Below are 121,896 nucleotides of genomic sequence, written 5' to 3'. Positions count from 1 at the left end.
GTACTGCTATCCTTCTGTGCTGCTGCTGGCAGGGCCCTATCTTCAGAGCTGGGCCCCCGGACAACAGCCACCGCTCTCCAGCCACCCAGCTCTGAAGGCAGTGCAGAAGTAAGGGTGGCAATACTGTGACCCTCCCCCGCAAAATAACCTTGCAACCCTCCCCCCTCCACTGCAACTTCCTTTTGGGTCAGGACCCCCAATTTGAGAAACACTAGTTTCCCCCGTGAAATCTGTATAGTACAGTAACTCCTTGCTTAACGTTGTAGTTATGTTCCTGAAAAATGCGACTTTAAGCGAAACGATGTTAAGCAAATCCGATTTCCCCATAAGAATTGCTTGCTGCTAAATGATGAACTAGCAATTGGCTGAGCCCTCAAGGGTTAAAACATCGTTGTTAATGTAGCCTCACACTCTACAATGCAGCACGAATGGAGGGAGGGGAGACAGCATGGCAGACACACACACCCTGTATGTGAGAGAGAGAGAGAGAGAGAGAGATGCGCATTGCTCCTTTAAGTATGCTGACCCCACTCTTAAGTACATTGCCCTTTTAAGTAGATCAGCGATCTCCCTCTGTCCTGAGCCCTGTCCTGTGTCCCCCCCCCCCCCCCACCCCGCTCTATGGAGATGGGGTAAGCAGAGTGCAGGAGTAGTGGGGAGGGAGACACCCTGACATTAGGCCCTCCCCCTCCCTCCTCCCCCAACCCCCACACACCCACACCCACATGCAGCAAGCAGGAGGCTTCCGGGAGCAGCTCCAAGGCAGAGGGCAGGAGCAGCACATGGCAGCGTGGGGAGGGACAGCTGAACTGCCAGCAATTGATAGCCTGCTGGGCAGCTGCTGCACAGGGAACTTAGGGGGGCTGCCGGTCCACCCTGGTTCCAAGCCCCACCAGCTAGCTCCACCGGGCCGCTCTTTTTGCAAGCAGTGGACAAAGCAGGTGGCTGACAAATGTTATAAGGGAGCACTGCGCAACTTTAAACGAGCATGTTCCCTAATTGATCAGCAACATAACAAAACAACGTTAACCGGGACAACTTGAAGTGAGGAGTTACTGTGTAGGGTTAAAGCAGACAAAAGACCAGATTTTATGGGTGGAGACCAGATTTCACCATCCGTGACGTGTTTTTCATGGCCGTGAATTTGGTAGGGCCCTAATAACTGACCGCAGCCTCTGTTCCAAACCACTCTGCCTCACTTTTACTAGCACTGGAGAAGAGAAAGGGGTCTAATTCAGGAGACAAGTAAAAGAATAATAAATTGAGTGCAGGCTGAAGGGACCTGGGCTGCTGCTGCTAAGTCAAATTAAATCTTCCTTGAATATCATCTGTTTTCTTAGTAGTAATAATTAATAGCAAGTTCTTAGTGCCTTTTATATATCAGTGGATCTCAAAATGCTTTACAAAGGTCAGTATTTTACAGATGAGGAAACTGAGGTACAGGGAGGTGAAAGATTTGCTCAGGCCGGGACAGAGCCCGGAATATAAACCAGGTTTCCTGAATCCTAATCCAGTATTTTAGCAAGTAGGCAAACCTGCCTCCAATTTAACTGGGTATGGCTAGCTTGCTACAAAACCATAAAACACAAAGTGGAATTTTTCCCCCCAGGTGTAGAAATATTTTATTGTTTAATGGGAAATGTTGCTTGGAAATTGTTAGCATTTGTTGAGTGGCGTGTATTTTATGAAAGAATTTGAACCTATGGTTTTGACAAATTGTTGAGCTAGATTATTTCTTGACACCACTCCTCTGCCAGTGGGGGGGGAAAGGGACTAAATTTCAGTTGAAATGCAATGCCAGTAACTATGCGCTGTATCAGTCTTACAAATAAAAAGTTTGACAAAGCCACCAAAATTAATTTCCTTAGTCTTGTAACAAAAAGTATAATCCTATCTTCTTACTAGAATCTACATATTCATGAATATATTCCCTGAATTTCCTGTTTCAATATATTCCTTGTTGCTGTATTTTTGATTGAAGAGACTATACCTATTTCATTCTTGCTAGAAGTGAGAATAATATATCATCTTAATTTCTTCACTGGGATTAAAGAAAATGACCCTGAAAAGCTACTTTGTAATCAGAGGAAATGTAACAATTCAGCCGTATCTCCAGAGCAATAAATATTCAGTACAATAGTTCAAGCTGAAATGGTAAATTGAGGTGGTGCTCACAAAATATAGTGATAGTAACACTGCAAGGATCTGAAAGAGTTTTATTAACTTGTAAGGAAGATAATTAGTCTAAAATGTCATTGTTTGTTAAATGTTAAGCAAAAATAAGCAATGCATGGAATCCAGATTTGTGTGCTCCTGTTAATTAGGCTGTTCTGGGGTTCAGCACAGGAATACACTTTACTTAACCTTTTTATTTCTTTTAAATAAACATTCCATTTGGTAATTCCTGCGTCACTGAAGCTGTTCTAGTTAGTGCACAGCACAGAAATCTGTTCTGAAGCTGGAAAACAAAACTGAAAAAAGAATAACTCAATCTCTAGGTCTCTCTCCAGTATTTGCCCGAGACCTCTTTCTTCGGAAAAGGACATGAACATCACCCGACAACCCTGTCCTCTTAAACTTTCCTTTCTGCTTTTTCACCCAACCTTCAAGCCATAATCAAATTTCAGTAGTACATAAACTGCTTTATACACTTGGTTTAACTTTTGTATGCAATAGATTTAAGTTCCTTATTTATGCCTAGGTAGTGGTGGGGGAGGGAGGGGTTGTTCACATTATCAGTAGGGTCATAAAATCAGGCACTTGTATTTATTTTAAAAATGGTGTTTCATCACCATGATCAACCCCTTCTCCAAAGTCCCTTCTTTTTCTTTCTTTTTCCTAGACTCTTGAGACCTAGTAGTATTTGGTCCTGCTGCATTGGCCAAACCAGTTAGAATATCTGTTCTGCTTTCAAAAGCCTGGTCGCCTCTGTGAGTCACTGGGCTACAAACCTGCACAGATTAAAAAATTACACAGTTGTGAAAGATTCGTTTTTATTTCATATGGGAGAGTGTTAGGTGAGCAGCTTACGGACATTTTTAAAATGACTAACATTCATTAAAATCTGCATGGGATTGAAAACATTTGTCGTCATTTGTTACCAATAAAAATGCTATTCATTCTCCAGTAGAACATTACCTGTCTAGTATGATTTCTTTGGCATTCCTAGAAATATCCACAGCACTCCCATAAATGTTGCAATGTGTATTTTACCATTATTTATATTCTAAACAGAGCCGATTGGAAAGCTCAGTTATTTTGCCATAAATGCATAAGATGTGAGTCCATATTTTTTATGCCTACTCTAGAATTCTAATGGGCTCATCTGATTGATTGGACATAACTGAGTTTTTGGTATTTCATTTTGAAAACTAAGCCAATTAATTTGGAGCTGCATAAAACATTATACAGTGTTCATCGCTCCCTCGAGAGAGTGATGACAAACTTGGTAACTAACATTCAGTTGCAACCATAATTTAATACGCTCCAATGACTGAACGTGAAAACAGGACTCTTTCTCCATAGCCACCATCTCAGCTATAGCCTGTGATATACACAGGCATAGATGTATTATTTTCCAAATACACCAAGGCAGTTTCCCTTCACATATCCAGTGTAGTTTGGGGCTCAGTTTCAAATAAGATTCGGTTACGGATCAGGCATTTTCTAGCCAAACCGATGTAGTTGAATTAAGAACAGATCTGTTCTCTCAGATGATGCTGGTAGTATGGTGTCTTCCTTGGGTGACAATCAGACAAGGCCTGATTCTTCAACCAGTCTGTAGAACAGTCCCTTCTGAGCTATTAATTTCTCTGGAGAATCAAATTCAGCAACCTGACCGTTTTCCAAGACACAAATCCTGTGAATATTAAAAAAGCAATGTAAGCACTAGGATACACAACAGTCACACTGAACTCAAACAATATCTAAGCTACCATTATTCGAGCATGCCTCAGTTCCACCTCTATACCCCCCAGGGTTGTTTCTTGGAACCATTTGCAGGATAGTGGACTTCTGAAGAGAGCTACTGCTGATGGGATACTCCCTTGGAGAGACTAGGAATGGAGTAAATCTGGACTTTAATTCTTTGGTTTAAGTCCAAACCACCGAGTTGTAACCGAGCAGGGGAGAGGAGCTCCAGTGAGGAGACATTCAGCAGTTATGATTTATCTGTGAGTGGGCAAAAAAGGGCTATGTACAGCATGAAATGGACACGGATCTCACTTTCCCTCTGATTAACCCATGGTTAATGGCAAGAAGGCCCATCCTAAACAGAGCCTTGAATGAGGTAAACAAAAAATAGACAGAAATGAGACCTAAGTGGCTCCAAGGATATGTCACTCTCTAAAATTCTATGGGGTCTGTCCAGTTTATAAAGCCTGCCTCTGTCTTTCTCTAGCCTTGTGAAAATGAATGTGAACAACTATGCCAGTGAAAGGTTACCTGTCGTAATCTAGGATGGTGTTTATACGGTGAGCTATTGTTAACACAGTCCACTCTTTGAACTGAGTCCTTATGGTCGATTGAATCTGAAGATCAGTTTCCAGATCCACCGCTGCAGTGGCCTCATCTAGCACCAGGATTTGGGCTTTCCGCAGGAGTGCCCTGGCCAGACAAACGAGCTGCTTCTGACCAACGCTGAAAGCAAGAAGGGCAGGTGGTGAACTAACAGGCTGTTGCTTTTCCTCGGGTTTAATCATAGAAGATTAGGGTTGGAAGAGACTTCAGGAGGTCACCTAGTGCAACCCCCTGTGCAAAGCAATGATGAGTCTGAAAACAGCATAGCAGCTGATGGCTGCCTTTCTCCAGTCAGGCAGGCGCTGGGAATGTTCGGAGTGCACCTGGTCTGGTTCTGGGGCGAAGACCGAGGGGCCACCTGTGCAACACTTGGTGCTGGTAGCGCTGCAGATAGCAGCATGAAGCGAGCCAAAGAAATGAGGGGATTATTTGTATTGCAGTAGCATCCAGGAGCCCCCGTCCTGGGCCAGGAGCCCACGGTGCTAGGTGTTGTACAAACACGGAACAGACTGCTCCCCACCCCCAAGAGAGTTTACAATCTAAGCACTTCCACAGTGCTAAGGATTATACTGCTACAGCAAGTTTGCTCTGTGCTGACTATTGCTTTGTTTTACTAAATTAGATTTTTCTGTTTACATTTATTAACTTAATTTAGGAACTTTTACTAATTGTGCACCTTCCGACCCTCAGACACAATGTGCACTGCCTTTCTCTTTCTGCATTTATGGTACCTCAGGTTTTCCCCTCGCTCAGAGCACTCATGGTTCAATTGATCAGGCAGATCCAAGACGAAGTTCTTGAGCTGAATCAGTTCCAAAACTGTCCAAATGGCTTCATCCGAGTGCTGGTTAAAAGGATCGAGGTTCATTCGTAGAGAACCAGCAAACAAAACTGGATCCTGAGTATAGAGACAGCATAAAAGATTCCTGAAATGATTGTTACAAAACAACATAGCTCCTTAACTTCCTTCCACTGCAGGAATCCCAGGGCAAAATGCTACAGCCAGTGTTATGTGGAAGATCTCAGTGTGGTTACAGTGGTTACTTTTACCTTTTAAAAGCAATGAATTTACCTCTCTGTGACCTGTTTAAGCCTTCCTGCGTGTCATGGACATAAATGGAAATACCCTACAGAATTGATAAATGCCTTTAGAAATTAATTTCATACCTGGGGGATAATAGTTATTTTGGCTCTAAGATCCTGGAGGCCTATTTGGGCAATATTCACTCCATCAATTAAGATCTTGCCTTCTGCAGCTTCCATTAATCTCAAAAGACCCATGGCAAGAGTTGATTTCCCAGCTCCTGTTCTTCCAGCTATGCCAATCTAAAAAAATAAAATGAAGGTTAGAATCAGAGAATATCAGGGTTAGAAGGGACCTCAGGAGGTCATCTAATCCAACCCCCTGCTCAAAGCAGGACCAATCCCCAACTAAATCATCCCAGCCAGGCTTTGTCAAGCCTGACCTTAAAAACTTCTAAGGAAGGAGATTCCACCACATCCCTAGGTAACGCATTCCAGTGTTTCACCACCCTCCTAGTGAAAAAGTTTTTCCTAATATCCAACCTAAACCTCCCCCACTGCAACTTGAGACCATTACTCCTTGCTCTGTCATCTGCTACCACTGAGAACAGTCTAGATCCATCCTCTTTGGAACCCCCTTCAGGTAGTTGAAAGCAGCTATCAAATCCCCCCTCATTCTTCTCTTCCGCAGACTAAACAATCCCAGTTCCCTCAGCCTCTCCTGATAAATCGTGTGTTCCAGTCCCCTAATCATTTTCGTTGCCCTCTGCTGGACTCTTTCCAATTTTTTCCACATCCTTCTTGTAGTGTGGAGCCCAAAACTGGACACAGTACTCCCAGATGAGGCCTCACCAATGTCGAATAGAGGGGAACCATCACGTCCCTCGATCTGCTGGCAATGCCCCTACTTATACATCCCAAAATGCCATTGGCCTTCTTGGCAACAACAGCACACTGTTGACTCTCATCCAGCTTCTCGTCCACTGTAACGCCTAGGTCCTTTTCTGCAGAACTGCTGCCGAGCCATTCGGTCCCTAGTCTATAGCAGTGCATTGGATTCTTCCGTCCTAAGTGCAGGACTCTGCACTTGTCCTTGTTGAACCTCATCAGATTTCTTTTGGCCCAATCCTCTAATTTGTCTAATTTGTCCCTCTGTATCCTATCCCTACCCTCCAGCATAACTACCTCTCCTCCCAGTTTAGTGTCATCTGCAAACTTGCTGAGGGTGTAATCCACATCATCCTCTAGATCATTAATGAAGATATTGAACAAAACCGGTCCAAGGACCGACCCTTGGGGCACTCCATTTGATACTGGCTGCCAACTCGACATGGAGCCATTGATCACTACCCATTGAGCCCGACAATCTAGCCAGCTTTCTATCCACCTTATAGTCCATTCATCCAGCACATACTTCTTTAACTTGCTGGCAAGAATACTGTGGGAGAAAGCTTTGCTAAAGTCAAGGAACAACACGTCCACTGCTTTCCCCTCATCCACAGAGCCAGTTATCTCATCATAGAAGGCAATTAGATTAGTCAGGCATGACTTGCCCTTGGTGAATCCATGCTGACTGTTCCTGATCACTTTCCTCTCCAAGTGCTTCAGAATTGATTGCTTGAGGACCTGCTCCATGATTTTTCCAGGGACTGAGGTGAGGCTGACTGGCCTGCAGTTCCCAGGATCCTCCTCCTTCCCTTTTTTTAAAGATGGGCACTACATTAGCCTTTTTCCAGTCATCTGGGACCTCCTCTGATCGCCATGAGTTTTCAAAGATAATGGCCAAGGTTTAGGATGTGTGTTTTACACCATTTGGCTCATAGCCATAGATAAATTTTAGGAATTGCCAGGTAACAAACTACTGGTTAAATTTGTCCAGCCTTTGACCATATCAGTCAGAGAAAAACACCTCATTAAGCACTTATTCCTTCAGTTCCATGCCCTGGATACAGTCGTGGTGCTGACACATGGACTTACAACTTTTCTTTGCATTTTTCAACTACAAGCTATTCTCCCTTCATCTGCTGCTCTCCTTGGGCCTCTTTGAAAGCCATCCAATATCTTTCATCAGATTACAAAGTAAAGGCACTATTCCTTTGCTTAATGGTGGAGAAGACAAGTGGATCTGTGTCTAACAGCCTATCCTATGTAGATCCTGGGTGCAATATCTGCCAGTCTTTCCTGTTCCAGGCCAGGGATTTAATTCCTTTTCAATGCAGCCTCATGGAATAGCTGTTGAGGACTGGCATGAATTGGCATCACTTTTGGTTACAGTTCGGGGGTACACATGATCAGCCATGTGGATTCCAGCATAAATTCAACACATAGTCATTAGGACCAGGACACGTGACTTGAAGGGATCTGACCGTTTCTCCAAGAACCTTTGGCGTCACATTGTCAAAATATTCACCTAACATTCTTACAGTTGGGTAACAACCCATAGGGAACTTTCCAATTGTTTTTTATTGGAGAGGGAAATCATTAAAAGCCTTAGATGGAGAGAAAACCGAATAGCTGCCAAATATAAAGGAGCTTTGATGTTATACTAGATTAAAATAAACATCAAATTCCTTTAGAGCTGCTCTGCCAACTTCGTATAAAATAACAGGATCTGACTCACCAGAATTCCTAACACACAACATCAAAACTGAAAACTAAGCCATATATTAAGAAGGGGTTCCTCAGTGCGCTAGGAGACTATGAAGGCCAAACGTCCTGTGTGTTCAAGCCTTAAACTCTTTGACACGGGTTGTTTTCAGTTTTGTAGCAGCTGCCTATTGTAAAGCACTGTTCACACTTGCAGCTCCAAAGAAATAAATGGCCTTGCTTACCTTCTCTTGCCCATTTATTTTTATATTGATGTTTTTCAGTGCGAACTCTAAATTTGGCCTGTACTGCACACCATAGTTTCTAAATTCAATTGCTGCTTCAGTTGGCCAAGCCTGACTTGCAGAATTACTGCCCAGAGTCCAGGGAGCCTGTGTAAAAGAGAAACAAAGCTGTTTTAAGACTTCACGTAATATGAAGCTATAGCTTCGTAAGCTGTTTTAAGACTTCACGTAATATGGCTATAATCAAAATGGAAAACTTCTCAAAGCATGCGTGTAAACATTCTTTCTGGATCTCTCTTTACGAGCTTCTTTAGAGGCAGCATTTATTCTTCATAAAGGAATTGTTGAAGTTAAAATTAGTTTCTTTATGCAAAAATCCAGATTACTTTATTAACTGAAGTTTGGGTATCAGCATTTGTATGCACATCAGATTAATTACATGATCAGGAAACCCTACTGACCGTTCTAACTATACTCGGATTAATAGATCCTCACAAATGTCCCTTTGTGAGAGTCTGCTCTGACACACTCAGTTCAATCTGTGGTGATATGATAAACGTGAAGAGATAGTACCTGTTCATTTTTAATGATTGTTGAGATTCTCAGTCATTAAAAGGCCAGCAACTGTCAACACTTATAACATCAGATCTGAGATGCCACAATTAGCCCCTATTCTAAGCATGGAGAAAACCTTACAGTGTGTTCCATGGATGTGATAACTGTTAACAAATTATACTTTTTTTAAAATGCCAACTACAGCTTCACTGGTTTAAGGAAATAAATTAAGCAGAGGTTATAAAGAACACCTAGTTATTTTAAAGTAACCTAACCGGGTCTCTGGGAATTAAAATGGGGAGGTGTTGATCCTTCAAATAGAAAAATTGCTGATCTGGTTTGTGACAAATTCCACTGCAAAGGGTGAGAACAATGGTTGGTTAGTTACCTCTTTTGGAGTTTTTGAATACTCTCTCACTCTCTCCACGGAAACAATGTTGTTTTCTATTTCTGTCCAGGAGCGCACCATCCAGTTCAAAATGCCCGTTATCTACAAAAGGAAAGAGGACTGGCTAGAAATGAAATACAGACTTTGACCCTGTTCTTACAAAGTACTTGGCACTTTGTAGGATCAGGCCCAGTGTTTGCACAGGGGACCTCCCTGGATAAGCTATTAAGAGAGTGTCTACAAATTTGTTTTGCAAGACAAAATAAAATAAAATAAATCTTGATGACACCAGGCCTTTCTGGAAAAGGGAACATGAAATTTTGCCAGGCCACGTTGGAGGAGCTTTGTCAGCTCGCCCTGAGGCTACCTCAGTGCCAATTTACCAAGAATTAGATGTTACTGCCTGTCTGTCTTCCAGCTCTTAAAAATAAGATGAAAACAGTTCAAGATAATCTGCAACTAGTCACATGAACATGGAAAACAGACACTGAAGAAAACCATTTGGCTGTTAAACTGCAGTGACCATTTAAGCTTAAATTCAAATGAACAAGATGGATGTTGCATGTATTTGAGACTCGTTCTCTGTAAGGTCCTATAGTCTATAAATAATAGTGACAGGGTTACTGAGACTAAAAAAATAAGGGAGTCTATAAAAACTAGCTTAATGTCTGGAAAGGAATAGGAATATTTCCAAGCTTTTTTTCAAAAGTCAATGGAAGCATCTTGTTTAAAATAATAAAAAATTCCCTTCCCGTATTTGCAACTCAAATGTTGCACAATTGTGCTGGTACTTGAGAGTTTGCTATTGCCTAGGAAATCTTAAGACTTAGGAGGCTGGTTAATCTATTCTCATTGTCCAAGCTGAGAAATGTCCAACATAAACGGCACAACTAGTGGAAAGGAAATTAGGGTCTTTAAAATTCTTCCAGTTTTAATTCTCTAGAGCCTGATGCTACCAATCTATGTGCTAATCAAATGACTGAGGGCTGCAGGATTGGATCCTTACAGAGTTATTTGTGATAGAGGAAAGGATTTTAAAAAATGATTTGTAACCTGGCTCCCTTCTGATGAGAGAGCAAAATCATGCACTGCTGCTTTGCATTACCTGAAGAGCACCCGAAATGGAAAAGCCAACAATCCCTGGACTAAGATGTGTTTTGCTAATCACAGCAAACAGGGCTGCAAACAACACGATACCATTACCTAGAAACTCTAGGTTTGTAGCAAGCCACCTGCAAGCAAAGAGGAGAGGATTTAGCCCACCTCCATTCTCTTTACGTTCTCGTTTCCTCTCAATTTCATATATCATCTGCAACTATTTTTGTAAAATGGTTTTGGAGCCTTCTCCGGAAAGGGTGTTAAATAAGGTCATTATGATCATGGGGTTGGCTTTTTCCCATAACCACTAGCAAGCCTCTGGAGTTGACAGCCGTGCTGGTCTGCAAATGGCCCATGCTCTGTGCCACAGCTTTTCCACTGGAGCCTGCGTCTATCCTTTCCACCAGCTGAGCAGCTTTGGTTCAGAGCCTGAAATTGTTGCTCTGAGCCTGGCACCAGCCACGAATGGCTCATCCCTTGGTGGTGGTTCTGATGTAAGCTGGGTCTGAAGGAGTTCCCCCCGACATCTAGTGATGCACTAGGAGTGGGGGGGGGGGAGACTTCAAGATCAGAGCCTGTTTGCATAGACATGCCTGCTCTGCCTCAGTGCCCAGCATGATGGAGCTGCTTGGCCAAAGTGATCAATTTTGGCTGGTTTGGGTTACAGATCACTCTAGTATTCAAATGCAGGGATAATGAAATGTTATCCGTATTGCATGAGTAAAGGGCAGCAGAACTGTGCTTAGCATGCCCTGATTGAGGGGATCACCCTTAGCGAACCTCTCTTGCTAAGCAGGGGGTAGGATGCCAAATTCCAGTGATGAGTGGATGAGGACAAGTGTTCCTAACTGGTAGCGTGGACGCTGCCTAAAGAGTCCTAGACGCTTTTTGACCTTCCCCGCTCCAGCGTTTAATGACAGAGCTGCTTAGACTCAATTAAGAGGCCTTGTTTCCAGGTGGTGATTCCTAAAGCTTGTCCTCACTGCTGAGCAAGTGTAAGGCTAAGCCCTGGATCTTGTGTGGGAACAGGTAAAGGCAGCACAGAAACTGCCCTGGCAGTGAGGTTCCCTGCTACCTGCTGAAATCACTGAGAGCTGGGTGAAGTGGTGGAACCTCAGAATGTGACATTGCAGAAGCTCAGCAGCACCGAGATGGCGGACAGTGGGAGTGGCGGCAGAGAGACAGAGGTAGCAGTGGGAGGCGACTAGCAGCAGCAAAGAGTGGTGAACCCGACCCCCTCATGAATGCACCTCTGAACTCTGGGTCTTTGCTAACCAAGGACCATCAACTGTGAGTGGGGTGCCAGGGAGGGAAAGGGGAGTGGTGTGTTAAGGGACATTTGTTCACTGGACTTTGTGACGTTTTCTGATTAAAATATGACCATGCAAAATCACGGTTGCTACCACTGTTATATAATTGCATAGAATCTTATACCAAGTATGACACGTGGCCAGATAGGGTTAAGCAGCTTGCAGGATAAATGGCCCAAAGTCAACCATTAGAGACGTGTTAAAGTATGTGAAAGGTAAATAGGGCCACTCCATACTAGATAAGCTAGAACTTTGAAATGCAAACCTGTATTGTTAGAGAATTGGAGGTGATACTAAATGTATGTGTGTACTTGTCTTGTAGCACGTTAGCCATGTAAACAGACAGTTCCTGTCTGTCACTATAGCTATTGATTCAGAGATCAAAAGACATTTAAATGAACTGTAAACATAGTAACATCACTGTATTCATCTCTCTTTGAAATGTATATCAAATCATCTGTTAATCTGTGTAGCTAATTACCGGCAATGTTTAAGAAACAGGTCTACTTCAAAATCCCCAGATTGCCTATTGTTCGCTGAAGGACTCTGACCTGTCAAAGAAGGCCTGAAATGGTATAAAGATGCCTTGGATCCCAATCCTTTGGATCTCAATCTGCTTGATGTTTCATGCAGGGGAAGTTTAAGCCCAAAATTGAGATCTCCAGTCCTAATCTGGAATCACCCTGAATATGAACATTGGACTATAACCTATGGAATATTTCTGAAAGAACTCTTTAACTACAAAGCTCACCATCTCTGCTATGAATTTGATCAAGAACGGTACTCATGTTTGTATGTATACTGATCTTTTAACCATACTCTTTTCTTTTCTTAATAAATTTTAGTTTAGTTAATAAGAATTGGCTGTAAGCGTGTATTTGGGTAAGACCTGAAATATTCATTAACCTGGGAGGTAATGTGTCCGATCATTTGGGATTGGTAGAACCTTTTTATATGATTTAAGATTTTCAGTAATCCAAATCAAACGTGATGTGGTATCTGGATGGAGGCCTAAGGCTGTGGTGTTGGCTTCTGGGTAACCAACGAGGTATCATAGAAGATGTTTTGTGCTGGGTTGGTGAATCTAAGCATTGGAAATCCACCAGCTTTGGGGATTGTCTGCCCCATTCTTTGTCGTTCATCCTAATTGAGTGACCTCAGTTGGCTCCCCTGGGACTCCGGTCACAGATTTTCACACCACAAGGGGAGAAACTGAGGCAAAGGATGCTGCCCAACACACTGTGGGGGGAGTGTTTGCATGTGGTCACATGCTTTTGTATTGAGGTTGTGGTGTTTTCCCAAATTTAAGGTTGGACCCTCTTTTCCCTTTTAATCAAAGTTGTATTTTGTTGTACACAGACTCAGTGCTGGTGTGACAGGGTGACAACTCACGGCTGTGGCACCTCCTGCTGGTTGTCCCGGGAATTAGCTCTTTTCAGCCAGGAGTGCCCTCTGCTGGTCGGTGTCTCACCTGCTGCTGGCCCTGTGCCCCTCCCGGACCCCGGTGCCCTTCTAGATTAGGGTTCTACCCCCTAGCAGTACCCCCTCAGTCTGGGTATCCCCTCCCTGAGAACACCTCCCCCCCCAACCCCCTATCCCTCCCTTGTCTCAGTGGCTACTGTAAGTCATCATCTAGCCCCCGCTCCCTGGTACAGACTGCAGTCAGTAACACTCATCATCGGCAAGGGGGGTCGAACCAGCTGCCCCTGTCTAGGTCTGGGCTGCTCCTCTGCAGCCTTAGTACCCTTTCGTGGGCCTTTCCTTTGGCCTGCAGCCTGGGACTCTGCTAGGCTGGAGCTCCCCAGCTCCTTCTGTCCTTCCCCAGCACTAGGTACCCCCCCTTAGCTTCCCAGGCAGCCAGGTCCTCCTCTCTCCATGTAGCTAGAGAGAGTCTCCCTCAGCTCCTGGCTAATAGCCTTCTCATAGGGCCAGCTGTGGCCTGACTGGGGCATGGCCCCACCTGTGGCTACTTCCCCCAATCTGCTTAGCTTTCCTCCAGCTACAGCCCTCTCTTACGGCTGTTTTAAGCCCTTCGAAGCATGGTGGGGTGATCACCCTGCCACAGCTGGCGAGAGGGGAAGTACTGCCACTTAGAGGCACCAAGGGGGAGTGGTGTTTAGCTTTCCCAGATTACTGAGTGGGGACTCAAGCCAGTTCTATTGTCTTTTGTTAAGAGAAACCCTGTGATACTGAACCCAGCCCTTGTTGCTGTCGACTCCACCTGGCAGAAGGGTTGCATTAATCTCTAGCTTCATGAGAATAACATGATTGTGTTCCCTACATTTGCAGCTCCATACCTGTCAGCGACGACCCCAGGGAAGCATGTTCTCTGGTTCTCATCCACTCTGGAATCATTCTGTAAAATAAACCTCGGTTGCTCCTTGTAAGCACGAATCACGCTGCTCCCTTGGAATGTCTCTGAAATGTGGGAATAGATGGGCGAGCGACTCGCAGCTTCCAGGCGTCTCAGCTGGCAGGAGGTGGCAACGTAGAAGTTCTGAGACAGAGGGAAATGGAAAGGATATGTGATTACCAGTATGTTTCCCCCACTAGGCTAATTCATCAGGCGAACTGATCATGTTCAGAAAATTAGAAATGATGCAAAAATACAGCAGTGCACATTAACCTGATGTTATAAAACCTAATGTGCGGGCAGCATGTGTTTATTGGGTGCGATAACGTGCCTTTAAGAGGCACGGCGTAGAACCTGTAGCCTGGGAGACTGGGGTATAAGGAGGCCTTTGTGTCCTTGGGGGCACTGTCTAAGTTCTGGCAGCCTCTCCAGGTTGCCCTATGGGTTGCACCATTACCTGGAATCTCTACAGTGCTGCATGCTGCAATCCCATCCCCCTAGCATGCCCCCATGCCAGGATTTGTGAAAGAGTCCTCGGAGAGCAGCTGTAGGGCTGTGCTCCACGTACCTGCATTGGGGGAATCTCTGGGTCCTAAAAGCCTTGGTTCTGGCTGTTTTAAGCGGGAACAGGGGGTCAGGATCTCACGCATCATTTCTATACTTCCTCCATTTTAAAATCTCTCCTGATCTCTTAAACTTTGCCTCTAGTTCAAGACTGTAGATTGGTTCTCCTAAGCTGTAGGTTGCTATTCACCCAGTGCAATAGGCTATGCCTGAGAGCAGGGTGTCTTGCTGCAAACTGAGTGTACCAGGTCAAGCAGAGCTCTCCAGAAAGAATAGTCTGTTGAAGTGCTGCATGGCGCTGTGAGGGGCCAGATTATTTCCTGCCCCATTTCATTATGTCCTGTGTAACTGGTACACCGATAGCAGAATTCCATGGTGTGAATGGAACTGCAGAGTGGTACTGACTGCTTCAATCCCATCCTTCCCTGCTCAGGTGGGATTTCATGATGAATCCCTTGTTGTTTACCTGCTTTAGTCATTAAAGTAGCAAAGCAGACTGATCTTAATTTTCTGTAACAAGTAAAAGTACTCAAGATTTTTGATATTCCCCCGATGAATCCCCTCCTCTGCCCCCAGTCCTCCCTGTCAAAGTTATGACATTTCAGAGAACCAGACTGGGAGAATAAATGGGTGCATTGAAAAGCAGCTGCCTCTCTGGCACACCTTTTATGTTAAAGGTGGCACAGGAAGACTGAAGAAGAGGAAAAACACTTTGGGCCTTAGTCTGATCTCCTTTACACTGATGTCAATCAGGAATCTCCACAGATGTTCCACCTAAAACCATCATGATATCTCAGGCCTTCTAGTAAGGCTTTGGAGACAGATACTGAGAGCCTGGATTCTGTGGGAAGACTCTCTTCCTAAAATTAGTCACTGGTGATTTTGGTTCTGGCATGAAATCAGAGGTGAAAAAACAGACTGAAAATTTCAGCCCCTCAGAACAGTCTTGGTCTGGTTCAGGTTAGTCTAAACAATGGGAGCAGGTTCCTGTAGGAAAAGGTGTAGGTGGCTTAGATCAGCCATGTATCTCAAAATCCTACCTGGAACACGGCATACAGCACTGTCAGTGGCATTATTGCCACCACCGCTATTGGCGTGGCCACTATAACAACTATGTAGATCTCCAGTAAACTGAACAAGAATCCCAGCAGGGACTTCAGTTTATCGGGGATAATGGAATCAATGGCATCGGTTTCCTTGGAGAATCGGTTCAGCAAGTTTCCGATGGGCGTCTGCTCAAAGAACATCATCGGGGATCTGGCAACGTTCTCCAGTAACTGCTGAAAGAGCTTGTGTGATGCTATCACTCCTCCTAGCAGGATGGCTGCAGTTGATCCGAATTTGCCAATGGCTGCAATGCAAGGGAAGGGAAGTCACGCAACCTGGACTCTGATTTCTCAGCTGAAAGCACGTTAAGGGGAGTTTTTTCTTGAATGTGACTTTGGTGCTGGTGAAAGGTGCTGGTCTATTATTATTGCTATTTTTTTATTTATATTGAGTTGGTGTCTCAGAGCCCCAGTCATGAACCAGGAGCTCATTGTGATTGGCAGTGTGCAAACACAGAACAAACGGACAATCCCTGCACCAAGGGGTTTACAGTCTAACAGTCACTCCAGAGCCCAAGGGCTTGTATCTGCGGAATAGCCATAGAATGGGCATCAGCACGTGTAAATTTGATTGAACAGTTAGTTCTGTCTCCTACCAAACAGCCCTGAAGATAGAAGCCCTATGTTCTCCAGTGAATGGTGCACATAACTGGGATTATGCTGAATTAAATTAACTCTTGAGTTGGGTAGACTCCCATGTATCCAGTTACAGATTCACTATTACAGCAGGAACAGTGCTATAGTTAAGGTTGCCTAACAGCTTCTATTCTAATCCCCTGTTTTAACTAGTTCAAAACTTTCATCACTTGGGCTTACATTTTTCAGATTTTGTTTCTGCCCTAAACTGATTTTTTGTTGTTGAAAGTTTCAGCAAAACATTTTAGCTATTTTTGATTAGGAGAAGAATTAAACAATGTACACATTTCAAATAATACAAATTTTTGCAGCCTTTTTCTAACAGCTTTTTAGATCCAAAAGGCCTAGGGCTGTAAAAAGATTAAATCTGGCCCTCATTGAGAAATGAGATTTTAATTTGGCTAAGTTATGATTTGAGTGAAGAGAGGATGGGAAGGGGGTAAGAGGAGGGGAGGGGAGGGGAGGGGAGATAAAGGGGGAGTAGTTAATGAAATTGGGAGAGATGGAAAAGTGAAACTGACATCATAGTCTCCCCCAACATGTGAATTTTTCATGGGTACCAGATCATACAGTTCTGACAAAGAGGGGCAGGCTGGCTAAAGATGGGGGAACCACCCATCATGCTCAGTTGCAATGCACACTAGAGAGAAGAACTCAGTGCACACACAAGCAAGCCAGAGTTTTATGCAGTGACGCTGGGAATATTGTTCAGATGCCGTAACCAAAAAAAAACCCACCAAAAAAATCAGCTCACATTGTGCAAATGTGTGTCAGAACCTGTTTTTTTAGGTTCTGTGCCAAGCCTTTTCATTTGTTGCCAAAAGCCCAGCAGACTAGCACCTCTAGGACATGCCAAAGTTTGTATGATGGGAAAATTTCCTGGGAATGGGAAAGAGGGAGGCAAATGATATGCAGAAGAATTAGGTGACCGGGTCAAGCAAACCTTGAAGGACTCCAAGAACACCGAAGACTCCAACTCGCAGCTCTGTGTGCTGCTGCGTTCTGTTATGAACAGGGTCATCTGCCCACATGCTGAGCCAGTAACCACGACAAAATGAGGCAGCTTGCTGGCACATGAACAAGAGCACAATGTACAAACAGATCAGAGGCCCTGTGGTCCTCAGGTAGTCCAGATAAACGGAAATATTGACCTGGAGTGAAGCAATCAAAAAGGAGGAGGGAAGGAAGAGTCAGGCTTATTAAGTGGTCTGTTCCTAAGCGAAGGAATGCTGTATGGTGTATGTTCTGTTACGCATCGCATACCATGACAGCCTCATTAATCTTTGTCCTATCAATGCAGGATGAATAATTTGAAGCCATGTTGACCAAGCTCAAGGCTTTAACCAAGGTATGCAAACAATGTACAAATGCTTATTGGGTTGAAAGTATCATTATTTGCAGTAACGAATGCTACTATCTCTTTGAGCCATATTATGATCCACTTTATTCCCATTGGTGAGTGATTACTTGACAAGACCCATTAACTACTCATGTGAGTAACTGATCACCAGCAGGAGTGTAAGGATTGCCATCTGACCCTTAAGGTGAAAGCAACATCTTTTGAATGTGCTTCCCTCGGACACGACTCTCCTTAAACACAACTCCATCCCCCTTTGGTACTTAGACCTCCCATTTGCCTCTGTTCTCTGTAACTGGGTTTAAACCTTTGACTCTGACTATTCTTTCCCCTCCCACATCTCCTAAGTCTCCTCCTCATCACCCCCCCATGGCCCACGTATACCGTGCTCTGGACTCCATTTCTGCTGAAATATTCATCCATGCCTGCATCCTCTCACCTGGGTTTTGACCTCTACAAGCCCCATCTCTACCTTCACCCACAGCCATGGAAGAGCAACATCATCACTTCTAACCATACATTTCAGGACATGGTTCAGCTGCCCTCCATGAACCTTATCCGACCTTATGAGTCTCCTGTCACTTGCCTCACCACTTCCCCCCGGTTGACTCAAAAGACTTTCCCTCTGCAGCACAAGCCACTTGAAACAGCCTTGTATCTCTCCACCCATCATAACGGAAAGACTTTCCTTCTCATCTCTACAATTTTCTCTCCCTCTCTTGCTGTTTTATTCTAATTTTCTAGATACATTTTAGCTCTGTAAAGCATTTTTGGGGATACGGTTTGTATGAAAGATGCTACACAAAATAGAATTGAATAGGACCAGACCTTCAACTGGTGCAAATTGGTGTCACTCTGACTTGCATGGTGTTATGCTGATTTACACCAGATAAGGATCTTAAGATAAGTTCCTGTTGCAGTGACAGGTTTATTGTACATTTCATTACTCTAACAAGGAATTGCTGTAGTTACCCTGCTGGTTTGAACTTTCTCCCCTTCTGTTAATCTTCCTGTATCTTTTGGGGCTGCAGCAGCTGTGCAGTCTTGATTTATGGCTTTGGCTCCATCTCTCATAATAGAAGATCTGTCAATTTATAAAAGCAAAACAAAACACCATTATTTTTTATCCCAGACCATGAAGTTTTTAAGCCTTACTTAGAGGGCTGTGGTTTCTGTGGTTCACGGAATTACTCAGAGCATTCCTTGCATTCAGGGCACACCTTCAGCAGTATCAATCTGTTCCGGATTCGTGATGAACAAAACTTCTTAGCATCCAACTGTGGATTGGATTAAATGTTTGGTCTCGGTCCGTTTCCCAGTGGACAGATGTTCACATTCCCCAAACTCGCAGCTATTGTGGAGTCTCAGCAGAGAGGCCAAGGATTAAATGGGTACAGAGACTGAAATACTCTCTCACACAGGGAGGTGGCACATTGCATACAGAGAAGATTGCAGTGCTGCTGCCAGTGCTTTTACTGTTCTGAGGATAATCCACAAGACTTCAGCCTTTAATGCTGTCAATCCAGCACCATCCAAAAGCAATGAAGATTTAGTTAACTATGTGATGCACCACATAAGTGAGGGCTAATGACCTTGACGAATCAAATATTTCAGCAAACTTTACTAATAACAAGTATCGGGGGTAGCCGTGTTAGTCTGTAAGTCTATCTTCAACTTATCCTAGAAAATGATCCCTCACTCTATCTTTACTAATAACAGTTCACTTGTTAATGGGGTCTGAACCTGCCTCCTATGGGAGCTGTCTGTCAGTTACTGTGATTGACAACCCACTATGGCTTCAGTCAAAAATGTGTACTCCTTGTTTACCTTGCCATCTCTTACCTCCCTTTAACAGCTGCTAGTTGATCTGTGGTTTTAATACTAGAGGAGTGACTCTATCAACCTCATGGTATGGAAGTGCCCATCATCTGAACTCTGGGGAGGAAACTTACAGCTCCCCTTGGGAAGTATAGAGAAAATATTATTAAAAGTGCTCAGGTGGTGGTGCCTGTTCACAGCCATGCATTCCATCCATGTGCACATCCTATTCATTTACAGCCTGGTCCAAACTCCACTGAACTCAGAAGGAATCTTTCCATTGACTTGAAGGGGCTTTGGAGCAGGCGCTTGCTTTGGTGTCTGAGGCACGTCTACACTCACCTGCAGAGTTTTCCTGGGGACACAGCATTTCTGGCAGCGATGATGTCCTTGGTGCTTCCTGCGGCTGTGGAATAAATATTCTTGTAATACCTTACATCCTCCTTTGTTCTGTTTAGCCTCTGAACGAACGAGGGGGTCATTGGAAAGGAACTCCCGATAAACCTAAGTGCAAAGCTGCAGTGATGGCGCAGGCATTGAATAAGTGTGTGTTAATAGCATTATCCTGGCCTAATAAGATGGTAGCATTCATGCATTGTGCATAATTAGCCCCATTTAGTGGGATGCATCGCAGTATGGGATCTCATAGGAAAATGCCAGAGATTTCATGAATAGGAAAAAGCTAATGTTTATTGATTGGCTCTTCCTGATCTGCTCTTTCATTTGCTCTTCCCCTGTGTGAACAGTAGTGGATCCCCACTGAGACAACTTTCATTAATCAGAAAACACGGGTCATGAAACTGAAAAGAGAGTTATTCAGTTGGTGTACCTTGTAAATCACAGCCCTCTTTCTCTTCTGCATTGTTATATGAATGGAGAAAGTCTGCAAAAGCCCCGTTTCTCTGTAAAAGTTCTTGGTAGGAGCCAGTTTCGGAAATCTCTCCATCCACCATCAGAACAATATTGTCCACTTGGGGCAAAATGTTGATTGCATGAGTCACCAGAACACGAGTCTACTTTAAATAAATAAATATCAGTTATAATTGCTCCAGCCTTCTGTTGCCCTGCACAGCCTCTCTTGTCTACTGAAGGGACTGCACAGGTGAGCGCCTCTGGCAGTGTGATTGATCTAGTCAGTTTCACCATTGATGTTACCACCAAGGCTGAACCTCTCAACATGGATGACATTCCTCGGATTCTGTGTCAGATTTATTATCACTGACTTGAATGTCTTAAAGCCAAATTCATCCCTTCTGCAACTCCATTAACTTCAGTGAAGTTACACCTGGTATGAAGTTTCCCTTTGATTTGAAATTCCATGGATATTTCCACACAACTGTATGTGGGAAGAAAGTCAGTAAAGATTTTTTTCAAAATAAGACTTGAACATGTCTCTGTTTCTAATATATAATCAAACTCTTTGCGAGTGCTGACTAAGTATAAAGTCAGTTCTATGTGTGTCTTTCTGAATTTCAATCTCATAATTACAGTGACAGGCTGATAGATCTAATTGTGAATACAAATTTGACATTTGTAAGCACTGATTGCTTGTTTTAATATAGCTTTTTACTGAACTCTTACACTAACTGGACTAATAATCAGCACTTCCAGAATCCATTCTACTTACACATTAATGTTGGACTTTACTCTTGGTTTTGTCAGAATGCTCTTCTCCATATTTGTCCAATTAAAAAAGAGTGCCAACCAACAAAGCGCAGGCACTTAGAACTTGCATACTAATGAAAGGTTTCAGAGTCGCAGCCGTGTTAGTCTGTATTCGCAAAAAGAAAAGGAGTACTTGGGGCACCTTAGAGACTAACGAATTTATTTGAGCGTAAGCATCCGATGAAGTGAGCTGTAGCTCACGAAAGCTTATGCTCAAATAAATTGGTTAGTCTCTAAGGTGCCCCAAGTCCTCCTTTTCTTTATACTAATGAAACAAAGTCCCTGCCACAGCATAGATTGCAAAACTACCATACAACCGACCAGTCCTCCACTCTACTGCACTGAGAGGTGATATTCAGATTGTTTCTAACAAGAATAAGGACTGCAAAGAGCATCCTTCAGAAAGCAGAAAGAGAAGAGAAACACTTAGAATAGATATTAGGACAAAGTCTTTAACGCACAAGCAATCGGGCTGTGGGAGTGGTCAAGGTGCCATTGCTGTAGATATTCAACAAGGGCATAGAGCAGACAGATATGATCTAGTGATTATTCCTACCAAATGCAGGCATTGAAAGAGGCTGGATGACAAAACCATTTTTTTTCATTTATTATTGATGGTGGGGGATATTAATTTGTTTACATACCCTGTCCTTCAGTAAGCCATTGGGTCCAATGACGTGTTCAAAAATATGCTGTCCAACCTGGGCATCCACGGCTGAAAGGGGGTCATCCAGCAGGTAAACTGCTGCCTTCTTGTACACCGCCCGAGCTAGGCTCACTCTTTGTTTCTGCCCTCCAGATATGTTTATCCCCTGTTGAAATATAATGATGTATTTCATATGCTCCGGTATGTGTTTTGACCCTTTTCACTATCTTACACTGAGACTTAACGAGTTTAATGGCACTTTCTACATTTCCTGTATGAAGTGCTGTCATTACTAAAGGCAGAATCAGTCAGCCCTGTGTGATCAATAACTGCAGCCATGCGGGAGGGGACCCTATAACAGCTTGGAGTTATTGATTTTGGCCTACGTTTTCAACCATTTCTCCAAGTTTGGGGTGCCTCAATTTTCAGGTGGCCAGTCTGACACCTTTAAATTAGTTTTTCAGCAAGTGCTGAGCACCTGCCCTCTTCCTCAAGCTGGGCACCCACAGTCACTAGGCACGCATGGAAAGCTTGGCGGGAGATAGTAACTGGTCAAATACCTTCTCTCCTATTTCACTTTTACTTCCTGCAGGGAAGCTCTCCAGGTCTGGCTGCAGTGCACAAGCATCAATCACGCTGTTATACCAGCTTTCGTGCATCTCTTCTCCAAAAATGATATTCTCTTCCACGGAAGCATTTTGTATCCAATCTTGCTGGGGGACATAAGCTACTGTGCCCTATAAAATGGAAATGGGTGAAATCACTAATGCATTTCTCTCTTTCATAAGCAAAAAAAATATATATGTGCGATAGAGCAGAAATACGGTGTTTTACGATCACCTCCCTAGATTTACCTTATTGCCATTGTGTAATGTAAAAATATGAGAGCCCAGGGACTAACAATAAGTGGCTCTTACAGCGTGCTATTTCCCCATAGATCTCAAAGCACTTTGCAAAGTAAGGGACGTGTCATTAGCCCCATTTTACAGATGGGAAAACTGAGACACAGAAAGGTGAAATGACTCACCCAAGCCGTCACAGAAGGTCAGTGCCAGAGCAGAGAATAGAACCCAGCCCCCCTAGTCCCAGGTCATTGACTAAGTCACTGGAGGAAATTGGGAGGCAAACTTGCAGCCAGCCCAGGGCTCCTTGCTCAGCTGCCCCTCCTCCCTCAAAGTTTGGCAGAAGATGGATTTTCACCAAATATCTGTGACTCCATGTGCAACCTTGTCAGCATGGTAACTGCTCATATGTGCTAACTAGAAGCAAACACTCAGGGAGAGCTTTACCTTAATAGCCACGTAGCCATCCAACTTCTGCAGCTCACCAAGTAACGCGTACAGCAGGGAAGACTTTCCAGCTCCCACCTGGCCAACCACAGCAAGTAGGCAGCCTTGGGGAATGGTTAGATTTATCCTGCAAAGAGACCGCCCCGCATGTCCCCAGGTTAGTACCTTTTCAGATGCAGAGTGTGCAAGGGAAACTAGCCACATTTTTGCTATTGTCTCTTAAAGAGAGAAGAAAAAATTTGCTTCCCTTTCATTCTGTCAGTTGTCAGGCCCCTGTTATACAGGACAATCAAACTACCTCCTTCTTCCACACTAACTTTCCATCCCTTTCTACTGACAGCTCAAAACTCACCCTGTCAAAGCTGTCTCTGGCCAGGACGCCACTGTCCCATTCTGCTCACTGCTGCTTTTTATCATCTAGAGATGGGCTCTTCTAAACAAAACCTCAGATCTAACCCCTGTCTGAGGCTATTTGAGATCTAGATCTTAATGTTAAAACAGGCCCACCTATTTGTGATTGGCCTAAGCCAATGTTGTCGTCGTCATGTTCCCATTATGCCTCTGGTGTTTAGGGCAGTGAGGCAGCTCCTCCACTCCTGTCTGTCTCTGGCAAGTCTTTCAATGGTTCACCGGCTGTGCCCCAGGTTTTTCAGCTCAGCCAAAGTACTGGATCTTAATATCCTTGCACTTTGGCATGCTCAAAATCAGGATTCAGATCCAAATTTGTGACTTGAGCCCATCTCCGCTATCATCAGCTTCTTACATCCCCCTCTTCCACTGCATACGCTTAACACTTTGTTATTACATTTTATAATATTATCCATTTCTGGAACTGCTGGGCAGTGTGAGGTCAGTGTAAGCTGATATGGAATGGCATAAAATGGATTTCACTGTAAAGGAAAGACACATTTCTGTTCCAGTTTTCAAAGGAAGCTGTCTTATTAAAGAGACAAGGTGGGTGAGGAAATATTTTATTGGACCAACTTCTGTTGGTGAGAGAGAGAAACTTCTGAGCCCCACAAAGTTCTTCGTTGGGTCTGGAAAAGGTACTCAGAGTGTCGCAGCTAAATGCCAGGTGGAACAGATTGTTTAGCATGCTGTCTTAAGACACCTGAAGCTCATCTTTGGACAAGTGGGTGTTTGGACAGATAATTGCCAGTCTGACGCACCCATGTGCCTAGTTGAGAATCTAGCTATAGAGCTGGGACATCCTACTAGTGTGTCCACATTTGGACTGGACACAGGTATAATAAATGTCCTGCACGACTTGATTTTGCAATTTAATCTGAACTATGTTTAGAAAAACAAAATGTAGGAAATTTAGATCAGAAATCCCTCTAACTATCCTGTACTGGCCTTGCTGGATTCACTCTGCAGGGCTGTTGATCAGCATGGATGATGATCACTGCATCGCTGGAAATATTTATTTGAAATAAAAGCCTGTACCTTTTAATGCAAGGAGAGCTTCCTCTGCACCAACTGAATGTTCCATTCCTTACAGTGATACCATCCTGTACTAACAGATAAAGAGACATGAAAGGCATATATGCGTATTTAGAGATGGGTACATAAATGTACCTGTTTCTATTTGCAGATGAAAAAAATCAATATTCTCAACAGCTTAAAAAGATAAATGCAGTTCCATTATCACCAAACTGAGTGCACACAGTAGACTGCATATACACTAGCAACTAGAGTGGGATCACCAAACCAACAGATAAAGTGCATATCAGCCAGTGGCTAGATTTGTCCTAGTGACTTAAAGACGAGATTCTGTTGGTCTGGTCCTCAGCTGGCTAACTATCCTGATTCACACTAGCCAAGGATGTGGCATGCAGGCCCCTCACCAATTCCTTGAGTTATTCAGTGACCCTTAAGGGCTGCATTCTACGAAGTTAATTATTATAATTAAGACTATTTTAATGTTAACGCTATCAAATCTTCTCTTGAGAAATACACATGGAGGATAAAAATTGTCTGTCAAATGATCAATACACAGGAGATAGAACCGAATGAAACTAGTGGCTCTAATGGCAATGCAGCCACATTTTACACGGCGCACACTCCCTGTGCTGTGTGTAATTAATGCTAGTGGAAGCTGGGTGCTATGCGTGCCTCACGGAGGGCAATCACCCTAGGTCAATGCTTACAGTGGTCCGAGGTAACTGTGCTCATGTTGTTTGGATTCAGCTCTTCAAGACTAAGAAAGGCAGCTAAACGGCTTAAGGAAACCTTGGCCTGAAATTAAAAACACACAAATCAGCCAATGGATGTAAAATAGTAAATGGTCATGGAGTGGCGTGGCCACCCACTACTGCCATGAAGGGCTTGAAATCAGCTCTGGGAGAGGGCTGAGGCTGCAAGAGGGCTGCTGCTAGGAAAAGCAACAAGCCTTGGCTGATTGGGGAACCAACCGCAGATGCAGCCACACCCCAATCAGGGTCCAGCTGGCCCTTATAAGAGGGCAGTGGGCCAGGAGCAAACAGAGTCTTTCTCTCGATGTGGAGAGGGATGGGCCTGGCTGCTAGGAGCTAAACCGAGACTGGAGCAGGGCTGGGGGAAGGCCAGAGGAGCTGGGGAGCTTCAGCCTGGAAACCCCCCAGGCTGCAGGCCTTGTTAAAGGCCAAAGAAAGGTACTGCAGTTGCAGAGGGCAGCCCAAGGGTAGGGAGAGGCAGCAGGTCCAAACCCCCTTGCCGGTGAGGAGTGGCATTTACACTGCCGTCTGGCCCAGGGAACGGGGGCTAGTTGATGACTAGCAGTGGCCAGAGACTGAGGTGAGGTGGGGATAGAGGGTGGGGGTTCCCCTGGGAGGGGAGACCCAGATCTGTGGGGGTACTGCCAGGGGCAGCACCCCAGCCTGAAAGGGGCACCGGGGTCCAGGAGGGACTCGGGCCCCGCGGCAAGCGGAACACCGGCCTGCAGAGGGCGCTCTGGAGGCTGGAAACGCTAATTCCCTGGACAACCAGCAGGAGCCGCTGCAGGGGTGAGGCGCCGCCCTGCTACAGGTTACAATTCAAGTGAATGCCCAGCTCAGGTCATTTCCATGGCAACAGTATTGTCTGGGTGATTGCAGTTTATTTGTGGAAAATTAAATTGACAGATGAGCGTTCTTGGTGCTTTAGGCAGCAATGGGCGTTGGTGCTCTTCCCCCATACCAATTGCCTTTGTTCCCATCCAGCTCCGCAATACTCTGTCCTTCCATGTCCTTTCTTCTTCTGGAAGGGAGCCCCTCCTTCTGTTTGGAGGTCTGCATTTGGCCATTGTTTCCCAAATATGCCCCAGAATCCTTTTTCACTGGCTCTAATGCTCTTTCAATGAGGTGCAATGACAGTCTTCTTGGGGGGCAGGAGGGAGGCCCAGCTTCCCCACTTCTGCTAGAAGCAGCAGATGTTCCCCCTCATCTCCCTGGCTTGGTTGAGCAGTGCTCGCTCACAACTTCCCCTCTTCTCATGGGCTAGTGTTGAGAACTCTCCCCCATCTATCTGTCTGCTTTAATCACCCACTCAGGATAATGGAGCCTGGGGCACACCCGAGATCTAGTGGTGCCTTCTGCGTAGGAATGAGCAGAAATAAGAAAACATTTCTGGAGCAGGAGTTTGGAGCCCACCCTCTTCCCCGCTGGAGAAGAGTGGATTGGAATCGGCCCATTGCTGAGTCTGGCCATCACAATGCTATTTTGTCAGACACTTAAATGTGGCATCCTGGGAGATATGGTCCCGTCTTGCTATATGGGATAGGTGGCAGCCTACTTAACCTCTCCCTAAGACTGCCCCTGATCTTAATACATCCTTGTTGTTCCATGTGAATGAATATAAATCCAAATCAGTTACATTACATTATGACAGCCCAAACACCATGAAAAAACTGTTCTTGCTAACCCCCTCAATACACTATGAAACATTGACTGCACAGCACTACCCAGAAGGCTCCATGCATTTGGATGGCTGCATGCCCTCATGCTCCACTCCCCAATTCCCATGCCCTTCCCCACATGACCTAAGGTAGGAGTGTGCAGCTCCTTAAGAAATCCCCACCTCGGAACAGTGATGTGCAAAAGAAAGTAACAACCAAGCAAATGAGAACGTAGCCTGCAACTAACCTGTATAGCAGCATTTATGGAATACGGCAGGAAAGAGTGAGCAGTGTTGAGAATGTTGATCAGCGTCAAAGAAACAAAGGCTTTCTGAGCATCTAGGACGTGCTGCTCGTCCACCAGGGTGTAGACCGCAAACATGACAAATGCAATCTGCAAGGGAGCAAAGGGAAAGCAAACTAGTATTCACAGACAGGCAAAGCAGTGCTCAGATGGTGCATCGTTCTCCCAGGACTCATTTTTGTAAAACCCCAGTGGCATCAGCCACACCCATTTACGTTGTTCTGTGAGTTCTAGAAGCAAAGTTTTTATAATCTGGTGACAGTGAAGGCAACCTGATTATGTGCCATTTATTGTGCTTTTGAGATTGTTGCAGCACTGCAAATACAGTGAAATAGTGACTTGAACATTCCCCTCCAGAGAGAAGGCTATCACAGATAGTGTATGTTGCTGGGCTGGGACAGCATATGCAACAGTGCATTATAAAAAAATACTGAGGCCCTGATCCTGCAGTGAGCTCCATGTGGGTGGACCCCTGGACTTTCACATAGCCCCAGGGCCTCGTGGGCCCTGTATGGGTGTAGGGATCTGCCTGCAGGGAACCCATTGCAGAATCAGGCGAATAGACTATACATTTCTCTGGACAGGCATCTGTCTATTGGATTTGTCTATCAAGCGCCATGCACAGCTATGGTGCTGAGGGAATAACAGGCTGTGTGCTGTGAAGGAGAGTGAACTGCTCACCAGGAATGTAGATGAGTGGAAGGAAGACAGAGACAGCGAGAAGAGGATCTGAGAACTTTTTAAAGCTTGAAGCTCTTGCTTTCGGATACAGAGTACTTTCTCCATAAAGGCTTTCTCCCAGCCATAGAGTTTGATGATCTTAATGTCACTGAGGATGGCATTGGTGAGTCTCGCTCGGTTATCTTTATGGTTCATCTGGTCTTCCTAAAATAAAGGCCCATTGAGGCTGTCATTAAGAATGCTGAAAATGTCTCTGTTCCATCTTTGTGAACACCACTTTGAACCTGGCTGTAAATTCGGAATGGATCTCTGGGCAATTAAGTAACATGTGGGCCCTTTGCTTGTAGTTGGATATTTACTTTTGGAGCTTCAGGCAAGTTAATTGTTTAGTAGTAGCAGAAAAACATTAAAATTTTGGTCTATGAACCTGCAAAATACAATCCTATTAGAGAGCTCTATAAAGCAATCTTCAGAGGCTTTGAATGTCGGGGATCCTTTCAAACAGGAACGATCAGCATGGATAACAAACACTGAGCGATCACTTAGTCACATCTCAGAGCAATGCATTCTGTTACAGTATACCTACATGTAATCACCTCTGTTTTGTTCCTTATCCTTGGGCTCCATGGGGCCCTGACTTGGGTGAGAATGATGGGATTTAATCTGTGATGCTAGACCTTGAATCCCAGAAATTCACATGCCAACAACATTTTGCATTTTTAGGAGGTAAAAAAGTACCTGAAAGTGACTTCTCTTCTTGGTGATCACAAAATTCAGAGGCAAAAGAATTAAAAATACAGCAATTGCAGTCAAGGCAGATGGTCCCAGGAGCTGCCAGGAGAAAAGAGGTGAGATTGCCGTAGAAACTCAAGAAACACTGGTGAAATATTTGTAGAGATGCTAGTTTTCCTGGTCACCTTGTTCTTTGCCTGTTTTCCCACTTGAGGCTTGTGTCTAACACCCCTTTGGGTAATCCTAGAACTTTCCTCCTCCTCTGCCTTCAGGAGTATTTTGATTAAGACACTGTGACCAATTCATCCTTCTGCCGCCTCCACCTTCCAGGAGAATTCTGGAGTGATCATGGTCCTTACTCAACTGTTCTGACACAAAACACCTGAGTACTGAATTCACAGAGGCAAATCCTCCTCTCACATACCCCGCGGTAAACCCATTGAAGCCAATGATATGGGTGGAGATTTGGCCCAGTGATTTTATTTTCATAGACTGTCTCATAGGTGGTAATGTTTTTTATTTTGCTGAATTATATTTATTTCCCTGAAGGAACAAAGTCATGTCTGTGAGAGATCCAGGAACATGCTTGAGAACAACACTTCATTGCTAATTCCTCTAGCACAGGGGTGGGCAAACTCTGGCCTACGGGCCGGATCCAGCCCGCATGCCTTTTTAAGCTGGCCCCTGAGCCATACCAAGTGGTTGCAGCCCCGCTCTGACCGGTGCTGGGTCAGGGGCCGAGCCCACAACACGCGGCTCGGCCCTACTTCATGGGGCACTGGGTCGGGAGCCACACCCCTGAGCCTCTCCCCACGCCCCAACCCCCTGCCCCAGCCCTGATCCCCCTCCCGCTCTTTAAACCCCTCGATCCCAGCCCAGAGCACTCTCCTGCACCCCAAACCTCTCATCCCCAGCCCCACCCCAGAGCCCACACCCCCAGCCAGAACCTGAACCTCTTCCCACACCCCTGCCCCAGCCCTGATCCCCCTCCTGCCCTCTGAACCCCTCGGTCCCAGAACAGTATCACAATGATCTCTCTCATCAAATTGCCTCACTGTCTCACTGACTTCATGAGAATCAGCCTTTAAGATAAAGTGTAGAAAAGTTCACATTGCAGGTCATACTCGTTGCTATGTTTTAAGGCTGTGCCAGATAACTGAACACCAGAACGCTGAAAGTCAGAGAGCTGAAAACAGTTATAGTAGTTGTGACGGTGCTCCCCATAAGGCTTTATGGAAATATGCTTATGAATATATATGACATAACTGGAATATGTTCTATGCTACATATGCCATGTAACATATCTATGTAAAGGTTATGATCTACTGAATCTATTAATTCTATTTGTATGCATGTATTATTTTTGTATTCAAAGTTATGAATATTGGCCGTGTACTGGCTTGATTTCCTAATAACCTTAGTAGAGCATTTGGTCAGGTCCTGGAGAAAGGAATTCGCAAAGTTAAGTGCCCGATCAAGAAGCACTTAAGGAACAATGCATCTTGGAATGTTCCAATCCACATAAGTCTTCCTGGAGACATTCAAGATACTATGTGGCTTCTGCCTGTAAAAACGGTGAGTCATGCATGGACATGTGACTTGCCCAGGTGACTCCAGAACTCCATCTTGGAGCTGGACTTTGCATAGGAGAGAGGAGGGGGTTTCCACCCACAAGAGAAGGTCTATTTAAGCTCATGGGAGACCCCTCCATTTGGTCTTCAGCTAGCTAAAGAAAGAGCCTCTTCACCCCCAAGAAAGAAACTGGAACAAAGGACAATAACTACAGGGGGTGTGAGTGATTGCTGGACCCGGACTAGAAGGAGATCAGTCTGTAAAAGGAAGCTTACTGGAACTGGTGAGGTTTTGTCTGTATTCAATTTTATTAGACATAGACTTGCGGGTTTTAGTTTATTTTGCTTGTTTGTTTGCTTTGTTCTGTCTGTTACTACTTGGAACCACTTAAATCCTACTTTCTGTATTTAATAAAATTACTTTTTACTTTATTAATTAACCCAGAGTATGTATTAATACTTGAGGGGGGGAGGAGGGAACAACAGCTGTGCATATCTCTCTATCAGTGTTATAGAGGGAGAACAATTTGAGTTTTCCCTGTATAAGCTTTATACAGGGTAAAGTGGATTTATTCAGGGTTTGGGCCCCATTGGGAGTTGGGCATCTGAGTGTCAAGGACAGGAACACTTCTGTAAGCTGCTTTCAGTTAAGCCTACAGCTGTTAGGGGACATGGTTCAGACCTGGGTCTGGGTTTGCAGCAGGCTAGTGGGTCTGGCTCAAACCAGGCAGGGCACTGAAGTCCTAAGCTGACAGGGCAGGAAAGCAGGAGCAGAATTAGTCTTGGCACATCAGGTGGCAGCTCCCAGGGGGTTTCTGTGATCCAACTCGTCACAGTATTGATTGTGAAAGGACAACATATTTTTCTTCTAAATGGCTCCACCAGAAGGAGAGCCGATGCTAAAAGACCCCCTTTTTCCATGAGCTGGTTGTAAGAACAGTCACACTCACTGTCTTTATCTAGGAGATCAGACTGAACACTGGAATCACAAAAATTAAGCCAGGAACTGTGTGTTGTGTGGGTGGAAGGATGAATAAAAGCAAGGCATCTAGTGAAGAATAACAAACAACAATGAAAAGACACATTTAAATGTGTGGGGAAACTCATTTATCCTTCTAATGAGTGTGTGTGTGTGTGTGTGTGTGTGTGTGCGTGCGCGCTTTATACCACAGAGCTCAAAGATGGATGGGAAAGGAGACAGATGGAAATTTCACATTGTTCTGGGCAGCAAACTTCACACCTGACTCTTGACAACTTCTCTTTGCCCTTGATCTCATGAACTGGAATGGATAGATGTGACCATCTCTTACCTGCCACAGGAAGACAAAGCAGATGATGATCCGAATGGGAGCAAGCCAGGTCCCATTAAAATATATAATGAGATCCATTAACCTTTGCACGTCGACACATACCAGATTGACAATTTCTCCTACAGTTGCTGCTCTCCTTGCTGCATTTGACATGACCAAGACCTGTGGGTGGGATGGGGTGGGGGTGGGAGAAGCAAGAGCCCAAACAGTCAAAATCAGCTTCTGTTCAGAAAATAAATAACCAACATTCATGCTGAGGTCAAAGGGAAGAAGGATCAGCCTCATAAAGAGGCCAAGTCCTAGTCACCGTAATATCAAGAACGAAAACATCATTCAGGGTCATGTGACTTCACCCTGCAGATGAGCCTATTCACTGCCCAACAAGAAATGAAATGTCTAGCTTGCTTGGTAAAGCACAGCTTTCACCTCCTGCTCTTCAGTCCATTTTTTAGATGCAAGAGCTACTCCATGAACCTCACAACAGCAAACAGGACAATGCTTTCCCCAGATCTCATGGAGATTTATGCAGCTGCCCTTCACGTGCAGTGTAACCAAGGAATTATTTGCTAAAAATAGCTCTTAACTATTATTCATATTTGGGGTAGCAGTTATTAAATACCATCTGTTATAAAACATTAGTGGTTGATAAGAAAATCAACTCCCAAAGGGAAGAGCTGGCTTACCTTCCTATACACTAGGCCTGTGACTGCAGTCTTCAGCCTCATTCCCAATACAAGACACATGTACATGTAACGTTGTTCAAACAGAGTCTGGAGGCAAGCTAATAGGAACAGTAACGTTGCATAGAAATAACCTTTCCAGTCTGGGGCTTCTCGGTCTGTGATGAACTCCAGGAAAAGGCTGCAAGAGAACTTTGAGCAGGTGGATGCAAACTGAGATGACAAAATACATGGCCCTTATAGCAGGCAGTATTTTTAGAAAGGCCTAAACAGTGGGGATATTTTGTCTTGTCTTTAGCAAGGCTACAGGCTTTGTAATTCTCACTGGCTGATATTTGTCAGTAAGTCAATTGAAGGCTGCACAAACAGCTCAGCATCCTAAGTATGTACAATGGCAGCACGCAACCTAATTTTTGTTTTATTTTACTGCAGCTCAGAACATTCAACTGCTCCTTCTCATGCTGAGCAGAGATGTCCTAGCTTAACACTTTCCCAGTACAGTGTAAAACAATCTCCTACATTTAGGGCTGTTGATTAATCACAGTAAACTCACACTATTAACTCAAAAAAAGTAATTGCAATTAAAAAAATTAATTGCAATTAATCACAGTTTTAATCACACTGTTAAACAATAGAATCCCAGTTGAAATGTGTAAAATATTTTGGATGTTCTTCTACATTTTCAAATATATTTACTTCAATTACAACACAGAATACAAGTGTACAGTGCTCACTTTATATTATTTTTTATTACAAATATTTGTACTGTAAAAATGATAAACAAAAGAAACCGTATTTTTAATTCCCCTTATACAAGTACTGGAGTGCAATCTCTTTATCATGAAAGTGCAACTTACAAATGTAGATTTTTTTTTTTACATAACTGCACTCAAAAACAAAACAGTGTAAAACTTTAGCGCCTACAAGTCCACCCAGTCCTACTTCTTGTTCAGTCAACCACTAAAACAAACAAGTTTGTTTACATTTATGGGAGATACTGCTGCCTGCTTCTTATTTACAATGTCACCTGAAAGTGAGAACAGGTGTTCGCATGGCACTTTTATAGCCAGCATTGCAAGGTATTTACGTGCTAGGTATGCTGAACATTCATATGTCCCTTCATGCTTCGGCCACCATTCTAGAGGACATGCTCCCATGCTGATGACGCTTGTTTTAAAAAAAAAAAAAAAAAAAAAAAAAAAAAAGCGTTAATTAAATTTGTGACTGAACTCCTTGGGGGAGAATTGTATGTCCTCTGCTCAGTTTTACTCACGTTCTACCATATATTTCATGTTATAGCAGTCTCGGATGATGACCCAGCACATGTTGCTCATTTTAAGAACACTTTCACTGCAGATTTGACAAAATACAAAGAAGGTATCAATGTGAGATTTCTAAAGATAGCTACAGCACTCGACCCAAGGTTTAAGAATCTGAAGTGCCTTCCAAATTCTGAGTGGGACGAGATGTGAAGCATGCTTTCAGAAGCCTTAAAAGAACAACACTCCGATGCGGAAACTACAGAACCTGAACCGCAAAAAAAGAAAATCAACCTTCTGCTGGCGGCATCTGACTCCAATGATGAAAATGAACGTGTCGGCCTGCTTTGACTCGTATCGAGCAGAACCTGTCATCAGCATGGACGCAAGTGCTCTGGAATGGTGGTTGAAGCATGAAGGGACATATGAATCTTTAGCGCATCTGGCACGTAAATATCTTGCGATGCTGGCTACAATAGTGCCATGCGAACGCCTCTTCTCGCTTTCAGGTGGCATTGTAAACAAGAAGCAGACAGCATTATCTCCGGCAAATGTAAACGAACTTGTTTGTCTGAGTGATTGACTGAACAAGAAGTAGGACTGAGTGGACTTGTAGGCTCTAAAGTTTTACATTGTTTTATTTTTGAATGCAGGTTTTTTTGTACATAATTCTACATTTGTAAGTTCAACTTTCATGATAGAGATTGCACCACAGTACTTGTAATGGAAGAATTGAAAAATACAATTTCTTTTGTTTTTTACAAAGCAAATGTTCGTAGTAAGAAATACACATAAAGTGAGCACTGTACATTTTGTATTGTAATTGAAATCAATATATTTGAAAATGTAGAAAACATCCAAAATATTTAAATAAATGATGTTCTATTATTGTTTGACAGCGCAATTAATCACGCGATTAATCGCACGTTTAATCACGATAAATTTTTTTTAATAGCTTGACAGCCCTAACTGCATTTCTTTTTTTGGTGCATGAGTTGATTGGAAATATCAGAGAAATCAGTGGGCAAATTCATTGCTGGTATATATAAAAGTAGTATAAATGCCACTCTACTGCAGTCAATGGTGTTTCAAGCTCTTATTCCACCTGTGAATTGGGTTTGACTCATCTGAAGTGATACTATAAATGCATTTTGGTGCTGAACCAATACTGTTCATACAGCAGAAAAATACTTACCCGAAGAAGGTTTTTGGTTTTTTTTAAACAACTGTAGCGGGGCATTATTTTATTATTTATAATTTATCATCGGATACAGAGCACAGAGTCATTCAGTTCTACAGTTACAAGTGTGTTGTCTGCTCTCACAGTTTCATATAGAGTCTCATGATATCCGATGTGTTCCTTAAAGCCCCAGCTCCTGGAGTCATACAATTAAGAGCCTCAGCTTTCATTTTAAAAACAAGGAGTAAGTTTCTAGTCCTCTGGTCACAGAGGGAAGCTTGAAAACATGACCTGAGTGCACTGCACCCTAAAAGCTCAAATCCCACAAGCCAAGTAAAAAGAAACCCGAAGATATTAGACATGATTTTTACGACAATTTCCTTAAATTTAGGAGCCTGACTCATGATTTTTAAAGACTTGGATTTGGCAATGCTGCAACAGTTTGAATCTTGTTCCTATCAGTGTTGACTAAAAGTCACGGCCATCTGATGGCTGTTTGGCAGCCTGTTTGAAATGACTTTTGTGATGTGCATGTACTATACTAAGACCATTATACTGGCTCTAACTGCCACCTTAACAAAGAGGCCAACCATTTTCAGGACTTAGAGGTTTAAGTCTCTCTCTATGTGACAGAGATTGGAGTACCCTGGCAGAAAAGTGCAAGGAATCTTGTGTTATGTGGCCAGTACCACATTTGCTTAGCAAATAAACAGAGGATTTAACGATCCAAGGATGCCAAATCTGACCCCTTTCATCAGCACAAAAAATTAACGTAAGGAAAAAATAGCCAATCTATGGATATGAACATTTGGGGGCGGGGGAAGGATAGCTCAGTGGTTTGAGCATTGGCCTGCTAAACCCAGGGTTGTGAGTTCAATCCTTGAGGGGGCCATTTAGGGATCTGGGGCAAAAATTGGGGATTGGTCCTGCTTTGAGCAGGGGGTTGGACTAGATTATAGAATATCAGGGTTGGAAGGGACCTCGGGATGACCTCCTGAGGTCCCTTCCAACCTTGATATTCTATGATCTAATGTACAGCATTTCCTTCTAGACAGTCATTCCTGAATGTGCATGTACCTCAGTATCTTTGGGACAGAAAACAGGAAGACGTCACAGATGACTAAGCTGAGGGTACCAAGAAGGAAATAGGTTCCAAACATGTTCCAAAATGCTTTCAACAGTGGCTCACTCTGACTCTGTTCTGGCTGCAGTAGAACCTGGATCTCTTCTGTCTCGACCAAACCAGCTCCACTTTGTTGATCCTTCTTGTATTTGATGGGTTCTGTGTTTCTAAAGAAACAAACACAAAGAAAATTGGCTGCAATCCAGAGAAGGCCTGAAGTGTTTGACTTGGGCTGTCAACAGCACTTTAAATACCCCACACTTGGAATCAGGGCTTCCCAAGTGGCCTGAATAGTGAATTACTTATTGAGATTGTGGCAGCACTTAACAGCTCCAGTCATGGAACAGGACTCCTTTAAAAATTCAGAACAAAAAGACAGTCCCTGCCCCAAAGCAGTTCTCGTCTGGATATTTGGACATTAAAGGATGTCCCCCAATAGATTTCAACATAGTTAAGGTCAGATTTAAGATCTAAATGATAAACGGCCAAAAGATCACCGGGCAGCGGAAAGAGCCCAAGGGAAGGGAAACTCCACAGAGTTCTCCTTGCTGAGTGTTCCATCCACAGGGGCTGCCTTCCCCCTTCCACTAGTTGAATGAGTTGAGGATTCAATGGCAGTGACTCCATTGGCCATTCTCTTGTGCAAATAGGGAGCACAATGGCCCTGGGGCTTCTTCATCTCTGAAGCTATAGAAACAGCAGCAGTGCAGCTTCCTTGGCACCCTACTGCACTCAGTCCCCCCCTCCCGGTGATCTCCAGCACACAATCCTTCACATGGGCTGATTCCTGACATCCAGGATTTGGCCCTATCCACATAAACCCCATGATCTAGTCTTTAATGAGAACAAGATGGTGTCAAATGGGGCTCTGATGTGGTGTGTTAGGACCTGGGATGCTGAACATGCTAGCTCTGGACTAGCTAGAGGAGAAGCTCCCACCCTCTAGAACAGGTACTTACTGCTTGGCTCTGTTACAGTACTTTTTCCATTCTCTTTCAAGCTGGGAAACAATTTCCTCAGAGGAGTTTTCTTTCATCAGTGACCATAAGTCGTCTGCTTGTAATGGCTGCTGATAGCCTTTCCAGACTAACCTGTAAAATAAACGGTTAACACACAAGCACAGAGGGATGTGTGTCCAAGAAAAATGTTCAGTTGATTGGCCTTAAATTAGTCCTACATATTGAGCCTAATTCTCAGTTACTCCGTTCTTGACCTTGGGGCAGGGACAGAAAGGTGGGGACAAAGGTGGCTTTAAGCCCACTGTGCAACCTCCATATTCTTGGGGCCATTCAGGGGCCTTGCCTCCCCTCCAGTATAAATTAGATCAGCCCTGAGGTTGTTCAAACTTGCATTCTGCTTCCCATGACTCCTGTGAAACAGAGACAGGGCCTTGGCATAACTGAGAGTGGGCCCATTGTATGTGTGTACCTGGCAGTGTCCTTCCATTCTGCATGGTTGCTGGCTGCCTCACCCCCTAAACAGGCCAAGTGTTAACATACAAGAATATCTGAAGTATTCTCAAAAATTTCAGGAACCACTCTGCTCATGAAAACTAAGCAGCAGGATGGTGCAACTTCATGATCTCTAGCCACTCTGGTGCCCCGTAGAGATTGGAAGAGGCTCTCCTGGCAGAAAGCTGGGATGTTAGCAGGGTTGCAGTGATCATTTTGAAGAATGGCTGGATTTTAACAAGTCACAAAGGACATTTAAAAAAAAAAAACAGTTACCTGGGGAAATTCTACACTCAAGTCCCCTTCAAATCCAGGTGTGAAACAGGCTTCTACTGTGTTAGCGTAACTCAGAGCACAGTTTGAGCCACGGGGAGTAGAATATAGGTGTCTGAGGAAAGAATTAGACTTGTTGCAAGGAGCTTTGAGCTTGTCAGCTTTGCCACTATCCCTTACACTTCAGCCCAGATCCTAAAAAGTATAGAGGTGACTATTTCCCATTTAATCGAAAAGGAGCTAGGTGCCTAAATACCAGCAAAGATCTGGACCCTTCTGCCTTAGGCTGATGGAGCTTATCTGATAGTTTCGAGTAAACATCGCTTGCTTCTTGTTTTCTTACCCAGAGAACCACCAGAAAGTGATTTTGGAAACAAAAGAGGCACCAAGTTCTGGACATGGATTCTGTGAGAGGAAAAACAGACAAGTTTCAAATGTAGAAATAGCCATGTACTGCATAAACACAATACAGTACCCTGCTTTTGCCCCACCAAGAAATGATGTGCAACTTGCTTGTGTTAAGGTACTAAGACCACGACTGCTGTAAGCAGCAGATCTTTACTAATGCAAATCTGAATAAGGCCTGAGCTGGTAGCAACCAGTACTCTTTTCTTCATACTATGACCCACAATCACTAATTTCATGCATGAGTTGGGCTCTGACTTGTTTACAAAAGATCAAGTATAACTGCCATGATTGTAGTGAAGGGAGATGTAATGCTGGCTGCACTGGGAAGGCCTGTAGCAAATGTCAGCACGGTATGGTAACAGCACTGAAAATGGAGGTGTGTGAATAGGGGTAGGTCACTAGTTTTTCAGAAGGTACATATGAAGCATCAGTATGCCAGGTTCAGCCCAGGCAGAGACATGGTCCTGTGGCACTGGTTTTATATTCTGTCTGGTCATTTGCACTGTAAACCCTTTTCCCCAATTTGTCCTGTGCAGGGCAAAGTGGAAGCATGTTAAAAAAAAAAAATACACTTGATTCTCAAAAAGAAAAGGAGTACTTGTGGCACCTTAGAGACTAACAAATTTATTTGAGCATAAGCTTTTGTGAGCAGCTCACGAAAGCTTATGCTCAAATAAATTTGTTAGTCTCTAAGGTGCCACAAGTACTCCTTTTCTTCTCGCCGATACAGACTAAGACGGCTGCTACTCTGAAACTTGATTCTCAGGATCAATTATTTCAGGGAGTGACTTTCCATACTCTCCCTTTGGAGAGATCCACTTACATCTCTCCCTGTCATCTCAGATCTTCCTGAGCAAGGCAGTGAAAATAACTTGGAATGCGCCTCAATTTGCCATCAAGATCTAATTTTGCACTTTTAGTGAGAGCTGTTGTTTCTAGATAATTGCCTCTATTCCGCTACATTAATCTCATATGTGGGACTATATATAGAATTGTTTAAAGCCGCTTTGTTTTGGCTGTCAGACACAAAATGGAATCCTTCATCATTCTCTGTGTACAGTACAGAACATATGATGCAAGAAGGAATAACACTTGAGGTCCATTTCTACTAATGCAGGCTGACATGCAACCTTCTTATATCAGATAATTTGTTCTAAATTGCCTCACTGGCAGTTCTGTTGTTTGTAATATTTTATTACAGAACTACTGAGGAATTTCATGCAAGTATCAGGGCCCAGATACAGGGAAGAAGTATAAAACCACAATCCTCACCCCAATGAGTTCACAATGTGAAAGCAATAGGGTGGGAAAAACAGACAAAAGAAGGGTTGATGAATCAATAAGAGCGTTTAGCAAAAATTTTAGATGTATGTTTTCAACCATGTCACCTGCCTTAGACTGCCTCTGTTTTTCGGTACCAAACTGAGATAGCTCGGGACTGCATCTCAGAGCTGCAGAGCACCTGCAATTCCAGTTGAAGTCAATGGGAACTAGAGGTGCTCAATAAGCTCCAAGGGCTGCAAGTTCAAGCTGGACAAATTTATACTAGATATAAGGCGCAATTTTGTAACGGATAGGTTAATTAAACAGTGGGACAAATTACCAAGGGTGGTGGTGGATGCTCCATCACTGGAAATTTTAAAATGAAGGTCGGATGTTTTTCTAAAAGACATCATTCTTGTTCAAACAGGCATTAATTCAGGGAGGTCCTATGCTCAGTGCAATACAGGAGGGTAGACTAGATGATCATAGGTCCCTTCTGGCCTTCTAATCTATGAAACCTCTGAAAATCAAGCTGGGGATCCAGAAACCCTGGCATGCCAAATTACTAGTTAAAAACTAGTCTGTATGTAAGCTGCCACATTTTCATCTCAGACATTCATCTGAACTGCCCATTTCCAGTGGGTTTTAGACAAGGGACTGATGAGCTTTTAAGAAGTCAAATATACTTACAGAGTCATTGACAGCTTTTGAAAAGAAGGGAGGCCAATCAGTAAAGAAGAACAGTATGACCTCTACTAGCAGCAGGATAAAATAAATGTAAGAGGTGACATGACGGAAGGGGTCCTCTGGGAAGCCCTACAAAAAAGAGAATTGCTGAGGTGGAGGTAAAATACTTCATGTGAAATCACTAAAGAAAGGTGGATTCACACACTGTATAAGCCGTAACCTTTGAGTGTTGCTGTGGATGTGTGCCATGTGTATTTCTTGCACCAGTTTCTTAGTGTGCTATATTAGAGTTAAATTACTGCTATTGATACAGAAAACTCATGCAATTGGAAAATCACAACACATGTACTAACAAACCACTGAGGGGAACTGGAGTGTAACTATAGTTTAGACTAAAGATTTCAGCTTGGGGTTTTCCAAGGAGCCTAAAAGAGCTAGATGCTGGAATCCCATTGTAATTCAGGGGGATTTGGGTGCTGAACTCCCTTAGCCCGCTTTGAAAATGGCAGTGTCAGGCTTTGACCTGGCAGATTCCAGTAAATGTTTATGGCTGCTTAATTAAACTAAGGCAAGGGGTTGAGTCCTGTGAGGATATAAATTCCCCATTCACCTAAAGCTTTGGGTAGACTTCAAAATGGAAAAAGGCTATTTCCTAGTTTTATTCTAAATAGTGTGTTCTGGAGCTGGTTGGGGAACCTCCCCTTGGGCCTCATAATCAGTTCAGTGTGGAAGAATGACATGAGTGGGAAATTATATCATGGCAATAAAAAGAAGATGGGAGGTCAAATGCCTAGAGTGTGGGACTAATTAACATGAATTAATTCAATACAATAATGATACACTCCCACCATCCTTGTCTTGTGGGAGTGTATCATTCTTCTCTCTGTCAATGAAATATAGGGGCTGATTTGAACCTCTGATCATTCCCTGTTGTTACAGAAAGATTCACCTGCTGGGTTTATCACGTAGGAGAATGACCAGTACTGATAAGTATCAGATCCATAAATCTACCCCAGTGAATTTTAACATATAAATGCTCATCCTAATGAAACCGAAACAGCTGGTATAAAAGATCTACAGCAGAAGTGGCTCTCTGAGATCAAGTTGATCTGCCTTGTCTACACACACACGTTATACCTCTTTATTGATAGCAGTATAGTTAATACAAAAAGAAAAGGAGTACTTGTGGCACCTTAGAGACTAACCAATTTATTTGAGCATAAGCTTTCGTGAGCTACAGCTCACTTCATCAGATTGCATCACTGTAGCTCACCAAAGCTTATGCTCAAATAAATTGGTTAGTCTCTAAGGTGCCACAAGTACTCCTTTTCTTTTTGCAAATACAGACTAACACGGCTGTTACTCTGAAACCTACAGTTAATACAGTCTCTCTAGTATGAACACAGTCATACTGGTATAAATGTGTTTATACAGGTATAGCTATTCCCAGATGGGAAAGGGAATAAGCTTTAACAGTATAAGGCGCTGTGGGGCCTGGAGATTAATGTGCTTTTTTCACCCATAGAACAGATGCAGCCTGGGTAGTGGCAGTGCTTGTTTCTTTCAAATTGCCTGGCCAATGCTTCTGAACCCTAATTCAGTGTGGCTACTTGGAGAGAGCAATTCAGTCTACTGCCCTCTTTCATTCTTGGCCTTATGGCCAAGACTGCAAACAAGAGGGCCAAATAGAGCCATGCTGTTGTTAAGGCTATGGCTACACTGCGTTTTTGTTGGTAAATCTTTTGTCGGTCAGGGGTGTTAAAAAAACACACACCCTGACCAACAAAAGTTTTACCAATGAAAAGCGCAGGTGTGGACGGTGCTTTGTCGATGGGAGATGTTCTCCTGCCCACAAAGTTACCGCTTCTCACTGGGGATGGTTTTATTTTGCTGGCAGGAGACCTCTCTTCTGCTGGCAAAGAGTGGCGACACGGGAGACCTTACCAGAGGCACATGCTAAAACTAGAAAGTTCTGCTTACCCCTTCCAGGACCTGTTGAATTTTAGAACTAACAGTCACAGTAGCAGCCAGGAATGACAGCAGCCAAAAAATCAACAAGATGCCTGAAGACTGAACACCTTTCAGCCTCTCTAACTGTGTGAGAAACACTGCAGGGATCTGGGAAGAAGAGCGAAACAATGAACAGTTTCAAGTTAATGGTCAATGGAGTTTATTGTCCGCTGGTGTCAGATCAGTTTAATGTTAATGGGCTGAACTACTGTTCCTATAATGGTGACATTTAATTCTACCACATGTAGGCTGTGGGAAATGGAATCCTCTCTCCTGTTTGCATGGGGCCACTCTGCAGTCACTACCGCAACCTCAGGGATGCCGTAGCCTCTGCTGCATCAGCTCCCACGTGGTGTTTTGGGTCAGTGGAGCCATACAGGTGCAGACTAAGTGACCACACCACCATGCCAACCCGGGCCTGCCACCACTTCATGCAGCACCACAGGGGAAGCCTCATAGAGCAGAACTCCACAGCCCACAGGGTTCTGCAGACAACGCCAGCTCACCTATAGAACCCCATCAGTCCTGCTGTCTATTGGGTCTTCTGCACCCACCGATGGTGAGAGGGAAGAGAGCCAGGACCAACTTTGCCCCATAATAGTTAAATTGAAACTTGTGTTTAATAAAAAAAAAAAAAGGAATTACCATTGTAATCCCCAGAACTGCTGGGCTAATGAAGAACACTGGAGCTCGCAGCGTTCCTTGATTTGTTTCCCAGAGGGTGTAGAATAGGTTCGAAAAACACAGTAACATCAATATGAATCCAAGTACCTGGGACAAGGGAACAAACATGTCGGAATGGACTGTAAAGGGACAAGTATGATAACAGTAGTCTGTGTACTGTAAGGTATCTGAGTGATTAAAGGGGCGTTTGGGACACACTGTGATTGGAAGCAGTTTGGGAAGTAGGGGCAGGCTAAGATGAAGAGTGCTACAAGGATTGTTATTCCATTTTAGGCCAGATCCTGAAATCCTTACTCACTCACTCCTTGGCTCAGTGATCTTACCTGATTAAGGAGAGAGTAAAAACTAGGTAAGGCTCTCCGGTTCTGGCACTTATATGGGAGAACCACAATCCGACAAAAGCAATGTAACCTACGCAGTCATATTAGCCACCAAGCAGGAGAAGGACTGGGGGTTTCAAAGGATATTATCAAGACAGTTTTAATCATTTAGAAAAATAAAATTCTTCATACCAGTCACAGTAAACTTAGCATCAAAAACTCAGCCTCTAATACTAGACAGTGTGACCCTAGTGGAACAAGCACCAGACTGGGGCTCAGGAGATCTAACTCTGCACTGGTCTACTTAGTGACCTGGGTCAAATCCCTTTACCTCTCTGTGCTTCAGTTTCTCCATCTGTAAAATGGGAATAATGATATTGACCTCCTTTGCAAAGTGTTTTGAGATCTACAGATGAAAAGTTCTATATTGCATAGCTAGGTATTATTTTTATGATCATTACCATTTTAGTTTTGAAGAGGTGCGACATTCTGATATATCCTCTGCTGTGGTGCTCAAGAAACAGGTAATAGAATGGAAAGCAGATCCAAAGATAGGCACAGGGAATCCAAGCAATGACTGTATTCTGAAAGCACTGGGTAAAGCTTGGGTTACCTGTATACCACGTCTGATTCCAGTCCTGCAACAACACACACACAGAAATGGTTTAGCACAGCCATAGCCTGCTATCGACCGTACCCCTATCTTGGACTGTAAGGAAAGACAGAGAGAAGGGAGCAGATCCTCAGCTGGAGTAAATCACTGTAGCTTGGTTGAGGACTACACTGATTTACACCAGCTGAGGAGCTGTTTTTAAACATTTACAATTTAAAAGGAGTTTGAACAACAGAGATTCAAGGGGCTGGGGGAATGACATGGTTAAAGAGATGGGAGAGAGAGGTGGATTTAGCATTAGCATTTTAGATAAACTGGAGGTGGGAGAGGAGGGAAGGCTAGAAAGGAGAGATTGGTAAAACTGGGACTTTTCAGCTTGGAAAAGAGACCACTAAGGGGGGAGATGATAGAGGTCTATAAAATCATGACTGGTGTGGAGAAAGTAAAGAAGGAAGTGCTATTTACTTCTTCTCATAACATGAGAACTAGGGGTCACCAAAAGAAATAAATAGGCAGCAGGTTTAAAACAAATAAAAGGAAGTATTTTCTTCACACAACGCACAGTTAACCTGTGGAACTATTTGCCAGGGAATGTTGTGAAGGCCAAAACTATAATAGAGTTCAAAAAAGAACTAGATAAGTTCATGGAGCCATTAGCCAGGATGGACAGGGATGGTGTCCTTAGCCTCTATTTGCCAGAAGCTGGGAATGGATGATGGGATGGACCACTTGATGATTACCTGTTCTGTTCATTCCGTCTGGGGCACCTGGCATTGGCCACTGTCGGAAGACAGGATACTGGGCTAGATGGACCTTTGCTCTGACCCAGTATGGCCGTTCTTATGTTTTTGAGAAAGCTCCATAAAGCAGAGTAAGAAATAAGCAGGGAATGGCCAGGGATTTTAGCAGTTGAGATAATAAAGAAAGGACAGACTGTGGCAAAACTAGAGAGGATTAAGGACAAATCTGGATGTGGAGGAGAAAGAGAGTCAGAGTCAAAGATTACTCCAAGGTTGTGAACCAGGGAGACAGGAAGGTCTAGTGGAAAGTTGTCAGTTAAGGAGAGGGATTAAGAGGAGAGATAAAGTCTGTTAAATTCAGTCTATAAACTGCATTCTGTTACTTCCTTTCCCCCCACCCCCTGAAATCTTTAATGTATAATCTCATGGAATGTATTTTTAAAATGCCATGATCAGATAGTTAGATGTAGCGTAATGAAATTGACAGAACAATGATTTTTTTTATATTTGAAAAATTTTAAGTAAGTATGTGGATTACAAAAATTACACAATAACAGCAAAGGTTCCTTCCCACAGGTATCTGAAATAAATGAGAAATAACTACCAGGCACACTGGGGACAAGTCTGAGCATGTGGTATCTGAAAGGGGTATTCAGCAGGTAACTGCTATGCTAGTCAGATGCTTACACTGGATAATGCATTGCTTTCATGGGCCCTGGTGTTTGTACAGAAATTGGGCCTGAAGGTGGGAGGAAGACTTTACACAGAGAAATAAAACCAAAACTTTTAAATCTCAGTGGCTGAACGGAGGCTCCCAAATCTGTATTTAGGCACCTGAATAAAAGTGGCCTGATTTTCAAAGTGCTGAACATCTACAGTTTAGGGTTGCCAATTTTGGCTGGATATAGATTCATAGATACTAAGGTCAGAAGGGACCATTATGATCATCTAGTCTGACCTCCTGCACAATGCAGGCCACAGAATCTCACCCACCCACTCCTGAAAAAAACCTCTCACCTATGTCTGAGCTATTGAAGTCCTCAAATCATGGTTTAAAGACTTCAAGGAGCAGAGAATCCTCCAGTAAGTGTCCTGTGCCCCATGCTACAGAGGAAGGCGAAAAACCTCCAGGGCCTTTTCCAATCTGCCCTGGAGGAAAATTCCTTCCCGACCCCAAATATGGTGATCAGCTAAACCCTGAGCATATGGGCAAGATTCACCATCCAGATACCCAGGAAATAATTTTCTGTAGTAACTCAGATCCCACCCCATCTAACATCCCATCACAGGCCACTGGGCCTATTTACCATGAATATTTAAAGATCAATTAATTGCCAAAATCATGTTATCCCATCATACCATCTCCTCCATAAACTTATCGAGTCTAATCTTAAAGCCAGATAGATCTTTTGCACCCACTGCTTCCCTTGGAACGCTGTTCCAAAACTTCACTCCTCTGATGGTTAGAAACCTTCGTCTAATTTCAAGTCTAAACTTCCCAATGACCAGTTTATATCCATTTGTTCTTGTGTCCACATTGGTTCTGAGCTTAAATAATTCCTCTCCGGTATTTATCCCTCTGATAAAGAGAGCAATCATATCTCCCCTCAACCTTCTTTTAGTTAGGCTAAACAAGCCAAGCTCCTGGAGTCTCCAGCACCTCTGAGAATTGGGCCCCTTTTATTAAGATATCTAAAAATGCATTTAGAAGCCTAATTTTAGGCAGCCATGTTTGAAAATCTTGGCCTACACTGCTTGAAGCCTTCCTTGTGGTTACCACCAGGGTAGAACAGATAGGATTGGGTGGATATTTTTGGTTCTCCTGGAGCTTTTAGGGGGTAATGAATAGGAGGAGAGAGAGTTATGGCAGATTCCAGGCTCAAGTGACTGAAGGATTTAATGTTGAAGCTTTTGCTGCCAGATATGTCTCTGGGATTGACAATCCAGCAGTCGCCTGCATTGCTCATATTCAGTGGATTGGTTTCAGATTGCTGCGTCTATGATTCCCTAAGCCCCTGAATGGTCTTGGGTCTTGATCCTGCGTTGTGATGTGCCCAGCTGGATGGCCATGCCTGTGCAGAGCCCCACTGACTTGACTGGGATTCCATGTGAACCCATCAATTTGTTCGTGTAGGCCACACTACAGTGCACAATTGGGGCATTGGCTATTAAGAACAGCCACCTGCACTGGTTGGACCTGTGCTTGGGTTGATTTCAAAAGACCTGTGCTAGGATCATTTTCACAGGATTAGAGAGACAGGTGTGGATATAGATGGGAAATCACATAAATTTGTTTTAGCTCCATGCAAGTGAAGTCTGTTATCTTTCCTTTAGCAGCTTGTTAGGGTGGTATCAGCGCTTTCATCAGTTAGGGGGCTACTGACACCTGATGTGGACCTTCCTATTCAGTATGCTGATAGAAGGCAAGGCTGAGAAGAAAGCAATCACTTGATGAGGAGAGAAAGTGGATGATGGTTTGCTAATTACTATGAGGCTTTATTAGTTTTGAGCAAGGAGACTGTAAAGTGTGTCCCTTTAGGTTTCTATTCCCCATAGCCCTTTTAAAAGTATTTCTCTTATGAATACATAACATTACAGGTATATACTGAAGTAAAGTTAATATAAGGAAGGCTAAAGACATTTTAATATCCTTCTGTCATAAATATAAAGGGAAGGGTAAACACCTTTAAATCCCTCCTGGCCAGAGGAAAAACCTTTCACCTGTAAAGGGTTAAGAAGCTAAGATAACCTTGCTGGCACCTGACCAAAATGACCAATGAGGAGACAAGATACTTTCAAAGCTCGGGGGGAACAAAGGGTTCTCTCTCTGTGTGTGATGCTTTTGCCGGGACTAGAGCAGGAATGCAGGTCAGAACTCCTGTAAAGAGTTAGTAAGCAATCTAGTTAGGTTTCAGAGTAACAGCCGTGTTAGTCTGTATTCGCAAAAAGAAAAAAGAAAAGGAGTACTTGTGGCACCTTAGAGACTAACCAGTTTATTTGAGCATGAGCTTTCGTGAGCTACAGCTCACTTCATCGGATGCATAGCATATCGTGGAAACTGCAGAAGACATTATATACACACAGAGACCATGAAACAAAACTTCCTCCCACCCCACTGTCCTGCTGCTAACAGCTTATCTAAAGTGATCATCAAGTGATCATCAAGGAAGGCCATTTCCAGCACAAATCAATGTTTTCTCACTCTTCCCCCCCCCCCCACACACACACACAGACACACATACAAACTCACTCTCCTGCTGGTAATAGCCCATCCCTCTTTGAAACCTCTCTTTATAATGCGCATGATAATCAAGGTGGGTCATTCATTCGCTTAATGAATACTCACCAACAACCACATACCACACAACAGAACCACTAACCCAGGAACCTATCCTTGCAACAAAGCCCGTTGCCAACTGTGCCCACATATCTATTCAGGGAACACCATCACAGGGCCTAACAACATCAGCCACACTATCAGAGGCTCGTTCACCTGCACATCCACCAATGTGATATATGCCATCATGTGCCAGCAATGCCCCTCTGCCATGTACATTGGTCAAACTGGACAGTCTCTACGTAAAAGAATAAATGGACACAAATCAGATGTTAAGAATTATAACATTCATAAACCAGTCGGAGAACACTTCAATCTCTCTGGTCACGCAATCACAGACATGAGGATCGCTATCTTAAAGCAAAAAAACTTCAAATCCAGACTCTAGTGAGAAACTGCTGAATTGGAATTCATTTGCAAATTGGATACTATTAATTTGGGCTTGAATAGAGACTGGGAGTGGCTAAGTCATTATGCAAGGTAGCCTATCTCCCCTTGTTTTTTTCCTACAAACCCCCCCCCCCCCAAGACATTCTGGTTAAACTTGGATTATTGCTGTGCACATTGTAAGATGAGCTATTGCCAGCAGGAGAGTGAGTTTGTGTGTGTGGTTTTTGGAGGGGGGGTATGTGTGGGGGGGGTGGTGGTGGTGAGAAAACCTGGATTAGTGCTGGAAATGACCCACCTTGATTATCATGCGCATTATAAAGAGAGGTTTCAAAGAGGGATGGGCTATTACCAGCAGGAGAGTGAGTTTGTATGTGTGTCGGGGGGGGGGGGGGGGGGGGGAGAGTGAGAAAACATTGATTTGTGCTGGAAATGGCCTTCCTTGATGATCACTTGATGATCACTTTAGATAAGCTGTTAGCAGCAGGACAGTGGGGTGGGAGGAAGTTTTGTTTCATGGTCTCTGTGTGTATATAATGTCTTCTGCAGTTTCCACGATATGCTATGCATCCGATGAAGTGAGCTGTAGCTCACGAAAGCTCATGCTCAAATAAACTGGTTAGTCTCTAAGGTGCCACAAGTACTCCTTTTCTTTTTTCTTTTTGCAATCTAGTTAGATATGCGTTAGATTCTCTTTTGTTTAAATAGCTGATAAAATAAGTTGTGCTGAAGGGAATGTATATTCCTCTTTTTGTAACTTAAGGTTTTGTCTAGAGAGATTCTCTGTGTTTTGAATCTGATTACCCTGTAAGGTATTCACCATCCTGATTTTACAGAGGTGATTCTTTTACTTTTTCTTTAATTAAAATTCTCTTTTCAGAACCTGATTGCTTTTTCATTGTTCTTAAGATTCAAGGGTTGGGGTTTGTGTTCACCAATGCAAATTGGTGAGGATTTTTATTAAGCCTTCCCCAGGAAAGGGGGTGAAATGCTTGGGGGTGGGGGGATATTTTGGTGGGGAGAGATTTCCAAGTGGGCACTTCCCCTGTTCTTTGTGTAACACTTTGGTGGTGGCAGCGTTTAATCTAAGTTGGTAAGAATAAGCTTAGGGGGTCTTTCATGCAGCTCCCCACATCTGTACCCTAGAGTTTAGAGTGGGGAAGGAACTTTGACACCTTCCATCATGGACTCCTTGCACCTTAACTCTAGTTAAGCCCCACTGAAAATAATTTGGCCCATTATATATTGAGGGTGAAATTCTCCCCCATTGAAGTCAACTTCAAACTCCCATTGAAGTCAATGGGAAAGGGTTTCATCCTTAATATTTTGATACTGTTTTTTGTAATATTGTGTTTATTTCCAACCACCATTATATAAAAATTATTGTGGTACTTGTGGCTCTAGTTAACAGTAATTTTAGTGTCTTGGGCCGCTACACAGTTAGTTTGATGTAAATTGCCTTGCATTGACTTAGCTGTGGAAGTGTCTTCACTTACATTTGGCTCCCACCCATGCAAGTGCCTCTCTACACCAACTTAATAACATCACCTCCCTGAGTGGTACAGAGTCATGGTCCATGTAATTAGGTCAACGAAGTGTCAGTGTTGACATTGTATTAGTTACATTGGTTGTTACTGGCTTTCAGGAGCCGTCTCATAATGCCCAAGGCTGACGCTACAAACAGGGGTACTGGAACAATTGTTTTAGTGGGGGTGCTGAGAGTCATTGAACCAACCTGTAAGCCTGTTATATAATAGAAATCAATTCAAGCCCATGACAGCAGCCCCAGCACCCCTAGTTCCAGCACCTATGAATATAAATGATCCTGGTGTCAGCTTACTGCTGACCTAAGAAGCCAAGTGTGTGCACACTCAAGCGATTTAATAATTGCAGTGGCTATATGCCGACGTAAATTAAGTCGACAATTTTGTGGAGTAGACATGGCCTTATACGTTAGAAGGGTTGCAAATATTTGTCTCTACCTATTACAGGTGGCAAAATGTATGATGCAATCAGCATAACACTTTATTAAAGATTTTGACTGCATTCCATCTATTGTTCTTGTAGCTTATATTTTCAAATATTAAAGTCCAGAATGGTGTATTAGCTTTGGACTGTGCCCAAAGCTAAGGGTTTCAGCTTCCACGAGTCCAAAGTTTCTTGAAGCAAGGAAGGTCAATGAAGCAGACAGGTGCTATCTATGAATGGGGGGAGCTCTATAACACTGCTGGGCAGGTGTGGGCTTTTTTTTCCACTCTGGGCTCTAGCTCTCTTTGTTGGATCTCTCCTACATACTCCAGCAGTTGGTCTCCCCCACTCAGGTAACTGTACTTTGCTTTCCTCCCACCCCCTGCAGCAAGGGGTAATGAACCATTTGTCTACAATGACTGAGAGGAGAAATGGCTGGAGAGTGGGCAAAGGTCTGGACTCTGCAGCTGGCGATAAACAGTGCCCTGTCATATAACACTGCAAACGGGGAAACCCGAGAGCGAGAGAGAAAAGCCAGCGGGCTTTGAGTAGCTGGGAAGTTGCTGCACTTCTTGCATGGCTAGGAAGAGGGAATGGGTCCCCTTCTCCAGGCACGAGGCAGGATAAGTGCCCCACCCCCACCGCACAGACCCCAGTGACGGGCTATGCACAAGCACTGCAACCGGGGTACTAGACGTAGCTGCTGCTGCCACCTGTGGAGCCTGCTCTCAGATCCGAATCGTGCCCAGCGGCAGCAACAGCTGCAAGATCCGAATCGTGCCCAGCGGCGGCGGGGAGCGGCGGGTGCGATGCCCCGCTGCACAGCGAGCAGCTGCCGCCCGGGGTCCGCCTGGGGGCGGGGGGATTTGGGGAAAATGTCTCCGCAGCGGGGAGCTCACTCACCCAGAGGCCCGCGAAGCCCTCTCGGGAGCCGCACAGCCAGCCGCCCCCGGCCATGGTGCGTGCCCCGGAGCGCGGCGGGGGCTGCGGCCGGCCTGGGCCCTCCTGCGCTGGCTCCGGCCGCCCGCGTGGCTTGCTGGCCAGGGTGGTTAATGTGTGACGAGAGCCCGGGCCTGTTTGCCGAGCAAATGGCCTTCGGGGTTGGGCCTGGACGGACCGGCCCCGAACCCGGGGAGAGTTTGGAGTGGAGGCCGCGTCCCGCTGGGAACGTCCCCCAGAGACTATAAAGGCCTCGGTCCCAAAGGGCAGATACAAGCCCGCCCAGCTCCAGATTAGCAGGTTTGGGGGTCAGACTCCACTCCCTGCTCCATTATATCCACCTACCTATCTCCCTGACTGCTGGGGAGCGACAGACCCCAAAACTGCCTAGGATTGGCCCCCAGGGTCAGATTTCCAAGGCTAACCTCACAGCCCAGAGCAAGCTGTATCAATTTCACTAAATAACACTAATGACCCCTTTTAGGTCTGTGTACACTGGAAAGCTATAGCAGCATAGGAACGTGGGTCAGGGCCCAGGGTGTGGAAAAACCACACCTCTGAATGACTTTGCTGTGCTACATTAACCCCTGTGTAGATACAACTATGTCAATGGAAGGGGGCATCTAGCAACTAGTTAACTTCATTCAGCGACCTGGTGTTTCTACACCAAAACCCCCTTCTGTTGGTGTTGGCTCTGTCTATGATACAAGGCTCTGCAGGTATAATCTCTGCAGTGTAGACATACCCTTAATTAACTCAGGAAGGAATCAAACTAAATTGCTATAAAGCACTGTTAATCTGAAATCCATGGAGATTGTGCTGATTAAACTAAATCAGTTTCTAAGGGATTGTCTACTAGACTTAATATGCTACAGCTGTGCACTGTAGCACTTCAGTGTAGACATTGTTATGCTGATGGGTTTTGAATGTTATAATTCTTGACATCTGATTTGTGTCCATTTATTCTTTTACGTAGAGACTATCTGGTCTGGCCAAATCAGATGTCAAGAATTATAACATTCAAAAACCAGTCGGAGAACACTTCAATCTCTGTGGTCACTCGATTACAGACCTAAAAGTGGCAATTCTTCAACAAAAAAACTTCAGAACCAAACTCCAACGAGAGACTGCTGAATTGGAATTAATTTGCAAACTGGATACAATTAACTTAGGCTTGAACAAAGACTGGGAGTGGATGGGTCCTTACACAAAGTAAAACTATTTCCCCATGTTTATTCCCCCCCCCACTTCTTGTCAACTGCTAGAAATGGCCCACATTGATTATCACTACAAATTTTTTTTCCCCACCTCTCCTGCTGGTAATAGCTCACCTTACCTGATCACTCTCCTTACAGTGTGTAGGGTAACACCCATTGTTTCATGTTCTCTGTGTATATAAAATCTCCCCACTGTATTTTCCACTGCATGCATCCGATGAAGTGAGCTGTAGCTCAGGAAAGCTTATGCTCAAATAAATTTGTTAGTCTCTCAGTTGCCACTCGTCCTCCTTTTCTTTTTGGGGATATACTAGGATCCTGGGGTGGAAGGGGATGGGGCCGATTATGGGATGGGGCCGAGTCCGGGATCTCAGGCGTGGGAGTCCTCCAGGCCAGCAGATGGCAGCAGGCTGCGGTTTCAGCTCCTACTCCGCGGCCCTTCGGGCCCTCTCCGCGAGCCGCCTGTCGCGGGGCCGGCAGAGCCCGGCTGCGGAGCGTGTGTCAGCGCCGCTCTGGTCCCGGCCCACGTGGGCCGCCGGCAGGGGGGCGGGATGCGGCGGGGCTGGGCGGCCGCGCTCTGCTGGGCCCTGTGGTGGGCCCTGGCGCGGGGCTCCGAGGACATCGTGGTGGGGTGCGGGGGCTTCGTCAAGTCCGACGTGGAGATCAGCTACTCCCTGATCGAGGTGAGCCGCCCGGGTCCCCGCAGAGACCCCGCCTCCGGGGCGCCCTCTGGGGCCTTCCCTGCCTGAGCCGCCCCCCCCAAGGGAGCCTTCCCCCCAGGGATCCTCCTCGCCCCCCAGCCGGGACCCCTCCCATAGGGGACCCCCCCCGCAGCCGGCCTCATTCCTCCCGGCTGTGTGGTTCCCCCAGGGACCCCTGAGGCGCCCCCATGCCCAGCCGTGTGCCCCGTGCTTCCCTAGCGGGAATCCTCCCCCACGTCCCTGGTTCTCCTCAATCGCGGGGTCCCTCTCCTCGGTGCCCGGCTCGGAGAGCAACTGGCACATGCCTTCCCCTTTGCCCCACTCTCCGGGCAGCCAGGCCTGCGCGGGAGGCAGCAGGGTCCGCCCGTTGCCTGGGGTTGTGTGTGTCACGCTGGAGAGCCTGTATCTGAACTCGCCCAGAGCTGGAGGGCAGCTGGTTCAGGCCTGTTTGTGGTTCGAATGGTGGATTTCATCTGCCCATCGAGGTTTTTCCAAGGTCACCCAGCGCCCCTGTGTGTCAGCGCCTTCCGTGGAAAATGGTCCCAAAGTTGTTCCTCTCCCGAGTTAGCGTTAGGGTGTTTTGGGAAGTTGGAGGATGCTGGTGCGTTTGGAAGGATTGTTACGATTCTTTTTTAAATGGGCTTTGTTGTCTTTAAATCCCATGTGTTTCTGCTGTCTTTAAGGTCCATCTTATGTTGCGGAGAATTGTGGGGGTTTTAAATCGCCGTTTAAAGGGAGGCTGTCAACTTAAAAATCAAACTTTGCCTGAATGTTTTTGCCCACCATAGTTAGTAAGACCTAACCTTGTTTGAACTGACAGACTACAGAGAATTTTTTCCCCATTTTGTGCATTTGACAGCTTTTTGTGTTTAGCAGGGTTTGTTGTTTTTCCCTGAATAGTCAGTTAATTAATTTCCATTTTGTTTTTCAGTTTTGTATCACAGTGGGGGGGGGGAGAGAGAGAGAGAGAACAATTAAAAAAAACAAACAAAACCCTAGGAAAATGTGATTGTAAAATCACAAAAGAGATTGCGTAGGAATTTGTGGATTTGTGTGAAACTACTTTAACTATTTTTTTATGTTGACTGGATTTCAAGTTGACAGTATTCCTTTAATGTATTTTCCTTCTAAGCTGGGTTCTTTTAAAAACATTCATCCACTTTTTCCCAAGTCTGAGATTCACCTTTTTGTGTGATTTTTATTTTTTTTTCCCCCCTGAAAATTTTCCCTCTCTTATCCCCAGGGAACTGTGCAATGGTTTTGTGGTGCAAAATCCACTGGGAATTCCTCTTTCAGATTTCACTTACATGTGAATTTTTCAGAGACAACTTTTCATCTTTTTCTGTTTCTTGTAGATTAAATTATATACAAAGCATGGGACTCTGAAATACCAAACAGATTGTGCCCCAAATAATGGCTACTTCATGATTCCCTTGTACGATAAGGTAAGAAGCCAGAGCTGTTGTGCTCTCTCTGCCATGCAGTAACATAACGGGCTAATTTAACATTCAGTCCTGTTTGCAGAATGAAATGTCTTTTTAGAGTTTGATGCAAAGTTACACTGGGAAAGCTGATGCTTACATTCGAAAAAGAAAATGGAAATCAGCTTCAAATGTTCTAATAATAGCTTAATGTTTTTTAAAAAATTTAAATTAAATTATCTGAATTAACAAAAAATACCCCCCTTCTCCTCATAACTTGAAGGCTTTCAGATTTCCAGTGTTTAGGCCCTAATCCTACAATGAGCACTGCACAGGTAGACCCCTGAGTGCCTGTCATACCCTGTTGACTTCAGTGGGGTTCTACATGGATATATGGGTCTATCTGCATGGAGCTCATGGCAGGACTGTGGTCTTAGTATCTTCCATAGGCCTCCTGGGGGTACTGTCACTGAAAGGGAAGTCCCTGTTGAGAGAGGCCCCTGACCTATTTCCTGAATGGTGATACTCAAGCAGTCACTGCGATTTTGAAAATAATGCTTTGGATTTTTTAATGTGTTCTTAAATACTCTCTGCAACATTGAAACTGTGCACTGAATGTTTTTCTTTAAGCTAGCTGATTCCATTTAAATCAACAGATCCTCGTTATGCTCTTTTTCTAGGGGGATTTTGTTCTTAAGATTGAGCCACCTCTTGGCTGGAGTTTTGGTGAGTACTTGGTCTGCTGTAGAAATGGTGCAATTGCACATGCAGCTGTTCCACTGCCTCCTTTAGACTGGCTCTGATTTGTAGGCTGGAAAAAGCAATTGTTTCAAATGAGCTAAGCTCTACTTAGGTATGGCCTAGTTATGGTTTAAATGTCTAAAATGTACCTTTCTTTGAAAATTAGTTTGGTTTCATCCCAATCCTTATTGTTCACATAACAAAAACTACCAACTGGACATTCTGGTCACCTGTATAGGCTAAGCCTAGTACTGCTTTAGGAGGGTGGGGTTTTGGATGGAAATTAGAATGGTCAGGGGAATAGGGTATTTTTATTTTTGGGTGGTTTGCCTTGGCTAAGGATTAGGCTGCTGGATTTGTTATATTTTGCATTGGTTGAAATGCGTGGTCTGTATAGGCCTGACTTTCAGAAATGCTGAGTGCCCATCAATTAACTGAGGTCAATAGGAGCTGTGGATGCTCTGTACTTTTGAAAATCAGACCATGTCTTTTTTTAAAGATGTCAGAAATGTCTAGAGGTTGGGATAGCAGCTTCTTATTTATATAAAAATAAATGATAATAGGGCAGTTTTGAGTGTATTGGCAGAAATAGTGACCATTTTAGAGTGTTTGTGGCATCTTGAATGTGTTCAGTGTGTCCTGAAACTCTTTTAAAGCTTAACTGTAGAAAGAGGGGACTACAGAACAGCAACACATAACGTGTTTTTTAGTTCTAGTTTATAAAGATGTTATTCTTCCTGCTTCCGGGAAGAAAAATTTCCCAGAAGACACTGAGATCTTTCATTTTATAGAATTAAGGTGCATGGAGTTTTGGAGCTTGTAATAGAAGTTTGAATGAGCTGTGGGTGAGGGAAAGGGTTCATGAGGCTCTTACTATGGGCCTTGCTTTGGGGTGGTTACTGCTATGGACTCCTTCAAATGTTGAAAATGGCTGCTGCAATATTGGCAATCCAGTGAAACACTGAATTGTAGGTTGAAGAATGAACATAGAAACTAGCATTAAGGATTTTCAGTAAACAAAATAAGTTTGGTTTTCTTAATTAAATATCTTGCTATCTAAAATGAACTCCCAGACTGGAGCTTCAGCCACAAGACTTTTCCCTTTTACCACATTATAGGAAAACATGCACATTGACTTTAACTGTATTCCATTGAAGAAACGTAAGTTGCTAGATGGGGGAGGGAAGAAGACCTACTAGCTTGATTCTAATGTGTCTGTGAGGTGGATATTTTCAAGGCAACTTCAAGTGGTTGACAGTGGCGGGTCTTTATATTCTAGCACCTCTCTAGTTAGAACGTTTTATGACTTCATTATTCAGTCTCTTGTTTCTGGGAAGCCAACCCTTTAAATGATTTGCTTTTTAAAGAAGCGTACAACATTTCAGTAAATACAATCAAACAGTAAAATTACTGTACGAAATAATGAAGCTATTCACTCATTTGCCCGGGGAAAGTAACTTTTTGATTGGTGAGTCAAACATCAGTAGTTTCTTCACATGGTAAGGGTTGGCAAGCTGATATTGGGCTTGGGCTAGTAAATTTCCATTATGATTCTGCAAAGCTGCAGTAAAATAGACCCACAATTCCCATGTCACTAATGTAGTTTGCGATTTCATTTTTTTTTTTTTCCAGAGCCAACTAGTGTGGACATCCACGTGGATGGTGTTAATGACATTTGCACAAAAGGAGGAGATATTAACTTTGTGTTTACAGGGTTTTCTGTGACTGGAAAGGTTAGACTCCTTTTATGTTCTTTTGCCACATCAGTTTAACAATGCATGTCTATTTCACAGGAGCAGTACACTGCTGCTTGGCAAGTTACTGTTTGTGCCTCTTGACAGGTTCTCAGCAAGGGTCAAACATTAGGTCCTGCAGGAGTCCAGGTTGTACTGAGAAATCCTGGTACTGAAGTAAATATACAAGCTACTGTGACCCAAGCTGGAGGAAAGTGAGTTTTGTGTGTGCACGCGATTGATTAAGTTTATACTGCATTAGTAGATTTGGGAAGAAAATATTTTAAATTATTTGGGATTCTTGCTAATGATTGCTAATGGTTTTTTGCTTAAATATTTTTTCTAATGTGTGCCAATATCTATTTGTTCTGTGAATGTGCTGGAAATGCTGAGAAAAAATAACACATTTCATGTTGCACAGGTTTGCTTTTTTCAAAGTGCTTCCTGGAGAATATGAAATCTTTGCATCTCATCCTACCTGGACCTTGAAAGAGGTTAGTGCCCAGAAAGCATTGGTAAAAGAGAGGTGACTTTGGGCTTATTGCTGGCGTATATCGATTAGTGCACCACTCTGTTTTAAGTAATTAGGAATGAACATGAGAGAAGATCTGAATCAGTGAAACAAGTTTAGATCAATGTTTTTTGTAAATTTCACTTAGAGGTTGGTGGGAAACTGCCTTGTCAGGCTGGGCTTGAAAGGTACAGGGCTAGCAGGCTGAATGACTATGCATAATCAAAAATGCATGTGCAGAGCCTGCACCTTCCTACTTGTATTTGTAAACAGAAAGTTTGCAGTCCAGTCTGATGTTGAGATCGCCAGTGGTGACCAGGCCTTTGTAGTAGTGACACTTACTTCCCATGGACGTCTGTCCATCCCAATCTCCCGTTAAAGCAACTTAATGGTGGTTTTTCAGCGGGGTTCTTTGTCTGACCCATTGCTTGTTGCTGTGTTGTCACCTTCACCCTGAATAACGATGCTGTGGATTAGAAATCCTTTCTGAATATTATGTATGTAATTGCATCATTGTTTAGCTGTCTTGCTTTTGTTTGACGTTGTTGTGTCTTAGTGGTAGTTATAAAAGGCATCCTATTATTATTATTATTTGATTGCAATGTATCAGCTTCTACATTTCAGGCAAACACAGTGGTGAGAGTGACCAATTCCAATGCCAACACTGCTGGCCCTCTAGTCGTTGCTGGCTACAATGTTTCAGGCTCTGTGCGGAGTGATGGGGAACCCATGAAAGGGGTCATGTTTCTTCTTTTCTCCTCCTCAGTCACCAAAGAGGTAGTGTAAGATCAGACACATTGTATTCGTAATAAGGATGTAAATGGAGAACATTTGTAGTCTGATAATGAATAATGCTCCTTTAATTATTCTTTTGCAAAAAGGCCCTGATTTTATGCACACGTCTGCATGTGCTTATCTTTACTCACATGAGCTCAGTGAGACTGAGCATGTGCGTGAGCTCTAAGGTTGCAGTACATACAAAACTAAGTGTTCGTGTTTATGTCAGAGTCATAAGATTTTTGTTGGGACGGCAGGGAGGGGGATTTAACCCCCTACATTTTTCTCAAGTCATATTTGTCCAGTTATCTGTCTCTGCATGCTAAGCTCTGGGTGACCAATCTTGGGTTTCTCCAACAATGCAAAAGCTCCACAGGGGTCAGGAAAGAACTTCTGGCACAGCATTGTGCAGTGCTAGGGTTTTTCATCTTTCTGTGAAACATCAGATCCTAGCCTCAGTTGGAGGCAGGATACCACACTTGATGGACCTTGATCTCATCTGGTATGGCAACTCCAACACCACCCTCTTCCCTCCCCCGGTAGCATAGGACTAGGAAAACTTATGTTCTGGTTCAGAAAGCATTTGTTCTTAAGTGTTTATTTTCAAGTGCTTATCAGTCTTCGGGGAGAAAAAAACCAAAACGCACCTCTAGCCTAAAATATTAATCCTGTCTACAGTATTACAGATAGTACTGTACAGACATGCAGTGCAGCCGTTAGATATTGAATTTCTTGATTCTTTTGTCTTTAAACTTGCTATCATATCATTTCATTTATGTAGTTTTCTCTGGTGTGTACACACTTTCAAACTCTGCCCCTAAAGCCACAGACAATTCTCCTGCCACATCTAAACATTTCCCTCCCTCCCCCCCCCCCCAAAAAAAGTGTGCACAAGAACTTGGGGTGCAAATTTGCAGATTTAATTTTAGAGGCTGCTTTTTGAAAATCTATCCCTTTGTATGAAGTATAACTGTTTTTCTCCACTCAGGAGGATACAGAATGTATGGGAGAAAGAAATAATATTGCTTTTTATTTGCACAGGATATTATGGGCTGCAACATTTCTCCAGTTGATGGGTTCCAAGCAAGAGACAAGTCTCTTTACTATCTGTGCAATGTTATATCAAAAGAGGACGGATCTTTCACCTTCCTGTCTTTACCAAGTGGGGAATACACTGTGGTAGGTAACTAGAAAGTTCATCGCTTTTTTGTACACTAGATTGCTGTTGGGTTTCTTATTTTTTCTAAACCAGAATTCATAATTTTATAGCTGCCAAAACAGCGCTAATGGAAGCTTTCTGAATTGGATGAAATAGCTGGAAACGAGCTGTGCAGTGTAAAAAGTTGGGCGCTGAAATAAGTTGGGGTGGAAGAGCTATGTGGTGGTGTTTCTGAGGCAGTGCTGATGAAGCAAATCAAGTTCTCATCTGGATAGCTCAGCCGGTCACAGACCACCCCTGAAGCTTGGACTGGACTGGAAAGCTGCAGATAGCCGCTGCTGGATTGCATCCCTAAAGTTCTCTTCTTTAGTTCACTCACAACTCCTAATAAACATATTCACTCTCAGCCAGGGAGGAAAAGTCCTTGTAACTCTTCTAATTAGGTCTCATGCTAGGCCTGGTATAGAGCATTTTGGCATTGCAATCTGTAGAGTGCTTGGACTGCACCATGCATCCATTCCCTTACCTTTTTCTCATGGTGTAGAGGCACCTGCAGTTGTGATTGCACTAACACTGTACTTTCTTGTCAGCACATATAAGTGAGGCAGCTGCATCAGTGCATTTGATCCTCCCATTGTAATCCCAAAGCATCCCTGCCCCACTGACCAGCGATTGTTCTGACAAGCATCTGTCACCTGCCAAGCCTCCCCCCCCCCGGGCACAGGCGGGTGAACTAAGCCATGAGCAGTCACGTGACTTGGGCGAGGTATCCAGGGAGTCAGTGATAGAGTTGAAAAATAGGATGCAGAAGTCCTGGCTGGTTTCCTCCTCTCACCACTAGAAAGTGCGGAAATCCATTCTTTGTCTAAACCCTGGGAAATCTTCAGTGCCTCTCTGATTTTTGTCCACCCAAATAACTTCTTGAAAAGCTGTTGGACTGATGACTAGAGCAAGATCCATCCTAACCTGAGGGCAAACAGTGAGGAAACGACCCCCTTCTGTATTTCCTCTTTACAATGGCTGCTTGCTTTGTAGCTGGGTGTGTTAGCAGGAAACTGCAAGCAGTTGCAATGAGGCAATCTTCTCAGTGTGTGCTGTAAATCGTCCTCTGCACAAGACGTCAGGACTACCAGTGAAAATATTTTGGCTTGAATGCCAGCTTTTAAATACCTAAGAACAGAGTATAACATTTATATAACCATTTATATTTGCTGTTCTTGACTGTGTGGACAACGCTTACCGATTCCCTGCCATGTGTGATTGCGTGTGAGTCTTACGATGGAGCTTGGGTTGCCTGATTTAATTTCTCCTCTATTATGCTTAAATATAAGTCTGGCACACCAAAAAAATTCTGAAAGGTTAACTCATTCCATGCCACCATCCCTCTGAATTATTTCTCCAGCAAATTTTCAACTCCATTGCAGAAAGGCAACAAGGGGTGCCAGCTTTGTGCAGCATAACTTTGTCTAATGTGCCACATAAGACACAATGCCTTGATTATACCACAGCTGCTTAGGACTCAAAGAAATGCATCTTCTTCCAGATACCATTTTACAGAGGAGAGAGAATTACCTTTGATGTTGCTCCATCTAGACTGGACTTCTTGGTAGAACATGACAGTCTGAAAATTGAGGTAAGGGGTTAATTTCAGATATTTACAGAGAAAAACTTCCCTGTAGAGTTATACCTATAACAACTGAATTTGTTTTAGTAGAAAGCAGATTTGTTCCACCAGAGTTTTCTTCCTAATGATCAGTGTTAAGCAAATTCCTAATGCATGTTTGGGTAGGTAGCAAACTGTAGAGCATGTAATCTGATAATGGGGGAGGATCAGGCACATTTCGTGTCCCAACGCTCTGACATGGCGCTTTGACACTTGAGGCTGGTTTTAAAGAAAAAAGCAAAATTGGGAAAATAATCCTACAGATCAGTGAACTTGTTCTCTCCCTTTTGCAACTGCACAGTAACCATTTAAATTGGTTATGTGAGCTCCTTAGATGGTAAACTCTTTGGGCAGGGACTGTCATTTTGTTCGGTGTTTGTACAGAGCCTAGCGTAGTGAGTCCTGCTCCATGACTTAGAGGCACTACACTAGTAAAAGAATGAACTGAAAACCATCCTGCTCCTGCAGCTGTTGATATAAGTTGCTTTGATTTTGATCTGAATTTAGGTAGCAAACACATCAGAGAGATTTAGTTCTAAAAGTGAAAATACGTTTTTCTTTCTAAATTTCCTGTGTTAAAAACAATCTGTTCTGTATGTCCTAACTACAAATGTACAGCCAAATACTGTTATATGGTGGATACAAATGTTAAACTATTTTTTTTTTTCCTCCCCAACAGCCTGTTTTCCATGTAATGGGCTTCTCGGTCACAGGCAGAGTATTGAATGGCCCTGAAGGAGAAGGTGTTGCTGATGCTGTTGTGACACTGAATGACCAAATTAAAGGTGCACAGTGATCTTGACCTGTGGTGCTATGGGGAAGTCTAAGCTATGGGAATAGGGCCTGAGATTGAACTAAAGACTAGAGGGCAATAACATACTTTCATTGTGGTTTATTTGGCAAGTTAAAGGGATTTTCAGTCGCTGGATTAATTTTCCATTTGCGGTCTGTTGTTATCGTATTGTTTTGCTTTTTTAAAGCTTTGTCACAGTTTCTCTTGTGACACTTGCCAAATCAAGGACAGAGCTGTAAGACATAGAAACAAAAGCTGTGTTAGTAAGAAACCCTTTAACTATTTCTTGCCACACAATGCTCGTTAAAAGTAACCTGGAGCTTTGAAGGCCATTTCAGAATTTTTTATTAATGCGGACAAGAAAATACACTTTACACACCTTTTCCTCACTGTCTTGTCTTTTTGTTACAGTAAAAACAAAAGCTGATGGCTCTTTCCGCTTCGAAAACATAACAACAGGCACATACACCATTCATGCACAGAAAGAGCACCTCTTCTTTGATACCATTATAGTGAAAATTGCACCGAACACACCACAGCTGGCTGACATCATAGCAACAGGGTGAGTACGATGTTAAGGGTAGAAATGTGAATCGATTAAAAAAAAAAAAAAAAACCAAAAACAACCCAAACCTTTAATAGACAGGTTTAGATTTTCAAAGTTTTGAGTGCATGATCTGTAGTACCAGAGGCATAGATACTGCTTAGCATTGTGCGAACAATGAGCTGTTGTAACCAAAGAGAAATGTGTTCAGTGTTTAGTTTTGGGAAATGCTTATCTTATTATGGGATGGTGCAGTTCAATTTAAAACATACATGTTAGGCAGTAACTGCATGGTGACTCCATTAAGAATAAAGTTGATTATACAGTAACTTGCATTAATGCTACTGGATTCTCTTGTGGTAACTAAGAGGAGTGCACTGCACTGAACATCTGTCTCTCCAACTTAGTGATATTTCTTTTTTAATGGGGTTTGAATGCACATGTTTTACATGGGATCTGTGTGTTCAGGCTAATGGATGGCAATCTCATTTGTAGATTCAGTGTGTGTGGTCAGATCTCGGTAACTCGCTTCCCTGACACAATCAAACAGTTCAATAAATACAAGATAATCATGATGCCACAAGACAAGGACAAAGCATCTTTGGTTACAACAGAGACTGACCCTCATGGAGCGTTTTGTTTTAAGGCAAAATCGGGTACATACAGCATCCAGGTGAGAGCAAGCTTCAGTTTCTCCTTTTCCAGTGAAAAGCCGGGTTATTTTCTAGACACTAAAATATTGATTTTTTTGGGATGTTTTACTTTGTGTTTAAGAAGCTGAAAAGGTGTCTTCTCCAGTCCTTTTATCCCCTTTACACTGGGCAAAACAATGTTTGCTGTATTCTAATGGAGTTGAAGTTCCTGTGCTCCTTTTTGCTTACAGCTGGTAAAAGTAGGAGACCAGACTACACAGGATGCATGTTGTTTTTTATCTGTCTTTGGTTTGAAATCCTGTCTGCCACTCCTTCTTGTCCTATTATATTGCCGTGTGAGTGAGACTTGTCAGACAGCTTGTTGCGTCTGCCTCTTCCTGCTCTCTATGGCCTTCTCTATGCTGGTGATGGTGTGTAGGGTATGTGTAGCTACGTGCAGCAGCGAAAGGCTCTGGCAGCAGGGAAGCAGTGGGGAAAGGCTCCAGCAGCTCCCTGATTTCACTTTGACAGGGAAAGGCTTCAGCAGCAGGACACAACACTGCTAAATATAGTGGTTTAGCTGTGAGAGGCACTGCTTGGGTGTGCAGAGAGCTGTGTAGGGTACATATCCTAAGGTTTTGGTACGGCTTTACTTGCCGAAGCAGTACCTCACTGTCTACACTGCTATTTATACCTGTACTGGGGGAGAGCAGTGTATGTACTCTACACACCAGCATAAGTGTAGACATAGCCTAAGCATCTGCTTGCAACTAAGGCGCAACTAAGGCTGACACACACGGTGATTCCCTTCCAGCTGAGAGCTCGGGAACTTGCAGCTGTTTCCCACTGGAAAAGGATTAGGAAACATGCTATAAGGAGATGGTTGGAGACTCATAGATACAGGCTGCCGTGGTCCTCACAGAGTTGACACTTACCAAAGTGGTGGTTCCTGTCAGTTGCCACTTGTGGGATTGGCAGGTCATCAGGACTGAACTGTTGGGAGGGTTCCTGGCGCACAGGTATTCCAGACGCTTTTAGGAGGCAGCTAGACTGGATAGTGTAAGAAAGAGGAAGCTTTCTTCCATGCGTTTTCCCCAGGATATGACCTCCCTTTCTCTTATCTGTGTCTCTGTGGAGCTGTATATTTGTCGTAGTGACCAGATAATCCTGAAAAGCAAATGTACCGAAGGGCAAGTTCTGTTTTCTCTGAGATGTACGGTACATTTCCAGTCACTAACCCCTGAAAAATGAATTGTGTGCATTACAATTACTGTAGCATTTAAATAAAAGCCTCTGGTGCTGTGATGTACCCTACAGGTAATCGTTCCGGAGGCTGAAAGCAGAGCAGGACTTGCTTTGAAACCCAAAATGTTCCCTGTGACTGTTGCAGACAGGCCAGTGATGGATGTGACCTTTTCTCAATTTCTAGCATCAGTTTCGGGGAAAATCTCCTGTTTGGGTAAGACCTGCCTTGAAAGTAAAAGCATGGGTGGTGACTTTTTAGCAGCATGCATGGTCAGTGTGATATCCCTGCACCTGAGCAGAACATGAGCATTGTTGTAATCAGTACTAGTTACCAATCTGCAGGCAGGGCTAACCCAGGTAAATGCTGACTTCTTACTGTTTGGCGCCAGGGGGTGCTTCGTGTTGTGCAAAACACTGATGGAGATGATCTCTGCTCTGAAGACCTTACAGTCCAATAAGACTCCTCTTTGATGGGCCATTGGGGTGTCTTGCATTAGTAAAGTTTCGTATGTACTTAAGTGTGTGCAGGATCAGGGGCTCTTTGTCTGTGTCCTGTACTGCACCAAACACACTGCCAGCACTAATTAGTTTATCTTTTACCTTCTGTAGCCCCACCAGTTGATAGATGATAATAAGTCTTGATTGCAGGTGCGTATCTTTCCGGTGCAGGGATAGTGTATTGAATGTAAATGCTGCCACAAGAACAAACTTCACAAATAGTTACTTGTGCACATGAGTGTTTGTAGGCCTAAGCCACCGACAAGCGTACTTACAGAGTACACTTATTAGACTATGTCCCTGTTCCTCCCAGCGAGGTCCCTCAAGCTGCACATGGTGTCCTGAGGTTCCCCTTAAATCCCCCTCTCCTCCCCTCTTCCCCTCCATCCCCCCAACTTCAGCAACTTCATCAGAAAGGACTGGGGTCAGAACTCTGTGGAATTGGTCATAGTTGCACCTAAATTGTTCCCCGTGGGCCTTCCCCAGGGACTGAGCATTCTGTCTTGGCAGTGTTTCTAGGCCCTGCAACTTGTGTATAGAGGCTGAACCCAGGAGTCTAATCTGGGCCTCTGCTTGTCAGCTCCCAGTAGATCAAAAGCTGGTCCCCAAGAATATATTGTGGTTTAATGAACTAAAACTCTCTCAAAAATACAGCAAAGATCTGGTAAATGAGTGCCCAAGAAATAATCCCCTTAAAAGATTAATTTCCTGAAGTTATAGTGCTCAGGAAGTGAAAAACGGGTTTGGTTTGCAAACTAGAAGTCATTATAATTCCTTTGTCTGTCTTGCTTGTTTTCACAGACTCCTGTGGTGATCTGATGGTGGCTCTGCAGTCTGTGAGCCGCCAGGGAGAAAAGCGCAACCTCCAGCTCTCTGCAAAGATGGACTCTGTGGCTTTCACATTTGAGAATGTGCTACCTGGCAAATACAAAAGTAGGGATTAGAGAGAATTTCTCAATACGCTAGTTCAGTAACTAAATTTGTAACTGTAATCTGCTTCCTTTCCTTAAACTGGCTCTAGTCCTTAAACTGGCTGTACTACAGTATTTGCCTCACAAGTCAGATATACGATGTTTGAGAGCACAAATATTACAAATAAATATCCTCAACTTTTCTTGCCGTTTTTATCCAACCCTGAAATCAATCTACAATCAAAGACCCATGGGCTCTGGGAATTATACATGCAGGTCTGGATCTTTAGCTGGTGTAAATCAAAGGGCCATTGACTTAAATGTAGCTATGCCAAAACTGATAGCATTGATCAGGCCCTAATTCTTCCACCTGTCACTCTCCCAGCTCCTGTAGTGATTGAGTGACTATCATTAACAGTGTTTTAGAAACCCTTACCAGGCCACCGTAAAATGTTTGCTCTCTGATATTTCCCTCTTAAACCGGGCACTGAAACGTAGTCTTATAAGGAGAGATTTTCAAAGGATCGCAGCTCCTCTAGGCACCTTTCACAGTATCACACCCACAATGAGATCAGGACATTGGAACAGCTTGGAGGTTTTGCTGTTCTGTTTTTCAGCTGCAAAATGTGCTTGGATTAGCAGTGATGCTGCATGGCTATGTGCTGCTGGTTAGGTTGCCCCAAACCTATTGTCACATCTCTGGGCAAGTTTTTGTTGGGGAGCAGAGTCATATGAGACATCCATGCAACAAGGACAACCTTTGTTCCCACCATTATAAATCACAAAGAGTTTCTCTGTCGTGCATGTTTTCTAGTAAGCATTGTACATGAAGACTGGTGCTGGAAGAATAAATCTTTGGAGTTGGAAGTTCTGGAGGAAGATGTGTCTGGAATAGAATTCAGGCAGACTGGGTATATGCTGAGGTGTTCTCTTTCCCATGCAATTACACTGGTATGTACGTGACACATTCTCTTACGTTTTCTTACAAACACAGTTTAACACAGTCTGACGTGTATGCAGTTTGGAATCTCTGCAGTTATTCTCCTGTTTGAAAGCTCTGTCCAACACATTTCACAGGTGTTAGAGTATTAGGTAGACTTGTGTGAGGGTCACTGTGGAAAGTGGAAGCCCTCTGCCCTTTGCAAATAGCAGCAGCTGAGGTCTGCGTTAACCCATTCTCTTTTGATCACCGATCTGCAAGCACACTATCAGAGAGCTTGGGTTTCAGTGGGGAGCGAACCGATCAAGGCTTTTGCAAAGTGGGTGGTAAAGTTTTCCCAAAAAGTACACCATGGTCCTATGGCTAGAGCGGCCACATTTCGGAGGTTCTAGGGACTCTAGCATATGGTTACTTTGACTTGGGTCTGTGCACTTCAGTGTGGATGCCAGATCCCTAGGTTTGAGCATGAGTTAGAAAAGGCTTAATGTAGGGTTAAAATACAATGTAGATGATGCTCAAGTCCAGGGTTCCCTAACCATGGGTCCACTGACTTGAGTCCCACTAACCCTGGGTTTACATTGTAGTGTAGACATACCCATAGTTGCAGCGCAGGAATGGGAGTCAGGAGATCTGAGTTCTGTTCCCAGCTATGCTACTGACTTCATATGTGACAATGGCAAATGATCTCTCTTCCTGTCACTGCCCCTCTCCCCGGGATTGTAAAGTAAGGACGATATTTAATTCACAAGAGTATTTAGGTTTAGAGCTCTTTGAGATTTGCCTCACAGCATTTGTAAAGGGCTTAGAGATCTTTGGTTGGAAACTGTTGTAAAAGTGCTATAATTAGTATTTGCCATGTAAATACTGTTGTGTTGGTACCTGCTGATAATCTTTTGTACTGGGGTCCCTCATTCAGGAATTTTACCAGGATGGAAATGGACCAGAGAATGTTGGTGTTTATAACCTGTCCAAAGGAGTTAACCGATTCTGTCTTTCAAAGCCAGGTAGCTTCTTAATAATGTTGATTTTAAAACATTGCTGGAAGTTTAACTTTTTTTTAAGGTAACTAATCTTCTGGGGTCTCTCAAATCTCTGAGGGGTGTTTGCTGTAGTCCTGTTCATATAGAAATACATTGTAAGGCTGATGAAGTCTCTCATACTATTTAGTTCTTCAGTTAGGGGTAGTGTATTCTTCACAAACAAATTGAGGTCAGAAACTTTCATTGAATTGGATCAGAAGCACTGATCTTTGACCATTTACATTTAGCAGGCTAAAGGTTCATATATTTTGTTCATAACTGGGCTTTCCCTTACTAGAATGTGACATCACAAATCCCATAGGTCTCATCGCAATCCAGGGTTCCTTCTGGGATAGGTTTGAAATAGAAGATACCAAAGATTTTTCAAAGCAGAAAAAGGAACTTCAGAAAGTTTGATTTAAAGCTTTTTTGTGCTGAATGCCCTGATAGCCTGATTAGTAGGGACATCAACACACAGCTCTGGGTTTAACTCCTTGTTGGGCCTTCAGTTATCTTATTGATACTGCAGTGGTCAGTAACCAGTTGGAGACTGGTCACCTTAATGGGTTACAAGTAACCCTGTTCAGTTTGTGTCCACACAAGTATCACAACAGAATGTGCATGTCCCCACCTGCCATGCTGCCTAATTTTGTTTGTATCAGTGTAGTCTGGGAAAATCTGGGAACTAGCCCATAGTGCCTCTCTAGTGACTGATATTCAAGTGAGATAAAACAATTTGTTAGTGCCCACAGAAGAGGTTGCACTGATTTAACTAACTGCTTCAAATGGTGCAATTTTGGCTATAAGCTGTCCTTAGAATTCTGCTGAATATTAACATAAAAAACTTCAGTCTTTTCAGTGCTTCTGTCTTTGACTCTTCAGGTGTGTATGAAGTGACCCCACGTTCCTGTCACCGGTTTGAGCACGAGTACTACACTTATGACACGTAAGAACAAATGTTACCCAATGTATTTGACATGTATCTTCCATAATACGCTTTCAAGATGCTTTCCTCACCAGGGACTTTCATCAAATCAAGCTTAAAATGTTGACAGAGAGTCATTTTAACCAGTAGAGGGAGTCCTTATCACAACAATGTTAGAAAGAGGCGAGAGACATTCATGTTCATTAGATATGGCCAAAAACTTGCCTCATCCATATTTTAAAACTAGTAAGCTTTCAAAATGTTTTTGTCATTTTAAACTGATATTTTTTACAGCTTTGTTTCTCTGAATAATGATTTTTTTTTCTTTGTAACAAACATCAAAATGGCTTTTTACATAGAACATTGATCACTTGTCAGGATTGGCATGCAAAAGATTTGTAACAAAGTGCATGAGAAGATGAATTGCACTCTGTGTAACTACCCATAGTGTTGTGACTAAATTCCAGCCGTGGTAGTTACATTCTACCTCCATTGCTTTTGCCTGCTGTCTTTATTGAATAAAGTATTCACCTTAAACTGCTGTTGTGTAGTGGTGAGCTACCTGAGCTGATTGTGCCTGGCTGGTGGGTGGAGTAGTTTTACTGTTGTATTCCACCTCGCATCCAGAGATACTAACCAAGAGCGGGACTCCATTGTGCGAACGCATAGCGGGAGACCTTGGTCCCAAGAGCATACAGTTGACATAGACGAGACAGACAAAGATTGGAAGGAGGAGCAGAGGCCCAAAGTGAGGCAGTGACTTGCCCAAGGTTATAGAACAGATCAGTGACAGCACTGTGAATAGACTTCCAGACTAGTGTCCTATTAGCTAGATCACACTGCCTTTCCTATATTAACTTGTATTTCTAAGTTTGTAAAGTGCATGGGACTTTTGGGGGAAAATTCAGCTAAATGAGATGCTTTTGTTTCAGTTTTTTAAAAGGGGGAGATACTTAGTTCACCTCTTTGCTGCTTTGATTTTCAGGTCTTCTCCCACTATTCTGACACTCACTGCAGTTCGACACCATGTCCTGGGAACAATAACAACAGATAAACTGATGGAGGTGACTGTTACGATTAAGTAAGAACAAAGAAATCTTGGGGTAAAAAAAGGACATCTATTGCATAAAGTTTTATTCAGCTTTTTAATACTGTATTCTCTAGCACAGCAGTGTGACTGACTGCTTCTTGAGTGATCCCACTTTTAGCCACAGAATTCTTGAGTGGCAGGTCGTGCTGTGTGCTTGGGATTCTCTATGGATGTATAAGTGTTTCTTGATGATTGTTTTGAACGTTATCTCCTTTTAGCCCCATTTATACTTATTTGTACCAGGGTTAAAAAAAACCTGGATTATGTTTTTCCAAGAATTCATATTTTTAGTGACTTGCCCCTTAGCTGGAATCTAAAGGGGAATTGACATATTAGCCTGTTCTGAACTCTCTAATCCTGGGATCTGTTTTTCTCTTTTAATACTTCAAAGAGAGAGTCTTCTGTTTTAGAGGCCTGTTACTGATGTAAAGAGGGCTATAAAAAGAGAACCATGCAGAGTGATTACACACTAATGTGCCCATTTATGTTCAGCTAAACACACAGCGCACAAGGGAGCACTGATTTGTGAACACTGGTAATTGTTTGAGGTGCCAGATCTGGCTGGATGAGGCTGCTAATGATCAGAGCTTTACTAGAGCTTTGCTGATATTCACATGTTCTAGATTGGGGTTCTTAGGCTTTCTTATAGTATCTTAACAGAGAGTGCTTTTCCCTGCAGGGCCCCACCTCTCTGGTGTATAACAAGGCTGTGGCAGCTATAGCAACTACTAACATGGAAAAGTAACAGCAAAGAATTGTTAGCTTTTAAAATACAGTTCTTAGCAGCCACAAACAAGGAGATACAATACCATGCAACCAGCCAGCTTGTCACAGACCACCAGCAAGTGCTCTGCAGACTGCTGCTGGTCCACAGAACACGTCTGCTCTAGTCTGTTCCAAGCTTTCTGGCGAAAGTGCCTTTTATGAAATGAAGGAAAACATGTTCCAGATCTTAAAAGGACAGTTCTTATGTTAAAAACCATCTCTTTGTTTTAACAATTCCTACTTCCTGGGATCTGAAGCATGAGCAAGACTACTATAATGGAACTAAATGTAAAAGAAGGAATTGACTTTTCACAGTTATGGTTCGCTTTTTCCTATGTACATTTTCTTCAGCTTGGAAAATAAAAGTAGACTAGCCAGCTCAGCTTTCAGGTTCGAGCTCATTTTCCCCGAGGGAATGATCATATAGTGCTGTGTCTAGTTTTAAAGCACCACCATATGCACCCAGAATGCTGTACAAATGTTAATGCTACAGTGTTTGGGATTCAGATGCTGCAGGGGATTGTATTGTTTAAATATATAGTGCACGCATATATTGTCTGAATAGAAACGTTTCTATTGATCGTAATTTCTGCCAAGTTTGTTTTCACAACTTGAACTAGGGGCCAAACCTGACTTGAAACGTTGTTTATGAAGACTAGTTACTTGAAGTTATTGGAGCATAACGACGAAGTGGGTATTCACCCACGAAAGCTTATACTCCAATACGTCTGTTAGTCTATAAAGTGCCACAGGACTCTTTGCTGCTTTTATAGATCCAGACTAACATGGCTACCCCTCTGATACTGGAAGTTACTGTCCTTCAGCATCAGCATTTGGTCCCCTTGATTTTAGTTTTGTAGCTATTTTGCCCATGCACGCTTTGTACCTCTAAGCAGGGCTCTCACTAAGGTTTTTAAAGTTTCAGAGCACTGGCAAATGAAATATGAGCTCTCACAGGCTTGCATTTATTCTGTGTAACTGAGCTGCTATGGTCAAGTAGCTTCAAAATGTGAAGCCTCAATCTTTCCCCATTCTAGAGTAAACCAGGCAATTTTTCTCTAGGCCAAGTTGGTGGTAGGCTTTCTGTGTCTTCTGTGAACATGCATGTCTAGGACTAGCTGGCTGGTATGCGGGAGGGAAGTTGGTTCTGCTTTTGAAGTTGCTTTAGTTTTGCTTGCACTTGGAATAGGTAGGAGCATCAAAAAAGGATGGATAAAGAAAATGAGGGAACTGGAGAGATTTGAGCAATATGGAACAAGGAGAGAGGCGTTTGTCATTGCAGACGTAACAAGCACGTGGCCTCAATTCCAAAGAGACTGTTTCGTTTTTCTATTTCCACTTTCAGGTCTTCAATTGACAGTGAACCTGACTTAGTTCTAGGACCCCTCAAGTCACTGCAAGAGTTGCGTAGAGAGCAACAGCTGGCAGAAATTGAGGCTCGCAGACAGGAGAGAGAAAAGAAGGGTCTGGAAGAGGAAGGAACAAAGCCACCAGTACAAGAAATGGTGGAGGAACTTCAAGGGCCATTCTCATATGAATTTTCATATTGGGCAAGGTACTATGGCGCACAGATGAGCAGCACCATTTTCTTGGTACTATTGTCTAATGTTATCCAACTTGCATCCTCCCACACTGTGTATGCACCACTGTCATCTGGGTGGAACGTGTCCAAGCTACTTAAGTGCCTGTGGTAATGTTCTGTGGCTGCAGCCTAAAGAGGAATTTGTACGACAGTGTCGGAGTTTAATAGCTTACTGTTAGTTGATTTTTCTAAAGTCTCTTGATGGGCATTATAATCACTAGGCAGTGTTATGAGAGCTGCTAATTTTGGTCTTGTTTGAGTTGTCTAGGTCTGGAGAGAAAATCACTGTGACACCTTCATCAAAAGAGCTGCTTTTCTATCCACCCTCTGTGGAATCAATTGTCAGTGGAGGTAAATATGTGTAGTATAGTAAAAAATGTACAGGGGATAGCCAGGTCACGTTCCCACAGACCGATTTATAAACTGTTGTTCTAGGGTTGTTCTGGCATTACGTAGCCCCTTTCAATTGCAGCACAGTTTCTGTATGGCCTAATTTCACTTACTGAACATTGAAAATGTTAGTGTTTGAGCTACCGGTTCATAAAGAGAGATGGTTTTCCTTCAGGAGTCCTTGTTCCTACCCACTAGGCGCTATAACAATATCAATAATAATAAATTGAAAAAAATGGGTGCAAGATGTGTTGTAAGGTAGGGTTACTAAAGCAATAGCTGAATGGCCAGGTCTTTTTCTTTCATTATACAGATGAGGAGAGAATACATCTGTAGTGGAATGGACTTTAGCTTTTGATCGTGACTAGATCTATCAATTAGCTATTGATTTTTATTCTGTCTCTATTTTTTCTTTCATCTTACAGTTCAACTGGCAAATCTCAGTTTCTGTTGCCAGAGATTGTTTGTAATGAATTAATAAAAAATAGTCCTCATGAAACAAATCTGTTTATAATATCATTGGCATCTAAAGGTAGTTTGTAGTACAGTTACAAATTATCTGCCTAGGCCCAATATGCCATGGGTTCTTAGGTGAATAGCTTCTGATATTCGATACCTCCAAGAAAGTGTTGGACTGCCTGTGTCTCTCATACACATTTGAATGCTGTCGCAGGCTGCACTGTTTTTGATTCTTGCGCACAAATGGGTTTAGACTTTTTTTTCCAGATGATGTTGTTCTTAATGTGGCATGAGGTGTCTCCCTCCCTCATGCTGCCTCCTCCCCACCTCCCCCAAACAATAAATGCTTGCCAAGCTTTGAAATACTAAAGTCACTTGTGGGTGTATTATGGCCCTTTGATTCCTCTCCAAGTCTGTATAATACACAGTGCTTTATCTAAGAGTTAATCTAGTAAATCTAGAACTTCAGAGTTGGGTACATGTGGGTTAAGTTTTGAAATTCAGTTGACTGATTTGAGCGTGGGCAATGTTAATGGATTCTAAGGCCAGAAGGGACCTTGACGATCATCTGGTTTGACCCCCTGCACAACTCAGGCCAAAGAACCTCAGGCAGTGACTTCTGTTGATGTTGAGATATTGCTGTTACTGTCTGTTTTCTTTCCTTTCCAAGAAAGCTGCCCTGGGAAACTGATAGAGATTCATGGAAAGGCAGGCTTATTTTTGGAAGGGCAGATTCATCCTGAGTTGGAAGGCGTTGAGATTATCATTGGTGAAAGGGGAGTGACTTCACCCCTCATCACAGTTTTCACTGATGACAGAGGTGCCTATAGGTAAATAGCACAATTGTTTGTGTCTTTTGGGTTGTCCTAGCTTGAATGCTGTAGGGACTATAAAATTGAAACTGTGTGTGTGTACTATTTGAATGCTTCTTGGTAGTTTTTTTTTTTTTCTTTTTAACTGGTTCTTGTTTCCTTTTTACTTGCAGTGTTGGCCCACTCCACAGTGACTTAGAATATACCATTACTGCACAGAAAGAAGGGTTTGTTTTGACTGAAGTAGAGGGAACAGTTGGGGACTTTAAAGCTTTTGCTCTTGCTGGAGTGACTTTTGAGGTAATGTTCTTCACGCTTCAAGTTCCTTACAAGAGAGTATGCAGTCAGAGCCTCGAGACCAAAAAACCCAAATGCAGATGCAGAGAAATAATTGTGGGGTATGGGCAGATTTTGCCCTGGGATGATTTTGGTGTCACTAATCAGTGGAACAAATCTCCCTGGTGGACTGACTTGCCATGCCGAAATTATATTGCATGTATTACAGTGAAGGTGTTAGAATCGCTTACAAAATACTGGCTTTGTGTGTTTTCCTAATTTAGGCCATTGTTTTCATAACTACTTTGATACTGTCAGTAATTTCCTGATGGTGTTAATGCCTTATGAAGTAAATTGCAGAGTTCAGTAGCATTGCTAATGTTCATTGATCACTGCTGCTTTTTAAAAACAGATTAAAGCTGAAGATGACCAGCCTCTTGCTGGAGTTCTCTTATCCCTTAGTGGAGGGGTGTTCCGGTCTAACCTCCTTACCCAGGACAATGGCGTGCTGACCTTTTCCAACCTGGTAATGTTCATGCAGTTACAATTTTCTCTATTGTGGATGTGTATCTGTATGTCTGTGTTCAGTCGCACCTTGCCCTCCAAAATGGAGATGTTAGCAATACCCCTCAATACTGGGAGCCCATATTCTCTCTCCACTTGTCTTACCCATCCATGATAGACATGAGTCTCCCAGCAAGTGGTGAGTTACAATTTTATAAGCAACACCCCAAATTTCAGTGAGTGGAATGGGAGAAAACTAACCAGGAAAGACTGTGTTTCTTGATTCCTACTATGACCCTCCCCACATAGCAGGCAGACTAGGCTGGCCTGCAGTTCTAGATGCAGCTTGTAAACACAAAACAACCACATTAGTTTGTAATACTCTTGGATTCTTTGAGGATGGAATCCAGTTAGAGTATTGTCCACACCAGTATTTACACCATGGGTGGGCAAACTTTTTGGCCTGAGGGCCACATCGGGGAATAGAAATTGTATGGCAGGCCAAGAATGCTCACAGAATGGGGGTTGGGGTGCCGGAGGGGGTGAAGGCTCTGGTTGGGGGCATTGGCTCTGGGGTGGGGCTGAGGATGAGGAGTTTGGGGTGTAGGAGGGTGCTTCAAGCTGGGATCGAGGGGTTTGGAGAGCGGGAGGGGGATCAGGGCTGGGGGTTGCGGCTGGGGGAGAGGCTCAAGGGGTGCAGGCTCCGAGCGGCGCTTACCTCAAGCGGCTCCCGGAAGCAGTGGCATGTCCCTTCTCCGAGGAGGCGCAGCTAGGCTGCTCTGCACGCTGCCCCATCTGCAGGCACCGCCCCTGCAGCTCCCATTGGAGCATGTAGGATCTGGAGCGGGGACATGCTGCGGCTTCCGGGAGCTGTGTGGTGCGGCCCCGACCCTGCGCCCTGGCTGGAGCACCGGAGCAGGGCAAGCCCCAGATCCCACTCCCGAGCAGGAGCTTGTGGGCTGGATCCAGCTCGTGGGCCATAGTTTGCGCCCCCCTGATTTACACACATGAGCCATGTTTTCTCCCATAAATCTCTTTTTTTCCTGGTCACTCACCTGTTGCTGAGGTCTTGTAATAAAGGTGACACTGCAGTTCCGTCTCACTTTGTATTTCACACTCTTTTCCAGCAGAGCTGCATTGGTTTATGGTCCCATATGTTCCCTGTTCTTCTCAAGTGCTTCTCACGTTTTTCTTTTTTTTTTCTGAAAAGACAGCATGGCATGTGGCTATTGGGGGGAAACCTTACCCTATATAGCATGGAACTCTTCAGAAAATGCAATTGGTAGGAGCCAAGTGAATTATTATGGGTATATTAATGGCATTAAACTGAAATTGTTTGATGCCTCTTTGCAGAGCCCAGGGCAGTATTACTTTAAACCTATGATGAAAGAGTTCCGCTTTGAACCGTCATCTCAAATGATTGAAGTGCAGGAGGGACAGAATCTTAAAATCACAATAACGGGTCACAGAACAGCTTACAGGTGAGTAGAGCTGAGATACCTTATTGTCCCGCTTAGCTTGTGTACCCAGAACTGCTCCCAGGTCTGCATGGATGGTCATGAAGCCAAACTTTCACATTTTCTCCTGACGTACCTCTATACCAGTTGCTTATGGGGGCTTTTCAAGGTAGAACTTAACTTCCTCACACTGTGCATCATAAAAGCAGTTTTCATTTAAAAATGCATACTACATGGATGTGGTTTCATGATTGAATGAGCATGGGTTGAAGCATTTCTAGGAAGGGCATTGCTTTGAAAGAGTTTTGGCAATTGCACTGCGTCGGGTTTGCACCACAGCCAGTGGGAGACAGAGATTTGTCCGCTAAACCATTTCCTTTTAAGATGTGATTCCCATCAAGAAGCTTGGAACCAGCCCAAGTAAATGATACAACAGATACACTATTTCCTTTGGATCTTTGTAATAGTGAAGTGTCTTAATGTGTGTGTCAGCAGCAGCAGCCCCACACTTGTAGTAATGGATCCACCTTTTCCACCCCTAGCTGCTATGGTACAGTTTCTTCTTTAAATGGGGAACCTGAACAAGGAGTTTCAGTAGAAGCTGTGGGGCAGAAAGAGTGTAATATCTATGGAGAAGACACAGTAACAGACGAAGAGGGTAAATTCAGACTTCGTGGACTTCTGGTAAGGATTGTAATACATCCAGCATTGTTTGCTTTTATAGTGTTATGTGTGTGAACAGAATTATAAAATGCATTTTATAGTTAGTCACAGCTTAGTATTTCCCCATCACAGTTGCCTGATCAGTCTCCCTTGGTCCTGTCTGTGGTAGGAGACATGGAGGTATAGTAACTGTTAACTCTAGTAAAAGAGAAATGTTCGTTAGTGTACATCCTACAGAACTTTCTGTCCGTATCCTGTGGGGGCCTTGGGAGAATCCTTTTGCACTTCCCTTGTTCAGCTAGAATAACACACAGTATGTGTGATATATCTGATGGGTATGACTATACACATGAATAGTACTAGTATTCTAGGCAAAGAGAGTGTTTACTTTCTTATCTGAAATTATTACCACAGTAACATATCTGTCTTATCAGGCTGTTGTTCATGCATATTTTAGATACAGTAAACAGTTCTGGATGAAGACCTGAAAGCAGAATTTTTGGACTAGCATGTCTAGGATCAGCTGTAGAATACTGGATCATAAACAGAAGCCTTGCTTCCTGTATTTTGTCATGCTTTGCACAGCTCAAGGTGTGCTGTCCTTACTTCATTGATGGCAGCTTAAATTAACCTGACGTAATTATGCTTTTCAAAAGTCCAAATTGCAGAGTGTTTGTTGAATATAGACAGGGACTATTTGATCTGTTTTTAAATCTTGTCTAATGCATTTTCTTTGTAAGTAAAATGTTGCACAGCAGACAGTTCCTTCTAATAAACCAATGGAAGTAAAGTCCTGGACCTTTAAAACTTCTCTTGTCTCTGCAGGAAGGGAGCCTCTCTTTTTAGATAGTGTTATTCAGTGACATTTTTATTGCAGGGCAGGAGAAACTTTCAGTGATTAGGGCTGCATCCATTTATGGTGGTGAATTATGAACTGAAATGTGCTCAACTTTTTAAAGCCCTTTGAGTATCTCAGTTCTGTTAATGATAAAGGTTCTAACATAACTGAACAATGGGATTTGTCTGAATTTTGTTTTTTTAGCCTGGTTGTGTGTATCATGTCCAGCTCAAAGCTGAAGGCAACGATCATATTGAAAGAGCCTTACCACAGCATCGTGCAGTTGAGGTAATTTCTTCTGGCATCTTTTTAAACCTGAACCTTTTATTAAAAGGCATCAGAGTTGCTGGTTGTCTCTGCTAGGTTTCATTTAATGTTGGATATTTCAGTGGGGGGCTAGATTCTTACCCTACTGAGGTGCATTTGAAAATACCAATAGGGGCCTATCTGCATTTTTAGGCACCGCATTAACTTTGAAATTCTGGCCCTAGACCTGAATTTTAAGATGGCACATTGACTCAAACTGAGGCAGTCAGCAGGGGATTATATTCAAGAGAACACGGTTTATAACCAGAAATAAAAACAAGGTAACATAAATACAAATAGGAGTACTTGTGGCACCTTAGAGACTAACAAATTTATTTGAGCATAAGCTTTCGTGAGCTACAGCTCACTTCATCGGATGTACTCCTTTTCTTTTTGCGAATACAGACTAACCCGGCCGCTACTCTGAAATAAATACAAATAGTACCTGAAGTTCATCACCTCCATCCCTGAAGTTAAATGCACCCCTATGACTTTGGATGTGGAGTCCAGCCTTCCCAAAGGGCTCTCTCCCCTCTGAATCCATTGTAACCAAACTGTAGTCCTTCCTTTCCCCAGAGCATCTGTATAAGGAAATAAACAAAAGGTTGATCTTGGCTCATTAGGGATCAGGTAGGTCACTTGCACTTGGTCACTATAATAGGTCATATTAGAATAACAACAGTGCCGGGAGAATTCTTCGATAGCTCTGCACACTGATCTGGAATCCTGGGTCTGTCCTTGCTTGCACTTTAAGAAAGTTCAGATCTCTATATGAGCTGTACACATCTTGAGTCTGTTTTGGTATTTGGCATGTCCTCCATCAGTGGAGTAGCTGAGTGGACTCTGTTTTAAACCATAGGGTTCAAACAAGGTACCCTCACCAAATCCATGTCTTCATGCTGGATATTGGCACCAAAGCTTAAACTAAATGAAGCCCCAATAGGAACCAAGTTTGAAATAAGTGATCTTCAGTCACCAAGTACCTGAGTCTAGGGAATTAACACAGGACATTGTTTCTGGATTTTCTTTACCATAGACAATGAAACATTAGCTAGCAACTCTGAAGGATTTTGTTTCTTAGCATGTGCAAGTCTTTAAATTATTTATTGTATGCTTATATTTTACACTTAATTACACATGGTAGATATCTTTTCTGTTTTCGTTTGTTTATGTGGTCCAAATCATGAAGTCCTCATGCAGGCAAAATTACCAGTTCAGCTCTGTAGATCTTCATAAAATTTAATAAAAACCTCCTGAACTTAAAACTTATCAGATTTCATGAATATTCCTCCATTGTTAAAGATTCAGATTAGTTGCCTCTCATTTATCTCTTGACATCCAGCAAAGGTTAATTAGCCTGCCATTAGTTGTTTAAAATCTTTATGTGGAGATGGTCATTACTCAAGCTAAAACGGTTGCCTGACCAGGCTTTCCTTCACTGCAGCAAAAGAAAGGAGCAGAATTCTTTAAGCATTTGCACTCTTCATGCTAATTGTGCCTGCTCCTTAGGTGGGAGGGAAGAGGCCACCCAAGTTACAGACAACAAATCAGTGCTAGTGTGCTGTGAATGATAGCCAATGTACACCAATTTGTCCTACTCTCATCTTAGCTAGCATGCTATTTCCTTCCTGCTGGAGAAGAGCTCTGGGTTCTGTCTTTCAAACGTATAAGACCCTCCAGATTCCGCCTACTCATGATATAGCTAGTTTTGAGGTCTACCACCCCTTGACCAGTGTCCCTTTTTGATATGGAAAACCAGAAGCACCCGTTCTACACACAACCACTTTTTTTAATTGAGGTTATTTAGAAAAATATTTTTGTCTCACATCAATCAGAATCTGGTGTTAAAAGCACATAGTATTTAAATTTTAACTCTGCTGGAAAGGCCTGGTGGAGAGGTCATGTCCAGTCTTGCTTTGCTGCCGCCCCCCCCCCCCCCCAAAGAGGTTAGACTGTTTCAAGGATGGTGGTCTTACAATTTAGCCTACATGTTCTATACTTCTCTATGCTGGTCCTAGTTTAGTAATGCAGTGCTTGTTACCATGGCACCAAGCAGCCTTATGCTGATAATGCATGGCCCGGTATTTATAAATGAGCATGCTGTGCTCAAGCAATGGAGAAAAACCAGTTGTGATTGGAAACAGATTTCAAGTTTCCATGGGACTATGATAGTAGGAAAACCAATGTTTGTTTCAAATTCTGAGCAGCATCTGTGTTCTGTTAATTTTCCCTCCTAGCAATGTAAATGTTCCAGTATTTGTATATTGTAGGTTGGTAACAGTGACATCGATGATGTGAATATTATAGCATTCCGACAAATTAACCAATTTGATTTAAGTGGAAATGTGATCACATCTTCAGAGTATCTCTCTACTTTATGGGTAAGTGTAAAGCCAGCCCTTTGATCTTACTCCAGCGTATTTTCCTTCAACTCCAAGATAACTATGTCTTAGGTCGCTAGCAATTGGTCAGTAGCCAGACTATAAATTAGTAGTGACTCTCCAACTACTTACTAAAGGTGAATTTGCATTCTAGTTAAAGTTGAGATTTCAGTGACTGGAGACACTGAAAGTAAAGTGCTCTTAATGGTACTGTCCAGAGCTAAGGAGTAGTGATCTCTTTTGGACTGGCCCAGTGGCTCTCTGATCTAATGGTTTGCTCTTCCATTGGGAGAGCCTCTCTGTAAAGAGAGTAGAACGTTAGAATTGAGATCTGCTATCTGGATCAGAGAACTGGATTTGACCCTAAAACAGCTGTGCTGCTGGAAGTCTTGACAGATGGTTTTATTAGGGAAAAGAGATCACATGAATGAAAACTTATTGTAAGAATATGCACAGATAAGAATACAGTTGTGTATAGCAGTATAGGAAATGAGTAGCATGGCTGAAATTTTTAAACTCGGGTGCCTGAAGTTAGGTGCTGAAATAATTTGGTCTCATTTTCAGAGGAGGAGCTGAGCCACTCACATTCACATTAGCTTCAGTGGGAGATGGGGGGTTACAGGCATCTGAAAACCAGGCCAAATTGTTTCAGTGCCTGAGTATAGGATTTAATGCTGTGTTCCCCAGCCTCAAACAGTTGCTTTATTTGGACTGTTAATGGCAATCGGGAAAATATTAAAGGCAAGATATAGGGTTACAAATAGATTGTCTCCTTCTCCCTTCAGTTACCAAGACCTTAGTTTGAGGTCATTGGCTTTTACCTGAAACCTCAGAAGCACCAAATGCACAGAACAGGAGTAAAGGAAAAATGCCTTGCTCTATGGCTGTGTGTGTGAATGATTCTCTGCTCTTTCAGGGGAATTCATAACCTACAAGTTAGTCTGGGTGACTAAGGCAGCTTATTCTAGAATGAAATATATTTTCAAGTTTTTAAGCCTGCACGTATGTTCTGTTGTTAGTTTTGATCTTACACCCTTTGATTCTTGCATGCATCCTGCAGGTGTGGGTGACTATAGCTCTTGTATTTTAATGCAGAGGTTTTTATCCTGGAGAGAGATGCATTCAGGATTGGCATAAACACAAGTCAGAGGTTTTGTGACCTCAGTTTAGCCTGTTGTGGATGCATAAGCTGACAGAACAGCTGGCAATCGCTGCTCTGGTTGGAGTCAAATCTCAGAGATAAAGGGCGGAATTGATGAGAATTAGCTGTCCTGCATCTGAAAGGACTGTACATGTCCCTTCCAACTGCCTGGTCAATGGAAAAGGAAGAGGTTGTGTTTGAGCATGCAAAATTCATTAAACTGTAAGGGGAAATATAGAAAACAAATTACCGTGAAGGTGCAGAAGTAGTTTTTATAAAAATATATAAAATCCAAAGCCCTAGTAGGTACTTAGGAGCAGATGAGTTTTTACAAGCCTAGAGATCTCAGGTTACAAGATACCAAGCCAGTTTGTGGGATTTTAAACTTCCGTAGTTTGACAGTGCCAGGTGTTCTAAATTGCCGGGTTGCCTTCAGCATTTTCTTTTAAAATCTGTGCACTGTACTTTGAAGTGCTGTTCTCCCTTAATACAGGCGACGTCTACAATATTTATCACAGTACACCCTCGTAACTGCCTTTCTCTTCTGCTTTTTCCCCCTCTCCCAGGTGAAGCTTTACAAAAGTGAAAATCTTGACAACCCAATTCAAACAGTCTCCTTAGGCCAGTCCCTATTTTTCCATTTCCCACCACTGCTCCGGGATGGAGAGGTAATATTACTGATTAATTATTGGTTTTATTCATTTCCGTTTTTTGTAAAGATGTTAGCGTTATTTCCCAAGTGCTTGTGGCACAAATGTGATCTGTGCTTGTGCTGGAGCAAAAGGTGCCTCGGAAGGCTTGCTGCTTGTTAAACTGACTCTTACATTTGAATCTTCTCCTGGCTGTGAACCTGATATTTTCTACTGGAGCTGGCAGTTGATTTTATTTTTTACACCCAGAATTATGTGGTGCTCTTGGATTCCACACTGTCCAAATCCCAGTATGATTACACCCTACCGCAAGTTTCGTTCACGGCCACTGGATACCACAAACACATCACTTTGGTCTTCAGTCCCACTGTAAGTATCTAGTGTTCTAACTTTTTCATTTCCAAAGTTGAACTTGAGGTATTGTGCCTGGGTATTGCAGCTTGTACGCTTCTCTAGACTTCCATTGAAGCCTATGGCAAGACTTCCATTAATTTCGTTGTCTCCCGTGGAAGTCTTGCCATTGATTTCAGTGCAAGTTGGATCTGGTGCACAGAGGAACATGCATACTTATGAGGCCTCAAATGATAAGTGACCTAATACTTGTCATATAAGCTGCCATACCTAGCGCCTATGTAGTAAGTGATGGCAGTGGCATGAAAGAGTTGCAGCCATGACACTGTAATTCAGATCTGCTAACGGCTGAAATGTGTTGGGGTTTAAAAGGGAAAGAAGTTGCCGTAGTAATTCCACAGTGAATCTTAGCCGGGTAAGGAGTGCCACTTAGGAGAGTCCTTAGTTATCACTGGTAAAGAATGTGACTTGGAACCAAGACTGTCGGTTAAAGCGGGGGGATTCTCCAAACTAACATGGAGTAAAACTCCCTCCCTCCTGGGGGGGAGGTCTTAAAATGTATGGTCATGCTCTGCCTCTGCCAGTGTAGTCATGTTTTCTGTGTGTGGTACTTAAATTGATGGTTTCTTTTCTGCTTCAGTGTACATCTAGACCCCAGTGGAATAGGAGGGAAACATGAAATGACAGTTTGGGGTGAAGGATGCAGGTTGCCTGAATGCTCCTCTGGTAGTGTAGTTGTTGTAGAATAGTCCATGCGACTGGCGATATTTAGGTATTGTAAATCACAGTGTACCTTGTTAAAAGCAGTGTAGTGACTCACCTTAACGCATGAGCTTTAAAAACAAACTCCCCAGCTAACAGGTGAGCTGCGCTGAATGAAGATTGCTTCTACACTGGAGGACATAGTCCTCCTACAATGTCACTTGAACGGGAATTGGTCACATAGTAAGTGGTGAACAACTCTATTGTCAATCCAGTTTTTAGTCATTTAAAGTTGAGAGATTTAATAGGTAAAACAGCAAGAAACTTTCTGAAAACCAGTGGTCATTGTGGTTTGCAGAGAAAGTTGCCTGAACAAGATATTCCCCAAGGATCCTACATTGCATTGCCTCTGACACTGCTCCTGCTGTTAGCTGGTTACAACCACGATAAGGTAGGAAATGTTCTGTTTTTTACTATTCTAATACTCCCCAGACCATTTTGTACTGCGTTGCGTAAAATGGGGGTACACTGATGTGGATGTCTCGATAGAAGTAAGAAAACAGAGTTAAATGTCAGTCAACAAAAGAAACAAAATGCTTTAGAGTTTCTTAAATACCTGCATATTTAATTTTAGTGCTAGTGTTTTAGTCCCTGTGCTGCTTCTGTGTTTTGGTCAGCTGGTCTCATGATAGTCCTGGAAAAACAATGCCAAATAACCAATCACAGCTGTCCTTGATGTAAGTTTATTGTACTTCCTTCATAGTGACCCAAACCTCTCTTCTCTTTGGGATCAGAACACCAATGCTGTTACATGTTTTGCTTGTTGGAATTCAAAGTAGACATTAATTATTTAATTTCAACTAGACAGAAACAATATTTGAGCATTTAAGATTTCCAGGAGGTTTGGATTAGACCCTTTCCCACTCAGCATTTACCATGGTCCGGTCTTTGAACCTATTGCACAAAGGGCATGTCTACAATTTGTTTGTAAAAATGCTTGGCTGAGAATTACTACAGTGTTATAATTCTAAATGCATATACCATCATAATTATATCCTGCTTCCCCTTTCTTTCCCAGCTTATTCCCTTGCTGTTACAGCTGACAAGTCGACTGCAAGGAGTGCGGGCGCTTGGACAGACAGGTTCAGACATGGGTGGCCCAGAGGATGCAAAGAGACAAGCGAAAAAACAGAAAACAAGACGGACGTGAGGTGAAAGGAATGATTGCATGAAGTGACACTTCTGTCAGGTTGGAGCCCAAGGAGTTTGAGAAGCATGGCCACGAAACCATATTTTTGATGAATCTGTGGACTTCATTGACTTGAAATTTTTATTATACTATGTGAGCCCTTTGTCAGTCACTACATGTTGGCTGTAAATTTTCTATGGCATCTACAGATTGTCTTGTTTTAAAATAATGAATTGAATGGCTCTGTTGTCACTCTGAGCAGTTCTTCCATGCCGAAGACCTTTTTTGTCTCCTTATTGGAAGCCTCCTGGTGGTCTAAAAATGTAACAAATTAATCTTCACAGATAACTTTGAAGGGACAGTTCTAATAAAAATGGTTTTGATTTACCTCTCAGCCTTTATTATTGGGAGGGGACGGGGGGTGTCAGCTTCCTTATCTTTCCACCCAGCCACTTAATTCTATTAGATCAGCTATTTGGGAGTTCTGTTAAATCAACAGCTCCATGAAATATGAAGTTTATATGGATCTGTATGAACTGGAGAACTATATCTTGGGTGTGTAAATAGCTCAAAAACTCAATTTAAGGTTAGCTGTCATTTGCACAGCAGTGTAATCAATGCTTGCCCAGTGAGTAAATTATCTTTAGTTAAATGTCAAATATTTGCCTGGCAAAGATGAAGACAGTGCTTGGCTTGATGACTCGTGTTAATATCTGATATATATGCCCATGTTCCCACTGCAAAAGTTGTGTAAATCTCAAGTTTATGTACATAATATACCCAGGGTTGTGAGTTCAATCTGTGCCAAAAATCTGGGGCAAAAATTGGGGATTGGTCCTGCTTTGAGCAGGGGGTTGGACTAGATGACCATCTGAGGTCCCTTCCAACCCAGCTATTCTATGATAACATCTATGATAATGTGAACTGTGTAGACCTCCAATTTTTCATGAAGTGGATGCAGCAAGTTATACCTTCCTTCCTGAAGCTAAAATGCATCATAACTGCAATATGCATGGCCTATGGTCCTGCCTTTTCTGAAACTCTCATGCCACATGTGACTGTTTTGCCAGCTGGAAGGCTGCCTTTAAGTTGTTGTTGTTTTATTTATTTATTTATTTATTTAAATTAGAAGAAATTTGAACTGTTGGAATTCTCAGACAAATGCAGTCCTAGTAAAATAGAGCACAATAATTAACTCCTACTTCTTGATGACTCTCTCTTCTGATTCTTGTTTGAAGTGGGCAGTTAGGCATATAGAGTTTAAATGTTAACGGGGCTTTTTACTGACAATTACCATAAAGGTTTAGAGCTTTTGAAAGATGCACATAACAATTTCTTAATTGTGCACTGACATTGATGCTGCCAGTGAGTGGCGATGTTCCTCTTTACAGGACTTGAAAGAAAGTTAGGTTACATTAAACATTTAAACCCAAAAGACATTACCATTGTCAGAAGAAGAGATCTGGATGCTAAAGGTTTCATGATAGTTTTGTGAATACTTTTTACATTAGTGTGGGCCGAAGTAATTAAAGTTCAGTACATTCAGTGAACATTCTCCGTCAGCTACTGTCATTGCAGCACACACACAACCTCTCCTTTGGAGAGAACCTTTGTTAAGAATATAAAATGAAGAATGTTGGGAATGCGATGGGAAAGTGGTTTACAGCATTTGAATTTTTGGGATGCATTTGCAATAAATTATGCTCTATTTATTGACCTCTTACTTTATATTGCCATGATGAAATATAGATATCCTTTGTTTTCCTATATAATTTATTCTAAAAGCAAGCTTGAATTGTTAACATTTTGATTTTTGTTTTTAGTGTAGTAAATATTAACTTATGAAAGGCTGGTCTGGGGAGGACAAAGATGCAGATTTAAAAAATACCCGAGGGAAGTTTAAATGTTCTAATTTTGGTCTTGTGGAATTTACTGATGGATTGACATTTTAAGTAGTATCCACTTGCCTCAGCCAAATAGCTCCTATCTTAGGGTAAATCTACACGTGTGATTGAAAATGTGATTGTAGCACAGGAAGGCACCCCCGTCCTAGCTTTAACCTAGTTAGCATGGGTAGCAACAGTAGTGTAGGTGGGGTGGCACAGGCCTCAGCGTGGGTTAGCAAGCCACGTATGTACCCAGATTTCCTGCGTACTTGTATATGTGCAGCTAGTCCATGCACCACGTCTTCACTACTATTGTTACCCATGCGAGGCAGGTTGAAGCTGGCACAAGTGTGACGACCCATGCTATAATCACATCTTTACTTATAGTCTTGACATAGCCGTAGGCCCAACTCTGGCAAAGGACTTACATTCAAGGCTCTAGGGTGCCATGAGGAGGACCGTGTGAGTGCAGTGTATGGGTCTGTGTCTACACTCTACAGCCCTCTTCCCAGGATTGGGCCCACACTAAGTTTATACATAGATCTTTCATTGCTGGGAACTGTAAGAAAAATCTGAATGCTACTAGCGTTCTCCGATTATATGAACACATCTTAGAAGGGCAAACCTGACGTTGAGAATACGAGACTCACGAAAATTACAGCTTCAAATCGAAGGAGGCTTCATTCTTTTAAATGTATTCTGTTGTGGGGGGGTCTTTCACGTGACTCCTCAGAGAGAGGCTGTCTGTTCTGTAAGTCACCAGGCTCTCTGGTAAGGAGGAGTATGCCCCAATGTCCGTGACCAAAATTCCCTCTCCTCTTCCCTTCTTGCAGCACATCAGCTGCCTATTCAGCTTAAAGTGCTTTGGAATGGAGGGTGCAGCACAGGTGTGAAAAATTAATTCTAATGAGGATCTAGCTCTCTCTTTTCAGGTTGGCAGAAAAGTCAGAATACATTTGCAGAATGGGAAAAAATAAAGCGTGTACTAAGAGCCAAGACTATTTTCAGAAGCTCACCTGACACACTAAACCCAAGGAACTGGTGCCCTAGGTCAGTGCCCCAAATTTCACGCGGAAAACCTGCCATCAGATTTATAACAGACTCAAGGAGAAGACTGTTTTCAGTTGAGTGTTGATCAGAGCTCTTTGCATATTGACTCTCCATCTCTCTCATTTACACTGTATGCAGATATTATAAGGTTTTTCAGAAATTCACAATTCAAATGCAGAAACCAGTGCCCCAGTTTAGGAGTATACTTCGCATCTGAGTGCTTAAATAGACTTCCATGGTACCAGGTCTGCCTCTTTCTGTAGACTTAAATATGGGTTGGATTGGACCTTTGCCCTTACCATCTATTGAAAATGCCAGTGTTGCACATGGGTGCGAGCTCCTAAGTGGATGCCTGTTTGACAGTTTGCATGTAGCACAAGTGCATCAGTGTACTGGCAACTGTCAGATTGATGGGTGGGTCATGTATTTAAATCGTCAATAGGATGTGTGAGCATATTTCACTTTAAAAATCTGGTTATCAAAGGACTTCTTTGAAGAATTGTGTCCACATACATGGGAACAGACCATATAGACTTGAAAATCTTGGATTCCCCCTCTCCCAACCAAAGAGATGACACTACAAATATGCTGAAAGTTATGACTGATATAATACTTCTCCAATTCATTTTACATTAACATAAGGAATTAAAAACAACATGGAAAAATAACACACAGGAGGTATATCTTACTAGGGAAAAAGTCATCTGTTTTTCTCAGATACCAAATAATCTAAGACCTAGCTAATTTATTCACTCTGGTTACTTGAAATATGACAAATGTCTGAGTCTTAGTGGCAATGGGACTTAGAATTAGAAGTGGTCTTCAGTTTTGTTTTTTTCCATAACATTTTTTTCCAACTGCAGCATTGGTTCCTGTATATTATTTGTGTGATTCTTCAACAGTGTAGCACATGTGCTTAAGATTCTGTTGTTTCAAAATGAAATGGATCATTAAGATTGAATGTTTACAATGTATTATCTCAATGATTCAGTTTAAATCATAATGCAGCCTTTTTATTACAGATGACAAATCAAGTCATATTCCAAAAGCAAAAAATACTTTGTTTCAAAAATAGCTAATGTTGATTTAGTAACACCTGTGTCGTTCTGACAGATAAGGATATTTACAGGAAATCTCCCTGAAAGACCTTATTTCATATAATTTATGTATTATATGGGCCAGGATTGTATGTAACTACTCTAGGGAGGACATGTGAGACCTGGGAGTTGAAAAGACTATATTGAAAATGTGCCAGACAAGTATGGACTTTGGGGATAATAAGTGTTAAGTGGATTTCCTGGGGAATTCTTAGGGAGAGGTTAAAATTCCCCAATTTGGATTATGCAAAAATCCAGCCCTTTGAAGGCTGAGGACAGAGTAGTTGGCTGCTGATTACCTGTTACAGAAGACCAAGATCAAAGACCTGAGCTTTATACAGAAATGGCTGATCTGCCCAGCCTTTGTTCTGGTTCTGGATCTAAGAGGGATGAACATGTAACCACAGGGAAAACTCAGTTGTGGGGTTTGAAGGACTAAAACCTACCAGAGCCATAAGTTGGAGTTGAGGGTGACTGTGGGTAAGATTTTAGCATGCCTGTAGGTTCTATTGTTGTTGTTAATGTTATCTCTGTAATGCTTTTACCTTTAGAATAAATATGCTTTTAAGGAACGATGTGGTAACATCACTGTGGGCAACACACACTGGTCATAGCCCTCAGAGAGAAAGCAAAGTAGAGGCGCTGGCTTTTTAGGCAGTCTGGCTTGCTAGGGCATATCACAGTGCCAGGAAGGGAGCTGTGCAGCATTAAAACCCCCCAGTCAGCCAGTAGTGAGACACAGGTCTCCACCCAAGAGAGGTGGCTGGGAGCCAGTGAGTGTCCACAAGACAGCACCGAGAGGGCATACAGGTGCAGTTACCCTGAAACTGTGATTGATAACTACTATTGTTATTTATAAAACAAAAACACTTTAAAAGCAAGGCAATGAATAGTTAAAGATGTCAAGTCTTGCAATGTCCATGAAATAAGTATACGTTTTAATCAAGTATAAAGAAATATATATTTCTTAATAGTCCAGTAACCTTAACTCCAATCTAAGGACTTTAATGTACTCTCTTGATCTGGATTTCAATATCAGAATGTTTTCTAAATGAGTTCCCATTGACTAGGAGAGAAATGCATTTTTCAAATGACTATATTTTTTGGATAGCAATTTCTTGAATATTATATATGTAGGTCAGGAGGAAAAGTAAGTTTAGTGATTTATGCTCAAATTCGGTAGGTATTTCTGAAATACAGGGTCAAGAGCTGGCTATAGTGATTGATACACAATGGGACATCCCAGCTTTACCTAGGCTAGGAGATCCCACAGCAGGAAATGAGGGATCCGTGCAAACCTGCCAAAACAAGAGAGAAAGATAAGGGAAGAAATGTGAGGCCAGCCCAGGCTGACCACAGGTGTCATATGTGGCCTGGATAGCCAGAGTTGTCCTTAGGTGTTTTGATTTCTGCTGGTGGTATGTGAACAGGAAGGCTTGCTGTGTTAGTGCAACACCCTCCTCCATTTATCTCAGACTCCCATTTGAATCCTGCTGTACTTCTCTTCTTTCATTGCATAAATCATATGCTCTGCATAGTTGAAGTGTAGCTAGAAAATCTGCATTTATTAATTTGAGAAATTAAAAAGCCCCCTCCCCAGCTCCAACCTGCTGAATTCAGGACTAGATTCCATACTACTGGTGTTAGAAATTCTACAGAATCTATAAGAAATCAGTGAGAGTTAGGCACCTAGGCAGTTTTGAAAAACCCCCCAGGCACCTATTGGCATTTTTAGGTGCCTAAATACCTTTAAAAATCTGGATCTAAGAGATTTACTCAAGATCAGAGAGAGTCTGGGGCAGAACAGGGAATGAAACCCAGACTAGCCACCTAATTACTGAACCATCCTCCCTCCATCAGTGCGGGAGTGTTCCCTACAGTGTGTTTTGCCTCTACATTTTCAACCTTCAAGTAATATTATGAGCTGGGTGAAATTGTGTCATTTCAGGAGGTCGGTTGAGATGATCTGGTGGTCCCTTTGGGCCTTAACCTCTATGACTTGTTGAGATTGAGAGGTGTGAGCTCATCTTTCTGTTAACCTAACTGTAAGGATAAGCCCACACCTAGGACAAAAGAAGTGAGTGAACCTGCACAGGAGTTTTTGCTGAGTATTGGGGCGTGTGTGTGTAATTCCTGTATATGGATAATGTGTTTATCGCCTAGCTCCTTTAGCTTCCATTATCATTTTAACTCTTTGTTTTTACTGGAATCAACATTATTGCCCTCCTATTTAAATAATCTTCCATTGTCTTCCCCCTCGGTAGTCTGTGGCTTTTGAGGTCATTTGAGCCTAAGAATTTCATTTCACTTGACAATTGTCTGAAGCCTTTTTTTTCCCCCCATGGTTCGTATTTTATGTTTCCTTTATAGCTTAAAACTATGTTTACTTGAAACCCAGTGATATATTATGATAAAACATCAAACACTCACCAGAGGTTACAGAATTTATCCTATCTAGAAGCTCACTAAACAGTGAACAATAAACCTGTTCTTTATTGCCTCCAGGAGCAGGCCCAGTGACTCTTTCTTTACTACTTATTCTTGTGGACACCAGTGTAATTAAACCCCCACCACCAAGATTCTAGCTCCTTTGCTTACCACTGTGAGCTTAGTCACTTTGAATTTATAAAAACATGTTTTTTGTAAACCATTAAACTTCCTCCAAAAGCTGCCCTAATATCTGGCAGGGAAAAAAATCACAGGCATTTTTATTTAAAAAGGCAATTATTTTGGTTTTATGGTTTCTAGTTTTTTCTACATTATAGAATATCCTGCAAATCCTAAGATTTCAATTAAAGAAAGTTAAGATTTCCTCCAGTTCTACAGTGGGAGGCATGGGGCTGAACCTTCTTAGATGGTCTTGGAGCTTCATCTAGACCCAAGGATCGGCCTCTGCACATCTCCTTGCAGGATCAGGGCCTGGATTGCTTTCTGCTGTTAAGATATGCCGTCCAACTGGCTCCAGCCATTCTAGTACAGCAGCACTGTTGGGCCATTTACCTGGAGACTTTCTTAAAAGGAGAACTTGCCTTTGCTTAATAAACAAGGAAACCAAATAAAAAAAAATTAATGTCAGAAAAAGTGTTTGCATTCTGCCCACAGCTACTGTTGTGCACCCCATTAACCTTCATCGGGGACTTGGATTGGATAGCACTATAGTCAATAAGAGCAGAATGTAGCCTGCAGAATCTTTGTTACTGGTGATGATGAATGGGAGCGGGGGAAAGCCACCTTGACTATTAGGCCTCAGTGCTGCTATGAGCTGCATGTGAAGCCTACTGCTATCAAATAGGTGCTGTGTAGACACAGGTCCACCCACGTATTGCTCATGGCAGAATGAGGCTCTTAGAATCTAGGAGGAATTTGCTGTCACTTTCCAAGTGAGAAGGATGGCTTCTCAAACGGAGACAAGCCATGTCATAGTGACACACAATAAAACTGGAACTTGTGATGCCACTTTGCAGAGGAGAAGCACACTTTAAATGTTGTAGTTGTCTTTTTTCACATGTGTATATATAAAATCTGCCAGGGCCTGTGCCTGTCTATAATTTCCCTCACCAGCTGTCTGCTGATTGTTTCCTTTGTGCTTCCATAACAATTACCTGCCTGCGGACTCCCTTAGAACTGGGTGAGTCACTTCAGTTGCCCACTCCACCTGCTAGTTAGAAACATTACAGGTGTGCATTGGTTAGGACTCAGTATAATTTCATCTTTTCTATAGATGAAGCCTGATCCTCCTACATCTGTGTGCTCTACCTCTGCATAGCTGGTTATCTCCACCTTCCACATCTTCTGTCATGCCTCATCTACAATAACATGTCATTTATCTCTGCAGCCCTGTTGAACAGTTTGAGCCTCCACTTATGGCTGTCAGTAACTCTCAATGTAGTACTTCGTTCCTTTATATTTAGATACCTGAACCTTATCTTTAGTTTATGGAGGTGATGGTATGATGGGACTGCCTGCAATGGCATGTAGTCAATCTGAGACTGCTAGCAGCAAATAACTTCAGTGGTTGGTGATGGGACGCTAGATGAGGAGAGCTCTGAGTTACTACAGGTAATTCTTTCCCAGGTGTCTGTCTGGTGGGTCTTGCTCCAGATCCAGATCTCCACATGCTCCAGATCCAACTGATCACCATTTAGGGTCGGGAAGGAATTTTTCTCCAGGTCAGATTGGCAGAGAACCTTGGCGGGGGGGTCCACCTTTCTCTGTAGCATGGGGATTGTCTGTAACGTGAATCATGATTTGAGGACGTTAGTAACTCAGCCAGCGGTTACGGGTCTATTAAAGGGGTGGGTAGGCGAGGTTCTGTCGCCTGCAGTGTGCAGGAGGTCAGACTAGATAATCATGACAGTCCCCTCTGACCTTAAGTCTCTGAGAAGTTGCTGTCTCATTTGCATTTCTTTCAATGTGTACCAACAAACTGAGTGCTCTCATCATTTTGAATTAACGTGGTTATCCTTTTCCTGATGCACTTTGTTACCTTTCCAGCCAATAATTCACAATTTCTCAGTTGGCAAAGCAGATTGGCTGCAAGGAGTAGCAGAGACTCTACAACTGCTACATTCACCGGCTCTCTCTATTGCTAGCCTTTTAACTTTTATTATTTCTATTCTACCTGAGACATTTGCCTTAATCTGCCCCCCTCTGGATCACCTTGTCTGTCATCACATCTATGGCATACAGCACTGAGCCTCAAGTCACTCTAGAATGGTTTTGTTTCTGATAAGAGACAAGTGGCTGAGTGGACAAGAAACTATTTATGCAACAGGACCATTAATCTATCAAAAGAGGGACCCAAATGAGGTGTCAGCATGGTAAGAACAAGTGTACGAAACATGGCCATAAAGAAGTGAATGGCTCCAGTCCCTGAAAGAAACTGCTCCTAAAAATGCTCAGAGATGGTCACTGATTCTAATTAGAGCCATTCTCTGTTGCTTATATGATAAGGCCATGTTTCAGCAAGGTACTTAAGCATGTGCGTAGGCTTACTGAAATCAATGGGATTATTCACATCATTAAAACTAGGCATGTCTTACATACTTTGCTGACTTTGGGTTTAGTAAGGTGGCGGCTGCTATTTTTGCAGGACTGCGCATGCTTTGCTGTAGGAAATGGCACCTATTTGGTGAGGGCAAGTTTAAGGATGGGATTCTCAAAAGAACCCAAATGATTTAAGAACACTGGTCCCATTGGCTTTCAATAGTGCTTGTGCATCCAAGTCACTTAGGTGCTTATGAAAATGTCACCCATTTAGTAAATAGGATTCAGACTCCAGTGTGGGTACTGAGAGCTCTTGGGTTGTGTCTCGATTGTTTAGAATGGTGGATACTGGCTGTTGGATTGAAAGAAGAGAGTGAACTTTATTTTTACTGGTTGTAGGACCTGACAAAGAGACAGTTTGTCTTTCCTCGAATACCCTTGCTTCTCTGTAAATTCCCATGTAAAGAGAGCCAAAGTTCATTTGACTGATGCTATTTGTGCTTTGGAAATAATGTCTTTATATTTATCTGTGTCATTTCTGAACTATACAGCTTCCAGAGTATGAGTCTATGAGCTTACTATCCTGATGGAAGGGTGGCATATGAAACCAGTTTACAGGATTGGGCCCCACATTTAAAAGAGACTGAGGTATTGCTAGGAAGAAAAAGAAATTCTACCCACTCACTTCCACATCATCAGCATTTCAAAGAGGAGCAGCGACAATGAATAAATTTATAATAATATGTAAATAATACGTGAAACAATAATATGCACCAGTAATTGTCAAGGTATAATAGGGTAATATTTTCAATGAGTCATCACTGAATTTGATTTGCATGCACATATAAAAGAATCCAGCTTAATAAGAGCCAAAGGAGTTGCTCCTGTGCTTCTCCGAAATGATAGTTTCATACAATTTTAACCATTTAGTCTGGGATTTTCAAAGGCGTCTAAGGGAAATAGAGCCCAACTAGCACTGAATTTCAGTGGGAAGCGGGCACCTCGCTTCCTTTGGTTCTTCTGAGAATCCCAACCTTATTTGTCTGGATTTTCCTCCCCACACTTCCCCCCCAAATCATGAAAAAGGAGAGGCTCCTTGAGAAACTGGCTAGCCAGCTAGCTGGACACTGTGCTATCTCACGCTGGTGCTCTATTAGCCTGGCTGTTCTTCTTTTAAATAAAGAGTAGGCTCTTAACTTTTACTGTAGCAAGGCTTCCTGGAACATTGAGGGCCAGATTTTAAAGGGATTTAGGTACCTAAAGATACAGCTTGGGCCTTAGAGAGATTTTCACAAATGCTTAAACAGATTAGGAATGGGAATAACAACTCCCATTATTAATATTTTGCTCTTATAAGGCTTGATCCTGTGCCATTGAAATCAATGGGAGTTTTGCCATTGACTGGAGTGGGAGCAGGAGTAGGCCCTCATAGCACTTTTCAGTGATAAGTCTCAAAGCAATTTATAAAGTGGTGGCATTAAGCTCATTTAACAGGTGGGGAAACTGAGGCACCGACACTTACCCAAGATGACAGAGCAAGTCGGTGGCAGAGTCAGGTTCCCTGATTCCCAGGCCACTGGACCACTTTGCATTCTCATAAGAATAGCATCACTTCTCAATGGCAGCCTTAGGCACCTGCCACATGCAATCGCTGGGAGCAATGAGGGGGCCCCCTGACATGGTGACTCAGTTACTTGACCCTGGTAACAAAGAGTTGTAGTGGAGCCAGAATGTGCCTACCTGGGGGGAGGATGCCATTTTGCTCTCCATTTTCCTCCCCACAGATAGGAACCCCAGAATTGAGCTGCAGGGCCTTCCCCCTCCCCACAGGACAAAGGCCACCACTGACACTCCTCGAAAAGAGGGAACAGGAAATATATAAGTGGAGTAGTACAAGATAAAAATCTCCTCAGTGGTCCAGCTAGCTTCCCTGGTCTCCCATTTTATTACCTTTCTGGACAGGAAGGCTGGATGTAGCTACCTTTGGACCTCGTCCTGAATCAACCAGAAGTGTTTTTCAGTGCTTTCTTCCCCCATGGGACAGGCTAACGGCTTCACTCTATTTAAAACAATGCAGTGGCGCCACCGTAGTGCTTCAGCGAAGACACTCCCTGTGCCGACGGGAGGAGTTCTCCCATTGATGTTGGTACTCCAGCTCCCCGAGAAGAGGTTCTCCCTTCGTCCTAGTTGTGTCTATATAACACCGACAGACCCTGGTCGTCAGCGGGCGTGATCGAACCTGGGGCCTCTGGGGCATAGTGCATGAGCTAAAAGCCAACTGGCTGTTAAGCAAACTCATTAATCTCTCACTCTCAAAGTGGTCTCGCTGCCACCAGAGGGGAGAGAACACCACACCCAGGAGGTGTGTTGGTTACATACTTCCCCTAGCTGAGGAAGTACAGCCTGGGCTTTAGAGACTTCACTGTTGAAATCCAGGCCGAGCCCCCACTTTTAATAATGACAGACCCCAGTTGTTAGGATTGAACCTGGGAACCTTGGGAGCTAAATGCATGAGCCTCTACTGCATGAGCTAACAGCCAACTTGCTGTAGAGCACACTCCTTGTCTGTCTGTTTGTCCGTTGCCCTCCCCCTTGTCCTTCCCCCATGGGAAAGACCACCACACTCAGGAGGTGTGTGGGTTACATCTACACCAGGGGGTAGGTCGGTTTAAATGTATCACTTAGGGAGTGTGGATTTTTCACACCCCTGAGCAACGTAGTTATGCTGACCTAATTTCGTAGTGTAGACCAAGCCTGAGAGTAAACGTTTCTGAGAGACCCTGGACTTCCTCACTGAAATCATCCTCATGTCAGTGGGAGCGCTTCTGGTTCCTAAAGTCATATTGCCTGGATGCTGGCACAACATCTCCAGATCACTCAGGGCTTGTCTACACAGAGACATCCAGGAAAGTTTATCCAAATGAACTAAAGGTGTGAATTTGAAGTGGATTAGTTAAACAAGTGGCTCGCAACCTTTCCAGACTACTGTACCCCTTTTGGGAGTCTGATTTGTCTTGCGTGCCCCAAGCTTCACCTCACTTAAAACCTACTCGCTTACAAAATCAGACATAAAAATACAAAAGTGTCACAGTGAACTTCTACTGAAAATTTACTTACTTTCTCATTTTTACCATATAATTATAAAATAAATCAATTGGGATATAAATATTGTACTTACATTTCAGTGTATAGTATACAGAGCAGTATTAACAAGTCATTGTCTGTATGAAATTTTTGTTTGTACTAACTTTGCTTGTGTTTTTTATGTAGCCTGTTGTAAAACTATCAAATACCTAGATTAGCTGATATACCCACCGGAAGACTTCTGCATCTCCCAGGGCTACACACTGAGAACCAAGGAATAAACCACATGAAACCTCTGTGTGAACAATCTCATTCAAAATTAAAGGGGTATTAATTTGGTTTAGTTTAATTCCAAAGTGAATTCAACTGAATTTAATTAAGGCCACTTTAATTCTGAATACCCGCCTCCACACAGAGATTTAATGTGGTTTAACTCATCCACTTCAAATTCACACCTTTAGTTAATTTGGATTAATTTTCCTGGATGTCCCCATGTAGAGAAGCCCTGAGGTTCTGATCCAGCACTTAAGCACAAGCTTTAAACTTGTGCTTAAGTGTTTTGCTGCACTGGGCATTTGTGGCTAAATAGGATGTCAATCTCCAAGGTTATCAGGTTGGTACCTTTTGTCAGCACGTAGACAGCTCTTCTACTACAGAAAATACAAATACTTCATGCAGCCCTGTTTTTCTGTAAACAAAGGTTGAACTATGCAATCAAAAGCTTTCCCCCTTTGTTTGCTGTCTTCATTTGTTCAAGTACTGGGCAAATAAATGGAGACGAGAAGTGACATGGAAGTTAGAAAAGGCAGAAAGTACAGAAATGCTCTTGGTTATTAGTTTTTATTCCATATTATACCATGCAACATTTTTCTTCTGTGTCAAACTAATTAGCAAGAAACTCCATCCATAAAAAGTGCCTGAGCTTTTTGCTAGGTCACTGAGTACATGTTCTTTCTGGTAGCCAGTGTTGTCGGTGATTATTGTGTTCATTAATTTTAATAATGGAAATAATACCCTTGTGTTGGTATATATTAGCATGTCAATTTCTGTCCCAAATGGAACTTCCTCCATGTCCTTTGTCAGTGCAGGGCGGGGGGACCACAGCAACTAATGCAATGTCAAATCAGCCTTAAAAATGCAATTTTATTTTAACTGAACAATAATTTAGTGTCCGTTGTGGTATGCAGGCTGAACTAGGGTAGTAATGGTGCACTGTTATGTTTAGGGCACATAAAACGTATTTGAAAAAAAGAAAATCAGAAAAATTGTTAGGCTCTGAAAGCAAGATATTAAGTATGTAGCCTTGTAACTTTGGTTTATGTCTACACACCTGGCTTCTGTTCCATAAGCTTAAAATGCATTATTATATTGTTGTCTTGTACATCAGCCACACATGTTTTGGTAGCACCAAACGTAGATTCCTCAAAGAGACTGCTTCAGTACCAGGGATTAAACTCAGTGTTTTATTTGTTTGTTTAGTGTCTATCACCCTGTAATGAAAATAAAGCTGGCTCAGAGAGAACGGACCACTCTGCCAGCGGAAGGGTAAAGCATATGGGATCCAAAACAGTCTTGTAAAATCAGCTGACCCAAGTACAAGAGCCAAACCAGATGAACTAAGCCTTGATGATGACATCTGCTCCAAGGAGAGGGCTGCAGCAACGGGGCTCTCCTGGAAGCAAACTGAGCAACTAGTGTATGAGCTACAATACTACTGGGCCTACTCCGCTCCCGTGAAGCACTACTGCAAGAAGCTGTGGAATCTAGCTGCATAGTCCCTTGAACTTCTGTGTCCTGAGGGATGAAAGCACCTGTGGGGCAGAGGGGAAGGAAGAGGAACTGCAGCAGAATTGGGCAGTGCAAAGCAGGTGTAACAAGGACAGGAGGAGCTGGGGAAGGATTAAAATTGCATCATTCCCTGCATCATTCCCTCTGGGTTCTAGCTACCACAGGACTTGTCCATTTTTCCACACTCGCCTGCTAGGGTGTGATCCACTGCCATCTGCTGACCTATCTACGGCACCAGCAGAGAACTCTTCCTATAAACTATCCCCCTCTGCCTAAATCCTACAGCATGCTTTCTGCTCAAGAATGAAAGGTAACTCAGTTTGACACCATGCTAGGAGTGGGATGCAAATCATATCACAATCGCTAGCAGATGTAGTTTAAGAGCCTTCTTGCTATTGCGGTCCTTTAGACGGCTCTGGTACCTGGTTCATTTTGCTATCCAGCCATTAGAGTGTCACGCTGAACTAGAAACTGCAAACTATGGCTTCCTCAGCTCTGATATGGATCTGCTTAGAAGATGCTCTTCCATCCTCTTTTTGTATATTTTTCTTTAATTGTTTAAACCTGGGATTGACTTAATCCTACAGCTAGCAAGACTCCTGCTGCTGGTTCTAGTGATCAGAATCTAGCTGGGCAGCTGAAATCATTTTTGCTTAACAAAGCTCATTAAGTAAATTAGAAATTATTGTGCCATATTAACTTTATTAGTTTGAATAATTTCTCCAATAATTATATTAAGCGTCAAAGTCAAAATTCTACATCCAGTAAATTTGAATGGTTTTGCATATTCTACGTGCCCTGAGAATCATCTGCATTCATTTGCCTGGTAGCAACATATCTTTAAGGGATAACATTGTCATGGGCTATGGAAAGGCTACTTAGGAAGGATCTTTGACATCACTTTTCAGGATGAGGTCTAGTCATGCTCCGGAGGAGTAGGAGGGGTTACCTTTGCTTTTCAGATACATTCTTTTGAAAGGTATTTAGGTTTTGCTGTGCTCAGTGTTGTGACATCTAACTGATCTAGAAGCCTCTATCATTTTCAAAAGGCATTTAGGAGCCAAACAGCCCATTAAGAGTTTATGGGATTTAAACTCCTAAGTGGCCTAAATCCCTTTAGAAAATGAAATATAGGTTTCTAAATCAGTTGGGCATAGCAAAGCTGAGCACAGCAATGCCTAAATACCTTAAACATTGGGACTTATTAAACATTAGATTTGTCTTTAGAAAATATTGGTTTGCATTTAATTAAGCTAGCAGGGAGCTGAGAACCATGGCATAAATACTGTTTCATTATTATTGTTATTTAGTATTTGCAGTGGCACCTAACAGCCCCAACCACAATGGAGACCCACTGTGCTAGTCTGACACTGAGGCCCCTGCGTGGTTTGTTACTCTGTGTCAACAAATCTGTTCAGGCCTGACAAACTCATTACATGCAACACACTGTTTTCATAGTGTTTATCCAAAAATGTGTCTTGTAAGGTATCTACTGAAAGCTGGGAGCATATTGGTCATTAATATCCCTGTGCAGTGTATGCATTACCACTGTCTGAGGAATTATGTACACCTATTGACATTATGCTTTAAAGTCTGTAACAGGGCAGAGTGGACAAACAGGTCTTCTGCCAGACAAAAGCATGTCTATGTAACTCTCCCTGTCTCTGTAAATTAAGCATTGTGAGCCGAAGACAAGGGGAGTTACATCTGCAAGTGAAGTAAACAGGAAAAATGAGTTAACATGGGGACGTGAAGGTAGCAGGGCATCAATGCACTGCAGAACAAGTGACGGGGAGAAGAGTCTTACTTGGCGATATGCTTCAAAAGGAGACATTTCAAAGGTTTACTGGACTATAAGAAGAAGGAAAAAGAACCCCTTTGTTCCCCATTTACTGAAGAAACCCCTTGTAGTGTATAGTGGAATCAAGAAATCTGGATCCTGGTGTGACTGAAAACCAGCCAGCTCTGCAGAAAAGCTTTGGTGAGAGACAGTTTTAGGCAAAGGTTTGTACAGTAGCTTGTTAAGGTTTAGACTCTCAAAAGTGCATTATACTTTTGTTTTATTTGTAACCTGTTGCTCTCATTATTTTTGCTCACTACAGCTTGGATTCTATGTTCTTTGTCACTAAACTTATTCCCTTTTTATTTTAAACAAGGGGGCTGTGAGCCATTGCACCAAACTGTAAATCCTGTATATAGTGGAAACCACTTCAAGTCAGGGAGTGCTGCAGCACCCCCTGGTTCCAGCACTATGATTATAAATTCATCTCTCTGCTGTGATATTAAGTAAAATGGGCATCATCAGTTGAATCCAGCAATCTGGTGTGTACACCATCTCTTGGGAGACAGTGGCCTTGGTAATTGCTGAGAGTGCCCAATGGCAGGGGCTGGACTCTACAGTGAGACGCTTCTGAAGTGTTTGGGAACTGGAGTTGTTATCTGAACCCACAGCTGTGGTAACTAGTCTCTGTTTTTTTGGGTGGTGTCAGCATATAAATCAATGGGGGACACAACAACTCGGTCTGATAAATGATTAGTACACACGAGAGCTTCCATCCCAAAATCCTTGTTTTTATTGAAGACAAAGTACACATCTAAAATAGCAATTGGTGCAGAGCACCCCACAGAAATGTAGTTACCCAAAGTCTGAGGTGGTGTTGAATGACAGCAGCAGGGTTCCCATGGCCAGCCTTCTGCCTAGCTCCTGTGGAGTTTTTAGGTCAGTGACTCCTTGCTCGTAGAAAATCCAAACTTCTCCAAAGTACGCGTTCTAACTAAACTCCTGATGTGCTTTGTCCGGAGAAAACCTGTAACTCATGATAGCCCCAACACGCTAACATTTCCTTAGCAACAGCCAATAATAATTCATTATTCTACTTAGCAGCAAAGCAGTTTCAGCCAAAAAAACAAACAAACAAAAAAAATGCCCACTTCAAAACCCAGACACTCTATCTATCCCAGTCAGTAAAACTGCAGCTTGCAGCTGTTTGTGTTCTGTCTGTCTGACCCCAGGCCAGATTATTCCTATGTGCCTAAATGCTGGAACTTGGGGTGCTGCCAAACCCCCTGTCTTGAAGTAGTAATGATCCAAATACATGGTTTCCACATTCAGCACCCCCACTATAAAAATTGTTCCAGCACCACTTCCTATGTGGTGTCGTGCTTCCAGCCAATGGGGGTTAAGTGCACAAAATGTCCGCTTTGTACCTCAATTTCCCTTTACCAACGGATATGGTGATACTTAATTCTGCCTCAGCTAATGTGTGTGCAACTCTGAGTGAAACCAGGGGGAGTTGTGTGTGCAGACTGGAAGGCTGAGCTTGGCCCTTTATACAACTCTGTGAGGTTCTCAGGTGACAGGTGCTAGGTAAGTTCAAAGTGTTGTTGTAATTATAAACAATACATTAATGTCATAATCACCTAGCTAAGGTAGCTCTGACTACTATAAATGATGGTTAGAAAGAAACCAATTTACAATGAATTACCCGGTGATGGAAAAAGTAAACAAAAGAATGCAGGAAGGACACTATCAAGGCTTGGAAATACAGTTTGATTTATATTAAAAATTGTGATGAGGAAAGTCCTTCAGATAATAAATATTTAGGGCCTGATGTCGAGAGGGGCAGGGCAGCTGCATGTCTCATTGACTTCAATTTCTTAGAAAATCAGGATCTTAATATTTAAAAAAAAAATTGCACTTCATCATATAGAAATTTGTCCCCAACACCAATTTTATAGGCCCTTGTAAAACACAGTCTACTGTGAAATGAGAAGGTGCTAAGAACTAGGCTGTTCTGAGTCTTGTGTGCCCCACTGAATTTATGCAGCATAATAGAAGTGTGGTGGCTGGCTTCTTAACTCACACAGAGCCTGATCATCAGCTCGTTTTCCTAACACAGAATCTTAAAGATTTCCCTTCCTGTTAGCACTGTCCCTTTTCAGTCATGTTGGCTTCATCCTGCACATCACAAGAGGAGAACAGCAGCAGATGAATATCCTGCAACTGTGCCTTTCCATTCTCCTCACGGTCTTCTCGTATCTCTTGACAGAGGGCTGTTTGCTAGTTTCTGGTTTCTTCTAATTTCCTTCTGTTTGACAGTAAAGTGTATAATACGAAGGGCCATCTGTACCTCTCTGCTGAGGATTATTTGGTTTGTGGGAAGCTCAATGGAATTCTGAAGAATCAACTCTGCTTTTCATTGTAGGGAATGGGCTTACATTTCTGCTTTAAAAATCCAACTAGAAAACAAAATCTATCCAGTGTGCTCAAATGCTTACCCAACCCAGGAAAAATGCATTTCTTTGACCTACTGGTCCTCTTGCCATTTATAAAACAGACCCCAAAATGATAGCTTTAGTTATTAAAACTGAAGGGAAAGAGTCCAGCTGAATCACCAATGTGTTCTCCAGCAGGTGTTAATATATCATCTGTTAAGATGCCTCTGTTGGTAAAGGTTACTTCCATTTATACTTTAGCTGAAAATATTTCCTAGCTTTATAGCATGTAATCACCAGCCTACATAAGCTAACCTCTCAGGTTTACAGCTGCTTGACATATTGGACCTAAAGAAAGATGGAATGTTCTTCCAATGTTCTGATTTTTTTTCTTTCAAAATTATTTTTTGTTTCCAAATGAATTTGATATTATATTATAAATTATAATCTAAAATTGAAATTAGAATAAAACAGGTAGATTTTATCAAGATGGGACATGTGGTTGATCCAAAATCAAATTTTTTAACAAATTTTGTTTTGCAGGAAATTTCAAAAGTTTTTGGTTTTGGCCCAACAAACTTCAAAATGTCAGAATTTCCCACAGAACAGAAATTCTAAATCTTAACCAACTCTGAAAAAGAGTTGGGGATCATGGTGGGTAAGCAACTGAACATGAGTTCCCAGTGTGATACTGTGACCAAAAAAGCTAGTGCAGTCTTGAGATGCATAAACAGGGGAATCAGGAGCTGGAGTAGAGAGGTCATTTTACCTTTGTATTTGGCACTGGTGTAACCACTGCTGGAATACTCTGGCCAGTTCTGGTGCCCATAATCAAGAAGAATGTTGAAAAAGTGGAGAGGGTTTAGAGACAAGCCATGAGAATGATTAAAGGCTTAGAAAACATGCCTTATAGTGATAGACTCAAGGAGCTCAATGTATTTAGCATAACAAAGGGAAATTTAAGGTATTTAATAATGGGCTTTTTAATGTATCAGAGAAAGGTAGAACACAATCCAATGGCTAGATGCTGCAGCTAGATGATTTCAAACTGGAAATAAGGTGTAATAAGGTGTAAATTTTTAACTATGAGAGTAATTAATCATTGGTACAATTTATGAAGGATTCTCCATTACTGGCCATTTTAAAATCAGGATTGGAAGTTTTTCTAAAAGATCTGTACTGGAATTATTTGGGGGAAGTTCTATGGCCTGTGTGATATCATAGGAGGTCACATTAGATTATCATAATGTCCCTTCTGGCTTGGAATCTACAAATCTATGAAGACTATCAGAGCATGCAGACCATACAGCACAAGCCCAAAACTTTTATCAGAACCTTATTGTTCTGAAGGACAGCCCTAAAAGCTGAGAAATTCAGCTGGATATATGATACGTTTGGGACCACGTGGCCTTCATTGGTAGGTGATGGATTCCCTTAAATATCCCTTTCGCCATTATTATAAACAAATAAACTTCACTCCCTGGAAAGGCCTAAGGCCTCACTCTCACCCAGAGTGGGGAAACGGGGGGGAGAGGATAAAGCAGATCAGCTGCATCCATCTCAAGGCAAGCCAATCTGAACCCAGCGCTGAGCCCCAGCACCTCTGGGCTTGGCAATTCATAGCCCTGGCACCTCTGGGCTTGCCACTTCAGTTATGAAAATAAAAAATTGCTTGAGTCCCGGCATCTCTTTCATTACAAATTAAGCACTGGGTCCCCTATTTGGAGTCAAGGTGGATTGGCTGAGCACTCTGCTTACCAGACCTGTGGAGGGGAGGCATCATAGGAAATACCTCAGGGAGTTTTGCTTCTGACAGATTGATTAACTGAAAGCTCCAAATTTGAAATGTCCCCCTTGTACCATTTTCGGGCAATTTGGCAAAAGAAGGAAAGCTGCTTTTTTGCGAACTGAAATCTGATTAGTTTCACATAGTTCTGGGCTCTCAAACTCTACATGTCATTGTCTGAGTTGGACCGATATGGTGCTTCTCTAGCTTCAAATCCTCGACACAGAGGAGTAACTCTTGAGTTGCTTACTATGCAGCCTACTTACTCTAGCTCTGGAGGAGGACTTCAAAGGCTTGGGTTCTATTCCCACCTCTGCCATGGTCTTTTCGATGACCTTGGGCAAGTTACTTCCCCTCTCTCTGCCTCAACTTTCCCATCTGTAAAAGGGGAATGATACTGACCTCTTTTGGAAAGTGCTTTGGTATTTACTGATGAAAAATGCTATGAAAGAGGTATTACTATCAATATACTCTTCTGGGCCTGTATGGTGGGAGTTACACACACACGCTCATGTTCTGTAATCTTGGAAGTGAATAAGCATTTCTGACAAAGAATTGAAATGCAGTGCACATTATGCTAATTATTTCCTCCTTATTTCATCTTTTTTGATTCTTGCTGAGTTTCCTGTCACAGCCTTAAATCTCCTTTTTAAAGTAGTTTCCTTAACTGAGGAGAATCTTTTTGACTAAGCTCATGGTATCATTTGGGTTGCCAACTTTCTATTTGCAGAAAACTGAACACTGTTTTCCCCACCCCTTCTCTGAGGCCACACTCCTGTCCTGCCCCATCTCAGAGGCCCCACCCCCCCTCACTCCATCCGCCCTCCCTCCACTGCTCATTCTCCCTCACCCTCTCTTACTCATTCATTTTCACTGGGCTGGGGCAGGCGGTTGGGATGTGGGAGGGGGGTGAGGGCTCAGGCTGGGGGTGCGGGTTCCAGGGTGGGGCCAGAAATGAGGGGTTCAGAGTGCAGGAGGGAGCTCTGGGCTTGGGCAGAGGGTTGGAGTGTGGGAGAGGGTGTGGGTTCTGGGAGGGAGTTTGGGTGCAGGAAAGGGCTCAGGACTGGGGCAGAGAGAGGGGGTGTGGGCTCCGGGCAGTGCTTACCTCAGGTGGCTCCCAGAAGCGGCCGGCATATCCCTCTGGCTCCTAGGTGGAGGGGCAGCGAGGTGGCACCGCCCCCACAGCTCCTATTGGCTGCGGTTCCCAGCCAATGGGAGCTGCGGAGCTGGTGCTCAGGGCGGGAGTAGCATGTGGAGCCCCCTTGGCCACCCCTGTGCCTAGGAGCCAGAGGGACATGCTGTCCGCTTCCAGGAGTTGCATGAAGCCCGGCGGGCAGCCTGCCAGCCCCGCACCAACCGGACTTTTAATGGTTGAAAACCGGATGCCTGGCTACCCTAGGTACCATGTGTTCTGCAAAAGTTTGTAATGATGATATCTTTTTTAAAGTAAGGATCCGTAATGTAGAAGCCTTTTAATGGTCCAGCCTGATGGGACCATGAGGATGTTTAATCAGGAACCAAAATAAAGAGCCAGATAGATTTATAACAGCTCATAATGTGTAAAATACCAGAAAGGATTTTACTCAGAGCACGTGTGCCAGGAGTCTTCTGATAAATCACAATGCATCACATGTGCTGCATACTGCACTAGTGAGATTATTTAACCTGCAATGTATGCACTGCAGTCAGATTGGGACACAGCCTCTTGCTACTTCATATAATATTTTCCTTACACTATAAGTGGACTTATTGAATTTGCAAAAGAAGAAATATCCCTTACAGTTCCCCACCTTGCCCCCAGATCAGCAGTAAACATGAGGCTCAGTTTACGTGTTCTATATAAAAGTCTAGTGCAAAATAGTAGCATACATATGCATGGAAGCAGTATATTTTATATACTCATAAAATTGCCTCCATAATAAACAAAATAATTTCAGACAGGTGAAGAGGCATCTGCTTCCCCCTCATTTTTAATGTCTAACTTGCACAATTCTATTACCTGAATTTAGACCAATGAAATTTTGCTCCTACAGTATTTAGTGCCATATCTCAGATTACATTGTCACAGGGATGTGCTGCCCCTTTAAAATGGCTGGCTTGACCCAGTATGTCCCAGTGCTGTACTGGCCCTTTTTGTATAGGCATTCTGGGAATTGTAGATCCCAAAGGGGTCAGGTGACTGTGGGAAAGGGGCTAGGCTATAAAAAGGCTGCTTGTGGTTGAAAATGAAGGGAGTTATGGTGTCTCTTTATGATGAGTGGAGGAAGGAGCCTGGGTAGGGGCTGTAGCTAGAAGCTGGATAAAAGGCCAGGATGAGGCCTAGGGAAACCTGAGGATGGAACCTGAGCTGGGCTGTCTGAAAGAAGCCTAAGGAGAGCTGGTAAGCCTTTCAGTTTTTAACGCTAATCAGTCACTCTGAACTTTTCAAACCCTAAGTAACTGGACCTTGTTCAAGTTACTACAAATAACCACCATTTGGTTGGAAAATTAGATAGTAGCTTGGGGACTTGATTATTGCGGAACTAAGTTTTACTTACAAAAGTGCAAGCTTTTTACTGTGGAATCCTTTGAAGACTAAATATGCTCACAAGTGAATTGTGTCTTATGTGGTTTTTTGCATTTAATTTTGAAACACCTGTGTAGTATTTTTTCAGCTGTCTTTTTGTCGTTTTTTTTTTCCCCTCCACCCCCTTATCCCTGGGAGGCGTGAACAGTAAATTGGTTTAGGTTTGAGGGGAAAATTGCAACAATCCTACTGTTTACACGCTGTCATGGCCTCCTGTGATTTGGTGGAGTACTTGCTCCAGCAGGTGGTATTGCCGCATGTGGCTGAACATATATTGGAAGGTGCCACAAGTACTCCTGTTCTTTTTTTATATATTGTACTGCCATGTCATTCTCAGATCCTTCTTTTGATCCTTCCTTCTGTGTACATGTTCTGGGGACTGGCCAAAGATTTTTCTCTGACTCAGTTCTCTGTGAAAACACAAAGAAAACTCGTACAGATCAAACATTAGAACAGTGATATTTCCACTGCCTGGTTGCTCATTTAGTTATGAATATGATAAACCTTAAACTACAGCAGCTTCAATATGAAGTAAATTATCTGTGTGTAGCAAATTAAAATTAGACACATTCTCAAGGCTGGGAATTTATCCAGATAGAGAATGAAATTTGCTTCCGATCAAAGTGCAGTTCTACTCTCCTGGGTTTAGAATTGGCTGTCCTCCGTTCTGGAGAGGCATTGATTTGACAACCATGGAAAAGCATTGAATTCTCATTCCATAGTCCAGCTGCGGAGCAGTTTTGCTGAAGCGAGAGCAATTGAGAAGACACTTGTTCCATTAGTTAAAATATCGGGTGAAATCCTCACCCCACTGAAGTTGATGGGGGAATTTTTCCATTGCCTTCAGTGGGGTCAGGATTTCACCCATTGACATAAGTCTGTAACAGTTCATACAAATGGTTAATTTAAAACACACTTGCATTGTGGGGAGTCCGAGATATTCGTTTCTCCATTTCCTTTTAATAGCAAAACCAAGTAAGAATAGGAACAGCTGAAGTGGAGCACATAAGTGAAATCAACAGGCTTACATTTAAAAAGGAGAGACCCTGCCCCTTTCAGCAGGATGTGTGTATGTATCCAAAACTGTAGGTTGTTTTGATGGTTTTCAGAAGTAATTGCTTTATCTATAATCTAGACTATGGAACAAGACTCTGGTAGAAAATGGAGGCAGCATGGTCTACTGTCTAGAGCACTGGCCTGGGAAGTGGGACCTGGGCTCTTATCTTTAACCTGCTCTTTGACCTTGTGCTTCTGTTTCCCGTCCTACCCTTTGCCTGTATTAGGCATCTAGACTGCAAGCTCTTTGGAGCAGGAGCTATCCTCTCACTGTGTTTCTAAAATGCTTGGCATCATGAGGTCTGGTCTTGGTCACGGAAGGTGGGTGTCTCCAGATGCTACTAGAATATAAATCACCATAGCATGCTTCAGCCATTCGTGTATGGAAAGATACACTGTGAAAACAGCTGAGATATCCATCTTAATGATAATGGAAACTGATGCAGGGAAACCTGCAAACTGGGATTGGTTTTTCTTATTATATTTCTGTGGGATTTTTGTCCTTCCTGATCATACTCTTCAGGATATAATGTATGAACTATTCAAGGAGTAAAAGGTTTCACCACATACTGTGTGGATCAAATCCCCCTATGGCTTACTCCCTATCTCTCATAAATGCATAGTTTGTGTTTCCAATGGCTTTGACAGAATATTCAGAAGTTGCCAGAACTTCCAGCTTCAACTCTGAGTCGAGAGGGAAGAATTTTGAGCTGATAATGCAGTAGGTTGCGCTTACGTTACTTTCTGATACTGCACCAATTATTTTACAACCTACCCAGCCACTGGCCTTGAGACTGTCAATAGAAAGTATATCAGAATGAATCTGATGGCATTTGAGTGTCCCTTAATTGTTTTGCAATGCTGCTTTCCCCTTGGCAATTTGAAAGACGGAGGACGTGTAGGAGAAGAAGGTCTGAAAGATAAAGTCAAATGAAGCATTCTGTTCTGAAAGAAAGAATGGGAGTTCTGTATTTCTTGTGCCCCAGGATCAGCCCCACACTGTTAAATTTATTGTGGCCTGGATTGTGTCTTTAGGCATAATCCTAGCAACAGGTGTTGTGAAAGCTCCCTTCCCTTAGTGGTAGCCCATTTGGTGTGTCTCAGCCATCTTTGAAGTACAGTGGTGTGTTGGCTCTCCCCTTGCTCCAGGGGCATGATTTGCTGCTGGCTTACACCTTTGAAGGCCAGAACCAACTCTCCACCTATTCCTTGCTCTCTTCATGTCCCTGGCTGGCTCTGGTGTGGAGTAAGTGGGCTAAGTCCTGTGCACTTGGACTCGAGGAGGTCCTGGCAGCATCCGCAGGGCTGTAAGGGGGTCCTTAGGGACATGTGTTGTTCAAGTCATAATCTATCCTGCTAACACACAAGATTTCCAAAGCCATGACGTCCTCCCTTCACGGTCTGCTTTTACAAATGAGAAAACTTACTTGGGTCCTGATTCAGCAAGGCACTTAAGCACATGCTTCAGTGGCTGGCGGAATAGGCAGGGACTTATGCACTCAAGTCCCATTGATTCTTTTGCTGAACTGGGGCCTTGGACTTACTGTCCCGTCTCTTTCGTTTGCTGATTAAACCTTCTCCTTGAATATAACTGTCATAACTATAAAGGGAAGGGTAAACACCTTTAAAATCCCTCCTGGCCAGAGGAAAAACCCTTTCACCTGTAAAGGGTTAAGAAGCTAGGATAACCTCGCTGGCACCTGACCAAAATGACCAATGAGGAGACAAGATACTTTCAAAGCTGGAGGGGCGGGAGGGAGAAACAAAGGGTTCTCTCTGTCTGTGTGATGCTTTTGCCAGGAACAGAAAAGGAATGGAGTCTTAGAACTTAGTAAGTAATCTAGCTAGATATGCATTAGATTCTGTTTTGTTTAAATGGCTGATAAAAATAAGTTGTGCTGAATGGAATGTATATTCCTGTTTTTGTGTCTTTTTGTAACTTAAGGTTTTGCCTAGAGGGATTCTCTATGTTTTGAATCTGATTACCCTGTAAGGTATTTACCATCCTGATTTTACAGAGGTGATTCTTTTACTTCAATTAAAATTCTTCTTTTAAGAACCTGATTGCTTTTTCATTGTTCTTAAGATCCAAGGGTTTGGGTCTGTGTTCACCGATGCAAATTGGTAAGGATGTTTATCAAGCCTTCCCCAGGAAAGGGGGTGTAGGGTTTGGGAGGATTTTTAGGGGAAAGACGTTTCCAAGCGGGCTCTTTCCCTGTTATATATTTGTTAGGCGCTTGGTGGTGGCAGCAATAAAGTCCAAGGGCAAAAGGTAAAATAGTTTGTACCTTGGGGAAGTTTTAACCTAAGCTGGTAAAAATAAGCTTAGGGGGTTTTTCATGCAAGTCCCCACATCTGTACCCTAGAGTTCAGAGTGGGGAAGGAACCTTGACAATAACTTTCCCACTATTTTGTTTGGACTAAAATAAATGACTTGGTATGCATGTATATTTATGTTCTTATCCCATCTGCTGGTGAGGAAGTCAGCATTAATCTTATCCAGTATGTCTGCATGGATTGGTTACACAAAAACCCAAACCAGTACAGCATGATGGGAAAGTGAAGGGGAGTGTAAAATATTCCTGACATGAATAGAAACAAATGTAAAAAGTGACCCCCATCTCACTTTCCAGAATCCACCATACAACTCATCTGGTCTCTGGGAACTTGGAGTTGAATTCAACTTCAGACATCATCTTCTTGGCCTCAGACTTACAGCTTAAGGAGTAAGTCTATTACCAAAGAAAAGAAGGGCCAACGTTACCACCTTGTACCACAAGTGCAGTTTTTAATCCTGCAAAAAGAAACTTCACCCTGAGTTTCCCTGTAACCACTTTGATTATGAACATTGCTTGCATTAGTGTAAAGCACCAATAAAAATACTAGCCAAATGGCCAGCCAAGAGACAGAAGGTGGGCAGCTCCTCCTGAATTGCTTATTTAAACTAAACAAGAGGCATGAAACTGAAAACAGAAAATCAGACAAAATCTGGGTAAACAACCCTATTGCTAATAGATCCATAACATAAAAACTCAAAAAGCATCCTCCCACCTGGCACTGAGTGGTTCCACCCTTACCTCTGCCTAGATAAGTTACCCACCTCCCTTGGTCTTTGCTCTTTGTCAGAAGTTTGCAGTTAAATAGGTGGTAACAAAACCAAACATCACAGAACATTTTTAAGAGTCCATGGGCCTGTGTGCCTCCCAGATTGCAGCTTTTCTCCTATCCGATGGTTGTGATGACAGTTTATTCCTTGCACTTTGGAGATGTCAAAGGGCTTGTCGCTTCCTAGAGGGAAAACTTGGAATTGTCACCATTTGTAAAGTGTTCAGGGGAGATAAATGTACTATTCTTTTAAAAACCCCAGCACCTTGGTGCATGAGTGTTGAAGTTAAGCATTTAAAAGTCAGGCAATGACAAAGTTAAGTTTGTACATACAACCTTTACTCTGCCCACCTCTGCATTATGTCCCTGTCCTTAATTACATGATTAATAATAGAAATGTGAATTTTTTTATGATTTACTACATATACACAATTAACTATTCTTATGCAGTAGACTACAGACTAAATATGACAGTACATCCTTTAAACACTTACTGCACGTGTAACTCTACTCATATTAAACTCCGTGGGACTGCTCATGTGAGTAAATACTTGGAAGGATGAGTCCCCAGTTAGCTTTATAGTTCATTGCAGCACCCCTTAAACTGCATCTAATAGAGGCTATGCTGATGGTTGGAGAAAAGTTGTGTACATGATAGCTGACTAAAGGCAGATCCCTGTGCCCATACAGAGCCCCAGTGATGCCTATGGCTCTATACAAAGCATGTTCCCTACAGTCCTAAGTCAATCAAAGCAAAGCCAGGTCTCTCCACAATACTCACGAGAACTAGTTTGTCACAGTCCTTGCAGAGCTTTGCAGGGGTGTAAGGAAGAAAGAGTGATTGCTGGAGTAAGGGTAGCCCAGATTGTGGCAGCTGGCACTACTTGCTCAATTCCCACCCTCATGCACAAGTAGGCAGGGAGAATGGGGAGTAGAAGGAGCTCTGGCATTGTCCCTCCCCTACTCGCTGACTGGATTAGCTGTCTGAGCATATGGACAAGAGTAATTTGCTGACCAGAAGGAGTGAAGTAATTTTTTCCTTTCGCAGGGCACGGGAGAAGCTGGGTGAAATTATGACTTGGAGTCACTGTTTCTTCTGTGGTCCTCTCCTGATGTGGTGCAGTTACATGCTGACCTCCATTCAAGGTAGGCTGTGATGTTAGTCTAGCTATTGGCAATGGCTGTGACCTTGACACATTTCAATTTCCCACCTTCAGTCATTTATGCTCTAATGCTATATTTAAAAACAAACAAAAACCCAGCCAACCTCCCCCACCAGGCAAATGGTTGAACCTGCCACGTGAGTTCCCAAACATTCTAGAAAGTTGTCTTCAGACAGAGACCAAGTACAGGAAATTTCATTCTGAATGGTGAAAGTTTGGGAAGCTTCTTAATACAGGGATTTAGGATGGGAATGCTCACGCAACCTTTGCTATGGAACACTTTGGTATCCTCAGTTGGGTGAAACAGTGCTGTTTAACTGCAATGTTATTTAGGAACAAATCTATTATTCTGTCATGTATTAAGGAAACATATTTGAACCATTAGCTGTCCTGTATTCATAAAAGGATTTCTTTGTTCACTTTCTTGCTTTATACGTTCTTGGGTTTTAAGGAGGCATTTAGAAGTATAGCAGGGACACACACACCCCTGCAAATCAAGTCCTGGGCTGGCAGGGAACCATCGCTAAGTGGCAATCTCTCACTTTGGGGGAGGAGGGGGAATGTATTGTAGAGAGTCTAGCACAGCTCTTATTCTTATTGAAGCAATCTTGCCAGTCAGCAACAACTGTAGGCAGAGACAGAAACCTGGCTGTTCTAAAAACTGAAGACTCTCTGGCACTGCTCCCTGCCAGCTACAGTTATTAAAAATATGCTGAAGTAGCACCATCCAGCAGCTTGAAATGTTACAGACAGCGTGATGATAACCCATCCGCACCTATCCTCCTCATAGCATGGCAGAAACGAAAAAACCACGGTGTTCTGAGGAAAAGGTGGAAAAGTTTCTTGTTACCTTGCACCTAAATCAATATTAGCCTGTCTGGGCTGGGGGAGAGGGAGCTTTTGAAGAACTTTTGCTGCATATCTGAGGGTTGAACGCTCAGCAAGCTTCTGAAACGGAGTTCTGATAGGAATGAAACACTAGCCTTTCCAGAGTTAGAAATGTCATGGAGGCATGCTGTAGCCATGGGGAGGAAAATGAGAAAGAGAGACTTTATCTAGCGCAAAGACAAAGAGTTTACTGAATTTGAAACAGTTTAATTTTAAAGTTACTCCTGGGAACTGGCATAACTGCTATTTAGAAATGGGAAAACTAATTCTGCAAAGACTTACGCATATGCATTACTCATGTAAGTAGACCTACTCTACTATTCTCATGTGTAACTTTACCCAGGTGTTTAAGGCCTTGTCAACATGCACAGGTTTGTAGTGCACTGGTACAGGTAAACAGTACATCCCTTTCCCTAGTGTGGCCGCAGTTACACTGGTATAACTTGGGCCTTGTCTACGCTAGAAAGGGTTTACTAGCAAATCTTCCTCGTGGAGATACATCTTATACCTGCAAAAGTTCTTTTATACCAGGTCCCTGAAGGAAATAAGCTAAAGTAATTTTTGTCAGTATAAATGCATCTACTTTTGCTGGCTTAGCTATGCTGGTCAGGGGTATGACTTTTTTCACACTCCTAACAGACATAGCTTGCCAGTAAAACGTTTAAGTGTAGAAGAGGCCTAAGCTTCTTGGGAGAGGAGTGTCTGTCCAGTCCCTAGCAAAACTGGGTCCAGTCTATGACTGGGTGCTATGGAAATACAAGTGATGATAACTGCTTACATCAATGGTTGTACTGCTATCACTACTTTGGTAAAAACATCGCACCCCTGACCAGCATAGTTATTCTACGTCTACTGTGTGTAGACCAGGCTTAAGTCTTCTGAGAATTGGAGTCAAAACCAGCTTTGACCAGCTGCTAGTCATTAATGAAAGCCCCATGTAAACATTATAGTTTCATTATCTGTGCAGTTTAGGCAAAGTAAATCATCAACTTAATTATGACACTTTTACTTGAAACTTTATAATTACTGGCTTTACACTGAACACATAATACTATAACTGAAATGAACTGGAGGAAAAAAGTTCTCGCTCTTTCTGTTGGTTTACATTGTGAATTTGGCAGTGCTTGGTCTCAGTTTGTTAGTGAGTGCTATCGGATGGATTGGAGTAACAGCACATGATGTCCAGTTAAGTTGGCCTGGGACTGTAAGATTCCTGTCCACATAAGCAGGTGATATAGTTAAGTGATATCCACCTGAGTGGAGACTACTATAGGCAGACACATGCACTGCAGGAGGCACGAACAGACACATGGATTGGCCTGATTTTTTCAGAGCTGCTAAGCATGAACAGCCCTTGTTGACTTCACCTGAAATTGTGGATGCACAGCACCTCTTAAAATTGGGCCGGAAGAATCTCTCTGAATCCTTCTTGAAGGCCAAAAAACCCAACATCAGACTGGCACTTACTTCTCATCAGAAAAATCCATTTAATTCTATCTCTGAAGTGAGTCGACAGATTCCCTCTTGTGTGGGAGCTTGTGGAATTGTTGATAAGGTGCAGTAGAGGATGACAATCCCTCTCATATTTGACAACTGGTCAGAGAACCTGCCTGTCTGCTGTTTGATCCTACAGCCCCAGACACCAAATCCGTTGTAGGGTGTAGGATTATTATTTAAACCAGTGTATTGCCATGAACAAGCCAGTGTTTTAGAACAGACCTGAGAGGTAGTTTAGTCTGTCTTTGATATCCTGTTCTGCTGGCATCTGAGAGCAGCAGCAGCATTACCAAGTGTCCAAACGGATTATTCTATTCAGCCAATGAGCCCTCTTCTGGAGGGAAGCTATGCCAAAATAAGAGCTGCAACAGGAGCCACTTGATGAGGAAAATGCCAAACTCCTCTCTGGAGCATTTTGTCTGTGGATAAACACTAATGTGTTTAGACCTTAAACAAAAAATTGGTGAAATCCTATTATAGGTTTAATGATGCAAGGAAGAGACATGCATCAAAAAGCTTCCCGAAAAGTCTGCAGAGCCTGTCTGTGGAGAATCCCCATTACAATGTGTCGTGTTACAATGTGCTGTCAAACTGGTCAGGTGTAATGTGCGTTAGCAGAGCTGCTGCATAGGGAGAAGGTTGCCCATCCACAGCAGAAATGGATCGATATCAAAACCTTGGATTTCAAACCCCTCCTTTAAGAACGCCGGGTAATCCTAGTGCTGGAACCAAATTCTATGTATGAAGGTCAGTGCCCTGCTTTAGTTCATAATACCATAGTTTCTCCTTAGTTGTTCCCTAAAACAATGATACTTAAGACAGTTTCCCTATGTATGCAGCAACATCATAACACTACAGTCTGAGCATTAAAACAATGCTAAATATGAACATGATAAATGCTAACAATTGATTGACCTCTTGCAGCTAATTTTATTAGTAATCATAATCTTTATCACCAACAAATCATAGTTATTTGGGTAAAGGCTTTTTTCTGATGACAATTGTCAGATACTTTTGCAGGGAGTTTTTAGACTCGGAAATTAAGTGCAGAAGGGATCATCATGATTATCTAGTCTGACAGCCTTTACATCGCAGGCCACAGAACCTCGCTCACCCACTCCTGTAATAGACCCATAACTGCTGGCTGAGTTGCTGAAGTCCTCAAATCATCAAATCAAGTCCTCAAGTTAGAGAATCCACTAATTTAAATCTGTAAGTGACCCGTGCCTCATGCTGTAGAGGAAGGCAAAAAGCCGCCAGGGTCTTTGCCAATCTGACCGGGAAATTTCTTCCTAACCCCAAATATGGTGGTCAGTTGGGTCCCGTGAATTTTGGCCATAGCCAGACACCAGGAAAGAATTCTCTGTAGTAACTCAGCACGTTCCCCATCTAGTGTCCCATCACTGGCCATTGGGGAATATTTGTTACTAGCAGTCACAGATCGGCTATATACCATTGTAGGCAGTCCCATCAGACCATCCCCTCCATAAACTTATCAAATTCAGTCTTCAAGCCAGTTAGGTTTTTTGCCCTCTACAGCTCCCCTTGGAAGGCTGTTTCAGAACTTTACTTCTCTAAAGTTCATCTAATTTCAAGCTTAAATTTGTTGATGGCCAGTTTGTTTGTGTGTCAACATTGGTGCAACATTTCAACATTTTAATTCTATTGAAAAGACACAAAGGTAGTTAGACTACTCTAACTTAAAGTTAAGACTCTAATGCATGTCCCCTAAGGAAAGGAGGCTGATACCTTCTCACGCAGTTTGTCTCAGTGGGCGTATCATGTGGTCATGGGACAGCGGGTATGATCACCATGCATTGCTATGTGCAGGCTAAAGGGTGTGAGTTAGAGAAGGAATCTGAGGGTTTCAAAGGTGGTTAAGGAAGTTAGAATTCCATTGAAAACCAAAGGGGATTGAGCACCAAACTCCCTTAGGCCCCTTAGAAAATACCGGATGTAATATCTGTTTGGTAAGGTTTTAGTCAGCCCTTTGCTGGTATAGGCACATGCTTTCTGTGGCTTGACTATGATATGCATGGTGGAATGAATGAATGAATGTTTAACTGCATGATGAAAGCAATGATTCATATCTAAGGCTGTGATTATGGGACTGTGTAAGTTGAGATGCTGTAGCATATGAGCCCTTTTGACGCTGAATTGTGTTGTCAAATGATGCACACTCCCTTCTGCAACCCAGAGAAGGATGGTTGGAAAGTTTCATTGAGTGCTTTATTGGCCAACTGACAGTGGTGGCTGATAATACTGCGATGAGCTTGTGGCGAGGATAACAGAGCTGCAAAGAAAAAAGGAGCAAAGAAGGTAATTTACACTTGCAAGGACAAGGACAGAATATACAAATCATACTGGAGATAAAGAAATGCTCAGGCTTATGATGGCAGCGTGTTTGGGGTACATGATGTTATCACAAGATACAGTAGCTCATTTATCTTGCTGTGAAATGCACAGACTAGACACATCAGTTTTGAAAACAATTCTGAACCACAAGAGTGAGGGAAAATAATTTTGCAATGTACTTAGTTCTACTAATGAACTAAGATAGTGAAGACTGAAACACTGAGTAGAGAATGCACTATATGTGCAGTCTATTGGCACATTAGCCTTGAGTCTTCCTCTTTTATGGTTGATGCACAGGCAGGATTATATCATAACAAAGTATGGTACTGGTAATACAAGGCAGATTCTCAACGGGTGTCAATTGCTATAGCTTCACTGAAGTCAATAATGCTACACCAATTTACACCAGCTAAAAATCTGGTCTAAAAGTTTGGCTTGTGTCAAGTTAGACTAGTTCACGTTTGTTCCCATTGCTGTTGATGGACCATGATCTGAATAGAGTGGCAATCTTGTCTCCATGCTGAACAAAGAGGGAGCGTGTAGGTAACTTTGTTTGGAGGTTTTGTGGTGGGCAAACAGCGTGTTGAGGATAAACCACAAATCTCATAAAGTCACACTTTTTTTTTTTATCCAGGATTCAAAAGGTTTCAAATTATACATGACACCATTACATTTTAGTGCACTCAATGTACAGTACTACATGGATTGAAAGATGCGTTATCTGTTCATCTTCAAGTGTGCATATAACCCCTTTCTTTGTTCGTGTGAGTTACACAGTAAATGCATTAAGAGGAGAATAAAGTTCTGGAACTGTTTCCTGCTAATCTAAAGATGGAGAAGGGAGTGGAGAGGGTTAAAGCTAGAAGCAAAGTTTAACTTAATGGGAAAAAACTCTTTCATTAAAAAGTTTGATTCTGTAGACAAAGAATAGTTGGTTTTCACCCTACAAAATGTGTTAAACTTTTAATAGTTCTATGAAAAATACCCTATTCTGATGAATAATACTTCTAATTTTCAAATTGACTGTATTGAGAACATTTAGCAAAGAATGAATAATAGAATTCATTATCTTGATTTTTCTTAAAACTGGAATTGCTGAAGCCTATCCCCCATTACTGTATCATACAGTTTTTTTAAAAACCCGTAATTAACAGGCCTGACATTTTATTTGTTCTAAAGTTGAAAAAAACTTCATTTTGTTAATATTCACAGTGTAATTTCCCTAGTCACCTTTTTCAGTGAAAAATGTTTACCACAAATAGTGTTATGTATGTAGCAGAAAAGTTAAAAGAATTGAATTTTGCCCTCAAGTGTGTTGTTAGCATGCTCTTCTTGAATACATTAGTTGGCTGATCTATTAGATGTACAAGGTGTTGTACTCAGTTGTTATTGCTTGCTTAAATTACTCCATAATGAAAACTAAACATTGTACAGAAGTTAATCAGTTAGGTTTTGAGGACACTGAGGCTGGAGTGGGGAGGTGTACATTTCATATTCCTGCCTCAGTATGACTCTCTGAATGAAAGGGAGGCTCCTTCGTCTTTTCTTTGTCTTTTTTTTTTTCTTTCTTCCTTTGAAACTCTAGCTATTGCTGGCTATAGTCCTGCTGCAACTTTTATATAGTCCAGGGACAATACTGTGAATGTTTGAAATGAATAGACACTGCCATTTACTTTTTTAAAGGACCTATTTTAAATAACGTAGTGGCTCCAGGACTGGATTTGGGTAGAGTCTACTGGAGCAGAAACAGAACCACTTGAATTCCAGTATATAGGCTTCAGTGGCCTAGCAAGTATTCTGGGTCAGGTTTTAACCCCAGACTGAAATGCGGAGCCCACACAAAGCAGTGACAGTGGGGAGAGAAAGATGACCCTCTCAGAAAATAGGGAAAGCTATATCACAGGGAGCTGGAGAAATGTTTCTTCTGGCTAAATACCAACTAGACATAATGTGCAAATAAAACTTACTTTCTTATGAATTTTAAAATCTACATATGAAATGAAGATCATCAGAGTTAAGACTTTTCTGTTTTGAAAGAGTTTATTTGGTTAAAGAGTTGGGATCAACTACTTTACATCTGGGCTGGATCTACTGGGTTTATGATTCACAAAGGTTATTTTTACTTGCAGCTGTGGTCAGAGGCAGATTAGGGGTTTCTGAAGCCCTGGGCCAGACCAAGTGAGGGCCCCTTCCACCTGCAATCCCCCCAGCTCCTCCCAGCACTCCTGCCAGGGAAATGGAGTCGGGATATGGAGGCTTGCCCCGTTCTGCCCACCTGGCGTTCCTGCCGGGGAGTATATTACATCAATGCTGTTCCCTTAACTGTACTTATCTAATTTAAAAAAAAATCAAGTTAGTTTGACAGGGTCTATTTTCCATAAACCTGTGTTGATTTGCATTAATTACATTACCCTCTCCTTTAGTTCTCTCTTTATTAATCGAGTCCTATATCAGCAGCTCCATTATCTTTTCCATGATCTAAGCCTGGCTGATAGGCCTATAAATATCCGTCATCTTGTGTACCTTTTTTTTTTTTTTTTTTTAAATTGGCATATTAGCTTTCTTCCAGTCTTCTGGAACTTCTCCAGTACTTCAAGAACACATTGAAAATGAACATTAATGGTCCAGAAAGTTAATCAAACAGCTCTTTTAAAACTCTTGGGTACAAATTTATCAGGTCTGCTCTTTATAAAATGTTTAACTTTAGTAGCTTGTTTAACATTCCTCAGAATTACTAGTGGAATGGGAAGAGTGTTATCACCATATGATGAGACAATATCATTTGTTTTTACCTCAGATACAGAAATATTTATTGAACATTTCTGCTTTTCTGCATTATTATTGATAATTCTACCATTTCCATCTAGTAATGGACCAATACCATTGTCAGAATTCTTTTTGTTCCTAATATATTTAAATGACTCCTCCTCATTGTCTTTAACCCTTCTAGCCATAGATTTCTCCTTGTGTACCTTTTGCTTCCCTTATCAATTTTCTACACTTCCTAACTTCTGATTTATATTCATTATCATCAACTTCCCCTTTCTTCCATCTGTTATAGCTATTTAATTTTTATAGCTGCCATCACTTCCCCTCTAAACCAAGTGAGTTTTTTAACCAGCACAGCCTTCTACCTTGATTGTGGCTTTTTGGACATCTAGTAATGTGTTCTTAAATTATCTCAATTCTTATTCACATTTTTTCTGATTAAGTTCTTCATCGCAGCTGATGTGGCTCATAATTGTTTCATCTTTGTGAAACTGGCCTTGGAAACAATGCCATTTTTGACAGAGTGACACTTCCCCCACCCCTTTTGCCCATCCTTCCTAAATAGGTTATAATTTTAATTTTTTTTTAAATTCCAATCATGCAAACCATCCTACCAGGTTTCAGTAATACCAACTAGATTGAATTAATGCTCATAAATGAGCAATTCCAATTCCTCTCGTTTGTTACCTCCTAGCGCTGGTGTAGAGGCAATTCAAGAACTATTACTTCTCTTCATGTCCTTTGGTTCTTGATTAATTTTGTTCTCAACATCTCAGTTTTGTGCTAAGTGACTTCTCGTATCATCCCTCTTTATACCTTCCCCTTTTGTTATTAGTTTAACATCCTTCTGACTACTCTAGCCAGCCTGTCCACAAGGAGGTTGGTCTGCCTTCTACTGAGGCAGAGGCCATCCAAACTATACAGCTCCATCTCTTCCTAGAAGGTGGACTAATGTTCCACAAAGCCAAAACTCTCTACCCTAAATCACTTACTAGCCAGCAGTTGGACCAATGTTCCACAAAACCAAAGCTCTCTATTCTATACCACTTACCTAGCCAGCAGTTCACTTCCAGAATCTTCTTGTGTGTCTCCCTTTGTTCCTGGGACATGACGGATCTCAGAACATCACTTGGACATTCTTCTTCAACATGCATCTGAGTTTCCCTGAAACCATCTACACTCTGCAAGATATCCCGTAACGCAGTGTCGTTACTGTCGGTCTGACCCATGAACCTGGCTGTCAATTAAAGGTCTTTAGCATGTGTAAGTCATGACTGGGAACGAAACGTGTTATACATACGTCGATGCAGCTTAATATCTGTGGAGATGTAAGTTCATTTCCGGAGACATAACACACTATTTATGCCTGCATGTTTGTAGAGCTAGATCCCCAGCTGGTGTAAATCAGCATAGCTCCACTGAAATTACACCATCTGAGGATTTTGCCTCATACTCTCTTGCTGAGCTAACTGAATTGGGGATCTCTAACAGGATCAAAGAAGATAAAGTGCACAACATTCAAATGAGACTTTCTAGCAATTTGGCTTAACTCAAGCTGAAGAGCTAATAAAAATTGTCTCCATATTGCTGAGTATTATTAAAGATGTTTCATATCTGAACAGCTGTGAAGGATTAGTAACAGTAAAAATAAATTATACATAAAATCAAAAGGGAGCTTATATATTGCTTCCACCAAGCTGACATAGAGTAAAATAAAACCCATAAGATGTATCAATAGAATATATAATAATAATAAAATTATAATATTGCCCGGCAGTAGGTTGTATTTTAAATAAAATTAGTCTCACAACTTTAAAATGTCAGATAATAAACATCTTCATACAATAGAGGCTCATCTTACTTAACTCAGAAATATTAGGCATCTGTCTAATTGTAGGTTTCAGAGTAGCAGCTGTGTTAGTCTGTATCCGCAAAAAGAAAAGGAGGACTTGTGGCACCAGTACTCCTTTTCTTTTTGTCTAACTGTAATACTTTAACATACAGTGAAAAGACCCACGTGGAAACCAGAATAGTATGTTTGTTCTATTCATCCTATTGAATTATAATATTTGGGTCTCTCTCACCAAATTTTGCATTTTTTTGTATCTTATCTATAACTGTAAATTTTATTGAAACAAGAATACAAAATACAGATGACAGTAGTGTGCTATGTCTCAGGACAGTGACTAAAGTAAAGGTAGCTCATATGGCAAGACAGGTGCAAGTCAGTAACAAGGGTAGGTAAGCATAGACCTGCTCTTCTTTTTAAAGGCATTGTCCATCTATAACCATCTGTCACAGCTGATAGTGACCCGCTGCTCCTCTCTATTGGATGGTGTGTAGGGGAGCCAAATGGTATTAATTAAGTGGATATTGGACACAGGGCTCAATGAAGGGGGAATAAAACTATGTGGAATGTCATCACTGGCCCCTCTGTACAAGTCCACGTGGTACTCTGGGTATGTACTTGTGTTGTCAGCCCATGTTGCCACGTCTTATCCTAGTGAGGTAAATAGAAAGGAGCATAAACATTGCCAAATTAAATGTAAAAATGTAATAAGAAAAGCCAAAAAGGAGTTTGAAGAACAGCTAGCCAAAACCTCAGAAGGTAATAACAAAATGTTTTTTAGGTACATCAGAAGCAGGAAGCCTGCTAAACAACCAGTGGGGCCCCTGGATGATCGAGATA

At 42.7% G+C, this 121,896-nt stretch overlaps 2 protein-coding genes across 4 annotated transcripts; one reads left to right on the top strand and one right to left on the bottom strand.

The window, feature by feature from the left end:
* Nucleotides 1–2,990: 2,990 nt before the first annotated feature.
* ABCC6 (ATP binding cassette subfamily C member 6) lies at nucleotides 2,991–50,990 on the bottom strand. Of its 3 annotated transcripts, XM_074965393.1 has the most exons (31): nucleotides 50,895–50,990; nucleotides 43,408–43,584; nucleotides 42,588–42,713; nucleotides 41,913–42,050; nucleotides 39,936–40,061; nucleotides 37,918–37,979; nucleotides 36,810–36,941; nucleotides 35,805–36,017; nucleotides 32,292–32,469; nucleotides 31,609–31,770; nucleotides 28,734–28,826; nucleotides 27,996–28,199; nucleotides 27,258–27,404; nucleotides 25,308–25,395; nucleotides 24,604–24,673; nucleotides 23,158–23,284; nucleotides 22,429–22,605; nucleotides 21,867–22,034; nucleotides 20,387–20,570; nucleotides 19,900–19,963; nucleotides 18,712–18,823; nucleotides 17,326–17,533; nucleotides 15,681–15,991; nucleotides 14,021–14,220; nucleotides 10,421–10,547; nucleotides 9,316–9,417; nucleotides 8,373–8,519; nucleotides 5,686–5,844; nucleotides 5,250–5,416; nucleotides 4,444–4,638; nucleotides 2,991–3,859 (listed from the first exon to the last, which is right to left on the bottom strand). In XM_074965393.1, the coding sequence occupies exons 1-31, from the start codon at nucleotides 50,946–50,948 to the stop codon at nucleotides 3,751–3,753; spliced, it is 4,527 nt and encodes a 1,508-aa protein (XP_074821494.1). In that variant the 5' UTR covers nucleotides 50,949–50,990; the 3' UTR covers nucleotides 2,991–3,750. The 3 variants fall into 3 exon arrangements, with proteins under 3 accessions (XP_074821494.1, XP_074821495.1, XP_074821496.1); XM_074965394.1 differs by lacking the exons at nucleotides 37,918–37,979; nucleotides 39,936–40,061; nucleotides 41,913–42,050; ... (1 more) ...; nucleotides 43,408–43,584; nucleotides 50,895–50,990 and adding an exon at nucleotides 37,578–37,618 and having other exon boundaries at nucleotides 2,993–3,859; XM_074965395.1 differs by lacking the exons at nucleotides 22,429–22,605; nucleotides 23,158–23,284; nucleotides 24,604–24,673; ... (12 more) ...; nucleotides 43,408–43,584; nucleotides 50,895–50,990 and having other exon boundaries at nucleotides 2,995–3,859; nucleotides 20,387–20,573; nucleotides 21,867–21,948.
* Nucleotides 50,991–52,698: 1,708 nt separating this feature from the next.
* Nucleotides 52,699–84,288, top strand: NOMO2 (NODAL modulator 2). The gene is made up of 31 exons (XM_074965392.1): nucleotides 52,699–52,830; nucleotides 54,204–54,293; nucleotides 54,950–54,995; nucleotides 56,643–56,743; nucleotides 56,852–56,958; nucleotides 57,165–57,237; nucleotides 57,879–58,031; nucleotides 59,073–59,210; nucleotides 60,734–60,823; nucleotides 61,533–61,638; nucleotides 62,058–62,208; nucleotides 62,686–62,863; nucleotides 64,140–64,281; nucleotides 65,367–65,498; nucleotides 66,291–66,427; nucleotides 67,333–67,420; nucleotides 68,318–68,381; nucleotides 69,346–69,441; nucleotides 71,561–71,770; nucleotides 72,066–72,148; nucleotides 73,317–73,476; nucleotides 73,632–73,758; nucleotides 74,147–74,260; nucleotides 75,592–75,719; nucleotides 76,238–76,379; nucleotides 77,401–77,484; nucleotides 79,773–79,883; nucleotides 81,591–81,692; nucleotides 81,924–82,043; nucleotides 83,086–83,178; nucleotides 83,806–84,288. The coding sequence occupies exons 1-31, from the start codon at nucleotides 52,699–52,701 to the stop codon at nucleotides 83,935–83,937; spliced, it is 3,630 nt and encodes a 1,209-aa protein (XP_074821493.1). The 3' UTR covers nucleotides 83,938–84,288.
* Nucleotides 84,289–121,896: the final 37,608 nt, after the last annotated feature.

Source organism: Natator depressus, chromosome 10, assembly GCF_965152275.1.
Source record: "Natator depressus isolate rNatDep1 chromosome 10, rNatDep2.hap1, whole genome shotgun sequence".
In the NCBI taxonomy this organism is placed as follows: Eukaryota; Metazoa; Chordata; order Testudines; family Cheloniidae; genus Natator; species Natator depressus.
This window is presented reverse-complemented; position numbering and strand designations above follow the sequence as displayed.

Bases quoted from the DNA above. Each gene is read 5' to 3' on its own strand.
- ABCC6 (XM_074965393.1), bottom strand. From the start codon at position 50,948: ATGGCCGGGGGCGGCTGGCTGTGCGGCTCCCGAGAGGGCTTCGCGGGC. The intron at 25,396-27,257 runs GTTAGTTGCAGG...TTTTAATTTCAG, and splicing joins CCATAAATGCTGCTATACAG to GCCAAGGTTTCCTTAAGCCG. The intron at 15,992-17,325 runs GTTTGCTTGACC...CTTGCATTGCAG, and splicing joins TGTTCTTGGAGTCCTTCAAG to CCATTGGCAAATTCGGATCA.
- NOMO2 (XM_074965392.1), top strand. From the start codon at position 52,699: ATGCGGCGGGGCTGGGCGGCCGCGCTCTGCTGGGCCCTGTGGTGGGCC. The intron at 61,639-62,057 runs GTGCACAGTGAT...TTTTTGTTACAG, and splicing joins ACTGAATGACCAAATTAAAG to TAAAAACAAAAGCTGATGGC. The intron at 83,179-83,805 runs GTAGGAAATGTT...TTTCTTTCCCAG, and splicing joins CTGGTTACAACCACGATAAG to CTTATTCCCTTGCTGTTACA.